The sequence below is a fragment of the Carcharhinus amblyrhynchos genome, chromosome 7, assembly GCF_965287045.1.
Source record: "Carcharhinus amblyrhynchos chromosome 7, sCarAmb.v2.hapA, whole genome shotgun sequence".
NCBI classification, from domain to species: Eukaryota; Metazoa; Chordata; class Chondrichthyes; order Carcharhiniformes; family Carcharhinidae; genus Carcharhinus; species Carcharhinus amblyrhynchos.
Genome location: NC_137330.1, coordinates 20,589,176 through 20,711,071, shown reverse-complemented (window position 1 = coordinate 20,711,071; position 121,896 = coordinate 20,589,176). Strand labels below are relative to the sequence as shown.

Sequence of the window (121,896 nt, the reverse complement as noted above, 5' to 3'; positions counted from 1 at the left end):
AATAAGATATTGAAACACTGACACAAAGAGGCAAGTTCTAAGAAGTGTCTGAAAGGAGGAAAGAGGTAGAGAGGCAGACAGATTTAGGGAGGGATTTCCAGAGCTTATGACTTTGACAGTTGAAGTAATTGCCACAGCGGTGGAGTAGTTAAAATGGGGAATGTGTAAGAGGCCAGAATAGAAGATTTTATAAGGAGTGTGGGGGCGGGGGTGTTTATGGGATATAGGGTGTCACAGGCTCAGGCAGGGCAAAACCATGAAAACATTTTCAAACAAATGAGAATTCGAGATGAGATCTTCTTCCTTAGAAGAGGACAATAAAGAGCTGAATTTCAAAGTATTAAAGCATTATCATTTCCAGCATATCGGCTATCAGCACATAGCATTCCTAAGCTTACTGCAAGAAGTGCGAATGTTGAAATGCTAAAAGCCCTCCCTGGTGGAGGGTTTGTGATGGAACTCAGGAAACCTTTTACTATATCCTGGAAACCAACAAGCTCCTAACAGCGGGTGGTCTCACCTCACTGTAGTCATGCTGTAGTGTCAAAGGTGCAAAAGCATATCAATCACTTGGGTAAATGTGTGGCCATGCTGCACATTGCAATGATGCACCCAGCCTTATGTAAGCTCTTATCAAAGAGGTTAAAAATTGTGGTTACCACACAGAGCATTGCACACTGGAGGCAGTCATGCACTAGATAATAGATTGGAAATCAGGTCAGCCTCCTAAATTTCAAATGCAACTGAAGAAAAAGGTTTTTTGCTACTGCGTGACAATTGACCCAAGGAATCCAAAGCAAAGGAGACTGTATTCCCAAGCTGGCTACCAGCAAAGATGGCACTCCGGGTCCAGACTCTACTCTGGAGATTTGTTTGGAGGAGCACCCCACTCATTGTCCAATGGATTTTAAATATTTAAACTGTTTAGATGCCTGCTACAGCTACAGGGCCTTGTGAAAGCTAGAACATTTCCTGAGGCCTAAATGAAATGTGTCAACAGAGTGATCACAAACCACGGGTGGTCAACTTTTAAATCATCAGTGATGTAGAAAATTTAAAAGATTCAGACATGAAAATTCTATGGCCTCCACAAAAAATATGAGGTATAGATGTGATCAAACCCTGTTCTCAGATTCTCTGAACTGAGTTTCCTTCAAATGAGTCCCCACAGCAAGCATGAATCTTCCACAACTGACTATGGTTTATGGTTTAACTTCAGAGCCAGTATTTGCTATATTTTTGCTCTTTCTGTTACTAAATTTGATTGCATCAAACCTCTGTGGGCTGAGGCGTATTGCATTAGTGTTAAAGCTGAACTCTGACTGACAATAGTGAAAGGTTTCAGTGTGCTAGTGTGTTCATCTATAGGCAGTTGCTGTGTTAATGGTTGATGATGTGGTATTGTTAATCCTGATGAGGAGTAATTGTGGTATTGGAGACAAAATGTGCAGGCTCTATTATTTACATTTCCCACTCTATCTTTGACCCTTGATTATTCTCTAAACTGACAGATAATATATTACAATAAATGCTGGCACCAAATGTGTAGTTCATTCACTCATGTTTCAACTGACTCTGCTCACACAAAGTGCAGAACATGAGGTATCTTATCATGGCACATAACATTATTTTAAGTGCTCCAGTGCAACATTGAGTTTAATAATCACAGTAAGTATTATGGCTTAAGTACTTGCAGCTTGGAATGTCTGTTGAGCCCCATATCATGGTTTGTAACAGGCCTGAGCTACTTTTGAATTGGTCTTCCTGTTCAGTGCTTTGCAGATAAAGTGATCAGCTTCCAATAACTTGCTTAAATCTATTCCCTGGAGTCAATGAAGAAAGAAAAAACATCTTTAAAAGTGGCACTAACAATAAATATTTACACATCTTCTACCTTAGAATAGATACAAAAATCAATAAGGAAACTAAACTGTAATGAAATATTAACAGAAAGGAAATTGGAAAATCGGGATTTTTCACCAATACAGATTTACATCAATACAGATCAACATTTAAGGTTAATATTCTTGAACTGGGACATTATTCCAGGCTATTTGCTTAACTTTAGTGACTGATAGTGAAACCCACAAATTGGCTGGGCTGGATTTGTTCTGCTTTTTATGGACAGGATATATCTGGGTGATTTTCCACGTTGTTGGGGTAGGTGCCAGAGTTGTAGCTGTACTGGAACAGTTGACTCATGGCATGGCTAGTTCTGGATCACAGATTGTCAGTACAATTGCCAGAATATTATCAGGGCCCATAATCTTTGCAGCATCCAGTGCCTTCAGCTGTTTCTTGATATCATGTGGAGTGAATCAAATTGGCTAAAGACTGGCTATGATGCATAGGGGCCTCTGGATAAAGCCCAGATGAATCATCCATTTGGCACTTCTGGTTGGGGATTGTTGCAAATATTTCAATCTTGTCTTTTGCACTGATGTGCTGAGTTCTGCCATCATTGAGGATGGGAATATCTGTGGAATCTCCTTCTCCAGTGAGTTGTTGAATTGTCCACCACCATTCATGGCTGGAAGTGGCAAGACTGCAGAGCTTAGATCTAATCCTTTGGTTGCGGAATTGCTTAGCTCTGTCTATCTCTTGCTGCTTATGCTGTTTGGCATGCAATAATCCCAAGTTGTAGCTTCGCCAGGGTGACCTCTCATTTTTAAGTATGCTTGGTGTGGTCTTGCACTCTTCACTGAACAAGGTTGATCCCCTGGCTTGGTGGAAGTGGTGAAGTGGAGATACAACAGGCATTGAGGTTACATATTGAATACAATTCTGCTACTGATGGTGGCCTACAGTAGCTCATGATTGCCCAGTCTTGAGTCACTAGGTCTATTTGAAATTTATCCCATTTAACACAGTGGTAGTGCCACACAGTATGATGGAGGTTATCCTCAAAGTGAAGACAGTACTTTGTCTCCACAAGGACTGTGCGGTGGTCGTTCCTGCTGATACCATCATGGATATCTGCAGTAGATGGAGGTATGCAAAATCATGAGAGGTCAAGACAGTAGATAAGAATTGGCAGAAGATTGAGAACCAGAGGACACTGATTTAAGATGATTGGAAAAAGATATAACTGTCACATGCAAATATATTTTTTACACAGTGACTGGTTAAAATCTGGAATGTACTGCTTGGGTGTTGTGAAGGTCCATTCGATCATGGCTTTCAAAATTAAATTGGATAAGCACTACGAATGAAGATTGCAGGGCTACAGAAATCTGGTATAATTATGATGGCCTGAATGGTCTTCTGTGCAGTTACCATTCTGTGATTTGATTAATGCCATTGAACGTGGAGTGGTGGTGTTAATATTCTCTCTTGTTAGAGATGACTATTGGCTGAAACTTCAGTGATGTGAAAGTCAGTTCTCATTTACCGATTGTAAGTGTCATTCAGGTTTAGCTGCATGCGTGTAAGGACTGCTTCAGTACGTGAGGAATTACAAATGCAGCTGAATACTGTGCAATCATTAGCGAACAGCTCCACCCACTGCCATTTTGACTTTAATTTTTATAGGAAGTTCATCGAACAAGTAGTTTAAAATAGTGGTGGGGGGGGGGGCAGCTAAGACATTGTTTTGAGGCATCCATCATGCGATGGAACATGTGAAACTCATCAGAGCAGTTAACAGAAAAACTTACCCCAAATGTTATGTAGAAAAAGCAATGCATAATACTGGGACTTAAACAATCTTCTCCCCCATTCCCTTATCATTTTGCAAGGATATTTTCTGGAGTTTGCTAATGCAATATGGTTCAGATGTGCCTCTCCATCAGTGAAGCCCAGGTGATTGCCCAAAGGGAGGAAGGTGAAATGAAAACTTCAGTGTTGGCTGCTGTCATACACTTCCTAGGAATGGGTCGTAAAGCTTCACCTGCAGAGGCCCTTAGAGAAGATTATCTATCAAACTTCATTGTACAAGATGCTATGGAACAGAACAATTGGGGGAAAAGGAGTCATGTGTAAATATTTTACTTGAAAGAGAGTCCAACCCTCAAAACATTTGATTCAACTCTTTTCAATGAGTCAGCCGCAAGGAGTTAATTTATATTAGTGGTCTAATCATTGTGAGGTTATACCAGCACGATATGCTTGTATTTTGAGAGGTTTGCAGCAGCTGCTCTTATTCATCTGCACTTGTAGCTCTGGACATAAATAGGAGATAGATGACCAATACTAAATTAAGTTACAAGAATTAGAATTGAGACTTAATTTTAATGCAAGTGCGAGTATAGCTAATGTTTCCCAGAAAGCCTATTGTTTTACATTTATTTCATGATCTCACGAGTACAAAAAAGATCAAATTTAATTAAATTACTACACTCTTTTTTTCTTGATTTGTAAAGGTAAAAGTTGAGGCCTTGTGGCGCAGTGGGTCACATCCCTATCTCTGAGCCAGAAGCTCCGGGTTTAAGTATCACTTCAGGACGTAATGACCATAATGTGGCCAAACAGGTTGATTACCAACTTGTAAATCCTTCCCACATATGCCAATGACAAATGGTAACAGTGGGAGAGATTCCTGCTCAGCTATGTGATGGAAATAAATTGAAGCCTCTCCCATCACTATTCATGATGTGAAGATGCTGACGTTGGACTGAGGTGGGCGCAGTAAGTCTCACAACATCAGGTTAAGTCCAATAGGTTTATTTGGTATCACAAGCTTCCAGAGTGCTGCTCCTACAAATACATAAAGGGCAAAAGAGTAACAAGGGAGAGAGTAGGGCCTCTTAAGGATCAACAAGGTCATCTATGTGCAGATCCTCAAGGGATGGGTGAGATTCTAGATGAATATTTCTCATCAGTATTCACTGTTGAGAAAAGCATAGATGTTAGGGAAGTTGGGGAAATAAATAGTGATGTCTTGAGGAGTGTACATATTACAGAGAAAGAGGTGCTGGAAATCTTAAAGCTCATCAAGATAAATAAATCCCCGGAACCTGATGAAGTGCATCTCAGGACATTGTGGGAGGCTAAGGAGGAAATTGCAGGTCCCCGAGCAGAGATATTTGAATCATCGATAGTCACAGGTGAAGTGCCTGAAGTTTGGAGACTGACAAATGTTGTGCCTTTGTTTAAAAAGGGTTGTAGGGAAAAGCCTGGGAACTACAGTCCAGTGAGCCTCACAGCTGTGGTGGGTAAATTGTCGGAAGGTATTTTGAGACAGGATCTGCAGGCATTTAGAAGATACAAGAACTGATTATGGACAGTCAGCATGGCTTTTGAGTGGAAAATCATGTCTCACAAATTTGATTGAGTTTTTTGAAGGGGTAACAAAGAAGATAGTTGAGGGCAGTGCAGTTGATGTTGTCTACATGGACTTTAGCAAAGCCTTTGACAAGGTACCACATGGTTGGTTGTTGCATAAGGTTAAATCTCACGAGATCCAGGGTGAGATAGCTAAATGGATACAAAATTGGCTTCTTGACAGAAGCCAGAGGGTGGTTGTAGAGAGTTGTTTTTCAAACGGGAGGTCTGTGACCAGCAGTGTGCCTCAAGGATCAGTGCTGGGTCCACTGTTATTTGTCATTTATATTAATGATTTGGATGAGAATATAGGAGGCATGGTCAGTAAGTTGGCAGACGATACAAAGATTGGTGGCATAGTGGACAGTGAAGAAAGTTATCTCCGATTGCAACGGGATCTTGACCAATTGGGCCAGTGGGCTGACGAATGGTATATGGGAGCTTAATTTAGACAAATGCGAGATGATGCATTTTGGTAGATTGAACCAGGGCAGGAGTATGCAGTTAATAGTAGAGTGTTGGGGAGAGTTACAGAATAAAGAGGTCGAGGGGTACATGTTCATAGCTCCTTGAAAGTGGAGTGACAGGTGGACAGAGTGGTGAAGAAGGCATTCAGCATGCTTGGTTTCATTGGTCAGAGCATTGAATACAGGAGTTGGAATGTCTTGTTGAAGTTGTACAAGACATTGGTAAAGCCACACTTGGAATATTGTGTACAGTTCTGGTCCCCCAGAAAGGATATTATTAAACTAGAAAAAAGTGCAGAAAAGATTTACGTGGATGTTACTGGGACTTGATGGATTGAGTTATAAGTAAGGCTGGATAGACTGGGACCTTTTTCTCTGCAACGTAGAAAGCTGAGGGGTGATCTTACAGAGATCTATAAAATAATGAGGGGCACAGATCAGCTAGATAGCCAATATCTTTTCCCAAAGGTAGGGGAGTCTAAAACGAGAGGGCATAGGTTAAGGTGAGAAGGAAGAGAGACAGAAGTGTCCAGAAGGGCATCTTTTTCACACAGAGGGTGGTGAGCGTCTGGAACAAGCTGCCAGAAAGCAACATGGACAAGTTGGGTCAAAAGGCCTGTTTCCATCCTGTAAACCTCTATGACTCCTTCATCAGGTGAGTCACTATTCATAGTTCCAGACTACAGCATGCAAAAGTGCATTTTGCTACAGCAACCCTAACTACTTGGGGACTCAGTTGGCCAGACAGATACTGTGGATCAGACTGGTGCTAGCAGGGTTCAAGCCCTGTTCTGGCTTGGGGTGGATTTGGAATCCATCCCCTTGTCCTTCATGCGGTAGAGGTTGTGGTGCTGTAGGTTCGGCCTGTCTGCAGGCAGTGATCTCAAGAAGGAGAAGAATGGGTAAAGTGCAATTAGCTACTAAAAGCCAGTTTCCTTTGTAGCCATAGTGATAAGATTACATATCAAATGGTATATTATAGCCTTAGAGGAACCAAGATAAGGGACAATGTTCAGAAAATCATGTTTACTGATTGCCCAGATTTCTGATGTTGAGGTTTCCTGTTGGAACAGAGAAATTTGAAACTCACCGGTGCAAATTAAACTTGTAACGTGGTAAGTTCTAAATATCAATTGTTTCAAGCTCAAATATTTTAAATCAAACAGGCAATGAGGCATTGAACAACAATTCCATTATGTCATAGTATAATTAAAATGGTAGCTCAATGTTTTGTCTGTACCATTGAGTTAGGGTCTGCTTATAGCTATTCTATGAAGATCATCATTTAATGTTGTTGCTAGTTACAGCATGAAACTGCTGTGAAAGGTATCATAATGCCTGACTTTGGGCATCTTAATAGATAATTGTGAATTTAATGGTGAAAATTTCGTGTGATCTGCAACTTGACACCGCTAAAGGTGAGGTAGCATAGCATTTAAGTTTGTAATAAGAAAATACAATGAAGAAAACATTCATCGAAGCTCATCTGCCTAGTACCTTATAATATTGCAGCTGCATTTCAAATTTACAGAACTCAGAGTCTTTACCCTGAGCCTAAACGGTAGGGCTCATATTCCCCTGGTTTATAATGGACACAATGTAGAAACTTGAGTCTGGGAGGTAGATGGTTGGGGGTGTGAGATTGTGTGGCTGGTTGTCAGAACTCAGGTCAGAAGCGATGAACACCAGGTCTGGCAATCATGATGGTCAGAGATGGGGGATCCCAACTGAGTATACTGGAGATCTTGGATCAGTGGAGGGAAATCAAGAGTCGGGGCTCAGAACAAAGGGAGGGAGAACAAAGGGATGCAGAATCAGCTGTCATGGGGTGATCGGTTTCTCCTAGCTCCACATTCAATAAAGTTCTTTACAATTCCTAGTCTCAGGACAACGTGATCTGGGTCTGGTGGTTTGGGAGGGTGCTTCAGACAAGCATTAGACCCTTTATCAGCACTTGTAGTTGCCTGAACTTACTTCTTGGGTTTAATGTTTTGTCTTTTTCACCTAGTTATACTGATTGCACCCAACATATAACACATTCGCTAATCTGCTAGTGTGCTAACTCTCCATTTCCTTTATCCTGATAATTATACCAAAGGACACTGGCCTTCCCATGAAAAATATCAGGAAGCTGTATCTCCTGAACCATTGAAGAGTTTTGTTTCTTAGATATGTATCCTTAAAACCTTATAAAAACACATTTTGCACTGTTTACATATCTTAGGAAGTCCAAGAGAAGTTTATTTAAGAAATATTATTCAGGACTAATTTGTAAATTAACTCACCGTGCGAATACCCAAGCCACTCAGCATATACACAACATCTTCTGTTGAAACGTTTCCAGAAGCACCATTAGCATATGGGCAACCACCTAGCCCAGCAACAGAGCAATCCACTACGCTAATCCCCATCTGTGTAAAAGAACAGAATTTAACGTATATTGTTGTTCTACTTTGACTTTTTATGTCTGGCACCATGTCTGTCATCCTTGCAAGAGCAAGCCAGCGCAGAGAAATGTTTTCTGTTGAGAGATAGCGCTAAATTACTTTCAAAGCATTCAGTAAACCTTGATAGATTGTAAAACCAATTTACTTCATCAGATCAAGGAATAAAGAGTTTAAAGTTTATTTATTAGTCACAAGTAGAATTACATTTACTGTGAAAATCGCCTAGTTGCCACATTCCAGCACCTGTTCGGATACACCGAGGGAGAATTTAGCATGGCCAATGTACCTAACAAGCAGATCTTTCGGACTGTGGGAGGAAACCTATGCAGACACGGGAGAATGTGCAAACTCCGCACAGACAGTGACCTGAGCTGGGAATCGAACCCGGGTCCCTGGCACTGTGAGGCAACAGTGCTTACCACTGTGCCATCGTGGCACCCGTATAAATAAATAACACATCAGTGATAATTAACCTAAAGCTTAATTTGAGGACAGCCCAGAACATGGTATATTGCTATGGAGATGGATGGAGCTTAGAATGAGTTCTCTGGTTTTGACTTATCCAGATGTTAGCTGAGAGGTACATGTGGCTTGTGGTTTGCAACTCACTTAGAGACAACCAAATTAATCGATAATTAGACAGCCTGCACTTTGATCAGAGAAAAACCCTAATGCCATCACTGATCATGTGTGGAATATGGATGCGGCATAATCACAGTTTGACTCTTGAGGGAGCAGAAACTGGAAGATTGTTGATTTGAAACTAGTAGGATATTCTACTGGGGGTGCATCCACACTAGCCATCAGCAAGAATGGTGACGAGGACGCAAAATATCATGAGAGTCAGGAAACACAGTTCTCATTAGCAAGATTGTTTTACCCAATTGTCCCAGCTCCTCATCATTGAGGTGATAAGGTTCCTACCCACAAAAGGCGAGAACCTCATGTAATGTATTTTAATGTAATTAATGAGTGCCCCACCACATGATCCTCTCTCACTTAATATTTACACCTCGTTGACGTGACATCATTGCAACAGGTTTGTGAAGACAGGAAACAATCAAAGCAATCCCATCGGGAGTGCCAAGGCAAGTATAGCTCCATAGAGGAGAGGTACATACCCTGGCATAGGTTGGCCCTGCCAGGTTAGCACAAGTTTGCATTGCCACTTCTTATCAATTCTTTTAAAACCTGTGGTAATCTTGAGACTTCTAAATCTCCCCTTAACATTCTTTGATCAAATTGAAACAACCCAGCTTCTTCCAATGGAGTTAAATCTTGCAAATAAAATGTTCAACAGATCAAATTTTGGAAACCAAAAAAAGTGCGAATAATGTCATTAATGTTCAAATTTGCGCTCTGCAACACATATGGGATGTCATAAATATGAATTTAACATAAGGCTGTCACTGTTTGTTTTCATAATTCTAGTTAATTGATCAATTATTTAAATGATTTTCACCAGCATAATAACATGCAACTTGTAGATTGAACCAAACGAGAACTGCTCACCTGCCATTAAGTCGTGAGTGTTTGCTACAGGCTTGGAAGGAATTGGGAACTCAATGACATTTTGAATTGATGCATGTGTGATGCTGAAACAGCAGATGGCAGTGTTAATTAACTGCAAGCTTCATCTTATACGATTCCAAAGCAGCTTTTTTTTATTTTCATTACATTGCGTTCTACTTTTGCAAGATTTTAATAGATAGAAAGTATCGCCAATGGTGCTATCAAGCAGCACTTGCTTAGCAATAACCTGTTCACGGAGGTTCAGTTTGGGTTCCATGAGGGGTACTCAAATCCTGACCTCATTACAACCTTGGGTCACACATGGACAAAAAGGGCTGAACTCCAGAGGTGAGATTCTACTGAGTGCCCTTGACATCAAGGCAGCATTTGACCAAGTGTAGCATCAAAAAATCCTTGCAAAACTGGAGTCAATGGGAATCAGGAGGAAAGTTCTCCACTGGCTGAAGTCATACCTGGCACAAAAGAAGATAGTTGTGGTGGTTGGCGGTCAACATTCCCAGTTCCAGGACATCCCTGCAAATGTTCCTCAGGGTAATGTCTGAGACCCAACCATCTTCACCTATTTCATCAATGATCTTCCTTCCATCATAAGGGAAGAAGTGGGAATATTCCCTGATGATTGCACAGCTTTCAGCACCATATGTGACTCCGTGCAATCCATGTCCAAATGCAACAAGACCTGGACAATATCCTGGCTTGGGCTGATGAGTGGCAACTAACATTCATGCCACACACACATGCCAGGCAATGATCATCTCCAGCAAGAGAGAATCTAACCATTGCTCCTTGACTTTCAACTATTCTGGGCATTACCATTGACCAGAAACTGACCTGGACTAGTCAAAGTGGCTATAAGAGCAGGTTAGAGGTTGGGAATTCTGTTTTGAATAACTCACTTCCTGACTCCCCAAAGCCTTTCCACCATCTATAAGGCACAAGTGTGATGGAATACTCTCCACTTGCCTCAATGAGTGCAGCTCCAGCAACATTCAAGAAGATTAACACCATCCAGGACAAAGCAGCCCACTTGATTGACATCCCAGCCATTACCATCCGTAAACAATTATTCCCTCCACCACTGACACATTAGCAACAATGTGTACCATCTGGTAAGGTGTTAATAAGGTGCCACATCAAAGATGATTACAAAAGAAAGGTGAACAGTCTACTATTTAAATAAAATCAAAACATACAGTAACTACAGTGCAGAAGGAGGCCATTTGGCCTGTCGCATCTGTACTGACTCTTTGACAGAGCATCTCACCCAGGCCCTATCCCTATAACCCCACATATTTACCCCGATAATTCCCCAAACCTACACTTCTTGAGATACTAAGGGACAATTTTTTGAATCACTGTTCTTTCACTATATTAGTGAAACTATATTTCACTATATTCACTATTGCAGCAGATCATAAAGGTGGCTCATCAGCACCTTCTCAAGGGCAATTAGCAACGAGCAACAAATATTGATTTGGCCAGGAACCTGTTTGTTTTTTTTAACAGCTTTATCAACTTGTCATAGATCATAGAATCCCTACAGTGCAGAAAGAGGCCATTTAGTCTATCAAGCCTACACCAACAACAATTCTATCCCTGTACCCCCCCATATTTACCCTCTAATCCCCTGACACTAAGCATCAATTTAGCATGGTCAATCAACCTAACTCACACATCTTTGGACTGTAGGAGAAAGCCAGAGCATCAGGAGGAAACCCACGCAGGCACCCAAGGTCGGAATTGAAACTAGATCCCTGATGCTGTGAGGCAGCAGTGCTAATCACTTTCAATGATTTGTCAATGTGAACATGCAAGTTTTTCTATTCATGCATCGCCCTTAAAATTATACATTTAATTCATATTGCCTCTTTTCATTTTTCCTCCCAAAATGCAGTAATTTCAAACTTTTCTGCATTTTGTTGCAACTGCCATACGTTTACCTATTTCACCGGTCAGTTTATCTCCCCTGACCGTCTGCAACTATCATTCCAAGCCTGGGTGTCATCTGCAAACTTTTAAATAATGTTTCCCTGTTCCCACATCCAGGCTATTGATATGAGTCAATAAGTGCTGCAGTCTTAATAATCCCAGGGGACACCACTGTTACTTGGCTGCAGTCTGGAAAAAGCCATTCACCATTAATTACATTCTGCTTTTTGTTCCTTCGCCAATTTCATATCCCGGCTGCCACTTTTCCATTAATTCCATGGTCTTCACTCTTTGCTAACAAGCCTATTATGTGGTACTTGATTAAACGCTTCTTGAAAGTTCATAAACCGATCAACTACATTACCTTCATCAACTCTCCCCATTATGTATCTCTCTTCACCAGCTAGAGTGAGCTGGTCTTCTCTATTTATCATCTTCCAGTGCTGAACAATGCATTTTCTTGAGATCATGGACAGAAATGTACCTAATACTAAAAAGCTTTAAAGATATTTTCACAGAATCCATACAGTGCAGAAGGAGGCCATTTGGCCCATTGAGGCTACACTGCCAACAATTCCACCCAAGCCTATCCCCGTTACTACGCATATTTATTCTGTTAATCCCCCGATACTAAAGGTCAGGATGCTCTAGGTCAAAACACAGCCAATCAACCTAACCTAATCTTTGGACTGTTAGAGGAATTTGGAGCACCAGTGCAGCACGGGGAGAATGTGCAAACTCCACACAGGCAGTGACCCATAGCTGGAATTGAACGCGGGTCCCTGACACTGTGAGGCAGCAGTGCTAACCACTGTGCCACCATGTTGGAATATTTTTCTAATATGCATAGATAAAATTAAAATATTGATATTGACAAAGGTGATATCAGTAACAAAAGAAAGAGATCACTCGTCAGGCAACCCTTGTTTAAATCTAATTGATTGGGTTTTTATGGTGTTACAATTGACCAGGGAAAGAAAAGGTTACCATAAATCCATTCACTCACATTTTTGCACAGACGAATATCTCAACACAATTCTTAACCTACATGTCAGGAAATGAGAAATTGCTCTGAATTTCCTATAGCTTCTTAAACTCAAAACAAGATTTAACTTTGTAGAGGATGAGCTTCTTTCACTAATGCATTCCTGAATATAGACACCTCAACAGGGGAAAACACCTCACTGTCCAAAGCAATACTACTACACACATCAGAGTAATTCTCCAACACCACCGTTATTTGCAGAGATGACATTTCAAGATAGCGTGGACAGGGCTTTCACAATCTTTGGCCTGTAGTCTGTGACTGCTGCCCTAGCTCAAAGGGCACACAATAAATCTGTAAAATACACTTACTACTCGCATGATGTTGCAATATTTGTTTTTCTGTTATTCCCTATTCTGTCATAAGTATTTACAAATAAACCAATCTTATCATAAGTGAAAAGCTAAATACTGCAGATGCTGCAAGTGTAAAACGAAACAGAAAATGCTTGAAATACTCATCAGATCAAGCAGCATCTTTGGATAGGTAAACAGACTTAACATTTCGGGTTAATGACCTAGTGTCACAGTCTTGGTCCTTGATTCAATGGAGTTGTCACCAGAATGCCGATAGATACCGATCCATGCCAATAAGTCATTGAAACTGAATCTTCTATATGGCTCAGAAACTGGGACTATATACAGACCCCTACATACCTCAAGGTCCTAGAGAGGTACCATCAACACTGTCTGGTTTCTCGGCATCAGCTGGGATGACAGATGTACTAACATTAGTGCCTTTGAAGGAACCAAGAGCACCAGCATCGAGACCATGATATTCAAAACCAACTTCATTGTGCTGGCCATGTGCTTAGGATGCCAGAGTCCTGACTGCCAAAGCAAATCCTTTTTTGCTCATCTCAAGGGAAGCTCCTAAAAAGAGGAGGAAGAAGGAAGCTTCAAAGGCACCGTGAAGGCTTACCTCAAGAAATGCAACACAGACTTCAATGCCCGGGAGACCTTTGCTCCAAAGAGACCGATTGGAGGAACATCCTGATTGAAGAGAGACAATTCTTCAAGGACATCTGATGACAAGAGGAGGCCCAGAAAAGGAGCTTGGAAAAGGAACACCAATGATCTAGAGTCCATGAATCAAATCCACTTCCCAGTAATAGCTGCCAATTGTCTGGTTGAAGATGTAGCTCTAGGATCAGGTTCATCAGCCATGCAAAGACCCACAGAACACATGACCAGTAACACTTGAGTTTCTGAGGTGGACAATTATACTTGTTAGTGAGTGATCGCTGAAGAAAAAGAAGATATTTTTCAGATTAATTGGACAAGACAATACAATGAACAATTCAGAAAAGATTACTGGAACTGTAAGAATGATTTGGTGTAAGCATTTGGTGGCTCTGGGTGGACGCACTGGGTTGTGTGACATTTATCATATACTTGTATCCTACCTTGTGCCATTTGCTAACATCACCAGATCAGCCTGGGATCCCACTTCAATCCCTTTATAATGATAAGTGATAGAATGAATGCTGGATGAAGGAAGGGCTGTGATGTATCCCTCCACTTAAAATGAGTTGTGAACACTCAAGGTAAATGATCTCTTGCAGAGAGAGCCTGACAGCTTCTCAGTGGTTTGCGAGACTTGAGTGTGTGTGGGTGGGTGGGTGGGTGGGGGGGGGGGCCTTTTTTCTGGGCATTCAATGGCACATAGACAGACCCTGCAGTGCCAATGAGTGCCATGTGTCTATAGTACCAGTGGAGGGTGCTCCCCTGATTTCCAGGCCAACCTTCCTATCCCTAGCATGGCACATATAAATGGAGACTCATTTGCCTTCTACCTGCAGCCTCCACAGTGGCCACTTCTATTAGAATGACTGTTGGCTGCCACGAGTAAAATGTTGTCCAGGGTCCTATACCTACCTGCACCGAGTCAGGTTTGTCTTCTCAGGCCCTCCAATGGGGATATCTTAGCTGTTGAGAAAATTTCAACTTTTGTTTCAGCAAGTTAAATGTGCTTACATTTTACTGAATTTACAAGGTTTCTTTATAACATGCCAAATAGCATTTCATAGAACCCTACAGTGCAGAAAGAGGCCCTTCAGCCCATCAAGTCTGCACCTAGGTGCTACCCCCATATCCCAACACATTTACCCACTAATCCCTCTAACCTACACATCTCAGGACACTAAGGGGCAATTTTAGCATGACCAATCAACCTAACCAGCACAGCTTTGGACTGTGGGAAGAAACCAGAGCACCCGGAGGAAACCCACGCAGACACATGGAGAATGTGCAAACTCCACACACACAGTGACCCGAGGCAGGAATCGAACCCAAGTCCCTGGAGCTGTGAAGCAGCAGTGCTAACCACTGTGCTACCATGCCATAAGCTTGGTGGAGTTTGATAACAGGAGAATTCATAGCACTGTGACAACTGTTTCCAATATATTAGCATGCCCTTGTAGGGTAGTATGAGCTTCTGCCCTTCCAATGTATCTGTCAAGTGGTCCATTAAATGTGGCAAGCAACAAAATCAAATGCAGTGCTCAAAGCGCCAGTATGTTGCATGTTCACAGAGTCATTTAAGGTGGTGCTGAAATAAAATCAGAAAGTTCTGGAAAATCTCAGGAGGTCTGGCAGCATCTGTGGAGAGTGAAGGAGAGTTAACGTCTCAAGTCTAATATGACTCTTCTTCAAAAAGTGGTGCTGAGTTCAGCAGTTGGCTGATGTGCATCTACTTTCATATTCTTCACTCTAATAGATGTTCCTTTCTCAAATGGCTGCACAACAGGAAAAGGCTCACTGCACCTATTGACTCATCATGAAAGCATTTTGGACATTCTGGGTTTATACCTCAAGGAGGGATTGCAGGAGGACAAGGATCAAGATCTCCCCAAACCTGTGGTTAGTTTTAGGATCTTTTAACCGTTTGCTCATCCACATACACTGCTGTAGTATAGCACACTGAACATCATGCTAAGTAATCTCAGTTGCAATAAGTGTTTTGCTGCTGGAGTTCGAAAATAAGTTCTTTTAATCAATAAGAGGAGACAAGTGCATGTATGTAATGAGAATAAAGGCACAAATACTTCAGTTTTTTTTGACTGCAAATTACCCTTCTCAGATTTAAGAACCTTCTGACCATTTTTCCACAGGAATTGGAAGCAGAAATTACTTTTAAGCATTTGGTTTAGGGTAAAATATATTTACTCAGACTTGTTGTAAGTTGTAAGTTTCAGGCATTTGAAGAATGTTTATTAAAGCCAGATGATCCTGCTACCTAGGATGATGAGAAACATAGGAGAATGAATATCTTGTCCTGAGGATTTCCAACTTATATTCAAAGCCTGGGGAGACAGAATGTTCCTTTTTGTTGAACCTTGCATGACGCTATAGCATAGGCAGGGGCCTGGTAACAGCTTTGATTAGCAGTTTGTCTGACCTATCCTAATGAGAGGACGGAGTCAGCAACGCAGCTCCAACTTAATCTGAAAACTGGAAATAGTAGCAATGGTCACCGTAGCTATGTCACAGATCTTAGAACCTGTGAGGTAGTAGCATAATGGTAATACTACTGGGCTCGTAATCCTGAAGCCCGGATTATTACCTTAAAGCCAATAATAGCTCAAATCCTACTTAGTAGTTATGGAAATCAAAATTCAATTAATTGATAAGTTAATTAATAAGGGCAAAAGGATCGTTTAGATCCAAAATGTTAGTTCTGTTTCTATCCACAGATGCTGGCAGACCTGTTGGACCTGATTTTACCATCAAGTTGCGCCCGTTTTCAGGCACGAAAACTTGGTAAAAGTCAGGCATGAGGTGAGTAGCGTGATCCACACCCGCCACAGCGCTTGTTGCCCCATTACCAAGGCCCAAAAATGGCCAGGTTCGGGACCGAGCCCAGCACAGGCATTCAAATGCATTTAGATGGAATTAATGGGGTGCACGCTCACCTTTACCAGCACTTCCCCCTTTACCACCGCGTTCGCCTATCCAGGATCGGCGCGAAACAGACATGCTCCATTAATTTCTGATTCAGGCTCTCCATCAGTGAGGGTTAGTGAGGAGGTAAGTGTGTAGCGTCCAAAGGCTCTCTGCTGCTCCTCACGGGTGTCCTTTGGTTGCGGCCATTTTCTTTCTTGGGTCGGTGGCGGCTCTGCGAGTGCACGGGGGGGGGGTGGAGTGGCTGTTGCTCAGCAGAGTCTCCAATGTCTGACTTGCAGCACGGATCCGGGTCTCAGCACTGACCTTGGGTCTTGCGGTGCTACTGGGTCCTAGTGCATTCAGCACACATCCAGCTGAAGGATATGCACCGAGTCCTTGCAAATTGCGCTGCTGCGGCCTCATAACTTTGCAAGGAGCTGTGATTATGGGGAGCATGTGGCTGGGATAATTAGGGGGCTGTGACTGTGGGGAGCATGTGGCTGGGGGAATTGCTGGGGTGCTATGATTGAGGGAAGTGTGTGGCTGGGAAAATAGGGGGGCTGTGATTGTGGGGAGCATGTGGCTGGGGGAATTGGGGGGGCTGTGATGGTGGGGAGCATGTGGCTGGGGGAACTGGGGGGGCTGTGATTGTGGGGAGCATGTGGCTGGGGGAACTGGGGGGGCTGTGATTGTGGGGAGTGTGTGCCTGGGGGAATTGGGGGGGCTGTGATGGTGGGGAGCATGTGGCTGGGGGAATTGGGGGGGCTGTGATTGTGGGGAGCATGTGGCTGGGGGAATTGGGGGGGCTGTGATGGTGGGGAGCATGTGGCTGGGGGAATTGGGGGGGCTGTGATTGTGGGGAGCATGTGGCTGGGGGAATTGGGGGGGCTGTGATTGTGGGGAGTGTGTGCCTGGGGGAATGGAGGGGCTGTGACTCTTGATACGCTGGAGCAAGAAGCATTCCTTAACCTCTACGTGTGTTCCTCTCCATCTCCCTCCCTTCCTCTTCAAAGTGACAAGGTGGCTTTTGCGATGCAACCAATCGATCTGGCTGTACTTTAGGTTGCTGCTGGAGCTGGGAAGGAGGAGCTGGAGGAAGAATTGCGGGCACAGGAGGTCCAGGCCTTAACACTTGCAGGATTAAAGGGAGACGGCCACCAGAGACAAGAGGTGGCCAACATTCATCCAGGGGGGCACACAGGAGAAGGAGGGAGCAGAGACCCCACCAGTTCCATGCACGAGCGTCATTTGAACAGATGTCAGATATTGTGTGCTGCTGATATCTCCACAGACCTGTGTAACCTGTTGCAAGACCTGGCACTTCTGTGCACTCCTGTGTCAGTAGGTCACAGAAGCCCTGATGCCCAAACTGGGCAATGCATCAAATTTAACCTGGATCAGGGCCATCAGGAAGCCAGGGCTGCAGGGTTCGCAGCCACTGCATGGATGCCTAACAGTTATGATGTGGATATGCCAGCGTTGGACTGGGGTAAACACAGTAAAAAGTCTGACAACACCAGGTTTTAGTCCAACCGATTTATTTGATAGTAAACTCACAAGCTTTTGAGGTTTCCCTCTTCTTCAGGTGAATGGAGAGTTCTGGCCTCAGACAGAGCATATAAAGCACAGACAGTTTAGAGATTACTGATTAGAATGCGAATCTTTACACCTAACCTGCTGTTCAAGTCCTAAAATGGCTGGTACAAAGAACAAAGAACAACCCAGCACGGGAAACAGGCCCTTCGGCCCAACGAGCCCGCACCGCCGCATCACCCTACACCTATTCTACCCTGCGTGTCTATGAATGGAACCCCTAACTTAGCCAGATTCAGGGGAGAATAGTGTCAATTTGGTAAACCAATCAGCCTAATAGCACATCTTTGGGGTGTGGGAGGAAACCGGAGCACCCGGAGGAAACCCACGCAACCACAGGGAGAATGCGCAAACTCCCACAGACACAGGCCCAAATCCATGTATCTGCACAGCTAGCAGTGATAGTCACCGAGCTGTTGCGGCGCCCGTCTACTGGTCCAGGATCAAGCACACACACCGACACGAAGTACTAGGCCACTCCCGGAACCTCCAAGAGCAGCCCACGCACGACCCACCGTGTGCATGCCCCTCGTTTGACAACAAGGTGGACCTCCACCTGCGGAATAAAAAGACAAAAATGTTAACTTACAAGTCTGCATTTCCGGTGTCTCCCGAGGTTCTGACCTTATTTAATAGCCCCTACTATAACCTTCCATCCTTGTTTCGCTCATGTGTCTGTCTAATTGAACCTTAAATGAGTCCAACGTTCCTGCCTCCACCACCCTACTCGGTAGCATGTCGCACTATCTGTAACCCCCGTGACTTGCCTGGGTTTGCAAAACCTCACTTACTGTACTGTCTGGAGACAATACACATCTCTTTAACCTGTGATCAGTGCTCCTTCCACTCACATTGTCAGCCACTTCAGGTCTTGGTGTAAAGATTGTAGGTGTAAAGATTCACATTCTAATCAGTAATCTGTAAACTGTCTGTGCTTTATATGCTCTGTCTGAGGCCAGAACTCTCCATTCACCTGAAGAAGAGGGGATCCCCTCGAAAGCTAGTGAGTTTACTATCAAATAAATCAGTTGGATTAAAACCTGGTGTTGTCAGACTTTTTACTGGGGATGCCTAACATACAGGCAGCCATTGACTGCAAGTATGTTGCCCTCAAGGTCCCCCTACAGAACCTGTGGAGATTCATCAACAGAAAGGGGTTCCACTCTCTGAGTATTCAACTCGTGTGTGACCATAACATGAACATTATGCATGTCTGCACAAGACATCCATGTAGAGTGCACGACAGCTTCGTTGTCAGGAGCTCGGACATCCTGGAGGCATTTGAGGAGGAGCCCAGGCTGCGGGGGTGGCTTGTGGATGATATGGTTGACCCACTTTGGACATGGTTGATGATGCCTCTGCAGAGGCCTGTCTCTGAGGTGGAGATCTACTATAATGAGGCCCATGTAGCCACCCATGCGATAGTGGAGAGATGCATTGGGCTCCTCAAAATGCAATTCTGATGCTTGGACTAATCTGGTGGGAGCCTCCAATGCAGCCCAATGATCTCTTCCTGCATAGTGGTCGTGTGCTGCGCGCTGCATAATCTGGCTTTATAGAGGTGACATGTTGGAGATGGAGGAGGAGGAGGAGGACATGGAGGCTGACCAGCTGAGTTTTTCTGGGGAGGATGACAGCAGGAGGAGGAGGAGGAAGAGGAAGAACATGCCAAGGAACACCAAACAGGCACTGGAGGACTGGCAGCTCAAATGAGGCATGCGAGGGCGGCAAGGGAAGCCAGGGGTCGCTAGGGGTACGTATCTGTGGGTTCCATCCCCTGCCCCTCAAATTCCTTCTGTCTCCTGCAACGTCATCACACCAGACTGGTAGGCCTGGGTACTCTGAGCCTTTTGGCAGGCGGGAGAATGATGACGCCCTGGTGCAAGCTAGTCTGACTCCTACCTGAGCTCTGCATGCACGCTGGCACCTGGGCCCACATCTGTGTAGTGGATAAGGGATCTGAAACCCCCATACAGGACCCTGGTGTTGAGGACGGGAGGGAATCACTCGTGGGATCTGAGGAGCCAATGGCTTCCTTTTCTCAGTGAGGGAAAGACATTGAGGGGCCTCGCCAACTGACATCAACATGAAGCATCCCTCCGGCCATTTATTTGCAATGAAGTGTTGAAATAAGATATTCTAACATATAAACTTTTGAACAGGAAAGGTGCTTAAGTATCTTTCTAACTAGAGCAGCCCTTCACCTGTGCCATCTCAGTGCAACTACAACTTCCTAACCCTACGTTACCTACCATAACATCTCAGTGATTCCCCAGGATATATATCGGGGGTGGAGGGGCCAGCAGCCTACCATGCCCCATTGCCCCATAGCCTGTGATACACATGGCAGGCATCCTCTGGAGGCCCTGGATCTTGAGGGCCCTGATCTGTTTCCAGGTGTCTGCAATGTTTTCATGACACCCTCTTCATCCCGCTGCCCCTGAGATGCCCCGGTGTCAGGAAAGGGGTGGGGGGGTTGGAGTCAGAAGGTGTAGCCACAGTCACAGTCTCCCGGCTGGAAGGCCCAGGCCTGGGCTTGAGGCCTTCCTCCTCCCTCCGGGTTCCTGTGGGCTTCCGGGTCACTCTATGGGACGGTGGTGCTTCTTCAGTGAGCTCCAGAAGCTCCGGTATCACCTGGCACTGCCAGTCCTGGAGGACCACCTGCGTCCTACCCATGGTGGTTGAGCCCTCTGCGATGGCCACTTGAGTCGGGGGGGGGGTGGGCACCTCTCAGTGGCCGCAGCAAGTGCCCTCTGAGACTGTGTTGCATTCTGCAAGCCCTCAGCCATGACCCTCTGCGACTGGGCCACATTCTCATGGGCTGCTGCCATAGCTCACTGTGTCTCAGTGCTGTCCTGCTGGGTCTCCTGCAAGCTCTTGAGCCTCTCAGCCGTGGGCTGCAGAATCTTGAGAAGCCTGTTTGTCTGACTCGGCCATCACTTGGACTCTGCCCCTCACGATGAGGATCCCCTGCCCCAGGCTTTCCACTGCAGACACCATCCTTGCAGTGTTGGCCTGGGAAGCACGCAAGACAGGCAACAGCTAGCCTCGCAATTGACCGAGTGTGGCCATCAGCCCCTTCTGATTCCCTGGCTCTGTTGCTGTATTTCCAGCAGCTGAGGGAGAAGCGGCCCAGTATGTAGCCTGGGGCCAGCTCAGTCCTTGCCTCCTGGAGGCCCCCGCGTGCCAGAGGTCTCGGACCTTCCCTGCACCTGCTGTACGTTACCAGGTGTGTCGTGCTCACCAGAGAGTGACCCCGTAGCCTCATCACTAACTGGACCCACCAACGTGTCAGTGTCTGGGAAGGTGAGTTGTGAGATGGAAGCTGACACCAAAACTGTGCCACCCTTGGAAGTCCCTTCACCTTATCCTCCAAGGACTTGTCCGAGCTGTCGGGACCAGAATGGGCAGGAGCTGCAGTATGGGCCTGGAGTCCAGAAGGCCCCAGGGTGTCTGGATCTGTCCCTGCAATAAAGGACACAATTAACCTTGCAAGAGAGGGAGAAGAATCCAGTGTGCCAAACACGTGATTCACATTTCTCCATTGAATGGAGAGCAAAGCACCAAAAAAATTATATCACAGGAGCAGGCCTTGTGACAACCAGGCTGCCCATCTGATTTGTTAAGCCCTACCCTCTGGGGACCATATACCTTTATTTCCATCTCATTCACATTGCTGTAGAGATGCCCCTTAAAGGTCACTATCGTATCTGCACCCGCAAATCCTCTTGGCAGCGAGTTCCAGGCATCCACTAGACCCTCTGTGCAAATAAACATGCCTCATACATCTCCTTTAAACATTGCCCCTCGCACCCCAAACTCATGCCCCCAAGAATGTGCCTCAAAGCGAGTGGAGGAATGATAGATGACCATCTATCATTCCTCTTGATGACAGCCTGACCATGCTGTCACTGACAGCTCGCATCTCCCCTTCCCTTGACAGCTCCAGCACCCGCTCCTCAAAGTGGGTGAGGACCCAGAGATCAAGCTCACCACCCCCCTGTCTTCACCCTCTCATGGGTGCTATGGTCAGTCTTTTCCTGTGGAGGCAGAAGGAGCCAAGAAGGAAATAATGCATGACTCCTGCAGAGTATCAGCTGGTGGCCTTTAGAGGGCAAGCGCTGTGGGGCTCTTGGGGGGATAGGAAAGAGGGGTCAGGAACTGGAAGCATGCAGGGTTTTGAGATGAGATCTGGGGGAAATTGGGGGGAAGATGCAAGATGGGGTTCAGCACTCTCTTGCTGCCCCGATGAGGTCATTGACTTTTTTCTGGCACTGCTTCGCAGTTCAGGGGGCCAGTGTCCTGGCACTGACTGAGACAGCGACTTCCTCCCAGGCTGCATTTCCATCAGCCCTACTGGGTCTGTGTCCTTGGGGGTACGTTAATATCACACACACACACACACCTCAACCTCAACAGTGGCCAGTACTAACAGTGGCATTACCAAGATTGTTGAGCTGTCAGTGCTCTGACTGGGTTGCGAAATCTTGGGGCATAGACTACTGTCCCTATTAATTAATTGGCCACCGCCAGTCCAGATCCAGATCCTGTCCGGTCAATGTAGGGTTCTCTCCAAAATGGCATTTCAGCCACTATGGCAGAATCTTGGTAAGTACTAAGGTTTGCATGGTAACTAAATTGATCAGTGTAAACTGTTAATGGACAAAATACTCTGCGTGTAATTCTAGACTTTTATGTGGGTATTTACCCACATTACGAAGGGCCATGGGCTTAGGGTGGGGGGGGGCGGGCGAGGTATAATTCGGATGTTAGAGGGAGGTTTTTCACACAGAGGGTTGTGGGGGTATGGAATGCTGTGCCAAGCGAGGTGGTGGAGGTAGGCACGCTGGAGTTGTTTAAGAGTTACTTGGGCACATGAGCAGGATGGAGATGGAGGGATTTCGGAGACTTTTTTAAATAAGGTTCAGGAGCCTTGGGACGTCCCTGGGAATCAATTGATTCCTATGGACCTTCCAACATATTTTCTGGCTTACTCGTTTCACTTGGGGATTCCCTTGAATGTATGTATAAGGATGTGGATGATAATGATGTTTTCCTCTTTTAATCCACAGGTGCTTTGGTCCGCCTTGTTGTCCAACAAAGGGCATACACGCGATGGGTCGTACGAGGGCTCCTCTTGGTTGTTTCGAGAGTAGCCTTCACATTGTTAGTGTACGCTTAAACTGGACCAGATGCTGAGCAACATGACAGCTCAGTGACTATCACTGTTTGCTGTGCAGATACATGGAGTTGGGCCAGTGTCTGCGGGAGTTTGCGCATTCTCCCCGTGCTTGCGTGGGTTTTCTCCGGGTGCTCCGGTTTCCTCCCACACCCCAAAGATGTGCTATTAGGCTGACTGGTGTAACAAATTGTCCCTAAATTAGTCTCCCCTCAATGTGGATTGCCATAAGCATAGACAAGGGTCATGGGTGGAGGGGGGACTCATATTGTTAGAATGGTGGTGCGGGCTCATTGGGCTGAAGGGCCAGTTTCCTGGGCTGTTTTGTTTTTTGTTCTTTCTTCTTTATTTGTCAAAAATCAATGCAAATAAACTCGGGGTAAGAACAATTTCACCTAGACAGATGAACTGAGAGCCTGGATTACTGAATTGAATTATGATGTTATTGCAGTTACGGACACATGGTTAAAGGAGGGTCAAGACTGGCAGCTTAACACTCCAGGATATTGTTGTTTTAGACAGACAGATGGGGAAACAAAAGAAATGGGGTTGAGTTGCATTGCTGATCAGGGAGCACCCCACAACTGTATTAAGGAAGGAGTCATTGGAGGGATCTTGCAGTGAGGTATTATGAGTGGAGCTCAGAAATAGGAGGGGTGAAATTACAATGTTGGGAGTATACTGTAGGTCTCCCAACAGCCCACAGGAGCCAGAGGAGTAGTTGTGTAGTCAGATACGGAAAAGGTGTGAAAAAAGCAGGGTAGTTGTGGTGGGTGACTTTAACTTCTCCATATTGACTCCCTTACAGCCAGGGGTTTGGATGGAGAGCAATTTGTTAGATGTGACAAGTGGCATTTTTGACACAGTATGTTGACAATCCAACCAGAGAGGAAGCCGTATTAGACTTGGTATTGGGGAATGAGCTGGGCCAGGTGATCACTGTTTCAGTGGGGAAGTATTTTGGGCTTAGCAACCATAATTCTATAAGATTTCGGGTAATCATGGGTAAGAACAAGAGTGGCTCTTGGGTGAGGGTACTTAATTGGGCAATGGCCAATTGCATGCAAACATAAAGGAACTGGAGAATGGGAATTGGGAGCGGCTATTTGATGGCAAATCCACGCCTGGCATGTGGGAAGCTTTTAAGGGCCAGTTAATTGAAGTGCAAGACAGGCACGTCCCCAAAAAAATGAAGGATACGAATGGCAAAATTCAGGAATCATGGAGACAAGGAAAATTGTAAGCTTAGTCAAAAAGGAAAAGGAAGTATATGATAGGGCTAGGCCTTTAAAAATTGACAAAGCCATTGAGGTGTATAGTGAAAGTAGTAAGGAACTTAAACACAGAATTAGGAGGGCCAAAAGGGGCCAGGAAATGCCTTCAGCAAATAGGGTCAAGGAGACTCCCAAAGCTCTTTATGCATATATTAGGAGCAAGAAGGTAACAAGAGAAAGAATAGGCCCACTCAAGGACAATGGGGTGAAGTTATGCGTGGAGCCACAGGGAATGGGTGAAATCCTTAATGAGTACTTTGTATCGGTATTCACCAAGGAGAAGGACATGATGTATGTTGAGGTCAGGGATAGGTGTGTGAACGCTTCAGAGATGTCCATATAGTGAAGGAGGAAACATTGAGTATCCTAAATCACATTAATGTAGACAGGTCCCCAGTGTCAGATGGAATCTATCACAGATTACTGTGGGAGGAAGGGGAGGAATAGCTGGAGCCTTAACAAATATCTTTACATCCTCTTTGACCACAGGCGAAGTTCCAGAGGACTGGAGAATAGCCAATGTTATTCCCTTGATTAAGAAAAGAAGCATGGATAATCTAGGACGTCGTAAGCCTGTGAGCCTGACATCAGTGATGGGGAAGCTTTTGGAGAAGATACTGAGGAACAGGATATATGCACACTTGGAAGAAGGTTAGTGACAGGCAGCATGGTTTTGTATGGGGAAGGTCATGTCTCACAAGCTTGATTACGTTTTTTGAAGCGATGACAAAGATAATTGATGAGGGAAGGATTGTGAATGTAATTTATATGGACCATAATAAGATATTTGACAAGGCTCCACATGGCAGACTGGTACAGAAAATAAAATCACATGAGATTCAGGGTAGACTGGCTAGATGGAAACAGAACTGGCTTGGTTATAGAAGACAGAGTAGCATTGGAAGGGTATTTCTCAGAATGGAAATCTGTAGCTAGTGGTGTTCCGCAGGAATAAGTGTAGGGCCTCTGTTGTTTGTAGTATATAAACAATCTGGAGGAAAATGTGAGCGGTCTGATTAGGAAGTTGGTGGATGATATGAAGATTGGTGGAGTTGCTGATAATACCAGAGATTGACAGAGGATACAACAGGATCTATATAGATTGGAAACTTGAGCACAGAAATGGCAAATGCAGTTTAATGCGGACAAATGAGGGATTATACATTTTGGAGGATCAAATTTAGGTGTGAATTATACTATAAATGGCAGAACCCTTAGGAACATTAACATCCAGAGGGTTCTGGGCATGCAGGCCCACAGTTCCCCAAAACTGGCAACACAGGTGGTCAAGGTGATTAAGAAGGCATATGACATGCTTGCCTTCATCAGCCAGGGCACTGAGTACAAGAATTGGGAAATCATGTTGCAGCTGTATAAAACCTTGGTTAGATCGCATTTGGAGTATTGCATGCATTTTCGGTCACAACACTACCAGTGGAAACTTTGAAGAGAGTGCAAAGAAGATTCAACAGGATGTTGCCTGGTCTCGACTATGTTGGCTATGAGAAGAAGTTGAATAAACTAGTTTTGTTTTCACTGGAAAGACGGAGGCTGAGGGAGACCTGATAAGGTCTATAAAATTATGAGACGTATAGCCAGAGGCTTTTTCCAAGGGTGGAAGTGTCAATTATAAGGGGGCACAGATTCAAGGTGAGAGGGGAATGGTTAAGGGAGATGTGTGGAGGAAGCTTTTCATACAGAGTGGTGGGTACCAGTAACGCGTTGAATAGGGAGGAAGCAAGAACAGAAGGTTTATTTTCAGTTTAGTTAGGGTATCACGATTGGCACAGGCTTGGAGGACTGAAGGGCATGTTCCTGTGCTGTACTTCTCTTTGTTCTTTATTCTTTAGTCATAGCCACATATCCAAGTCAAAACAATACATAGTCGATACGAAAGATCAACGAAACAACAGTTTCGCAATTCATGCCCATTTTCTTGAATTTTTTTTATTTATCCATGGGATGTGGGCATTGCTGGCTGGGCCAGCATTTATTGCCCATACGTGAGGACAACCGCATTGCTGTGGGTCTGGAGTCATATGTAGGCCAAACCACATAACAGATTTCCTTCCCTAAAGAACATCCTTGAACTAGATGGATTTCTATTTACAGCAATCGACAATGGTTTCATGGTTATCATCAGACTTTTAATTCTAGATTTTTACTGAATTCACATTTCACCATCTGCCTTGGTGGGATTTGAACTCAGGTCCTCAGCATTATTCTGGGTCTCTGGATTAATAGTCCAGCAACAATGCTACTGTTTAAAGTTTAAAGTATATTTATTAGTATCACATGTAGGCTTACATTAACCATGCAAATAAGTTAATTTGAAAACCCCCTTGTCACCACATTCCAGTGCCTGTTCAGGTACATGGAGGAAGAATTCAGCATAGCCAATGCATCTAATTAGCATGACTTTTTGACTGTGGGAGGAAACCAGAGGGCCCAGAGCACCCATGCAGACACAGGAAGAATGTGCAGACCCCACACAGAGAATGACCCAAGCTGGAAATCGAACCCAGGTCCCTGGTCTGTGATGCAATCGAGCCAGCCATTGTGCCACCACATGGATATGCTTAAAGTAAAAATAGAAAGTATAGAAATAAGGATAGAAGCTGCAATATGTGCAGAAGAATGTGAGTCATGGCAGCATTTGTACATTTAAGTTCTTGCTGATTAGCTTTGAAGAACCATTGTTTCGGCTGTGACTTGCTTCTAATATCTAATATTAGATTGACCAATAATCTTCCTTTACATTAGCTTTTATTTCATATGTTTAGTATAACACATATGGCAGGATTTATTTGTGGAAGAACCTTGAAGGAAAATGCATACAATTTCTTCTGCAATTCTTTGCAGGGTGTTTAAACAAACTGAGGCTTTTTTTTTACCCTAATCTCAATATTATTTTTGTAAAATTGCATTGATATATGTTCTTATAGCACAGATGTTCATTTTATTTCCACTTTCTGACAAGGAAGGCAGTTCAGAACAAAATACTTTATCTGATTTTATTAAAGTTACATTGATTGCGAACGATAGGTATCTTCATTTTCATGATAATCTCCATTTCAAGTAACGCGGGCAATCTGTAACTAAAGGATTTGCTGAGAGCCCAGTTATAATATACTTCTGTAGTTAAAAACATGACTCACCCTACAAAGCAGCAGGATAAATTTGACAGTGCAAGTGAACATAAACTATAAAAATTTGATATTTAGATACTCATTTCTTTCCCTACTTCAAACCATGCTCGCAAAATGCAAATCATTAGTGGATTATTTACAATGAGATTTAAGACACGGCATCTTTCACAGTAAATATTATCAACCAACATGGACATTACCAGCTCCCCCCCCTGCATCCTTTAGAATCTTCAAAGATTAAACAATCTGTACATCAAGTATGTTTACCACATGTCCATTTTATTACCATGAGACTGTTAGAGATGTTTTCCAAGCTCTTCTACTGGGCCAGATGTCACAGATGCCAGAGTGAAGTAAAATTAACGCAATAGCCTTCACATGACCTCAACTTTATGTTTGTTTTATCAATGATCAGTGTTAAACTACACCGGGCATTTCTTGCTGAATACTCTCATTCTAAGGTCACTTTGCCAGCAATTACCAAAACTGCTGACTTTGTGAGCTGTGGATCTACAGCAGTACCTCATGTGATTTCTCTTGCTCTGGACTTTTAATTGCTGTTTGCATTGGCACCAGAACATGCACCAGGTCTGGTTTGTGCTCTATACTTCCGGCCCTTGCTTTTACTAACATCAGGGTAGGATATTGTACTAGGCACTAGTTGTGTTGTGTAAACATAAACCGGTAATTTATCCTGTCACTCTACAAGAGTTCAAGCTCTAATTGCATGAGGTTGGAATACTCAGATGAACTGTTCTGTGAAATGCTTTCAACTGTTACACTCTCTCAATTATTTATTTTTCCCCAAAATTGCAATGCGGAATGAATGATCGGCAGCAGAAATTACTGAAGTAAAATATTAGACGAGCAACTATAGTATTGCAGCCAATTTGTCCATGAGAAATTCCTACACGTATCATAAAATGCCGGTGATTTCTCATTATTCTTTATCTCAACCTGCAGATCCATTTTTACCTTTAAAACAAACGGCCACTTTATGTTATATTTCCCATTCTGGATTGCAATAATTATACTTTGCAGTTAATGATGAACAGTTGTCAGACTGTTTTAACTCTCTCAATGTGGGTGGTACAGCTGAAAGTCCGCTCAATTCCACATATACATAAATAGCATCCCACGCAGAGAAAATAATCTTTGCAAGGCGATCGCTGGTTGTACATACTTCTTTAATTACATGGTCCCCACAAGTACAGTAGTCACAGATCTACCTTCTGTTTGCTGAGAGTCTCAAGCCTTCTCACTACAAACGTGTGGGACACAGTAAAACTATTCTTATGTCAGAATGCGTTAGGGGTTGACACTTGAGGACCCATCCTCAATCTCAACTGACGTCACAAAAAGTTGCCAAATAGGTTCTTAATAACCAAGTGTGATTTGGTGAAATTTAACTCTTTATTTTCCTTTCAATTCCACTTGCAATCCAATATAGGACAAGCTTTTTTAATGAAATTAGATTGTAAGTTTCCTTCCTTCCTTGTTGACATATTGCTGGGATAGCTTTTGTTGTGATTTTCCCAACAAGGTCTCTCACTTCATGAACCTCCACTGCAAACCCGCCACAGCTCTGATCTCCAATTGCAAACGGTCTAGACTTTGACCTTCTGATTCCCACCCAGCAAGTGTCCAGCCTTGAATCTGGGTGACATAGAATCATAGAATCCCGATAGAGCAGAAGGAAGCCATTCAGCCCATTGAGTTGGCACTAATTCTCTGACAGAGCTGCTTACCCAAGCCCACTCCCCTGCCTATCCCTCTAACTTATACATCTTGGGAGACTAAGGAACAATTTAACATGGCCAATCCACCCAACCTGTGGGAGAGCACCCGGAGGAAACCCACACAGCCACAGGGAAAATGTGCAAACTCCACAGTTACCCAAAGCCAGAATTGAAGCAAAGTCCCTGGCACTGTGAGACAGCATAGCTAACCACTGTGCCACCATGCCATCATGAAGTAATAAAATCCCAATGAGATTCTGGCTGTTTTCCTGGCTACTGGCATGTACTCCAATTGCTTTTTGCTTCTCTGAAAGATATTGGGGACGTGTGTTTGGCAATGTATGTTGGCAAGTTATTCACCAACCATGTCTAAACCTTGCTGCCAATCCTCAGACACACTTGTATCAGAAATATAGGCCCTGGCTGACCAGTCTCTTGCTAGGCTGTGGGTTGACTGTAGTACATAGCAATAATTGAGGTGCTCCCTGGCTTATACATTTCATGAGGCATCAAGGGAGATCCAGTCACAATTGTGACTAAAACAAATCTCAATCTAATTAAAAACAACAAACTATTTAATAAAAAGGCCCTAACTGAAAAGTCAGACACGTTTCTTTCTCTATGAATAATTACTTTTTTCACTGGTCATGCCCTGTAAAGACATAATAAGGTTGATAAGGTTCACCATGGTAGGCTTCTGCAGAAAATGCAGATGTATGGGATTGGGGGTGATCTAGGTAATTGGATCAGGAATTGGCTAGCAGATAGGAGACAGAGGGTGGTGGTTGATGGTAAATATTCATCATGGAGTTCGGTTACGAGTGGTGTGCCTCAGGGATCTGTTTTGGGGCCACTGCTGTTTGTAATTTTTATTAATGATCCCAATGAGGGTATAGTTGGGTGGATTAGTAAGTTTGCTGATGACACCAAAGTCGGAGGTGTGGTAGATTGTGAGGAAGGGTGTCATAGTTTGCAGGGTGACTTAGAAAGGTTGCAGAGCTGGGCCGCGAGGTGGCGGATGGAGTTTAATGTGGAGAAGTGTGAGGTAATTCATTTCGGTAAGAATAACAGATGTGTTGAGTATAGGGCTAACGGGAGGACTTTGAATAGTGTGGAGGAGCAGAGGGATCTAGGTGTATGTGTACATAGATCCCTGAAAGTTGGGAATCAAGTAGATAAGGTTGTTAAGAAGGCATACAGTGTCTTGGCGTTTATTGGTAGGGGGATTGAATTTAGGAGTCGCAGCGTCATGATGCAACTGTACACAACTCTGGTGCGGCCGCACTTGAAGTATTGTGTGCAGTTCTGGTCCCCACATTACAGGAAGGATGTGGAGGCTTTGGAGAGGGTGCAGAGGAGGTTTACCAGGATGTTGCCTGGTATGGAGGGGAGATCCTATGAGGAGAGACTGAGAGATTTGGGGTTGTTTTCGCTGGAAAGAAGGCGGCTAAGAGGGGACCTTATTGAAACATATAAGATGATTAGAGGTTTAGACAGGGTAGATAGTGATAGCCTTTTTCCTAGGATGGAGAAAGCTAGCACGAGGGGGCACGACTTTAAATTAAGGGGGGGTAGTTATAGGACTGATGTCAGGGGTAGGTTCTTTACCCAGAGGGTGGTGAGGGACTGGAATGCCCTGCCAGCTGCAGTTGTAAATGCGCCTAGTTTGGGGGCGTTTAAGAGATCTGTGGATAGGTTTATGGACGAAATGGGATTGGTTTAGATTAGTGGGTTAGTGTTGTTTTTTTTTAAAAGCTGGTCGGCGCAACATCGTGGGCCGAAGGGCCTGTTCTGCGCTGTAATGTTCTATGTTCTATGTTCTATAATCAATGTTCCTCATATATGATAAATATTTGCCTATGAACACAATTGAAATGACATTTGAGGTCAGCACTTCCTGTTATTTCAGTATTGCCCAAACTATTGCTTTTCAAACATTGTAATTGTGCGTAGGCACAATGTTATTTATTGCTGTTGGGTAAATCTTTGTTATCTTTCTCAAAGATGGGGAGATGGTGACATAGCGGTACTGTCACTGAACTAGTAATCTGCAGGCTCAAATAGATTCCTCTGGTGGCGGGGGTTCAAATCTCACCACAGTAGTTGGTGGAAATTAAATGCAATTCAAATAATAAAATCCGAAATTGAAAGCTAGTTTCAGTAATGAAGTCACTGATTTTCATAAAAATAATCTGGTTCACTAATGTCCTTTAGGGAAGGGCATCTTTAGCTGGTCTGGACAACATGTGACTCCAGATCCACAACAATGTGATTAACTCTTGTCTGCTTTCTGAAGTGGCGAAGCAGGCTACTTAACTGATGGGCAACAAATCCTGGTGATGCCACATCCCATTAAAAAATTGTTCCATCCTGGCAATAACATAGGAATGTCATTTTTTTGGGGATATCACTGGACAAATGATAGTGCATCAGAAACTGGATTCATCATAGAAGGTCCTTGCTTAAAATTGCAAGCTATGTAATGGGATAACCAGCAACTTCCTCTAACTTTAGATATGACCATTTTACTAGTTATTTGGCTATGGAAAGTATGGAAATGACTGCCATTTGAGTTGCTGTCTAAAATGTACATTTTTGCCACTGAGATAAAGGAAGATCATGTGTGACTTCCCCTAAAGGCTTGCACTCTCCACACCCCAGTCTGGACTAAATCTCACTGAGGCTTTCTGAGGTCAAGTCAATGGCATCCAAAAGAGCCACTGCTGACTCACGCTGGGATGAGGGTGGATGGAAAATCAACTCACAATTGTCAAAAACAGACCTTTGTTCTGTAGTTAGCTTCACGATGAAACCTCAGGTATCTGGAGAAGCTTTGCTACAAATTAGTTTTTCACAACTGGCAAATATACAAGGCATTAAGGTATGCTTCAGGGTACATGGCATACCTTAGGAGGCACTTGTTCCAGCATACAATTAAATATGAAAGCTAATTGCAGCCTGTCACAATCCTGTTGCTGCCCAGTTTTGAAAAGCCTTTAATTAAAAATCCAGCTGCTGCTTTTACTTTGGATTCGGAGATTTAGTGAGTAAAGTGAAAATTTACACAACCCTTTCTATACAGGAGTTGTACAGGAATTGAATAGAATAAGAGCTAAATGAGAAAGCAGTTATTTTGCAAAGCTTTCTTTTCAATTCATGTCATACCAAAAATCAGGTTTTCTAATGTAGCATCATTTGAATGTTCAAGTGTGTTATCATTTATCTTGCAGCCATTTAAAGAGTACCATTTAAAGAGCTTATCCCTTGCTATATTGAAGGCAAGGTAACAGAATTAAATTTGATCTGTATTACAGCAGTTTATCACTATGCCAGGAAATGTTTGTCTAAGCGTATGTCGCAAAAGAAAAATAATAAAAATTAAGCATACACATATGGCAAAAATTGACATAATCAGGATGCCATCACTGATAGGACTTTCCTATTTTTCCATAAACTGTGACATGCAGAATAGGATATTTTATCCCTAAATGACATTTAACAATCAGGAACTCTGTTATATTATAGCAGTATTAAACCATTAGCAGTGAACTGCACAGACTGGTTTTCCAATCAATCTGAAACTTAGAAAGAAAAAAGACTTCCAGTGGCAAAGCAGAGGACAGGAGGGTTGCAAATGCAAATTTACTGCTCTTCAAAAAAGGGGAGAGGGGTAAACCAAGTAACTACAAGGTAGTTGGCCTAAATCTGGGCAATGGGAACATTTGAAAAATTTGGGACAAAATTAATCGTTCCTTCGATAAACATTGGTTAATGAACCAGCATGGAGCTGTTAAAGAGATTGAGACTTGATTGAGCTCTTCAATTAAATAACAGAGGTTAGATGAGGATAATGTGACTGCTGTTACGTTGATGTTGATTTTCCAAGCCACAAAATATACCAATTAAAACAATTCAAGCCTATGGGTCCAAAGGGACAGTGGCAGTGTGGATATCAAATTGACCATCGAACAGAAAGCAAAGATGTGCGGGTTAGGTTGATTGGCCATATTAAGAAATTGCCCCTTAGTGTCCAGGGATGCATAGGTTAAAGGGATTAGTGGTATAATATGTCAGGATATGGGGGTAAGGCCTGGGTGGGATTGTGTTCGGTGCAGACTCGATGGGCCGAAGGGCCGCTTTCTGCACTGTAGGGTTTCCATGGTCTTCTATAATTCAAAGAATAATGAATAATGGTTGTTCTTCAGGTTGAGGAATGTATACAGCAGCACTATTATTTTTGACATAGAATTATGTGATGACCAATCCCCAAGTGAGGGTTCCCCAAATCTCAATTTGTTACCCTCCATTCGCTCTGTGAGAGCGATCTTGCATGGACCTACAATTTGTTGAAATCCTGCACAAGTGTCCAATTTTTTACCCTCTAGCTGGAGTAACCCCAATTAGTTATGCTCCACATGAAGAGGGTTTAACTGGCTCCCTTTCTTTATTCAACACCATCTGTTCATTGTAACAAGATTAATCTAAAAGCAGCTAATTTAAACAGGCTTTCTTGAGTGAAAAAAGTGAGTCTATTAACTACCAAACACAAGAAAATAATGAATCACATTCATAGAGATTGGAAGTGAGAATTGAGTCCGAAGTAAGTTTAAAAAGAAGTATATGGAACAGTCCTTCACTCGTGAGGAGTAGTTGACTGAGCATTGCAAACATTGCAATTCGGGATTCCAGCAATGCTGACTTCAATGGCGAATAGTCAGCTTTCAGGATCCTAGTGCTCTGTGGCTGGAAAACTGCTTAGTTTCCTTTGCCACTGTTATATTTGCTAACTAGGCTTACTTTCACAGAGAGAGAGACAGAGAGAGAGAGAGATACCTGCAAATGTGCTGCTGCTGGCTAACCTTCCTCTGCTGTGTCATATATACTCTATGTCCCGCATTAACACACACACACATACACACACGCGCACAAACACATATACACACTGCGCCCCACCCCCATTTCTAGGACATTACACATAGGATATTTATTGCTGAGATGATACTCATCGTCCACTTTCCCTTATTGTCTCCACTGGAGATGGCAGTTAGTTTCTGTATGCTTTAGAAGTATCTTTGTCTGGAAACAGAGGTGCGGTCCAGTCATCCACCAGTAATTCAGCCAGTAACTGACTTTACATCTTCACGCACCTTTGACCTGTATGCCCATTTTAAAAAAGCCTCACAGTCCTCATTAAAATTCAATATTTCTGGATGTAATTCAGAGTATTATGCCAAATAATAACTTGAACTTGGGAATATAGAGAAAGATATTAAAGTTAGCAGTTAACACAAAATTTGAAAAAGTAGTAAATGATAAGGAGGATAGTATCAGGCTGGAGGCGAATATAGACGGAATGTCAAATGTGTAGACATATGGCAGATTACATTTAATACTAAGAAGTGATTCTTTTGTAAGGAAGAATAAGGATAAAGTAATTGGAGAATCTCAAGAGGAACAGAGAGAACGTAGGGATTTAAAAACATGAATCTTTGAAGTTTATAGGGTAAGTTGATAAAGCTGGTAAAAGAGAAACCATATTTTTTGTCTTTATAAATCAAGAAATAAAATATAAGAAGAAAATGTAGTTGGGGAAGGAGTTCCAGGATTTTTCAGCAACATTAATGCCATTGAATGCTATGGGGAGGTGGTGAGATTCTTTCCTGTTGGAGATGATCAATGCCTCTTGCTTGTGTGGCATGAATGTCACTTGTCCAAGCTGCATTTGGACATGGACTGTTTCAATACCTGAGGAGTTGTGAACAATGCTAAATATTGTGCAGTCATCAGTAAATATCCCGTGCAGTCATCAGCGAACATCCCTATTTCGGATTTTATGATGGGAGGGAGTCAGTGATGAAGCAGCTGAAGATGTTTGGGCCTATGACATGATGAGGGGCTCCTGAAGTGTTGCCTTAGGACTGGGATGGTTTGTCTCTGAAAATCAAATCCATCTTCCTTTCTGCCAGATATGACTCCAACCAATGGAGAATTTTTCCCCCTAACTTCCATTGATCTCAATTTGTCTTGTTACTTTGATACCACATTCAGTCAAATGCTTCCTTGATGTCACTCTCACTTCACCTCTGGAATTCAGCTCTTTAGTCCATGTTATGGAAAGCCTAGAGAAATTTTCCTTAGAGCAGAGAGGATTAAGGAAAGATTTAATAGGACAGCTTAAATTTATGAAGGGTATTGGTAAGCAGACATAAGGAGAAACTGTTTCACTGGCAGATGGAATAGCAACCAATGGAAATAGTCTGGCAAAGGAAACTGAGTGGAGATGAGGAGAAATACGAGTTAATATGATCTAGGATACAGGAAAGTGCCAGCAGATTCAGTTATAATTGAGATGGATGTATATTCAAAAAGGTGAAATTTGCAGAAATAAGTGACCAGAGCAGTAGTGAGGCCAATTGGATAGTTTTCCAAATAACTGGAACAGGCATGTTGACTGAATGACCTTCTGCTATGCTACAAGATTCCATGATTCTGCATAATGTAATTAATAAGGTAAAGGTGGCAGCCATTTTACAACAAGCAACGTACTATCACCAATGTTGAGTTGACCAACCAGTTAATCAGCTTTTGGTTAGTGAGAGAAGTTCTAGTTCTTCTTTGATTAAAGGTATCAATATCTACCTGAATGACTGAAACAAGCAAATGCATTCTCATTTGACTTTACGCCTGAAGCATGATTGGCCTCCAAAGACGCACACATGAGGAGCAGACCTTCCGGGGAGCTCAGGTGAGCACAGCACTCAGTGAAAGAGAGTCTTGCCCAGGCACTACCCAGGCAACACCCCCCTCAGCACCCGAGGCTGGGAATTATCATGGCAACACCGAGTCACTGCCCAAGCATGACCCACTTGACATCAAGCAATCCCAACATCGGAAAAAATCCCTGCCAATGAAACACTTTAAGTCTAAAGTGTAATTATTTCTAACTTACGGGAACCAGAAAACATAACAACATCATTTTGATTGGACCCCCAAGTTGGGAGTTCATAGTATTGTAATATAAGTTATCTTAAATTCCTAACTTTATCACATGAATGCAATATGCATCACTTGACATACAACATGACATATAGAAAAGCAACAGAATAGAAGATCTATAACCAACACAGTGAACTCCCTTTTAAGGTCTAATAGATATTTGAGGAATCATAGAATCCCTATGGTGCAAAAGAGGCCATTTGGCCCATTGAATCTACACTGACTGTCTGACGAGGCCCTCTCCCCCACCCTATCCCTGCAACTTCACACATTTACCATGGCTAATCCATCAAGTAAGAGGACAGCTGTACTTCTTCAGTGTGTACTTAGTGAGAGGCTTTATTGAACTGTTGGAAATGAGTGTCTGCAGTGTTTGCTTCATGGCAATGCCACATGACTCTAGCAACTCAGTAAGTCAGATAGTATAAGATTGCATTTCCAAAACCCCAATATCCCCCTTTTCATATAAAAAATAAACAAACATTCCCTTTTTCCTAGCAACCAAAAAATATATTTGCATATACAATCCTATGCGACTGTGAGTTACCCAAGTTACCCAGTTGTTCCCATGCATTAACAACTATTTGTTCTAGTGGATGAGAAATTAATTTTGGAACCTGGAAATGATGCAGACAAGATACTGAAAACCCAGGAAATCCAAAATCAGCAGCCCACCTCTCTTAGTTAAACATTTCCCAGCCTCAGTCATGCTGTCCCGGTAAAGACAATCAGATTAAATCCATTCATCTCTGACTGTGTCATGAATTCATCTATTTAAGTAAGATAGCACCAAGCAACTAACTATCTCCATAGGTAACAATGCAGCATGCCTGCATGAAGGTGGGACAACTAACCATTATTGTCAATGGGAGCAGACATCAGAGTAATTTAACGCCATCTATTACAGTCAGTGCCACTGAGGACCTTTGGTTTCATATCAGTGGTCACCTGATATGATCTACACAAACCAGCTACATTATGCATTGAAATTAATACATATTCAGCAATTCATATTCATGAAAAATCGTCTTTTTCATCTATTGCCTCATGATTTCAGAGTCACAATTCATCTCTGGAGAATCCATGTGCTTGGTGAAATGAATTGGGGGTATGATAGACAAGTACATCTAGGAAACTACTTCCCATGTCTGTTGATATATTCAATTACTTGTGGGGTGTTTTTCAGATGCATAGACAGCATTCTCATGCTATTTAACAATGATCTGCAGGTCAACACTAGGAAGCAGCCTTTTCCTGTTCTGCCTTGCAGCTATGTTCATGTAGAAATTCTCTCCATGGTACATGTACCCAGTGAATTAGCACACTGTAGATATGAATATTGACTATCCCAACACTTACACACCCTATTTTGTGACAAGTAAGCAACAATATGCTAATAAAGACTGGTTAATACTCTTTGTATTGTTTTAATAGCCTTCAAAAACTAAGCTATTTTAAATAAATTCTCTCTCTTCAATTTTTATCCAGCAAATTCCTACAATCCAAATGGGTGGTGCAGTTGTACGTGATTAACACTGCTGCCTCAAAACTCCAGGAACTCGAGCTTGGGTAACAATATGTGTAGAATTTGCAAGTTTTCCCCGTGTCAGCGTGAGTTTCCTCTGGGTGCTCCGGTTTCCTTCCGCAGTCCAAAGATATGCAGGTTAGATGGATTGGCCATGCTAAATTTCCCCTCAGCATCCCAAGTTGTGTAGGTTTGATGGATTAGCCATGGTAAATGTGTGAAGTTGCAGGGATAGGGTGGGGGAGAGGGCCTCGTCAGACAGTCAGTACAGATTCAATGGGCCAAATGGCCTCTTTTGCACCATAGGGATTCTATGATTCCTCAAATATCTATTAGACCTTAAAAGGGAGTTCACTGTGTTGGTTATAGATCTTCTATTCTGTTGCTTTTCTATATGTCGTGTTGTATGTCAAGTGATGCATATTGCATTCATGTGATAAAGTTAGGAATTTAAGATAACTTATATTACAATACTATGAACTCCCAACTTGGGGGTCCAATCAAAATGATATTGTTATGTTTTCTGGTTCCCGTAAGTTAGAAATAATTACACTTTAGACTTAAAGTGTTTCATTGGCAGGGATTTTTTCCGATATTGGCATAGCTCGATGTCAAGTGGGTCATGCTTGGGCAGTGACTCGGTGTTGCCATGATAATTCCCAGCCTCGGGTGCTGAGGGGGGTGTTGCCTGGGTAGTGCCTGGGCAAGACTCTCTTTCACTGAGTGCTGTGCTCACCTGAGCTCCCCCTAAGGTTTGCTCCTCATGTGTGCATCTTTGGAGACCGGTCATGCTTCATGCTGTCATTGCTGTCACTGCTGTCATTGCTACCATAACTGATTTTTTGATGGGGGTGGAGGGTCTGAGATGGACATGATAATGACATGTAAATTTATTATAATAATGTTCCATCAGGAAATGCGACCCATCATTGACAGGGGAGAGGACAACTGTGTCATGCTTTCACGCAGACGTAAAATGTGACTTGCCACTTTTACAATATTTTCCCCTTCCGTTGTCGATCCCACCCAACGTGAACAGGACTGGAAAATCCGAGCAAGTAAGCACACTTCTTGTTGATTTCCATGTGGTTGGTAGACAGATGATATTTTGTTACTCACTGCAATCAGTTCCTATTTCTTAACAAATAATATTACAATGTACCATTACTCTTCCTTTAAAATAAATACCTCTAAATCAATATAACCATTCCCATCATTAACTTTTTTTTCCACTAGCCGATGCTATAGAGGTTTACAGCATGGAAACAGGCCCTTCAGCCCAACTTGTCCATGTCACCCTTTTTTTTTAAACCCCTAAGATAATCCCAGTTGCCCGCATTTGGTCCATATCCCTCTGTACCCATTGTACCCAAGAAACTATTTAAACGCTTTTTAAAAGACAAAATTGTACCTGCCTCTACTACTACCTCTGGAGCTTGTTCCAGACATACACCACCCTCTGCGTGAAAAAATGCCCCTCTGGACACTTCTGTATCTCTCTCCTTTCACCTTAAACCTATGCCTTCTAGTTTTATACTCCCCTAACTTTGGGAAAAGATATTGACTATCTAGCTGATCTGTGCCCCTCATTATTTTATAGACCTCTATAAGATCACCCCTCAGTCTCCTATGCTCCTCTCCTTATAGCTCAATCCATCAAGCCCCAGTAGCATCCTAGTAAATCTTTTCTGCACTTTTTCTAGTTTAATAATATCCTTTCTATAATAGGGTCTATAATAGAATTGCACACAGTATTCCAAGCGTAGCCTTACTAATATTTTGTACAACTTCAATAAGACATTCCAACTCCTGTACCCAATGTTCTGACCGATACCAAACCCAAATGCCTTCTTCACCACTCTGTCCACCTGTGACTCCACTTTCAAGGAGCTATGAACATGTACCCCTAGATCTCTCTGTTCTGCAACTCTGTCCAACGCCCTACCATTAACTGAATAGGTCCTGCCCTGGTTCAGTTTACCAAAATGCATCAGCTCGCATTTGTCTAAATTAAACTCCATCTGCCATTCATCAGCCCACTGGCCCAATTGATCAAATGCTGTTGCAATTGGAGATAACTTTCTTCACTGTCCACTATGCCACCGATTTTCGTGTCATCTGCAAACTTACTAACCAGGCCTCTTATATTCTCATCTAAATCATTAATATAAATGACAAATAACAGTGGACCCAGCACTGATCCCTGAGGCACACCACTGGCTATTGTTAAGAAAGCCCACCAACTTTATTCTAATTTCTCAAGAAGCTAAGGAAATTTGGCATGCCCACTATCACTCTCATCAATTTTTACAGATGCATCACAAAAGCAACCTTTCTCGATGTATCACAACTTGGTACGGCTCCTGCTCTGACCAAGACTGCAGGAAACTACAAACAGTTGTGAACGCAGCCCAGTCCTTCATGCAAACCAACTTCCCATCTATTGACTCCGCCTATACTTCCCGCTGCTTTGAAAAAGCAGCCAGCATAATCAAGGATCCCATGTATCCTGGACACACTTTCTTTTTCTGTCAGGAAAAGGATACAAAAATCTGAGGTCACGTACCAACTAACTCAAGAACAGCTTCTTCCCTGCTGCCATCAGACTTTTGAATGGACCTACCTTATATTAAGTTGATCTTTCTCTACACCCTATCTGTGACTGTAACACTATATTCTGTACCCTCTCCTTTCCTTCTCCTCTATGGACTCAATGAATAGCATGCTTTCATTGTATCCTAAAACATGTAGCAATAATAAACCAAATCAATTCAAAAAAATCACAGCGTTTGCTGGGTCTTATCAGGCTATCCCAGGGTCATTTGCTGAGGGAGTATCTGTAGCCCTTCACCTTTGCTGATCTCACCTCGAATTTGACTCCGTTTAGATGATGTTCACTAGGTGATGAATCTTTATAGCAGGATATTTTATTTCATATTTCTACTAATGACAACTTGATGAAAACTGAGATAGGACATCTGCTAGCACTGTTTCTATTCTGGCTTGTATTTCAGAGTAAAATGGTGTAGGCTGGGCAATGAATGTTAGGAAGGTATTTAAACAAGAGCAATTTTATATAATGGCTTTTTTTTTGCTACACTGTTAACACTGATAATTGAATAAGCAACAGATTTAGACCATTTTTTGGAATCAAATCAGGGTAATGCCAGTAATAGTAGTGGTTAGGATGATTAGGTGGACCTTGTGTGGTGTTACATGTTGATTTCAGCTGTGTTACTGCAGTATAATTGATGCATCATTTGAATCCTCAAATTTCCAATGGGGCAGATTCCCAGTATGAGTGCAGTGAATGATATTGATTATGTGGAACTTAAAAGCCTTTGTGCAACTTCCAGATTCTCACAACACCAAACATCCTGTGGATGGGTTGCCTGGGACCAAGGAAGGCGGAGACTGTTACATTTTCACATCCATTAGTACTTTACACAGTGAACCCTTCATAGTCACTCCTTTGCAAACTCACTTAAATCCTATGTCATTTATACCATCGTATCACAAAAACGTATAATCTGCCTGGAGGTTTGATCTGCTATTCAACTGAGCCAAAAGCTTTCAGTGTTCAATTCTCTTTCTCATATCTCATTATCATGTGTTTCTGTTCTACAGCAATAATGAAAGGATCCTTTTCTGACAGCCTGGCAGAGGCTCATCACACAGTTCAACAGTTTACAGACAGATAAAGCAGAAGCCCTTAAGGGTCTATTTTACCCTGAACTTGAATGCAGTGCGAGTGACATTGAGCTGTTACGTTCACAGACACTGAATAGGTGAACCATTGTCTCAATCTTTCACATCTGATGAAAATCACTGTTTCACATCTTGAGGAAGAGAAGCTGTGAAAGAGATACAAAAGCCTCACAAATAAAATGGCAATTTAAGCCACGAGTTCATTACAAGGCCTATTCTTTCTGGATGAAATATTTTAATGCTTCCTGTACTCTTCTATTCAAGATTTTTCAAACACACTCATGGATTATTTAAAGGGATTGAAAACAGGTGTTCCCCCAAAAATAGTAATATTCTCCTCAATTTGCATCTAATAATGCTCCAGTCCAATACATTGAACTTCATGTATTACGGCCTTAATTGTTTTAGAAGCTCATTTTACCAAGTGACATATTTTAAAAATGCAATTATTTGATTTGATTTGTTATTGTCACATGTATTAGTATACAGTATTGTTTCTTGTGTGCTACACAGACAAAACATATTGTTCATAGAAAAGGAAAGGAGAGGGTGCAGAATAGAATGTTACAGTTATCGATAGGATGTAGAGAAAGATCAACTTAGTATGAAGTAGATCCATTCGAAAGTCCGATGGCAGCAAGGAAGAAGCTGTTCTTGAGTCAATTGGTACGTGACCTCAGAATTTTGTATCCTTTTCCCGATGAAAGAACAATTATAACTAGGTCAGTTCCAGAAAAAAAAAAATGATTTAAAAAATGCTATTGTTTGATTCTTGGAGTCAAAAGTTTAGCCTCAGTAATTGTGACTATGACACCATTGACCGGGTCACAAAAACCCATCTAGTTCACAAATCTCAATTAAGAAAGAAAATCTGCCATCATTATTTGTTCTGATCTACTTGTGATTCCAGATCCATAGCTCTTAACTCTTAATGAACCTCTGAGTGGCCTATCAACCTACTCATTTGTATCAAAACCATCACATAAAATTACAATGAGAATAAAGGCAAAGGTCACCTGGCATCTACCCAGGCGCCAGACACTACAATGGCATACCCAGCCAATAAATGATCTGACAAAGTCTTTCCTACTAACACCTGACTTGTATCAAAATTGGGAGAGCAGAATTGTCTCTTACAGCTCATGTGCTAGACTCCTACAGCAACATGCCTGTGGCTGTCTAGTTCCTCTGGCAGGGCAGACCCACCAGAAGGAGTGGCACAGTGACATGAAATCTTACGACATCACATCAAATATATACAAGGGAAATTCTGGCTGGTTATTAACTGCTCACTTTGGGTTCTGCCAGGACTGCCCAGCTCCAGACCTCATTACCACTTTAGTCCAAACAAGGACAAAAGATCTGAATTCAAGAAGTGACTAAGAGTTACTGCCTTTAATAGTAAGGCAGCATATGACTGAGTGCAGTAACAACAGCTCTAGCTCAATGCCACTCTGATCACCCAACAGGTATGCTCCTAATGAAATCCTCACAAATCACCCTGCACCATTCCTTAGTGAGCAATTCTGCATGCATGTACAACAAGCTATCATTTAAACAATTGATCGCACATTTTGTTCTAACTGCCAATCATCATGTTTGGTGTGTGTCATACTGGGCCTGACCCTCAAGAACAACTTTGAACAAGGTGTCAGTCTGGGTATGTGTGAGCATATCTAGCTGCACAGTAAGCTTGAGACTAATATCAGCTGCATAAAAACGTGGCACCCAAACATTTATTTGACAGATGGTAAACTATTGGCCTACCATGAAGTGGCAATTTAAGGAGTGAATAAACAATCAGTGGCATTGAACCATTGTGAAATATGTAAGTCTAATTTCTGATACATTAATACCATACTAGCAGATCTCCTGTGGGATTGCTTGAGCTGAGTCACAGATTTTGCTCTTTTTTTAACAATCGAGATATTAATACCAATGGAACTGATTTTTGATGTCTATGACCCAACAACTTAGCTATATTTTGCCCATTTTAAGAAGTCTTACTGTTGCCAATATGGTGAATATATCAACTACTTTCTTGGCGGAAACTACACTAAAAGTGTGTATAAGTTATGTACATTAGGAACCCAAGCTTCTTGCAGGGCCCATTTTCCAATCTCCATTATCCCAGTACTTCCCTTGTCACCTGCTGACCTCAGTCAGAACCCTCATTAGAGCTATTATAAACGGATCACATATTGCTTACTAGTTAGCTATTTATTCAGTATTTAGGCCCTGCCTCAATTCTAGAGCTTTTCTGCTTTGTCAGTATCACGCTGGAAAGTTTTTCTGTGGACATCTCATACAGATGCCCTTGTGAACAGAAATTGAGGGAGTGCAGCATGGAAGACTAAAACAGAACAGGACAGGCTGAGGAGGGAGAGATGGTTGCTGAATTAACAGAGGATCTTCACGGGACACTTCTGGGAAATAATGGGAGTATTTTGTGGAGCCCACAAGAGTGGGAATTGTGGTGTGCAGGGTGACTGAATTAGGCAGGAGCCAAAGTTTTGATTTCCTGACGGGGAGATGCGTTGCAAAATCAACGGTGAGTTTGGGCAGATTGGGTTTCATGCCATCTTGTGGCAGGTTTGTACTTGTAAGATATTCGCAAACCATGAATATTCATCAGCATAAAACATTTTCAAATGACATTCCACCTTCAAAATGAAGTAACAGCGCACAAGGATTTTATGGCATTTGATTCACATTTGTTTAAAGGTGGTGTGCACCAGTCGGTTTTGAGTAGTTGTGTTTAAGGAAGCAGTTTTTCTTGTTGAACTTCGGCATAAAGGAGGGGAGCAAGAGAATGACTGCTTATAAGGAGGCTGAGGATTAGGGTTTGGATTTGTCAGGGGGCAGCTGTGGAGAGAAGATGGCGGGGGGATGCATGGAGGAGGAGAAGAGCGATCCAGATAAAGCCAAATGATGGGATTGAGGGCTTGGAGGAAGTGAAGAAGGATCCAGGAAAGGTTGGATGGTGGGATTGGAGCATGGATGAAGAGACAAGGGGAGGGCCTGTCATCCTGGATGTGATGGGTGTTGGGGATAGTCAGTCAAGGGAAGAAAATTAGGGCCCTGAAGGGTGGTGTCAGTAATGTTCAAATGTGGATTCATTTGCAGATGTTACCTGGTAGAGTCCATACAGGCCTTTGAATTGGTTTACAATATTTCAATTATTCCCAAGGAGCATGAACTGGGACAATGTCTTTTATGATGCAAAGAAGAGAGGGCCAGCTGAACCTGCAAGTTCAGTCATGTTCCACAGAGTGGTGAGTACAACACTGGACACTAACATAAATATTCAATAAAGAGCGAACACAAAAACACAATATTGTCTCTTCAACAATAAAGGAAATTAGGGCTGTAACTTTTAAATCACAGGCTTTCTCAGACTCAAGTAGGTGGCATTAGCAACATCTCAGTTTGCAGTTCACCAATGTATCAGCAAAGTCACTGAGGTGGTCTACATTAAAAGAAACACCTGCATCTCACAATTCCTTCCCCATCGTCAGACCAAAACAGAGCATACACTGTGATTCATCCCCATGGCAGACTTCTCCAGGTTTCAAAGTGCCATAGGCCACACACACGTGTGCTTTCAAATGATCAACTGAAACTAATGCCATTTTCTTAATATGCAGCTAGCTTGCGACCGAAGGCAACAAGTGCATCATACAGGTCTATGCCCATTATCCAGACAGCAGCCATGACTCTTTCATCCTTTTGTGCCCCCTTTATTCTAATTGGGTTGCCAAGATACAAGCCACAGAATGACGAAGGATATCACTCTTGTGAGCTATGGCTTCCTAAGTTTAGAAGAATGAGGGGAGATCTCATTGAGACGTATAAGATGATGAATGGGATGGATAGGATAGAGGTGGAGAGACTCTTCCCGCTCAAAAAGACAGTAGGACTAGGGGGCACAGCCTCAAGATAAAGGGGGGGCGGTTTAGAATGGAGTTGAGGAGGAACTTCTTCACTCAAAGGGTGGTGAATCTCTGGAATTCTCTGCCCGTTGAGGTGGTGGAGGCTGCCTCGCTAAATATTTTTAAGATGCGGGTTGATGGGTTTTTGATAAGCGAGGGGATTAAGGGTTATGGGGAGAGGGCGGGAAGGTGGAACTGAGCCACGACAGATCAGCCATGATCTTATTGAATGGCGGGGCAGGCTCGAAGGGCTAGATGGCCTACTCCTGCTCCTATTTCTTATGTTCTTATGTTCTTATGTTTATCCCTCTGCCCCAGCTCCTGAGCACTTGCTCCTTGTAAATTATCATGTGGTAATGCTTCTTCTATCCCAGCCTCTGAAGCCCATGGTGTTTCCGAACTGATGTTTTCTGAGTCAAATGCAGAGACAGTGCATCTTCAGGAACACTGAGTTCTTCTCCATTCACTGGCTGAGGATGGTGATGTTTTCAACTGCTGAAATATGTGATATCCTTTGAATCCCAATGCAGACGGAGGCCATTTGGCTCATCACTGACTCTCCAAAGAGCATCTTACCCAGTCCCATACCTCCCCATCTGCTTAACCCTATGCATTTACCATGGCTAATCCACCTAGCCTAAACATCTTTGGACACTAAGGGGCAAATTAGCATGGCCAATCCACCTAATCTGCACATCTTTGGAAACTAAGGGGCAATTTAACATAGCCAATACATCTATTCTGCACATGTGGAAGGAAACCTCAGCACCCGAAGGAAACCTCCCACACTGTCACCATTCAAGGCCAGAATCGAACCCGGAGCCCTGGCTCTGACAGGCCGCAGTGCTAACTACTGGAACACTGTACCACCCCATATCTGTGAACTTGTGGAGATAATGGCATCTTTACTTTTTAATAAAACAACATGGCATATGGACACTTTACCTGGACGCAAGTTGGAAACCAGAAGGCCAGATGACTTTTTGTGATTTCTGCTCAGACAAGAACTAATTTATGTCTCTGGAAAGTTATTAAAATGTAAACTTGGTGGAAGACCATCCCTAGAAAAGACATTCAAAATGCAAGACAACCTATGGAATTTATAGTTCATGTTCTTTGGGATTTAGAATAACTCAAATACTGACTCTGTGTCTGCAAACTTGAAACTTAACAAAGCAGAGTATGAGGAAATCAGTTTATCCCGAGCAGGTGTGAACAGCCACCATTCATCTTCCATTATATAGCAATGAATTCTAACATTGTATCTACTATATTGGATAATAGGGGTATTGATTCTGTGATCACATGATCAACCTTGACTTCGAGTTAACATATTCTATTACTCCAAGGGTAGCTGAGGCAGGTCAGTCTAAAGACTCAGAGGACACAAGAGAGATCAACCACCACAAAGAAGAAAGGAACCTTGCCTAATATAAAGTCATCCTGACAGTGAGAGAAGGGTTAATTTGTCCTCACCTGAAGAATTCATCTCCACAGAAGCTCGGCCACAACTTTAAGAGAAAACCCAGAGCCTTTCAACTTCAATTTATCTTCAGAGAACCAAGAGATCATAGATTATAGATCATAGAGGTTTATAGCATGGTAATAGGCCCTTCAGCCCAGCATGTCTATGCTACTCTTTTCTAACTACTAAGTTCGTCTCAATTGCTTTTGGCTCATATCCCTCTAAAGCCATCCTACCCAAGTAACTGTCTAAAAGACAAAATTGTGCCACTACTACCTCTGGCAGCTTGTTCCAGACACTCAACATCCCCTATGAGAAACGGTTGCCCCTCTGGACACTTTAGTATCCCTTTTACCTAAAACCTATGTCTTTTAGTTTTAGACTCCCCTATCTTTGGAAAAAGATGTTGACTGATCTATGCCTCTCATTATCTTACAGACCTCTATAAGATCACCCCTAAGTCACCCATGCTTCAGGGAAAAGAGTCACAATCTATCCAGCCTCTCCTTATAACTCAAATCCAGTAGCATCCTAGTAAATCTTTTCTGCACTCTTTCTAGTTTAATAATATATTTTTTATAATAGGGTGACCAGAACTGTACACAGTATTCCAGTACGGCCTTACCAAAGTCTTGTACAACTACAACAAGACGTCCCAACTCCTGTAATCAATGTTCTGACCATGAAACCAAGCATGCCAAACGTCTTCTTCATCACTTTGTCCACCTGTGACTCAACTTTCAAGGTGCAAATGAACTTGTACCCCTAGATGTCTTTGTTCTATAACTCTCCCCAACACCCTACCATTAACTGACTAAGTCCTGCCCTGGTTCAGTCTACCAAAATGCATCACCTCGCAGTTTTCTAAATTAAACTCCATCTGTTATTCATCAGTCCACTGGCCCAATTGATCAAGATCCCGTTGCATTCCTAGATAATCTTCTTCACTGTCCACTATGCCACCAATCTTGGTGTCATCTGCAAACTTACATGCCTCCTGTATTCTCATCCAAATCATTAGTATAAATGACAAAGTAACAGTGGACCCAACACCAGTCCCAGAGCACATCGCTGGTCACAGGCCTCCAGTTTGAAAATCAACCCTCTACAACCACCCTCTGCCTTCTGTTATCAAGCCAATTTTGTATCCATTTGGCTACTTCACCCAGGATCCCGTGAGATTTATCCTTATGCAACAATCTACTATGCAGTACCTTGTCAAAGGCCTGCTAAAGTCCATATGGACAACATCAACTGCACTGGCCTCATCTACCTTCTTGGTTACCCCTTCACAAAATTCAATCAAATTTGTAAGACATGAGAAGGAACCGATCAAGCCTGTAACATTTCCCATCCCAAGATGGGAAAGTACATGATTTGTTTCTTGCTATTCTGTTAATAGGTATGTGCTTTGTCCCTGGAACTCATCTTTTCTTCTGCATATCTGTGTACTTGAAGGAGCAAATGTTTTCATTGTATTTACATTTTGGTTGTCATACGAATAAACTTTCATCTTTTCTTTCCATTTAAAATTACAAATAATCCTGCTTCATATTTGTAAGGAATTTTCTGAGGTTCTCCTGAGGTGCCTTGTATTTGTTGACCCTCATTCAACCAATACATAGGCTGCAAAGGACAGTATATAGTTAAAGAACGAAAAGGAATTTATTTCCTAATGCATGCATCAGGAGAGAGGATCAATGAGAATTGACTGTCCTCTCTGAGCTAATATCGCAAGGTAACGTTATTATGTTCTGAACATTTCACTTTCCCATCCAGTCTTGTCAATATAGGAGGGTCTAATCACAATATTCAACCTTATTACCTCAGCCAATAATGTTTCACCTGTCAATAGGAATGGGAGATTATTAGCTTATTGCCCATGTAGGTTTCTTCCCCTTTTACCTAGGAAACCTAACCCACGTCCAAGGCCATAGTTAACATTTGTGATTTTTAATTGGTGAAAGGAGCCAATCTTTTGCTGGAAACGGAGTCTCCTTTATCAGCTTGAGAGGAGCTGCTCCAGCCTCACTACCAATGAACAAATTTACTCGCTTAAAGAGCAGGCCTATGATTCAACTTGTTTTCATTTATCCAAAAACAGATAAGTGAAGCTGCCTTTCTATGCTCCACTGTATTAGGAGATGGCTAACACTGTGTTTCCCATCATGCTGCATTCAGAATGAAGTTGGCCAAGGCACACAATACACATATATTGAAAATACAGTTTAAGCTTATAATACTTGGTTAATCTGTGGTTATATAGTTCATAATACCTTTGCATCTTATAATATCTTTGCATATTTTGTTCCAGACACATTATAAATTCTCATAAGGCACTTTACATTTATCTTAACCTAATGGTTTTATTATAGTAAAACTAAAATGAAGGGCTGTACTACCCCCCATCAATATTTCTTCTGTAAAATCACAACATCCAAAGGTTTGAAACACTCCGACAAAAATATATCTGTTACAATCAACCAAGAGATGAGGAAAAAGGTGAAATGTTATCCAATCCTCTCTCTCCTATCCATAACAAATGAAAGAAAGGGATAAGGAATATCTTGTGTTGTGAGTGAAAGCAGAGAGAGAAGTGGGTGTTGAAAGGATCAGCAGCTTATCATTCAGAATGTGCAACATGAGGGGTAAGTCAGAAGAGACAAAGGGGATTAGGTGTAAAGGAGCCCTGCTCACTGTCTCCTCCAGCATCGATATGGAGATGCCAGTGTTGGACTGCGGGAGACACAGTAAGAAGCCCCACAACACCAGGTTAAAGTCCAACAGGTTTATTTGGTAGCACAAGCCACTAACTTTCACAGCGCCACTCCTCCAGCATCAGCAGTGATTGCAAACCCCTCCCTGGCCCTTCTCATAACAATCAGACTGCTGTCTTCAAGGGGAGACAGGCTTCCTCCCCTAAATTTTAAAATTTTATTGAATCAGAAATAGAGAAAATAGGAAAATAGGATAAAATAGGAAGATGACAGGTTTTAATATTTGAGAACCTGAGTCTTCAAAGAGATATCTGAAGAGAATAAAGAGTTAAAATAAAAAGGGTTAATAGGATATTTATGGCAACAGGACTTCTGCTGAGTTAAAACAGGAAATGCTAGAAAAACTCAGCAGCTCGGGTAGCATTTGTGGAGAGAAAAACAGAGGGAACTTTCACAGCTGACTTGAGTTACTATCAGGTAAGTCCTACTGAAAGTCACCTCCTCTGCATTTGGAGTGTGCTGAAAATGCTGCAAAAGTCTTTAATTGAGTAAAAGCAACTTATGTTTTGAGTCAGGAGACTATTCTGTCCTGCAAAACAGATTGTTTAGAATTTCTTTTGAAAAACCACATCAGTATGGATTAGTTCTGGAAAGTCTTATGTTATACTCCTGTTTAAAGTGAAAGCAATTTCTCAGTTTGTGTAATATTTCCTGGATATTACGATTAAGAATCATTAAGAGCTATTTTCAGAAAATATTGTTTTATTATTTAGTAAAACATTTTGAGGGTTGGTTTGTCAGGTTTTTCCAACTTTGTATCTTTTATATTGTGTGTTTAAGTCTTATCTTTTCTTTTAATAAGCATTTTAGCACTCCAAAATGTTAAAGTTATTACTGGAGTTGTATCTTTTATATTCAGTGAGGCTATTCCGCCTCATTACTACAATACAAAAATAGATTAGATCAGCCAAGGCAGATTTCAAGCTGAGATGTGGCTTGTGCAGCATTAATAGCAGCTGCAGTTGTCAGATTGCCCCATGACCTCCATTCCAACATTGAGAATCTTCATGTTCACTTGCTCCAGCCATTTCTTCCAGAACCTCACTGTCTCACAGCACCAGGGACCCAGGTTCGATTCCAGCTTTGTCTGTGTGGAGTTTGCATGTTCTCCCCATGTTTGCATGGATTTTCTCTAGGAGCTCCGGTTTCCCCCACAGTCCAAAGATGTGCAGGTTAGGTGGACTGGTCATGTAGGGGATTAGTGGGGTAAAATGCATGGGATTATGGGGATAGGATGTGGGGTAGTCCTTGTTAAGATACACGTGCAGAATCGATGTGCTGAGTGCCCTCCTTCTGTACTGTCGGGATTCTATGATGAATAGAATCCTGTTGCACTGTTTTTACAGCCTGAAGGCGCCCCCAGTTTAAGAGGAGTTGGTTGCCTTTAATGCCTCTTGGGCATTATTGATAACCCTAATAGGTAGGCAGCTAATAAATAGCATCGGCAGCAATTGTAATTATTTTAAGCACCACACAGCAGGGATATTTTGTGCTGCTTATATTGGTACCATCTGGTTTGGTGGTCCAAGTTGGACTGAATTCCGATTTTGGAGCTTGTAAATCAAATGCCATTTGTACTGCATGGAGTTCTGGGATGTTTGCTGTCCCACCACTGTGTCCATTATTCTGTGACAGCCATAAGTGAATGGTAAGAAGAATGCATGTCATGATCCCATCACAAACAGAGATTGACATAAGGAGCATTATTAATGATCATTATGGGGCTCTGCACAGAATGTGGGAGGGCACCTTTGATGGAGTTTGAATGAAGAGCTGAGGATTCTCAAGTAGGAGGGATCAACCTAGTGAAAAAGTTATATGGCAAAACTCCCATCCTTCACAGGTCAGATCCCACTGGGCAAAAACACAATCCTGATGGTGGGTTAATTTAAAATCTAGTTGTCCAGCTATGCAAGACTACATGAAATGAAATGCCATCAAAATAAAAAATGTCACAGTCATAGAGGTTTACAGCATGGAAGCAGGCTCTTTGGCCCAACTTGTCCACGTCGCCCTTTTTTATAAACCCCTAAGCTGATCCCAATTGCCTGCATTTGGCCCATATCCTTCTATGTCTATCTTACCCCTGTAACTGTCTAAATGTTTCTGTCCCAGTCTATCCAGCCTCTCCTTGTAACCCACACTAGCAAGTCCCGTAACATCTTTCTGCACTCTTTCTAGTTTAATAATATCCTTTCTATAGTAGGGTGACCAGAACTGTACACAGTATTCCAAATGTGGCCTTACTAATGTCTTGTACAACTTTAACACGATATCCCCACTCCTGTATTCAATGTTCTGACCAATGAAACTAAGCATGCCAAATGCCATCTTCACCACTGTGACCACCTGTGACTCCATTTTCAAGGAACTATGAATCTGTACCTCTAGATCGCTTTGTTTTATAACTCTCCCCAGTGCCCTACCATTAACTGAGCAAGTGCTGTCCTGGTTCGGTCTACCAAAATGCATCACCTCACATTTATCTAAATTAAACTCCATCAGCCCACTGACCCAATTGATCAAGATCCCATTGCAATCCTAGTTAACCTTCCTCACTATCCACTATGCCACGAATTGTGGTGTCATCTACAAACTTATTAATCATGCCTCCTAAATTCCCAACCAAATCATTAATATAAATGACAAATAACAGTGGACCCAACACCTACCCTGAGGCACATCACTGGTCACAGACTTCCAAATTGAAAAACAACCCTCAAGAACAAGCCAAATTTGCATCCAAATGGATACAAAAGGTTTAAGGTTTTATTGAGATAAAATCTTAAATTTGTTTTAGGACACATGCAAAAAAAACACAACTGATTGTAAGTGAATGAATGCAATGTTGTGGCAGGAGAGAGCAGCATTGCAAATTCCCCGGGTCAATGCATTTAAGGGGCAGAATTTAACAGCCTCTCCCACTGGTGAGATCTCAGACTTTTAAGCAGCATTTTTTGGTCTTGCCTCCATCATAACAAGATCTGCCCAAAATACTTGCTTTTGGTATTTTAAAAAGTTGATTCGTTTTTTGCAGTAGTTGGTCACCCACTTTGTTTTTGAATCTTAGCACCATTTATATCATATTTACATCATGAGCTGATGAGAGCTATTAATTCTCAAGCAAGTGCTCATCAGAATTAGCACCAATGGCAGCAATTATTCCAGCAATTTGTTTCACTTCATACTCTAACAATCCGTGGCGTGTATAATCCTGGCCATAGACCTCATTGGTGCCGATATAAATTGTCAAATAAAACTGTGCTTACCTGTAAAGCTACAAAGACATTAGCCAGACCTTGGCCATATGTGTCATGGCAATGAACAGCAAGGGCACTTTTAGGGATTTCTTTCACCACTGCTTCCAGCATTTTCTTCACATTGCCAGGAGTTCCTATCCCAGTCGTGTCCCCCAGAGAAATTTCATAGCAGCCCATACTGTACATTCTTTTAGCCACCTTCAGGAAAAAAACATAAATTATGATATAGTATTTTGCTTTTCATTTGAACAATAAAAGCAATAGATTTCTAGGAACAGTGAAGAGAAAACCAATAACGTATTAAACAGATACGGATCAATGCATCTGTCTTAAATTCACGTACTTTCAAGGGAATGGCGAAACATCAACAAATAATTTTGTTGGTTTGATAATGCTGAGTTCAAGGAAACCTTTAATAATGCCACTTGTTTAAAGAAAATAGGTGAAATTACATTTCTAAAAACTGTGGGTCAAATAAGTCACTGTATGGAGAATCCTTAAACATTTTGAAAGTCATAAACAAATTGAAATTGATGAGGAATATTCAGCACACTTTGAGAAAAGGAGGATCATACACAAAGAACTGGAGAGAAGTCTTTACTGTCTTAAGGATAGAGATCGTTTTAAGTAAGTTATATTTGTGTGTGGATGTTAGGAAAAAGCTAGTTTTAAGTTTATTTTCATTTCTGTATTTGTGCATTGAAAAAGAGGGAACTTGAATTATAGTTCACTTTAAAAAGTTGCCTGTATATTGATGGGTTTCCTTGTGCACCTGCATTTTAATGAGGTTCTATTACCCTTGAAGTGGAGAATCCTCAGTGGGGTAATGAATTGGGGAAATCAAACCAAAATAGGAAAAAAAAAACAGGCTTTTGCCTAGCAACAGTGGACCCACACAGATTCCAGGGGAGAAAAGAAAATAGTTTTAGTTCAGTTGGAAGGAGGTGCCAGGAGGAGCTGGACTCAGGAAGGGTGACTGCAGAAAGCAGATTTCATAAAAGAACAGGAGAAAGTCCCAGAAACCAAGCATCTGGGGAGAGTTGATGAGAATCCATAGAAGTTGCTTTAAGGTGGCGTTACCCACTTTGTTTTTGAAGTGAGTGTGTGTCTGTCTGATTACAGACTCATAATTGGTTTACATGGACCGTGGCAGTTACTGTGACCATTAAAGTACAACATATATTTTTGTACCTTGTGTATTCCTTGCAAATCCGTACATATATGTGATGGTATAAATGTGGATGTAGGAATAGTGAAGTATATTTGATATTTTCTTGTTTAATAAACTTTTATTCTCTTAGAGTCACAGAGGTTTACAGCATGGAAACAAGCCCTTCAGCCCAACTTGTCCATGCTGCCCTTTTTTTAAAACCTAAGCTAGTCCCAATTGCCTACATTTGGCCCATTTGCCCATCTTACTCACGTAACTGTCTAAATGCTTTTTAAGAGACAAAATTGTACCGCCTTGTACCTTTGGCAGCTTGTTCCAGACACTCACCACCCTCTGTGTGAAAAAATTGCCCCTCTGGACACTTTTGTATCTCTCCCTTTTCACCTTCAATCTATGCCCTCTAATTTTAGACTCCCCTAACTGACTACCTGGCTGATCAATGCCCCACATTATTTCATAGAACTTTATAAGATCACCCCCCAGCCTTCTATGCTCCAAAGAAAAAAGCCCCAGTCTATCCAGCCTCCCCGTATAACTCAAACCATCAAGTCCCAGTAACATCCTGGTAAATCTTTTCTGCACACTTCCTAGTTTAATAATATCCTTTCTATAATAGGGTGATCAGAACTGTACACAGTATTCCAAGTGTGGCCTTACCAATGTCTTGTACAACTTCAACAAGACATCCCAACTCCTGTATTCAATGTTCTGACCAATGAAACCAAGCATGCTGAATGCCTACTTCACCACTCTGTCCATCTGTGACTCCACTTTCAAGGAGCTATGAACCTGTACCCCTAGACCTCTGCTCTGTAACTCTCCCCAACGCCCTACATTAACTGTGTGAGTCCTGCCCTGGTTCAATCTACTAAAATGCATCACCTCGCATTTGTCTAAATTAAACACAATCTGCCATTCATCAGCCCACTGGCCCAATTGGTTAAGATCCCATTACAATCCAAGATAACCTTCTTCACAGTCCACTATGCCACTAATCTTGGTGTCATCTTGGTGTCACCTTTAAACTTACTAACCATGCCTCCTATATTCTCATCTAAGTCATAAGAACATAAGAAATAGGAGTAGGCCATCTAGCCCTTCGAGCCTGCCCTCCATTCAATAAGATCATGGCTGATCTGAAGTTGATCAGTTCGACTTTCCCGCGAGGGAAGCCTCCACCACTTCAATGGGCAGAGAATTCCAGAGATTCACCACTCTTTGAGTGAAGAAGTTCCTCCTCAACTCCGATCTAAACTGCACCCCCCTCCCTTATCTTGAGGCTGTGCCCTCTAGACCTCCTATCCTTTCTAAGCAGGAAGAATCTCTCTACCACTACCCTATCCATCCCTTTCATTATCTTATATGTCTCTATAAGATCCCCCCTCATCCTTCTAAACTCCAATGAGTACAGACCCAGTCTATTTAGTCTCTCTTCATAGTCCAACCCCCTCATCTACGGTATCAGCCTAGTGAACCTCCTCTGCACTCCCTCCAAGGCCAATATATCCTTCCGCAGGCATTAAGTCATTAATTTAAATGACAAATAACAGTGGACCCAGCACTGATCCCTGAAGCACACTGGTCACAGACCTCCAGTTTGAAAAATAACCCTCTATAACCACCCTCTGTCTTCTGTCATTTAACTACCTCACCCTGGACCCCATGACATTTAATCTTATGCAACAATCTACCATGCAGTGTCTTGTCAAAGGCCTTGCTAAAGTCCATGTAGACAACGTTGACTGCACTGACCTCATCTACCTTCTTGGTCAAAAACTCAATCAAATTTGTGAGACACGATTTTCCACTTACAAAGCCATGCTGACTGTCCCTAATCAATCCTGGTGTCTTTAAATGCCTGTAGATCCTATCTCTCAAAATTCCTTCCAACAATTTACCCACCACAGATACGAGTTCACTGGTCCATAGTTCCTAGGCTTTTCCCTGCAGCCCATTTTAAACAAAGGCACAACATTTGCCACCCTCCAATCTTCAGGCACCTCACCTGTGACTACTGATGATTCAAATATCTCTGCTAGGGGATTCACAATTTCCTCCCTAGCCTCCCACAATGTCCTGGGATACATTTCATCGTCTCGGGGATTTATCTACCTTGATGTGCTTTAAGACTTCCAGCATCTCCTTCTCTGTAATGTGTACACTCCTCAAGATATCACTATTTATTTCCCCAAGTTTCCTAATATCCATGCTTTTCTCAAAGTACACAGTGATGAGAAATATTCATTTAGGATCTCACCCATCTCTTGTGGATCTGCACATAGATGACCTTGTTGATCTTTAAGGCGTCCTACCCTCTCCTTAGTTGCTCTTTTGACCTTTATGTATTTGTAGAAGCTCTTTTGGATTCTCCTTTGCCTTATCGGCCAAAACAATCTTGTGTCCCCTTTTTTCCCTCCTGATTTCTCTCAACTCTACTCCTACACCCCCTATACTTTTCAAGAGATTCACTTCATCCCTGTTGCCTGTACATGCCACGTGCCTCCTTCTTCTTCTTGACCAGAGCCTCAATATCCCAAGTCATCCAAGGTTCCCTACTTCTACCCTCCACTCTAAGAATAATGTGTTTACCTTGAACGCTGATGAACACGCTTTTGAAAGCCTCCCACTTACCAGACATCCCTTTGCCTTCCTCTCTTAACTCTTATTAAAAGTTCATCAGCAGACTAACGTGACTGTTCAGTAGCTGTTCTCCATCTTTCTAAACAAAATATGAAAGCCAGGATATAGGAGCATAGAATCCCTACAGTACAGGCCATTCGGCCCATCAACTCTGGACTGACCACAATCTCATCCATGTCCCATTCCCCACACGTTTACCCTGCTAATACCCCTGACAGTTGGGTCAATTTAGTACGGCCAATCAACCTAACCCACATATCTTTGGAGTGTGGGACGAAACCAGAGCACCCTGTGGAAACCCATGCAGACACAGGGAGAGCGTGCAAACTCCACACAGACAGTCACTCGAGGCTGGAATTGAACCCGGGTGCCTGGCACCGTGAGGCACTGTGCCACCATTCCACCCTGGAATCTGACTTGTCTAGAAGTAACATCTGTTGGCATTGTAACAACAGACATGGTGAACAAGAGAGGGGTGCATCATTAATAATAAAAATAGGAAAAACTGGATAAATGGGAGTCATACAAACTCAAAATGCTAAATGTGTTTCTCGCGCCACAGACGCTGCCACAGGTCTGCTGAATTTATCCAGCATTTTCTGGGTGCTATATATCCAAAATTGCGTGGAATACATGATCAGGTAAGAAAAACTATGTGAAACTCACCGGCATCACAGACTGTTTTTCTTGCCTGGTTTAACAGCGCACAGCGCAATTTCAAAGCACTGGCAGGGATCACACAGCCAGCAAAGCCAGGCTTCTGCGCTCTGATCATCCTTTTCAAAGTTAAATTTAAGTCCCCCCACCCCACCATAGAAATCAGGCCGCCCCTCTCCTGACAGGGATCGGGACCACCAAGGAAATCAGGACACATCCAAACATCAGGACAACTCCGCCCCATCATCACACGATACAAACACTAGGGGTCCCTACTCCCCGACCCCTCTCAGACATCGGGACTCTACCTCCCCCCCCCCCCACCCCTCACAGACTCTGCCTTCTCCCCAGCTCCTGCCACACAGACACCGAGGCTCTCCCCTGCCCCCACACAGACACCAAGGCTCTCCCCTCTCACCCTTCCCACCCACAGGCATTGGGGTCTTCTCTCTTTCCCCCACACCAGACATAACAGAAGCCCACACTTCCTCAATGGTGGACAGTTTCTACTCCTGACAGAGTCACTTGGGCACTGCCCATTTCATGCGCTCCTTAGTACTGACCCCTTGGCAATGCCAGGGGAAACCAAAACCAGCAGTGATTCATGCCAGCGTGATGTCACATCACCGGGGGAGGTGGTGGTGGATGCTATGGTGTCAAGTTATTTAATAGTATGTTAACATTTTGTTAATGTATTGAATTCAGGTTCACTCCCAAAATGGGGCTTGGGAAACTGAGATAAATTTGAGCAGCTGCAGCAGCTACTATGTAGGTGCAGAGGAAATTGGAGGAGGAGTACACCATTCAGACCTTCAAGCCTGCTCCACTATTCAACAAGGTTATGGTCATCTTCTAACTCAAGGTCATTTTCCCATATTATCCCCCTTGACATACTTAGCTTCTAAAAATTTATCGATCTCTGTCTTGAACATACTCAATGACTGAACTTCCACCATTCTCTCAAGTAGAAAATTCCAAAGATTCACCTCCTTCTGAGTGATGATTCACCTCCTTCTGAGTGAAGATTCGCCTCCTTCTGAGTTCTAAATGGCCTGTCTCACATACTGAGACTATATCCCTTGGTTTCAGACCCATCCAGCCAGGAAAACATCCTTCTTACGTCTATCCTGTTGAGCCCTGTATGAATTTTATATATTTGAAAGAGATCACCTCCCGTTATTCTGAAGCTCTGACCAAGGATCATCTAAACGTCAGCTCCATTTTCTCCCCACAGATGCTGTCAGACCCTACTGAGATCTTCCAGCATTTTCAGTTTTTGTCCCATTCCTCTAAACTCTCTAAGCTGACCATTTTTCTTTCTGAATGAACCCGTATTCATTGCAATTGTTATCTCAGTTTCTTCTGTTTTGCACGTGATTGACAGCATATAGAGGTAGGAGACTATGGCAGCAGTGATAGTCACAGGAGGAAGTCCCAAAAGAGAGAGGTGAACAGGAGAGATGTACAGGAGGGAAGTACAAAGGACCGAGGTGAACAGAAGCAGGTGGGGGGCCTGTGCCTCTGTCCTGTGCCCCTTCCTCCTGTGCTGTTTGCTTCTTTGAACCTCGATCCTTTGTACCAATGTAACTATGTGATTGAAGATTCAATTTCCTTGATCTCGAGAAGAGCGGTACTTCTGCAGGCTGTAGTTATTACATCAGATGCTGGCTGACACCTGCTGTCTCCAGATAATGTGGGCAACACGTTGCTGTGAAAATGACCACCACCTCAATTTGGTTTGCCACCACATCATTCAAGGGCACGACAGAAGACCTATCAAGGGTCTCCCAGTCAACTGCACAGAAATGCAACTCGCTGGTCACTGATGGAATTTTTTTTCTAGGGCTAGAATCATATAAACTTCTCAAGTGGTCAAAATAGTCAGAATGAGCGAGTGTCTGGCTGGATTGGCAGATAAATGTGTAGTGATCCATTTTGGCAGGTCAAATGGGATGAAGGAATATAATATCACGCGTAAGACTCTTAGCAGTGTAGAGGATCAGAAGGACCTTGGTATCCGGGTCCGCGGGACTCTTAAATTGGCCTCGCAGGTAGAGGATGTGATTAAGAAGGCGTATGGTGAACTGGTCTTCATCAATAGAGGGACTGAGTTTAGGAGTCGGGAGATAATGCTGCAGCTTTATAAGACCCTAGTCAGACCCCTCTTGGAGTACTGTGTTCAGTCCTGGTCGCCTCATTACAGGAGGGATGTAGAAGCTATTGAAAGGGTGCAGAGGAGATTTACAAGGATGTTGCCTGGATTAGGAGGCCTGCCTTATGAGGATAGGTTGAGGAAGCTCGGTCTTTTCTCCTTGGACAGACAAAGGATGAGAGGTGACCTGATAGAAGTGTATAAGATGTTGAGAGGTGTAGATCGGGTAGATTCTCAGAGGTTTTTTCCCAGGGTCACTGCAAGAGGACACAGGTTTAAGGTGCTGGGGAGTCGGTATAGAGCAGATATCAGGGGTAAGTTTTTCACTCAGAGGGTGGTGAGTGAGTGGAATCAGCTGCCATCGGTGGTGATGGAGGCAAATTCAATAGGGTTTTTTAAGAGACTTCTGGATGAATACATAGGACTTCATAGGATTGAGGGTTATAGGTAAGCCTAGTAGGTAGGGAAATGATCGGCGCAATTTGTGGGCCAAAGGGCCTGTTTGTGCTGTAATTTTTCTATGTTCTATACTACACACCACCGCAACAAGCACAATTTTTTTATAAACTACACAGAATGTTCTTCTAAGAGTATATAGCTGGCATGAAACCACAAAAAAAGGATGCATGCAGCTGTCCACCAGATTCCCTCAGAGCTGTCATACAGAAGCATTCAAGACCTTTTCATTCCAGGAAACAGACTTAACTGCTGTCTGCTTGGAGGTGAGGGGCACCCACTTCAAACCTGGCTGATGATAATGTGAGGAACCACAGCAATAAGAGTTCTACAATGAGAACCACATGACTATCAGGTATGGCATCAATCAAGTCATCAAAGTACGAAAAATGCATTTCAGCTGGCAAGATAAGTCTGCGCTTCTTTTCACAACTTGCCTGAGAGAGGCCAGCAGAAAGAACTGCAGAAGGAGGAGCAGGAATGGCCTCATCACTCAACTTTGGCTGAGGAGACATGGAGAAGCAGAGAGAGGGGGGATGCAGATCGGAACCACTTGACAGACCAGCTCTTGATATTGTGGCCCAGGATGCCCCAATATCACAAGTCAAGTGAAATAAAATCCTGCTGTCCACTCCTACCACTGAGAACAAACTCTCTTTCCCTTTGCACTAAATAGTCCTTTAACCACTCATTTACCTAATGTATAATGTCCTAAAGACATCCACCATGAAACAAGTGAAATTGTAAACTGGAACTCAGAATGCAACAATGAGAAAAATATGAAATGTTGTCAATCCATATAGACTATGGGACATTGGTAAACGTGGAAACTCAACAATGTAATGTTTTGCCATGTGCATAGATTAGGTGAATTACTAATCCTTGAGAACTTGGCTTCCTACCAGTTTTATATGGTACGTCTCAGCAGATAGAGAAGGAAGCTACCCATCCCTAGATCCTCATTCTGACTGTTGAGGTGCTCTTGATCACTGGACCCTGGGATTTCGTTATCATGGACAACCTCATGCACAATCACAAAGAAAGGTCCCAATGCTGGAAACCAAGGTCCTCTAGTTCAAAAACCGAGATCGAGTTGGCCAACGAGGAATTGGCCGGCATGGAGCTGGCCGAAGGGGAGCTGGCCAGAGAGCATTGGAAGTAGCTCATGAATTGTGAGGCCTGGATGTTAAGCCACAGCAATGATGGTGATTATAAATACTCACCTTTTTCATTTAGGGTTTGTTTTTTCCTAGGGAGGAAAGTTGCAATCAAAGTTGCAGTAAGCCTTAAGCAGGCATTAGGTCCTTTTTTGCATATGCAAATGATTTAATGCATCTTCATGCAAAGAACATCACTTGCTTGCCCTTACCAATAAGCTGAGTGGAAAATTTCCTCTGTCTACATAACCAAGTTTGTGTCTTGGAAGATCACAGAAGGCCTGAAAGGTGTGTGCCATGTGGCCTGATTTAACCACTAAAGTAGCTACAAATATGGAAACAGTTTGTATCTTGGGAATAAGATAACAATAAGATAAATAAAAACCATTGGAGAAAGGGATGAGTTAAAGTAAAAGAAGGCAACAGAATGGAGCAGAACAAAGTCTTGGGTGCTGTATAAATTGCTGGAGAAGCTAAATAGCAATAAATTACTAGAAACTTTTACTCCTTACTCAGAGAGTGGTTGAGGTGTGGAATGCACTGCCTGCGGAGTCGGACACTTTAGGAACTTTCAAACAGTTATTGGATAGGCACATGGAGCACACCAGAATGATAGGGAATGGGATAGCTTGATCTTGGGTTTGGATATAGCTCAGCACAACAACGAGGGCCAAAGGGCCTGTACTTTGCTGTACTGTTCTATGTTCTAAGTTTGAGCCACTTGTTTGGCATTTTTGAAGACTATCACTTATTTACAATGAATGGAAGCAAATTAAATCTCTCTTCTTTCTTGCCTTGGATATTTCTAATGGTGATGGACTAACTATAAAAACCCTCACAACAATAAACTTTCCAACAACTTTCTTTCCAAATTATTTACTTCAAATATAATTGTTTAGGAGGCAAGTTCCAATAAGCACTGTAATTAGTACAAGACTAGCTGTATAATAGCTTACCTCTGCAACTTTAGCTGGTGCAATGTTTCCTTCATATGGGCATCCTATTGCACAAGACACATACCTGTTGTTTGAACAGTAAAAAACAGTGTTTTGTTTTGTTTCTTTTATTGCTACAATCTGTTGAATTGCCACTGAACAAAATGCTGATTCATCAAAAAGATCAAAACAGAAATTCAAATAATGATTTGACATACTTCATGATCATATTAAGTTCTTCTTTGTTAGAACTTTTGAACTCTGAATTGCCACTGAACAAAATGCTGATTCATCATAAAGATCAAAGCAGAAACTCATATAATGATTTGACATACTTCATGATCATATTAAGTTTTTCTTTGTTAGAACTTTTGAACTCTGATAGCAATGCATAACATCATTTCAAGGGGCAGGGAATAGGGATTATATTACTTTCAAATTATCTCAGGTTATTGTTTAGAATCAAGAAACTTATTTTGTTATTGTAATATAGAACTGCACAACCATTTTAAGGATTCTCTCCCAAAAGTAAATTGACCAAAGGAAAATGTAGTATATTCTTCCAGGTTTATTCAAACTGTTTATATGAACGCTCTGCAATTAATTTTATGTAGGTTTGTGAATGGATCTCGCAAATTACATTTTGAAGTGTATGGGTATCCCTCTCCCATATTTCATTACAATCTAAAATTATAGTCTGATTTTTAATCATATTTTCTCCTCAGCATGTAACTTGAACTCATGTGAATCTTCGTACCAACAGATGCTGTCGACCATTACTACAAGTAATCTGATTCTAGGTGAGGCCACGACACAAACCATAAGACAGAATCTGTTCAGGACTCATCATCATATTAACTTCTGTAAGGACTTTAAGCTTTGAATGATTAGTGGGGAGTAACAAGCGCACCACACAAGAGCCAGCCAGTGACCATCTCCAACAAGACAGAATCTAAACATCTCTCCTTGACATTCAATGGCATTAACAATGTTAAATTTTCTACCGTCAATATCCTTGGAGTGCCTGTTGACCAGAAATTTAAATGGATTAACTATATAAATACTGTGATTAGATAGGCAAGTCAGAGGCTGGGAATTCTGTGGTGAGTTCTACTGGGCATTTTTGACCTCCTGACTCTCCAAAGTCTGTCCACTATCTACAATGTGGAGGTGCCAGTGTTGAACTGGGGTAAACACAGTAAGAAGTCTCACAACGCCAGGTTAAAGTCCAACAGGTTTATTTGGTAGCACAAGCTACTAGCTTTCGGAGCGCTGCCCCTTAATCAGGTAAGTGGGAGTCCTGTTCACCAACAGGGCATATAAAGACACAAACTCAATTTACAAAATAATGGTTGCAATGCGAGTCTTTACAGGTAATCAAGTCTTAAAGGTACAGACAATGTGAGTGAAGAGAGGGTTAAGCACAGGTTAATGAGATCTGTATTGTCTCCAGCCAGGACAGTCGGTGAAATTTTGCAAGCCCAGGCGAGTTGTTGGGGTTACAGATAACGTAATGGGTGAACCCAAGATCCCGGTTGAGGCTGTCCTCATGTGTGCGGAACTTGGCTATCAGTCTCTGCTCAGCGACTCTGCGTTGTCATGTGTCATGAAGGCCACCTTGGAGAACGCTTACCCGAAGATCAGAGGTTGACTGCCCGTGACCGCTGAAGTGTTACCCAACAGGAAGAGAACACTCTTGCCTGGTGATTGTCGAGCAGTCTCCGCATGATACTAATAAATAAACTTTAAACATTCATGAAGGTTATAAACTACGCAAGTTATTGAAGGTGGTAGAATTCACCCACAAAAGATGATTTTTAAAAATCTAAACTATTGTTATAGACCTTGAAAGAATATCAACAAGACACTACTTGAAGGGAAATGTGTCTCATGATCCAGTCTTAGTTTCCTTTTCTCTTGGTGTAGAGCATGGTGGATGAGATTTTCCAGCCCCTCTTGCTAGCAAGATCTTCCGGTCCTACTGAAGCCAATGGAGATTTAAATTGGTTGCCATGGGGAATCCTGCCACAGCAGGGCTGGGAAGTCTCTGTTGTGTTCAAGCTTCCTACCAATGTATAACTGTTCTCATTTGCCTAGTCTGAATAAACAAACGCATAACGTGTTTACTCAATCCCAAAGATTGGTACATGGATCATAGATCATAGAATCTATGGCACAGAGACTGGCCCTTCAGCCCAAACTGGTCCATGCCGACCAAAATGCCTCTCTTAGCTAACCCCATTTGCCTGAATTTTGTACATATCACTCTAAATATTTTCTATCCACATACCCGTCCAAATGCCTTTTAAATGTTGCCAATGTCCCTGCCTCAACCACTTCCTCTGGCAACTCATTCCACACACGTACCACCCTCTGTGTAAAATAAAAAGTTGCTCCTCAAGTTCCCATTAATTCTTTCCCCTCTTAACATAGAACATTACAGCACAGTACAGGCCCTTCGGTCCTCAATGTTGCGCCGAGCTATGTCCAATCCCAAGATCAAGCGATCCCCTCACTATAATTCTTGAGTGCTCCATGTGCCTATCCAATAACCGCTTGAAAGTTCCTAAAATGTCCAACTCCACTATCACAGCAGGCAGTCTATTCCACACCCCAACCACTGTCTGAGTGAAGAATCTACCTCGTATATCCCTCCTATTTCTCCCACCATGAACTTTATAGCTATGCCCCCTAGTAACAGCTACATCCACTCGAGGAAATAGTCTCTGCACGTCCACCCTATCTATCCCTCTCATCATCTTATAGACCTCTATTAAGTCGCCTCTCATCCTCCTCCGCTCCAAAGAGAAAAGCCCCAGCTCCCTCAACCTTTCCTCATAAGACCTAACCCCCAAACCAGGCAGCATCCTGGTAAATCTTCTCTGCACTCTCTCCAATGCTTCCACATCCTTTTATAGTGAGGTGACCAGAACTGAACACGATATTCCAAATGTGGCCTCACCAATGTCTGGCACAGTTGCAGCATAACCCCACCACTCTTAAACTCAAACCCCCTGTTAATAAATGCTAACACACTATAAGCCTTCTTCACGGCCCTATCCAATTGAGTGGCAACCTTCTGAGATCTGTGGATACGAACCCCAGGATCTCTCTGTTCCTCCAGATTCCTTAGAACATAAGAACATAAGAAATAGGAGTAGGAGTAGGCCATCTAGCCCTCGAGCCTGCCCCGCCATTCAATAAGATCATGGCTGATCTGTCGTGGCTCAGTTCCACATTCCCGCCCTCTCCCCATAACCCTTAATCCCCTCGCTTATCAAAAACCCATCAACCCGTGTCTTAAAAATATTTAGCAAGGCAGCCTCCACCACTTCAACAGGCAGAGAATTCCAGAGATTCACCACCCTTTGAGTGAAGAAGTTCCTCCTCAACTCCGTTCTAAACCGCCCCCCCCCTTTATCTTGAGGCTGTGCCCCCCCAGTCCTACTGTCCTTTCTGAGCGGGAAGAGTCTCTCCACCTCTATCCTATCCATCCCATTCATCATCTTATATGTCTCAATGAGATCTCCCCTCATTCTTCTAAACTCTAACGAGTACAAGCCTAGTTTATTCAGCCTCTCCTCATAGCTCAACCCCCTCAACTCCGGAATCAGCCTGCTGTTGACCCTGTAATCCGCCTTCAAGTTTGTCTGACCAAAATGAATCACCTCATCAGGGTTAAACTCCATCTGCCACTTTTCTGCCCAGCTCTGTATCCTATCAATGTCTTTTTGCAGCCTGCAAGAGCCCTCCACCTCATCCACTATTCCACCAATCTTGGTGTCATCAGCAAATTTACTAACCCACCCTTCAGCCCCCTCTTCCAAATCATTGATAAAAATCACAAATAACAGAGGACCCAGCACTGACCCCTGTGGTACACTGCTGATAACGGGCCTCCAGTCTGAAAATTTTCCCTCCACCACTACCCTCTGTTTTCTATGATACAGCCAGTTACTTATCCAATTGGCCAAATTTCCTTCTATCCCACACCTCCTTATCTTCTTCAATGAGCCTACCATGGGGAACCTTATCATATGCCTTACTAAAATCCATGTGTACGACATCAACTATTCTACCTTCGTCCACACACATAGTTACCGCCTAAAAGAATTCAATCAAATTTGTGAGGCAGGACTTACCCCTCACAAAACCGTGCTGACTATCCTGGATTAAACTGAATCTTTCCAAGTGGTTATAAATTCTATCTCTCAGGACCCTTTCCGTTAACTTACCGACCACTGAAGTAAGACTAACTGGCCTATAATTACCAGGATCATTCCTATTTCCTTTCTTGAAGAGAGGAACAACATTTGCCACTCTCCAGTCCTCTGGCACAATCCCTGTGAACAGTGACGACTCAAAGATCAAAGCTAAAGGCTCCACAATCTCATCCCTTGCCTCTCAATGTATCCTAGGATGTATCCCATCTGGCCCAGAGGACTTATCCACCCTCAGGTTTTTCAAAATTGCTAATACATCTTCCTCAGAACATCTACCTCCTCCATTCTATCAGCCTGTATCACGCACTCATCGTCAAAAACATGGCCCCTCTCCTTAGTGAACACTGAAGAAAAGTATTCATTCAACGCCTCACCTATCTCTTCTGACTCCATGCACAAGTTCCCACCATCCTTAATTGGCCCTCACCTCACCCTGGTCATTCTTTTATTTCTCACATAAGAGTAAAAAGCCTTGGGGTTTTCTTTTATCCGACCCACCAAGGACTTCTCATGCCCCCTCCTAGCTCTCCTAAGCCCTTTCTTTAAGTCATTCCAAGCTACCTTGTAATACTTAAGCGACCCAACTGAACCTTGTTTTTTCATCCTTACATCTGCTTCCTTTTCCCTCTTAACAAGACATTCAATCTCCTTTCTGAACCATGGTTCCCTCACTTGGCTATTTTCTGCCTGCCTGCCAGGGACATACGTCTCATGGACATGCAGTATTTGTTCCTTGAAAAAGCTCCACTTTTCGTTTGTGCCCATACCTGACAGTTTCTGCTCCTAGACCTGAACCTATGCCTTCCAGTTCTCGATTCTCCAATCCTGAGAAAAAGACTGAGTGCATTCACCCTACTCATGCATCCCACAATCTTACACACCTCTACAAGATCACCCCTCAGTCTCCTACATTCCAAAGAATAAAGTCCTAGCCTGTCCAATCTCTCCCTATAGCTAGTCCCTTGAGTCCTTGCAACATCCTTGTAAACGTTTCTGCACTCTCTCCAGTTTAATAGCATCTTTCCTATAGCAAGACGACCAAAATCGAACACAATAGAAATAGTCAGCATGGTTTTGTAGCAGGTAGGTCGTGCCTTACTAACCTTATTGAGTTTTTTGAGAAGGTGACCAAAGAGGTGGATGGGGGTAAGGCAGTTGACGTGGTATACATGGATTTTAGTAAGGCGTTCGATAAGGTTCACCATGGTAGGCTTCTGCAGAAAATGCAGATGTATGGGATTGTGGGTAATCTAGGAAGTTGGATCAGGAATTGGCTATCAGATAGGAGACAGAGGGTGGTGGTGGATGGTAAATATTCATCATGGAGTGCAGTTACGAGTGGTGTGCCTCAGGGATCTGTTTTGGGGCCACTGTTGTTTGTAATTTTTATTAATGATCTGGATGAGGGTATAGTTGGGTGGATTAGTAAATTTGCTGATGACACCAAAGTTGGAGGTGTGGTAGATTGTGAGGAAGGGTGTCATAGTCTGCAGGGAGACTTAGATAGGTTGCAGAGCTGGGCCGAGAGGTGGCGGATGGAATTTAATGCGGAGAAGTGTGAGGTAATTCACTTTGGTAGGAGCAACAGATGTGTCGAGTATAGGGCTAACGGGAGGACTTTGAATAGTGTGGATGAACAGAGGGATCTAGGTGTGTGTGTACATAGATCCCTGAAAGTTGGGAATCAAGTAGATAAGGTTGTCAAGAAGGCGTACGGTGTCTTGGCGTTTATTGGTAGGGGGATTGAATTTAGGAGTCGCAGTGTAATGTTGCAACTGTACACTACTCTAGTGCGGCCGCACTTGGAGTACTGTGTGCAGTTCTGGTCCCCGCATTACAAGAAGGATGTGGAGGCGTTGGAGAGGGTGCAGAGGAGGTTTACTAGGATGTTGCCTGGTATGGTGGGGAGGTCCTATGAGGAGAGACTGAGGGATCTAGGGTTGTTTTCGTTGGAAAGAAGGCGGCTAAGAGGGGATCTTATTGAAACATATAAGATGATTAGAGGTTTAGATAGGGTGGATAGTGATAGCCTTTTTCCTCGGATGGAGAAAGCTAGCACGAGGGGGCATGGCTTTAAATTAAGGGGGGGTAGCTACAGGACGGATGTCAGGGGTAGGTTCTTTACCCAGCGGGTGGTGAGGGATTGGAATGCCCTGCCTGCTGCAGTTGTAAATGCGTCTAGTTTGGGGGCGTTTAAGAGATCTCTGGATAGGTTTATGGACGAAAAGGGATTGGTATAGGCTAGTGGGTCATTGTTTTTGTAACTGGTCGGCGCAACATCGTGGGCCGAAGGGCCTGTTCTGCGCTGTAATGTTCTATGTTCTATGTTCTATGTTCTAATACTTCAGATGCGGCCTCACCAACATCCTATCCAACTCAACATAACTTCCCAACTTCTATACTCAATGCCCTGACTGATGAAGGTTAGTTTGCCAAAAGCCTTCCTCACTTCTCTATCTACCTGTGACTCCACCTTCAGAGAACCATGCAGCTGAACTCCAAGGTCTTTCTGTCCCACAACACTCCCTAAGGTTCCCATTCACCATGAAAGTCCTACCTTGATTTGACTTTCCAAATTGCAACACCTCAAGCTTATCTGTATCGAACTCCATTTGCCATTTCTCAGCCCACTTCCCCAGCTGATCAAGGTCCTGCTGCAATTTTTGATAACCTTTCTCACTGTCTCCAATACCACCTACTTCAGTGTCATCTGCAAACTTACTGATCATGCCTTGTACATTCTTATCCAAATTGTTGATGTAGACAACAAACAGCAATGAGCCCTGAAGCACACCACTAGTCACAGCCTCCAGTCTGACAAGCATTCTTGAACCATTACCCTCTGTCTCCTGCCACCAAGCCAATTGTATATCCAATTTGCCAGCTCTTCCTGGATTTCATATGATCTATCTTCCAGAGCAGCCTACCATGTGGAACTTTGTCCAAGGCGTTACTGAAGTCCATATAGACTGCATCTACAGTCCTGCCCTCATAAACATTCCTAGTCATTTCATCAAAGAACGCTAACAAATTTGTAAGGCATGATGTCCAATGCAAAAAGCCATGCTGACTAGTCCAATCAAACCATTTCCAAATGCCTGTATATCTTATCCCTCAGGATCCTCTCTAGTTACTTACCCACCACAGATGTTAGGCTTACCGGTAATTATTGTACTTATTGTATTTACTGCTTTAAGAATTGTGAGGGAGTGATTATCAGGCAGTTGTGGCCCATCAGCTTTAAATCAGCGCCAAGTTTAAAAGGAGGCCTGGTGTAGATAGCGGGCAGCGTCGGAGCGGGCAGCGGAGTGAGAGGGAAGCAGAGTGAGCTATTAGGGCTTAATATCAAAAAGGGCTGGAAGGTAAAAAGGCCAGGTGGAAAGAACAAGGAAAAAAAAAAAAAATTTTTTTTTCAAAACTACTACAGCAAAAAACAAGGAAAATATTTTTTCCCACAACAAATTATATTGAATAATGGAGGGGCATGTGATGTGCGGTTCCTGTATGATGTGGGAACTGGTGGACCCCAGGGTCCTTCCCAGTGGCCATGTCTGCAGTAAGTGCAGGTTGCTGGAGGAGCTCCAGCTCAAGGTGGATGAGCTGGCCTCTGAGCTACAGACACTGAGGCTCATCAGGGGGAGAGAGGGTGTCATTGTCAATGGGGTGCAAGTGACATCCACCCCCCCTAGACTGTCTAAATCTAAGGGTCAGGAACAAAAGGGGGCTGCTGGGAGGAGGAAGGGGGGTGAGGAGCGGAGGCCTCAGCCTCTTAATCTGCATAACAGGTTTGAGGTTCTTGCTTCCAGTCTGGAAGAGGACGAGGCAGGTGAGGTTGGTGAGCAAACTGCACACGGTACAGTGATGCAGCAGGACATAGGCAAAGAGAAGGGGAAAAGGAACGTAGTAGTGATTGGAGATAGTGGGGTGAAGGGTATTGACACTGTCCTTTGTCACAATGACAAAGTGCACAGAAGGGTGTGTTGTCTGCCTGGTGCTCGGGTACAGGATGTCGCAGCTGGGCTGCAGAGGAATCTGGAGTGGGAGGGTGAGAACCCGGTCGTTGTAGTACATGTGGGTGCCAGCGACGTAGGCAAAGTGCAGACTGAGGATCTGGGGAGGGAGTATGAGAAGCTGGGAATGGAATTAAAAAGTAGAACCGACAAGGTGGTCTTCTCTGGGCTACTGCCTGAACCGAGTGCAGACGGGCGTAGGGTTGACAGGATAAAGGAAGTGAATGGGTGGCTCAGAGATTGGTGTGGGAGGAATGGGATCGAATTTATGGGGCATTGGCACCAGTATTGGGGTAGGTGGGACTTGTTCGGGCAGGATGGGGTTGGTCTGAATCGTGCTGGGACCAGAGTGCTGGCGAATCGAGTAAAGAGAACTGTAGACAGGGCTTTAAACTAATTAGGGGGGGGGAGGGTGCGAGGCTAGGTGATGTTAGGAGGTCTACAGTTAAGGATAGGGTACAGGTAAGGGAAGAGGCTGAGGATGTCCCAAGTGGTGGCGTTACGGCAAATAGGGTCCAGAAGAAGGCTGGGATGAAAGCGCTTTATCTGAATGCACGAAGCATTCGGAATAAAGTGGATGAGCTGGTGGCGCAGATCGACACAAATGGATACGATCTGGTGGCCATTACAGAGACATGGCTGCAAGGTGACAGGGACTGGGAGATGAATGTACAGGGCTATCAAGTGTTTAGGAAGGATAGGCAGGAGGAAAGAGGGGGTGGCGTAGCTCTGCTGATTAAGGATAGTATCAAGGTGGTAGCAAGGGATGATATCGGAGCCAAAGAGCAGAAAGTGGAATCGTTGTGGGTGGAGATTAGGAACAGCAAAGGGAGGAAGACGCTGGTGGGTGTCGTCTATAGGCCCCCGAATAATGATCTGGAGGTGGGGCGGGCTGTTAACGCGCAAATAAGTGCGGCGTGTAGGAATGGGACGGCAGTAGTTATGGGGGATTTCAATCTGCATATTGATTGGTCGACCCATGTTGGACGAGGTGGGCTCGAGGAGGAGTTCTTGGAATGCTGCCGGGATAGTTTCCTGGAACAGTGTGTGTTGGAGCCGACGAGGGAGCGAGCTATCTTGGATCTGGTGCTATGTAATGAGGCGGGTAGAATTAGGGACCTTGAGGTGAAGGATCCTCTTGGAGAGAGTGATCATTGTATGGTGGAGTTTCTGTTGCAGATGGAGGAGGAGAAAGTGGGTTCCCGGACACGTGTCCTTTGTTTGAATAGAGGGGAGTATGGTAGGATGAGAGAAGAATTGGCGAATGTGGACTGGGGGAGTGCGTTGGAAGGTAGGTCTGCTGAGGAGCAGTGGAGGATCTTTAAGGAGATCTTTCTTGGTGCTCAGCAGAAATTTATTCCGATGGTCAAAAAGGACAGTAGGAAGAGAGGTAATAAGCCGTGGATAACGAAGGAGGTGAAGGAAAGTGTTAAATTAAAAGCGGAGGAATTTAGAGTAGCTAAGAGCAGTGGGCGAGAAGAGGATTGGGAAAGGTTTAAATGTCAACAAAGATTGACAAAAAAGTTGATAAAGGAGGGTAGAAGAAGCTATGAAGCTGGGCTAGCACTTAATATAAAAAAGGATAGCAAGAGTTTTTATAAATATATAAAAAGGAAGAGGCTGGCTAGGGTGAACGTTGGTCCCTTAGCGGATGAGAAAGGGGACCTAGTGGTAGGGGATGGGGATATGGCTAAGGTCTTGAATAACTTTTTTGTTTCTGTCTTCACGGAGGAGGACGTGAATAATTTGCCGGGTGTTAGCGATGGAAAGGTGGTAGGACTGGAGGGTCTTAATGACATTACTGTTACTAGAGAGGTGGTGCGCGACAGACTGGAGGGGCTGATTGTGGACAAGTCCCCAGGACCGGATGGAATGCATCCGAGGGTTCTGAAAGAAATGGCGGAGGTGATAGTGGATGCCTTGGTGGTTATTTTCCAGACGTCGCTGGATTCCGGGGAAGTGCCGGAGGATTGGAAAACGGCTAATGTTACGCCGTTGTTTAAGAAGGGTGCCAGGCAAAAGGCGGGGAATTACAGGCCGGTTAGTTTAACGTCTGTGGTAGGTAAAATGTTAGAATCCGTCATTAAGGAGGAAATTGCGAGGCATCTTGAAGGGAATTGCTTGATAGAGCAGACGCAACACGGTTTCATTAAAGGGAAGTCGTGTCTGACAAATTTACTGGAGTTCTATGAGGATGTGTCTAGGGCGGTGGATAGAGGAGAGCCGGTGGATGTGGTCTTTCTGGATTTTCAGAAGGCGTTTGATAAGGTACCTCACAAGAGGTTACTGCAGAAGGTCAGAGGACATGGAGTTGGGGGTAGGGTGTTAGCGTGGATAGAGGATTGGTTGTCAAATAGGAGGCAGAGAGTGGGGGTCAATGGGTGCTATTCGGATTGGCGGTTGGTGACTAGTGGAGTGCCCCAGGGGTCGGTGCTGGGGCCTCAGCTATTTACCATTTATATAGATGATCTGGAGGAGGGAACCGAGTGTAGGGTGTCGAAATTTGCTGATGACACCAAGATTGGGGGAAAGGCAAATTGTGCGGAGGGTGTGGAGAGTCTGCAGAAGGATCTAGATAGGCTGGGCGAATGGGCCAGGAAATGGCAAATGGAATTTAATGTTGGCAAGTGTGAGGTGGTCCACTTTGGTAGGAAGAATGGTAGGAAGGACTATTACTTACGTGGCGAAAAACTGCAGCAGGCGACAGTGCAGAGGGACCTCGGGGTCCTTGTGCATGAGTCGCAAAAACCCAGCCTGCAGGTGCAGCAGGTGGTCAGGAAGGCGAATGGGATGCTGGCCTTCATAGCGAGGGGGATTGAATATAAAAGTAGGGAGGTCTTGCTGCAGCTGTATAGGGCATTGGTGAGGCCGCAGCTGGAGTACTGTGTGCAGTTTTGGGCGCCGCACCTGCGCAAAGATATTTTGGCCTTGGAGGGAGTGCAGAGGAGGTTTACTAGGCTGATACCGGAGTTGAGGGGGTTGAGCTATGAGGAGAGGCTGAATAAACTAGGCTTGTACTCGTTAGAGTTTAGAAGAATGAGGGGAGATCTCATTGAGACGTATAAGATGATGAATGGGATGGATAGGATAGAGGTGGAAAGACTCTTCCCGCTCAAAAAAGACAGTAGGACTAGGGGGCACAGCCTCAAGATAAAGGGGGGGCAGTTCAGAACCGAGTTGAGGAGGAACTTCTTCACTCAAAGGGTGGTGAATCTCTGGAATTCTCTGCCCGTTGAAGTGGTGGAGGCTGCCTCGCTAAATATTTTTAAGAAGCGGGTTGATGGGTTTTTGATAAGAGAGGGGATTAAGGGTTATGGGGAGAGGGCGGGAAAGTGGAACTGAGCCACGACAGATCAGCCATGATCTTATTGAATGGCGGGGCAGGCTCGAAGGGCCAGATGGCCTACTCCTGCTCCTATTTCTTATGTTCTTATGTTCTTATGTTCTTATAATTCCCAGGTTTTTCTTTGCAGTCCTTCTTAAATAAGGGCATAATAACTTATATCATATATCATCATAATAACACAACATGAACAAGCAATAGAGGCTGCAAACTAGTCATGTTATGCTCTGAACTGTTCTCTTTCAGAGCATTTTAAATTACTGTCATTATTCACTATTTACATGATTTTGTTGATCAAAGACAAACTGCAGAAGTAGAAAAACATTTACCAATTTGGACTCCTTGCCAAAGACACTGCAAGTTAACAATTCAATTTTTAATTCCTAGCCCATCTCCTGTGACAATAATCTCATAATGGAAACTGGAATCAGGCCTGATCTTACTGTGAATTGCTTAACAAGACCTAATGCACAAACCAAGCCAATTCCTTCTTCTACATAAGACACACACTGGCAAAGAGTAATTGTTTGCTACCATTCCAATAATTTTCTAAAAACTGACTTTTTAGAATGTTTCTTTTAAATCTTCAAAATTGTAAATGTTTATTCTGTAAAAATAATTATTTCATGGGCCAACAATTGGAAATTTTAACTCTTCTGTGAATAGAACTATGTTTGTCAACATTATACTATAAATATTTATTTGAGTTAATGCATATATGTTAATTAATGTATAATTAACACCTCTGCATGCAAACATGTAGGCACAGTGGCACAGTGGTTAGCAATGCTGCCTCACAGCACCAGAGACCGGGTCTGACTCCCGACTTGGGTCACTGTCTGTGTGGAGTTTGTACGTTCTCCCCGTGTCTACATGGGTTTCCTCCAGGTGCTCCGTTTCCTCCCACAGTCTGAAAAATGTGCTGGTTAGATGCACTGGCCACACTAAATTCTCCCTTAGCGTACCCATATAGGCAACTCAGGGATTTCCACAGTAACTTCATTGCAGTGTTAATGTAAGCCTACCTGTAACACTAATAAATAAACTTAAATTTAAAAAAAAGAAAAATCTTACCAATAGAATGAGGAAATATGAAGGGATATAGCATCTTTGAAAGTAGCTATTATTCCAGACCCTTCTCAGAGAAGTAAAGGAAATTCTGACCATTACAGTCTGACTCTCTCTGGGCATAGACATGGGGCTGTATTTGCTATTGCTTAAAGAAAGAGAAAAGCATCGACCAAGCAAGTCAGTCAACATGACCTTGGAAAATTATTGGAAAAAAATTTAAGGGACAGTAAAATTTCTGTTTAGAAAGACACAAATAAACCAAGGGCAGTCAGTGTAGATCTGTTAAGGGGAAGTCATGTCTGATGAACTTGATTGATTATTTTTGAGAAGGTAACAAGGAGCACTACTGAGGAAAACACATTTGCTGTAGTCTACATAAATTTTAGCAAGGATAAAAGGTCCCATATGGCAGACAAATCAGTAAATTGAAAGCTCACGGGACCCAAGTGGAAGTGGCAAGTTGGATCCAAAATTGGCTCAGCGACAGGAAGCAGAGGGTAATGGTTGACACATGTTTTTGTGATTGGAAGACTGTTTCCAGTGGGGTTCTGTAGTGCTCAGTTCTATAAGTCCATTATCGTACATGCTATATTCCAATGATTTACACTTCAAGGTAGGGGACATGAGATGTTTGCAGGTGATACAAAAGTTGGCTATATGGTTAACAGCTAGGAAGAAAGTTGTAGATTGCACAAAGTTATCAATGGGTTGATTAAGTGGGTTGAAATGTAGGCAAGAACTGTGAGATTACACACCTGGAGAGTTCAAACAAGGCAAGTGAATACACAATAAATGGTCGGATACTGAGAAGTGTAGGGTAAGTGCATGTTTGCAGATCCCTGAAGGTAGCAGGACAGGTAAGTGAGGTGACAAAGAAGGCATGAGGAATACTTTCTGTTATTGCCCGAAGTATAGCATATAAGAGCAGGGAGGTTATGCTGGAACTGTATAAGAATAGTTAGATTGCAAACAGTTCTGGTAACCACATTACAGGATATGTGATTGCAATAGAGAGACTGCACGACATTATCAAGATGGTGAATTCTAGTCACGAGGAAAGACTGGATAGGCTAAAGTTTTTTTTTAAGAACAGAAATTGAGGGCAGATTGAATTGAAGTGTGTAAAATTAGGATGGGCCTAGATAGAGTGGATAAGAATGACATATTTCCCTGAGCAGAGGTCAATAACCAGAGGACATAGAATTAAAGTAATTGGTAGAAGGATTGGAGAGGAATTGTGAAATGTTTTCACCCAAAGCATGCTCGGGCTCTGGAAGTCACTGCCTGAAAGGGAGTTGTGAAGCTTGACACCATTGGGTGGAATTTTCTGTTTTTCTTTCCAAAGTGTTGTTTTGGGTGGGAAAAGCCAAGTGCTGCCTTGCCAACTTTTCCCACCATGTTTTCAATTTAACTGCTTTTGAGAAAAAAAATGCAAGGGGCAAGCCCCACAATGCCATGCAGAGTCCTCCCTGATTTAAAAAAATGAGAACGGGGTACACTCCTCCATAGACATGGAAATCCCTTCCCATTGACATGGACCCTTCCACCCCACCCCACACCCACAACTACCACCAACACATAACTCCCCCCTCAGTACTGCTGGGGCCTCTTAGACACTGCACTCTGCACTGCCTGGACAGTATTGCCCGAGAAATGCCAGGGTACTTACTGCCCATGCACGACCCCCCCCCCCCACCCCCCCGAGGTCTGTATTCACCTGTGAGCCTCTGTAGGTTCTGCTCGCCTGGTGCACATAATGGGGGACTGTTGTGATTCACGTTGGCATGCCAACACACCCACATGAATGTAGCATTTAACATTGGGGGGAGCATTCAAGCGGGCATAAACACCTTATGTGCATAGTCAATTAGAAGTAAATAGGGATCACAACTTTTAAAGTCAGGTTATGTCATTGGAGGGTGGAGCGATACAACAGAGTGGGAAATCCCTCCAGAGTAAACTCCATTTAGAATCTTCCACTCAATTGTCCATTCCCCCTGCCATTCCTGGCCCAAAAACAGAGGTGGAAAATCCCCCCCATTGTCTTTAATCCCAATCACAAACTCTATTTCATCATCACTGACTTCATCCCTTTCCCTGGCAACTTACTGAGACTGCGCCAGACTATTCACAATCCTAGTGTCTTATTTGATCCTGAGGTGATCTTTTTACCACATTTGTGTGTTGTCACTATGGTTGTCCATATCCCACTCCATAATATAACTACTATCTTAACTTGTCCAAGGTCCTCAGCTGCTAAAATGCTAATTCATCCCTTGTTATCTCCACATTTGATTATTCAACACACACTAGGGTGGCCTTCCACATTCTACCTTCCTGAATTTGTGGTTATCCAAAGTTTTCTGCTGGTGCCCTAATAAGCACAAAATCCTATTCTTCCATCACCCCTGCACCCGCTGACGTATAAAGGCTCCAAGTTAAGCAATGCCTTAATTCTAAAATGTGTTCAGATCTCTTCATGACCTCATGTCTCCCAATCTCTGTAATCTTCTCCAGACCTAAATAAATCTGAAATAATCTGCATTCATCCAATTATGGTCTCTCCAGCATGCCTGATTCTAATTGTTTCACATTGGTGCCTTACATGCAGCTGCCAAGACCTTAAGTTCTTGAATTCCCTGCATAAAACTCTCCAGCCTCATTTTTCCCCTTTCAGACACTCCTTAAAACCCAAATCATTTGGTCATCTGCCCAATGTCTACTTACGGGTCACATACTTGTTTATATTGCATATGTGAAGCCCTTGGGGTGCATTATTACTTTTAAAGGTCTATAAATACAAATTGTTGTGGTAGAGACAGAAATATTTAAAAAGTACTTGGAAGTGGACTTTATGTGCTGTAAACCTACAAGGTCACGGACCCAGATCTGGAAAGTGGAATTAGACAGGATGGCTATTTCACGTCCAGCACAGACTCAATAGGCCAAATAGCCTTCTTATATACGGCAAATTGCATCTTGTGGAAAGATCGCAATTATGTAACACCCTCAGGTGGGATTTTCTCCCCCGCAGTGTACTTTCTAGCGGCAGAGCTGGCCCGCTATTGGCCAGCAGCAGGATCTTCTGGTCCCGCTGATGTATACAGAGTTTTGCGAGCCCCGTACCCTTTATTGCTGGGAATATGCTGCAGGGGAGGGTCATCATCGGCAGGACCAGAAAATTCTGGCAGCAAGAAGGACCGGAAAATTTCAGCCCTCGTTGTTTTCAGTGAACAGAATCTATCCTAATATGCAGCACCTTTACTGATGTTTTATAGACATTTTCAACTTCAATACAAATATGAAGCTTCACAATACCTTAGTTATTCCCAGAAGCCCATCAATGTTTCAGGAATATTTGTCTCTAAGAAACACAATTCAAGAGCTGCATTTCACAAACTGCATTCAAAACTGTGCCATCAAAATTGCAATCAATTCATAACTACAAATGGTTATGCTCCACTTAAAACTATGCAAGGTTGAATAAAAATTAAAACGGCATATATGGTGAAGTTTGTGCAGATGTCAGGTCACAACCGAGATCATTTTTAAAGGCAATCAAAAGTGTAAAATATTCCAATAATATCTCACTCATTACAGCTTAAAATAATTCCAAATTTTCCAAAATTGAAAGCACAATGAGCAGTTTATTTTTTAAATGACAAACAGCGTGATCTAAAAATGTTGTGCATTACCAAAAGGTCATCTCCAGATTTGTTTACTCTGTGTCTTCCTGGTATTCAGCTTCACTGTTTATTTAAGATGCTTTATTAACACAAGCGTTTGTTTAAATACTGTTCATCTGATTACAAACTTGTCTCAAGAAGGACTGATAAGGTCTTTCCAGACAGATCAAATGCACATAAACATCGACCATGTATTAACAAACTGCACATTTTAACAATTGACAATTTGTAGATAAAACTCAGCCAGATGTGGCAAAGCTGGGTAACAGTATACAGTTTATGACTGCGAAAATTCAACAATTATTTGGCGTTGTATTCAAGACAGATAGACACAGATGTTATCCATCTTTACTTGCTCTGTGATTCTTTTACAGTTGGGATCAGTCAACTCCAGATTTTGCACAGTTTTAAAAGTGTCTTTGGTCACTTTTGTGATTGGTCTTTCAGATTTCTCTACTCTCCTATTCTGCATAGCGTTCTTCAATCTTGTTGAGGTTCAGTTCTACAACTGCCTGCAGACATGGTCATTCTTGGGATGCGTAGGTTAGAAGGATTAGTGGGTATAATATGTAGGGATATAGGGGTAGGGCCTGGGTGGGATTGCGTTCGGTGCAGACTCGAAGGGCCTCTTTCTGCACTGTAGGGTTCTATGATCTATGATCTTCATCTGCTAACCGAGACCGTGAGGGCTGAATTTTAACCCAGAGGAATTCTGGGATGCTACAACCCAGAGCAATACCGGCACATCAGGAACTTGAGCACTAAAGGATGCACATACACAATCCTCTCAAGGGAGGCGGGTTGCCAGTTCCCATTAGTTAACTGCTCAATTAAAGCAATAATGTTCCACATGCTTCTGACTTTTAATATTTGATCCAGGAGATTCTCAGGCATCCTGAAACTGGCCAGTGAAACCAAGGCAAGTACACACCACCAAGTAAAGTGGATGAATCAACCTCTGAGAAGCATGTCAATAATTAATATTCATATCAGTTTTCTTACCAGTATGGTGTGCAGATTGTCCCTTTAAAGGTCAAGCTGAGAGTCACATGATCTGGGAAACCAATCAGAGATCAGGAAGAGGGGAATCACCCTGGTAAGTGTGGCCTTCTGTATTCAGAGTCCTCTCAGGAGCTGATTGCAGCCATGAGGCTGCAAGTCTCTGGATAGTTTCACGCTGCAAATAAATGAGTTGCTCTTTTCCTAAACTGATGAATGAACATTTTTACATCTGGTGACAAGGATAAAAATGATCCTCAAACTGTGAGTATCCAGTTTACATTGAAGTTGAGTGCGGCCGAGAAAAGAAAAGGCCACTTACCAAGATGCCCCTCTTTGGACAGATAGATTTATTTGACTCCTCTGCAGAGGACTGGATACAATACATAGAGCTCCTTGGGTATTACATCCAAGTGAAAGAAATAAGGGAGGAGGCAAAGCGTAAGGCAATCCTCCTGTCTGTGTGTGTGTGGAACCCAAACTTATAATCTCATTCATAGTCTTGCAGCCCCAACTGTGCCTGCCTCCAAATCATTCAGTGGAGTTGGTGAAGTCACATTTCCGGCCTAAACCATCTGTCATATTCCAGAGACTCATGTTTAATTCAAGGGGGAGAGCCTGCGGTGAAACTGTTGCGATTTAAATCACTAAATTGAAACAGGCATAGGAGTATTGTGATTGAATGATACGTTACAGGGCAGATTAGTCTGCAGGGTGAATAACAAGGCGATTCAATGTTGATTACTTACAGACGTTGATATAAATTTTAAACAAGCAATAAATAAAGCACAGGCAATGGCTGACAAAGCTGCATAGGAATTACAGAGCATGCAAAATGTTCACCCGGTAGGGCAGTCAGTACTGGCACCAAAACCAAAGAAGTAGCGGGAAATTAGTTTAGCCACAAAGACAAGAGGATTTAGAAAAGGCAATCAGGAAAGTTTGAAGTTAAATGTTATTTATGTGGAGGAAACCACTTCCCCCCGCTCCTCCCCCCCACCCCCCCACCCCCCAAAAAATCATGCAGGTATAAGGAGGCTACGTGTAATTTTTTTTTGTCATGATGTGGAGATGCTGGCGTTGGACTGGGGTAAACACAGTAAGAAGTCTCACAACACCAGGTTAAAGTCCAACAGGTTTATTTGGTAGCAAATGCCACTAGCTTTTGGAGTGCTGTCCCTTCGTCAGGTGACACTTTTTGTGTCATAGGAGATGCCACTTAAGGCATAGGTGCAGAGCCAAGTCTAATCCACCAAGTAACCAATTAAATAATGCATCACCATTATGTAATGTGGAAGAGTCTAGCACCAATGATTTAAATATTCATTCCCTATTTAATATAAAAGGGGGAAAGGTAGCCCTACGACGTTGTGGGTAAATAGCAAGCCTCTTAGGATGGAAATTAATACAGAGGCATCAGGTACTGTGATAGGCGAGCATACATATCAGTACTTCACAGAAGAAGTTCAACCATTGAACTTTAAGAGTACTGCAGCCAGTTTAACAACTTGTACTGAAGAAGTAATAAAAGTAATGGGCACTGTAATGGTACTTGTAAGCTGTGAGCAACAGTGTGTCCAACTCCCACTGATCGTAGTGATAGGTGAAAGACCAAGCCTTCTCGGCTATGATTTGGCTTAAGAAAATAAAGTTAAATTGGATCGAGATTTTCAGAATGCAGGCAGGACTGATCAAATTGATAAAGAAATACGAAAGCATCTTCAAAGATAAATTAGGCAAAATAAAAGGCCTGCAAGCGAAGATCTACGTGGACCCAGAGGTGGCCCCTTGATTCTTTAGAGTGAGACCAGTACCATATGCTTTACAGGAGTAAGTAGATAGTGCATTAAAGTAATTGGGAATTATCCAGCCAGTTCAGTTCTTGGAATGAGCAGTACCTGTAGTTCCCGCATTGAAACCAAACAAGACCATCCGCATTTGTGGTGATTACAGATCATCAGTTAAACAGGCTGCCAAATTGGATGAGTATTCAATCCCAAAGTTTGAAGGCCTGTATGCAAGGCTGGCTGGAGGTCAATCTTATACAAAGCTGGATGCGAGTCACGCACAGCAGCAGCTGGCAAAAATGCATGCCAGACCCTACCTTCCACTAAGCCCCGAATTCTCTCATCCCCAGCAATTTCAAGCTGCAGCAGTTCAAGAAGAATACCCACTACTATCACCTCAGTAACCAGGGATAGGCAATGATGGGTGGGCAGTGATGTCCATATCTTAAAAATTAATTTTAAAATATGAAGAAAATGAAATGTCCTTTGAAACTGTACTTTCTTTATGGGAAGGAAATAAGAGAAATGATGAGAGTTCACATGTTTGTCAACTCAGATACTCCCTTCAGAGCAGAGAGGTTAAGGGGAGATTTAACAGATGTGTTTAAGACAATGAAGGGCTTTAATATAAATTGGACAGAATGGTGGGGATGGAAGATGCAGCGAGCTTCGACTGGGCCGGATAATACTGTCAGCAGAATGGGGCTGGAAAATTCCATCCATTGTTTCAGGGGGAAAGAAGGTCAAAGGGCACAGATTTAAGGTGATTAGCAGAAGTGCCAGAGATGATAGAGGGAAGCATTCTTTTAATACAGCAAGTTGCAATCATCTGGAATGGAACTGAAGGTTCAGCAGTAAGCTTCAAAAAGAGAAATAAATACTTGAAAAAAACATTTACAGTGCCACAGATAAAGAGCAGGAGAATGGAACAAGTAGCTAAGTAAAAATTGGCACAGCCACGATGGGCTGAATGGCCAAACCCAAGTATTATTTTCACTTGCAGTAAGGAAGCTGCTTCTAATTTGAGGATGATGGACACAGGGAGGGGCCACAGCGAACATGCTATTCTTAAGCCAGTTTGAGGAAAAGACAATAGAAATACTGGGAACTTGCTCAGCTGCAGTTATAAGCATGGGGACATTAGCGGCAATATTAACTCATTCTTAATGGGAGAGGATTGGGTGGAGGATTAATAATCAAAAATCGAGAATTAGAGAGGCGGGTAGCAAGTGTCCCATCTTGGAGAGACAGGATACTTCAGTATAAAATATTTAAATCAGGCTTGGAGCATGACTGAAATTTAATGTCTGGTTTCCAAGCACTACAAAGCCCAGCAGTAAAATATAGATGAAAGCAGCCAATTTCAGCATTTGTATGCCACGTAAATCACTCTTCAGGAGTCTGGAGAAGGCGTGTTGTCCTCCAGCCCTTCAAACAAACTGTTGGTTACAGTCTTTCCCTCCCTTACTTGTTATCATGAAGCTACCTTACACTGAGCCCTGATCTCTGCCATCCACAGCAATTCCTGATTGTGGATTCCAGTTGCTGTTTTTCTGCCCAACCATGCAAGTTATTTCAGAAACATAGAACAACTACAGTGCAGAAGTCAACACCCATTCTCCGAAAGAGCACCTTACCCAGGCTCACACCCATTCCCATCTTTGTAACACCGTGTATTTATCATGGCCAATCCATCTAAAGCACGCACCTTTGGACTGTGGGTGGAAACTGGAGCACCTGGAGGAAATCCATGCAGAGACAGGGAGAATGTACAAATTCCAGTTACCGAATGCTGGAATCGAACCTGGGTCCCTGGTGCTAAGGCACCAGTATTAACTATGTGCATTGTGCAGTCCAATTTCTATCAAGCCATATAGCAGTGTTCAAGAAGAGTGCCCACTACCAGATTAGAGAGGGACAGTGATGGCTGGACAGTGACACCCATAGCATGTGAATTAATTTTTAAAAATGAGGATAGAATCATACAATGCAGAAGAGGGCCTTCGACCCACTGAGTCTGCACTGACACATGGGAAACACATGACCTCTCACCTAATCCCATTTACCAGCACTTGGCCCACATCCTTGAATGTTACAATACATCAAGTGCTCATCCGGGTACTTTTTAAATGATGTGAGGCAACCCACCTCTAACACCCTCCCCGGCAGCACATTCCAAATTGTCACCATCCTCTGGGTTAAAACACTTTTCCTCACATCTATCTGAACTCCCTGCCCCTCACCTTGAGCATATGTCCCTATGTGACTGACCTTTCAACTAAAGGGTTCAGCTGTTCTGTATCCACTCTGTCCATGCCCCTCACAATCTTGTGCACCTCAATCAGGTTGTCCCGGAGTCTTCTCTGCTCCAACAAAAACAACCCAGTACCATCCAACCTCTCTTCATAACTTATGTTCCATCCCAGTCAGCATCCTAGTGAATCTCCCTCCACCCCATCCAGTGCAATCACATCCTTCCTATAATGTAACGACCAAAACTGCACACAGTAGTCTAGCTGTGGCCACACCAAAATTCTATGCAACTCCAACATGATTTCCCTGCTTTTGTAATCTCTGCTTCCACTGATAAAGGCAAGTGTCCCATATGTTGCTTTCACCACCCTACTAACATGCACTTTTGTCTTCAGAGATCCATGAATAAACACGCCAAGTTCCCTTTGTTTCACAGAACTTCCAAGTGTCACACTGAATACTTTCCTGACAAATTTCCTTCACTCAAAAAATGGGATTGGTTCACACAGGTGCTTAGCAGTATGGCCACAAGTACAAAATATTGTCCCAAGCACTCATACAATTCCAATGAGAGAATTAAAATTAAAGTCTCCTCTGGATACGCAATGATCCTGGCTGACCTGATATTCCTTATACAGGAATAGGTAGAAAACTGTCCGGGCAGATTGGAAATGATCCAATTAATTAATTTTTGTCTGGTGCATCAGAACAATTTTTCAATTAATGCTTAGAGTTTTTACACAGTGTCAAAAACCGACATAACAGTAACAGAGCATGGTACGAATGTTCACCTGAGTAACTTTGATCTTGACTGAAATTGGACGAATGATCAATTGCATATCAAATGTTCAGTCTACATTTCTCTTGATTTTCAATTTCAGTGCCTTCCACAAATGGTGAAGCTTTGAAAATAACTTCAATAAAAAGATCTATTGCCTTCATAAAGTGTGAATTAGAAGATGTCTTACCTGAAAAAGCATATGGATGGTATCCCGTGTAGAGATATTCTCTATAATTGTTATGTAATTAATGAAAGACAAAGAAATTATATCACACTTACCCTCGAACTGGAATGTTGCCATCTTTTGCTGATCTGATAACCTCCTCAAACCGCAGCATGCTTTCCTCAATCGAACAATTAGTGTTGACTTTACTGAACGTTTCTGAGGCTGCTCCAAAAATGGCCACTTCTTTTGCACCTGCTTTAATCTAAGTAAAATAATAAACAGACTACATGGAAGTACAGAGAACAGAAAAACATAAGAAACAGAAGCTGGAGTCAATTAAATGGTTCATTGAGCCTCCTCCACCATTGAGTAAAATCATTGCAACATCAACTCCACCTCACCTGTCTATCTCTGTATGTCAGACTTTTTACTGTGTTTATGCCAGTCCAACGCCGGCATACCCACATCATATCTCTGTACGTTACAGTTCAATAATCTGTTGATTGAGCTTCCACAACAATCTGTATTAAAGAATTACATATACACTCAGGCTAGTAAAGCAGGTATATCCTTAGCCAAAAAGACTAAAACTGTACACAGTATCTGGTTATGACCTACTTAGGCAGATTTTAGCAAGGTGTAAAAGTAATGCATGTTGTGGTGGGAGATTTTAACTTCACCTATATTCATTGGGACTCACTTGGTGCTGAGGGCATGGATGGGGCAGAGTTTGTAAATAGCATCTAGGAGGGTTTCTTAAAACAGTATGTAGATAGTCCAACTAGGGGAGGGGCTATACCGGACCTGATATTGGGGAATGAGCTGTTCAGGTTGTTGACGTTTTGGTAGGGGAGCAGTACAGGAACAGTGACCACAATTCAGTAAGCTTTAAGGTACTGATGGATAAAGATAAGTGTAGTCCACAAGTTAAGGTGCTAAACTGGGGGGAGGCAAATTACAACTACAATGCAGGAACTGAAGAATGTAATTGCGGGCAGATGTTTGAGGGCATATCAACATCTGGCATGTAGGAGGCTTTTATGTGTAAGCTGGTAAAGATTTAGAACCAGCATATTCATGTAAAGATGAAGGATAAGTATGGCAAGTTTTGGGAACCTTGGATAATGAGAGGTAGCGTGAGCCTAGTCAAAGAGAAAAAGGAAGCATTTGTCAAGGCTAGGAAGCGGGGAACACACAAGGCAAGTGTGGAATACAAGAAAAGTAGAAAGAAACTTAAGCAAGAAGTAAGGAGGGCTAAAAGGGGTCACGAAAAAGCAGTGGCCAGCAGGATTAAGGAAAATCCCAAGGCTTTCTATACATATAAAAGGAGAAAGAAGATTGCCAGGGAGAAGGTTGATCCACTCAAGGACAGGGGAGGGAATCTATGCATGGAGACAGAGGAAATGGGTGAGGTATTAACTAAGTACTTTGCATCAGTATTCATCAAGGAGAAGGACTTGGTGGATGATGCATCTGGGAAAGGGTATTTAGATTGTTTGAGTCATATTGAGATCAACAAGGAGGTGGTATTGGGGTTCTTGAGAGACATTAAGGTCCCCAAGGCCTGATGAGATACACCCCAGAATACTGAGAGAGGCAAGAGAGGAAATTTCTGGGGCCTTGAGAGAAATCGTTGTATCCTCACTGCCTACAGGGGAGGTCACAGTAAGAAGTCTCACAACACCAAGTTAAAGCCCAACAGGTTTATTTGGTAGCAAAATCCACTAGCTTTCGGAGCACTGCTCCTTCATCAGGTGGAGTTCTGTTCACGAACAGGGCATAGGGGATTGGAAAATAGCCAATGTTGTTCCTTTGTTTAAGAATGGTAACAAGAATAATCCAGGTAATTACAGGCTGGAGACCTTTACATCAGTAGTAGGGAAATTATTGGAAAGAATTCTTCAAGACAGGATTTATTCCCACTTGGAAATAAGTGGTCATATTAGTGAGAGGCAACATGGTTTTGTGAAAGGGAGGTCATGTCTCACGAAATTGATCAAGTTTTTTGAGGAAATGACAAAGATGATTGATGAGGGTAGGCAGTGGATGTTGTCTACATGGACTTCAGTAGGGCCTTTGACAAGGTCCCTCATGGCAAATTGGTGCAGAAGATGAAGTCACATGGAATCAGAGGTGAATTGGCAAAGTGGATATAAAATTGGCTTGGTCATAGAAAGAAGTCTCATAACACCAAGTTAAAGTCCAATAGGTTTATTTGGTAGCAAAAGCCACTAGCTTTTGGAACGCTCGCTGTTCCATCGTCAGGTGAGTGAGAGTTCTGTTCACAATCAGGGCATATAAAGACACAAACTCAGTTTACAAAATAATGGTTGGAATGCGAGTCTTTACAGGTAATAAAATTTTAAAGGTACAGATAATGCACAGGTTCGATCAAGACCTCTTCACTGCACTGATCCTTCAACCGATACTATACACTAGATACATCAAAGACATTTTCTTCCTTTGGACTCATGGTGAACAATCACTGAAACAACTATATGACGATATCAACAAGTTCCATCCCACCATCAGATTCACCATGGACTATTCTCCAAAATTGGTTGCATTCTTGGACACACGCATCTCCATGAAGGACGGTCACCTCAGCACCTCACTGTACCGCAAGCCCATGGAAAACCTCACGATGCTCCACTTCTCCAGTTTCCACCTTAAATACATTAAAGAAGCCATCCCCTACGGGCAAGCCCTCCGTATGCACAGGATCTGTTCAGATGAGAAGGATTGCAACAGACACTTCCAGACGCTGAAAGATGCCCTCATAAGAACAGGATATGGTGCTCAACTCACTGACAGTTCTCATGCGCCACAGCAAAAAACCGCACCGACCTCCTCAGAAGACAAACACGGGACATGGCGGACAGAGTACCCATTATCGTCTAGTACTTCCCCAGAGCGGAGATTCTACGACATCTTCTCTGGAGCCTTCAACATGTCATTAATGAAGAGGACCATCTCACCAAGGCCATCCCCACACCCCATTTCAAACAACCGCACAACTTCAAACAGACCATTGTCCACAGCAAACTACTCAGCCTTCAGGAGAACAGTGACCACCACACCACACAATCGTCCACAGCAGCCTCTGCAAGACGTGCCAGATCATCAATGCGGATGCCATCATCTCACATGAGAATACCATCCACCAGGTACACAGTTCATATTCTTGCCACTCGGCCAATGTTATCTACCCGATACACTGCAGAAAAGGATGTCCTGAGGCATGGTACATTGGGGAGACCACACAGATGCTACGACAACAGATGAATGAACACCGCTTAACAATCACCAGGCAAGAATGTTCTCTTCCTGTTCGGAACATTTCAGTGGTCACATGCATTCAACCTCTGATCTTCGGGTAAGCGTTCTCCAAGGTGGCCTTCACGACACATGACAACACAGAGTTGCTGAGCAGAGACTGATAGCCAAGTTCCGCACACATGAGGACGGCCTTAACCGGGATCTTGGGTTCATGTCACACTGTCTATAACCCCCACGACTTGCCTGGGCTTGCAAAATCTCACTAACTGTCCTAGCTGGGGACAATACACATCTCTTTAACTTGTGCTTAATGTTCCCTCCATTGTCTGTATCTTTAAAACTTGATTACCTGTAAAGACTCATATTCCAACCATTATTTTGTAAACTGAGTTTGTGTCTTTATATGCCCTGTTTGTGAACAGAACTCCCACTTACCTGACGAAGGAGCAGCGAGCACTCCGAAAACTAGTGGCTTTTGCTACCAAATAAACCTGTTGGACATTAACCTGTATTTACCCCAGTCCAACGCTGGCATCTCCAATCATGTCAGTCATAGAAGACCAAGGGTAGCAATGGAAGGGTGTGTTTCCGAATAGAAGGCTGTGACAAGTGGCGTCCCTCAGGGATCAGCGCTGGGACCTTTTGCTGTTTGGTTGGAGACTTGGGCGGAGAGATGGCAGATGGAGGTTAATCTGGACAAATGTGAGATCATGCATTTTGGAAGGTCTAATACAGATAAGGATTCTGCCATTTACTATGTATTTCTTAAGAGTATTGATAGGCAGACGGATCTGGATGTACAGTACACAGATTACCTTCTCCACTTTCAGTAATCAAGAAGGCATATGGCATGCTTGCCTCCTTCGGCCAGGGCACTGAGTTTAAAAATTGGCAAGTCATGTTGCAGCTTTATAAAATCTTAGTTAGGCTGCACTTGGAATATAGCACAGTGTTCAATTCTGGTCCCTATCAGAAGGATATGGAGGTTTTGGAGAGGGTACAGAAAAGAATACCAGAATGTTGCCTGATATGGAGGGCATTAGCTATGAGGAAAGGCTGGAGAAACCTGGTTTGTTCTCACTGGAACAATGGAGGTTGAGGGGCGACCTGATAGAAGTCGACAAGATTATGAGAGGCATGGACAGAGTGGATAGTCAGAAGTTTTTTTTCCCAAGGTGGAAGAGTCAATTACTAAGGGGCATAGGTTTAAGGTTAAGGGACAAGGTTTAAAGGAGAAGTACAAGACGACAGGTTTTTTTTACACAGGAGACGGTGGGCGCCTGGAATTCGCTATCAGGGGAGGTAGTGGAAGCAGATACAATAGTGACTTTTTGAGGGGTGTCTTGACAAATACATAAACAGGATTGGAATAGAGGGATATGTCTCCGGAAGGGCAAGGGGTTTTAGTTCAATGGCCAACATGGTCGATGCAGGCTTGCAGGGGCGAAAGGCCTGTTCCTGTGCTATAATGTTCTTAATCAAGATGCTACTTGACTGGGAGCCAATGTAGCTCAGCAAGCACAGGGATGATTGAGGAATGGGACTTGCTTTGAGTTAAGATACAGGCAGAAGATCTTTGGATGATTTCAAGTTTATGGAGGATGGAATGTGGGAAAGCAGCCAGGAATGTATTTGAATAGTAAAGTCTAGAGCTAATGATGGCATGGATGAAGGGTTAATTGTGTAGATAATTTTATTACATAAATCATTGTCATATCTGATACAGTATTCTTCAGTGTTTGAGAATGCATTCTTTGTTGACTGAAACACTCAGGCTGAAGAAGGGCATTACATTTGTTCGCCATGATAAATTGTCTTCAAAGCACACTAAGTCATGTGTCAAGGTTAGAATGAAATGCACCTCTTCTTGGAGAATAAACATCTCTAATACTTGCCCATGTTTTAAGTCTCTTCATTTAACCCCTTCACAAAATGATTCTGCAAATCATCAATGCATTCTCAACAGACAAATAATAGTCCCATCCTTTGGAGTAAGATGGTCCTTGTACCATAGAAGAAAATTAGTTTTCTTTGATAGCTGATTGGAATAAATGACATAACAGTACAGCTACTTTAAAGAGAACGAAGAACAGCACAGCACAGGAAACAGGCCCTTTGGCCCTACAAGCCCATGCCGCCCTATTTAACACTCAGGTGAGTGCCTTATTCAAGTCTTTTGTCGATTGACTATGCTTTTGTCTACCTCTAGTGGACTCCATAATAAAGGGGTGCACAATAAAGAGAAGCTTCAAATTGTGAGTCATTGTGCAAACTTCCAAGGTAAGACATGTAGAATATGCTTTATGAAAATACTGATTGGGCAACACTTTACTTTATTCAATTAATTTTAATTCAATTTTTACTGTTGATCTTTTGCAAACAGGTCTTCCATTCTACAATGAATGTTATAATCAGACTTCAATGTTCTCATCTAAGAATATGTACCCAGGCCAATCTTCCTGTTAAATGGGAAATGTAAAAGATTTTAGGACAGACAAATTTTCCTGAAAGATGATTTTCCCACCTCAAATCTGTACAAGTTCACATAAGTTTCAGACAAATTCAAATATTCTTCCTTCATACCTATTGAGCTCTTTCAGGTTATATGGTGCACTTTTATTTCACACTATGCCCTCCAGCTTTATGTCCCACTTTTACTATTAGTCATAAAGCAGTGGAAACTGGGATTGACATCATAATTACTAGAAAGTTGAGGCTTAGCACAAACATAGCCAGCATTTTATAAGTAGGTTCTGAGATGGAATTCAGAGCAGTGTTTTCACCTTAGAGTACTAGTGTTGTATATTCCGATGCTGTCTTTATGGGTTCATCTTGAAATGCACTGTTCCTTGGTGAAGGTGGCTTAGAATAAATTACTTAAGCCCGAATTGCAACAAGAGAGATTAGTGGAAAATTGAAAAAAGTGTTCCAGTTACTAATATCAGCAGAAATGAGTGGGAATTCTTTGTTTTAACTTGCAAGAGTTCTTGGTACTGACACTGTAACTGCCTGTGAGACCACCAAGATATTATTGTCTTATCCGATTCTAAGATGGTCTGAGTATCAGTGATAGTAGTCCCAATAGGCATTAATTTGTTTGAAGGATTGATTTAAAAAAAAGTGACAGACGAGGTTGTGTCCCACAAGATATGATTATCAAAGTCTTTTCCCTATGCCAGAAATTACAGTTCATGAAGATTTCCATCAAGGTTTCTAAGAAAGAAAATAATTTGCCCTGGTCCCAGGAGCTACATAAGATTAAAGGCACACTTCTGACATAACTAAGCTACAGTTTGGTAAAGCCATTCAATATTAACATGTTTGGGTTCCGCTTAGTGCAGTAGCTAATAGATGGCAATCAGAGAATTGCAAAGTCCAAATGTTAATTCCCTCAATTGGCTCGAGCTCCAAGATAAGAATTTCTACAGTTGATACAATCACTGTTAACCCTCTTCCTTAACTGGAATTTCAACTAGAGAGAATATTTTTCCATTGCAAATGTTAATGTCAGAACATATGGGCTGGAATTTTACCATCTCACACTCCACATGATTCAGAGAGGGCAAGGGACAGACCATGGGAATTTTGATTTTTCCCATTTGATTTTCAAGTTTGCTGACGACACCACTGGAGTGTTTCAGATCTCAAAAAATGACAAGACAGAGTACAGGAATGAGAGAGAATCTAGTGAGCTGGTGCGGTAACAATAATCTCTGCCTCAATGTCAACAAAACGAAAGAGATTGTCACTGACTTCAGGAGGCGTAAAGGAGAACATGCCCCTGTCAACATCAATGGGGATGAAGTAGAAAGGGTCGACAGCTTCAAGTTTTTAGGTGCCCAACTACAGTGTCGGCATGGGGGGACAATCTACCATGCAAACCAGCCCCTCATCCATTGACTCTGTCTACACTTCCCACTGCCTCAGCAAAGCAGCCAGCATAATTAAGGACCCCATGCACCATGGACATTCTCTCTTCCTTCGGGAAAAAGATACAGAAGTCTGAGATCACGTACCAACCAACTCGAGAACAACGTCTTCCCTGTTGCTGTAAGACTTTTGAATGGACTTACCTTGCATTAAGCTGATCTTTCTCCACACCCTAGCTATGACTGTAACACTACATTCTACACTCTCTCCTTTCCTTCTCTATGAATGGTATGTTTATCTGTATAGAGTGCAAGAAACAATACTTTTCAGTGTTTGATAATACATGTGACAATAATTAATCAAATCAATGGGAAGGTCTGTTGACTTCAGGCTCACTTTTACGGTTTCAAGATAAAATCCCACCCATGAGTCACAGAATGTCACACAGGAATTATATTTGAGGTGAAGAGAAAGTATGTGCAAATGTCAAAACTTAATCCACTGTAGAATTATACCTCCTAAATGCTATGAACTTCATTTGCTGTGCAACTGTGAAATTATTCAAATTACAGCAAACATTTCAGTGTCTATCACTTTCCTTTTTCTTATTTTCTCATTCTCTCTCTATTTAGAATCATAGAAATCATAGAAACCCTATGTGCAGAAAGAGGCCATTTGGCCCATCGAGTCTGCACCGACCACAATCCCACCCAGGCCCTACCCTCATATCCCTATATATTTACCCGCTAATCCCTCTAACCTACGCATCTCAGGACACCTAAGGGGCAATTTTTAGCACGACCAATCAACTTAACCCGCACATCTTTGGACTGTGGGGGGAAACCGGAGTACCCGGAGGAAACCCACACAGACACGAGGAGAATGTGCAAACTCCACACAGTCAGTTTAATGTTGCTACAGCGAACATATTGCTTTGGAACCAGTGGCAGTAATAAGAGGCAGAAAAACAATAACCCTTTCTCGTCAGGATTTGCTTATTTACACTTCATCTCACTGCATGACCCTATAGGTGTCCTCAGCAAAATACAACAATTTAGACATAGTATCAAAATAATCCCTGTTATATAGAGTCAATATACATAAATAAAGTTCCAAGAAGAGTACTTGATTTTTAAACTTGGAGACATTGTTGCAGTATTGGAAAATTCCTATCCGAACTACTCACCATATGTGCAGGCATAAGATCAAAATTCATCAAACAACACAACGTTACTTCAATCTATTCATGAAATCAATAATATCAACAAAACTATACTTACTGCAGCATGAAATCCATGGAGATTTGGTGTTAATACAGGATAACATACTTGTGGATACTTCTTTATACCTTGCATGACTTCAGTGTGATCAGCCAACTGGCAAAAGCAAGTACACAAATATACACAATTTTTAAAAATTTGTTCTGTTAAGTGTTTAGTGATATAAACAAGGATAATGTAATAAAGTACCACAGAAGAAACCATTAACAAAATTGAAAGCACATGGAACTGAACTAGAACTACTGGGATAGACAGGGACTGAATTAGGAGGTGAAAAATAGAGAGCAGGGACAATGGGTAAGGATTCCAGGCAGGAATGATGCTGCCTTCCAAGGAATTGTTGATGAAGCCATACATCCAAGCTTGCTGACGACACCAAGTTAGATGGCCCATTAAATAATGTAGATGGGTGCAGAAAGATTCAAGGCTGATTTAATAGATGAGAAAACTGTGGCAGCTGGAATTCAAGTTGGGACAGTGTGACGATGTCCATTTGGTACCACTGAGTACTCTCGAAATGGTGAGAAGCTAGGAATTGTGGAGGAGAGGAGAGAGTTGGAGATCTACGAACAGAATATGGCAAAGATTAGTGGGCATATGAAAAAATAATTTTAAAAAATGGAATTGGCCAAGAAGGTTGGAAGTCCAAAGAGTTTAAGTTGTTACAACCATAAAAAATACTTTAAAAAGAGATAAAAAGATATATTTGTCTTGGCGAGTACGCAGTATACGTTCAGCAGAGTAATGCCAAAATTAAAAGATATATAAGACTGCATAGGGTAGTCCTATATTCCCTTGAAACCTCCTTCCACTGTCCTTATCATTTCTTTGGCTTTTTTACCTTAAATCTGTGTCCTCTGGTGACTAATCCTCCTGCCTTTATCCCATTATCCTACCAGGAATACAAGAGAGATCCTAGAAAGATGTTTCCATACATGTATCTTTGTCCTCAGCCAATCCACTGCTTCCTGCAGTAAGGTAACTCGGGATCAACTCTCAGATTAGTTTAAAGTCTCAGCGGCCACCGTTTTTATAAAACTGCTTCAGGAGTAGTACCAGGCGGCACGGTAGCACAGTGGTTAGCACTGCTGCTTCACAGCTCCAGGGGCCTGGGTTTGATTCCCAGCTTGGGTCACTGTATGTGTGGAATTTGCACATTTTCCTCATGTCTGCGTGGGTTTACTCCGGGTACTCTGGTTTTCTCCCACAGTCCAAAGATGTGCAGGTTGGGTTGATTGGCCATGCTAAAAAAATTCGCCTTAGTGTCCTGAGATGCGTAGGTTAGAGGGATTAGCGGGTAAAATATGTAGGATATGGGGGTAGGGCTTTGGGATTGTGTTCGGTGCAGACTCGATGGGCCGAAGGGCCTCTTTCTGCACTATAGGGTTCTATGATTCTATAATAGGTAGACTCTTGTCAGCAATACTTTCAAAATATCAAGACAGGAGAAGATCTGACTCAAGCTAACCAGGTAATCGAAAGTTTCTTAAAATAGTTAATTTAGAAAATCTTCTGTAAAGTGGGGAATCCTTTGAACATGATTCACAGTCCTTTGGCCCTCAGACAGCGGTTCCTAATCCACGCCAGAATGAAAAAACAGTAAAATGGGGAAGGGAAAATACTGGTCTGAACTAGTCTTGCATACTTTAAAATGGTGGTTAGCACCACTGCCTCTCAATGCCAGAGACCCAGGTTCAATTCCAGCCTTGGGTCACTGTCTGTGTGGAGTTTGACATTCTTCCTGTGTCTGCAAAGGTTTCCTTCTGGTACTCCAGTTTTCTCAAAATTCATAGTTGCTAAAGTGGATAATGGCTGCTCGTATTTTTGCTCCTGCCTGATGATAAATCACAGGAAACTGGTTATTTTGGCACTGAGGTCTTTTGGTCATCTCTGAGTAATCTTGGCCTTCTGCATTTTCACTCCACGAAGGAGCTAACCAACCAGCTACTTCTCTGGAATTCAGAATTTGATCTGACCCACTTAAGTATGCATTGCATTTCTGATGATGATGTATCCCTTCTGACAACTTTCATTCCGAAACACACTTTTCAAGATAGTCTAGGCTCTCATGGCATGTTTAATCTTGAGCATGTTCTTCCACTCTCATAGCAGCTTTAACATAACACCAAATTCCCTCGCTGTAACAGTTATTTGATAGGTTAACCCATGCTACACATTTAACTTGAAATCAGCTTCATACTTCAATGGTTTTGTGAAAGATTAATTTATTTTTGTCATTTGCATACATGCAGTCTGCTATGTGTGGACTTGTCTTAAATCCTTCTCTTACGATCTCAGTCAAGACCAGTAATTTTCTTTTAAAGAAGAAGAAATTCAAAATTCCAATTATTTTACTGAAAGGATGAAGCCACAATTTAGACAAAAACCATTTTTACAAGAGTCAAACAAAGCAAACACTAATAATATCTTTGGTAACTGGCTATATTCTAAATCTCAGAATCAACGCAAGTTAAACATGAATTAGCAGGCAAATTATGGTCAATTACAAACTGTACATTACACAATAAATGCCAGATACAACCAAGATAGATATTATGACTTGAATTGGCAGTCCATGTCAACAATTAGTTACAACATCCTTTAAAACTCTTATCTTTCTCATGAAAATTTTTAGCCCCTCGACTTCTCAGATTTAGCCTGATCCCTAGTCAACAACAACATATAACCAATCCGAAATCCACAAGCAAAGACTTCATCTAAAATAGCATACATCAGCAGAGTCTTCTCAACTCTGCTTATAGTAGTTTGAAGGGTGTAGATCCACCAATTTCATTTTCAGATAACAGAAATAGATGCAGAAATATATTTGCCTCCTCTCAGCTTCTGGATCTATCTGTGCCTTCTTCAGTCTGCCTGTACTGCATCACTGGAATCATTATCCAAATAATGATGGTTCTTCTACATGCTTTCAACCAATTCCAGATACTCAGAAGATTTGGTTTCCAATCTCAGTGTCAGTCTTAGTTTCCTTAGAAATTGGAAGGGTTAGTTTCCTTTCTCAATTTCTCTCTTGATTTAAGTCTGTCACAAAAAACACAAGCTTTGAAACCATAGATTCCATCCTGCGAAACACCCTAACAAAACTACCCTGTATTGTCCGTTTGATCCCTTTCACCCGGTTGCAAGGTAACATGCATTTGTGAGGTGCAAGTTTGAGGGGAACTACTAATATGTATAGCCAAAAAAAGGGGGTCAATTGTGCATTGACTGTTTGTAAAAACTGACTTCTGAGGCTGGAAAAATTGGGTCATCTTATATGACGGGGCAATCTATGCTTAAACTGAGATATTTGTCTTTCAAGGTGATTACTTTCCAAACTAACGTATGATTTAATAAATAATTTCTGCAAGTGATTTGATTCTGCATGGAACATATAAAGTCATGTTATCTGAACTGAGGTAGGTAGGCCAATTTAATAATTTATGTAATTGAAATAACTAGGTATATAGTGTGGATGAACAGAGGGATCTAGGTGTATGTGTACATAGATCCCTGAAAGTTGGGAATCAAGTAGATAAGGTTGTTAGGAAGGCATACAGTGTCTTGGCGTTTATTGGTAGGGGGATTGAATTTAGGAGTCGCAGCGTCATGTTGCAACTGTACAAGACTCTGGTGCGGCCGCACTTGGAGTATTGTGTGCAGTTCTGGTCCCCGCATTGTAGGAAGGATGTGGAGGCTTTGGAGAGGGTGCAGAGGAGGTTTACCAGGATGTTGCCTGGTATGGAGGGGAGGTCCTATGAGGAGAGACTGAGGGATTTGAGGTTGTTTTCATTAGAAAGAAGGCGGCTAAGAGGGGACCTTTTTGAAACATATAAGATGATTAGAGGTTTAGATAGGGTGGACATTGATAGCCTTTTTCCTCGGATGGAGAAAGCTAGCACGAGGGGGCATAGCTTTAAATTAAGGGGTGGTAGTTATAGGACGGATGTCAGGGGTAGGTTCTTTACCCAGAGGGTGGTGAGGGATTGGAATGCCCTGCCTGCTGCAGTTGTAAATGCACCTAGTTTGGGGGCGTTTAAGAGATCCGTGGATAGGTTTATGGATGGAAAGGGTTTGGTTTCGGTTAGAGGGTCATTGTTTTTTAACTGGTCGCCGAAGGGCCTGTTCTGCGCTGTAATGTTCTATGTTCTATTTAGTGTAAAAGTAGGTGAGGAAACTGACAAGTATGGTATTTATGGCACCATTAATTTTCAAAATGAAAAGGCTATGAGCCTTGACTTGGACATGTAGGGTAGTCTTGTATCAGCTGGAGTTTATAGGAGCAAGAGGTAATTTGAAACACATAAAACATTAAGGGTCCTTGACTGGGTGGATGTGGAGAGGATGTTTCCTTCTGTGGGCAAATCTAGAATTAGGCATCACTGTTTAAAAATAAATGGTCATCCATTTAGGACTGAGGTCAGGTGAATTTTTTTCAGAGGGGATTGTGAGTCTTTGGAACTCTCTTTCTGAAAAGGTGGTGGAAGCAGAGTCTTTGAATATTTTTTAAGGCAGAGGTGAATTTTGGTAAGCAAGGGTTTGAAGAGTTAGCAGGAGCAGGCGACTTGCAAATTTAAGGTTACTACCAAATCAGCCACAATCTTATTTAACACTAGAGCAGACTTTTGGCCAAATGGCTCCTTGTTCGTAAGTCATACAAATAGCAAGAACCGGAACATAGGAAATAGGAGCAGGAGAAGGCCATCTAGCCCTTCGAGCCTGCCCCGCCATTCAATAAGATCATGGCTGATCTGAAGTGGATCAGTTCCACTTTCCCGCTTTCTCCCCATAACCCTTAATTCCCTTGTCTATCAGAACATCTCTAAACTGTTAAGGATCACAGTTTTTTTTTAAGAAAGTTATAATTAAGGAAAACAGAATGGTTTTGCAATCTAATACATGCGATGTGAACTAAAACAGATGATTCCCAATCCTTTCAGAATGTGCAAAATGTTCTTGGAAGCAGGAATATGGTTCCAGTTAAGCCACTGGCTAAAGTAAACCTCTGTTCAGTTCACATGCAATTTCCCTTTTAATGTGCAATTTATAAATATAGCAAAAAGTAAACATTGTGTCAAGGGAGAAAAGTGTGGTAAAATGGAGTGAATCAATTGAAAGCAAGGCCAAGGCAGAGTGATGTGTAAAATGACTGGCATTAAAAGTGTATATGATTTAAATACTCACATGATGAAATATTGCTGGGAACCCTATTTATGTTACTGCAACAACAGAGTATAAAGAAAGAGGAAGAGAGAGGTGAATTCCACTTCACATTTCAATTTTGTTTTGCTACGAATAAACATTTTCGGCGGAATTCTCCTAAACAAATTGTAAATGTCAAACTTGCATGAAAATTGGAGTAAATCATGTTGGATTTTCCAGTGTCTTCCCCAAAATGAATCTTCCACCTTCTGTGCACCGCAGAGGCCACTAGCACGATTGTCATTAAAAGCCAGGGGGTGGGGCCTAGTCCCACCAAAGAGGCTGAAATCGACAAAATGAGCGAGACCCCGTGCATGCGCACATCTCTGGGCGATCTCTAACAGACTTCCCAGCAATGAGCTTGCTGGCCCCTCAGGCTGGCCTTCCAATGTCTCTCCCCCCACCCGTTCCATGGACATCACGAGCACCCCATCTTCCCACCAACCCCTCCCACCCCCTCATTGCACACAGCCTCACTGCCGCCTTTGACACAAATAGCACCCTCTGCCTGCGAGCACTCCCCCTTGTCGAATGAGAATCTTGAACACCTTGGCTCACCCTCCGTTGAAACCAAGTTGCCTTTACATTTCTGGCAAGGATTTTTTATTAACAGCCCATGATTGGCCCAAACTGATTACACCTACACTCCACTAACAAATCAGAGCTGTATACAAGCTGCAATAATGGACACGTGGTCAGTCGCAGTCAGAGATGGCTGGAAAAAAAAACCTGTCCTGATGTTCTCCGAGGTGACCAGGCCCACCTGCTGGACACAGTGGAGGAGAGGCGCCACCTGCTGCTCTCCACTCAGGGCTGTCACCCAAAGGGTCGTGCCACAAAGGCACTGTGAGAGGAGGTGTCAGTTATTGCCAAGATCTTGACACCTCAATCCAGGGAACAGTGTCAGAAGAAACTGAATGACCACCTTTGGGCAGTGAGGGTGTGTAGGCATCCCATTCTGAAATCTGCAGGTGTGCTGGACAAACCATGCCTGAAGGGCATCGAACAATAGCCCCCTCCCCCACCCAAGAACTGCATTCAACCCCTTTCTCTCCACCCCCACCCGTCAGTTCAACACCCCTAGTGGTGACCCTTTTCCCCAAAACGGCCAAAACAAACTCAGGTACACACTGCACCCTATGCATTTCAATATATTCATGCATTCAATCCCTCTTATTTCCCCAAAGGAGAAAACCAGCAAGCATCTCAGGGCTAGCTGGACGAACAGGGTGGCACAGAAACATCAGTGTCATCTGTAAGTCAGCTGGGATCCCCCAGGTCTCGGGCCACCTCGGGAACAGCCACCAAGGGCATCACTGACAGCAGGGTATGGGTCACAGCTGGACACCTCACCCCTGATGTGCATCCTAGAAGAAGCAGTAAGCCGCACAAGATTAGGAAGTTGTAGGTTCACTAACAGGGCATGGGTGAAGGTCATCAGTAGTCAGGGTTAAGTTTTGTTAAATGTTGTTAAGAACACAAACTGTTATTTGCCCCTCATAGCAGTGACTAACCTGACTCTGATTCCCTCCCCATGGAGCTGAGTGTTCCCCAATCCCATGCATTGAGGTGCTGACTGTTAAGCTGTGCGAAACTGGGCCAAATGTTACAGAACTTGCCCGACTTTCTCCACCATCTACCAGACCCTTAGTCAAACTGGACCTCCTGTCATGCCACCCCTGACCCATTGCCCCACATACTGGTGTTCCCAACCTTTACTGCTGTGTGAGCCAAGGTGGCACTGTGCAATTGGAGAAAGGGTAGGAGTCAGCCCTGAGTGACACCAGCGGCAGAATCCTAGTGTGCCTTACAGCGAGTCATCATCATCATCATCATCATCCTCCGGCCTCCACCAAAGATTCGCTACCCATCCCAGCCCAGGCCCTTTAACCGATTGTTGTTATGTTTCTCAGTGGTGGGACGAGAGGGGATGGGATAACAGCGGGTGGGGAAAGGGAAGGGTTAAGGGCCCAGTTCGGGATTGTGGAGGCGTGGCAGCTGCAGTGGCTCCTGGGGTGTGGTGGAAGTGTGTTCGGGACAGTCCCCATGCTGCACAGCACCTGCTATCTGAAGCAGGCTGCTACCAAGTCCTCTCTCACAGCCCTGACCTGCTGCGTACCTGCCATTGCCGCAGGTCTTCATCCTCTGGCTCCTCATTTGGCAGGATGTTCATTTTGCCCTGTTGCACTCTTCCTCTTCCTCCTCCTCCTTCACCAGCTAGTCTCCTTGCTGCTGCACAATGTTGTGCAAGACACAGCAAACAATTATGATGTGTGAGCACACACAGGGTCATACTGGAAGGCACCCCTAAATGGTCCAGGCAGCAGAACTGCATTCTCAGCCGGCCTATGCACCACTCCACTACACTCTGAGTGGCAGCGTGGGCTTCACTATAACATGTCTCTGCCTTGATCTCAGACCTCCGCACAGGCATCATCAGCCATGACCTCAGCGGGTAACCTTCATCCCCCATGAGTTACCCGGCAGCCTGGGCTGGCATTCAAAGAGTCCAGGGATGTCCGACTGCCTCAACGCAAAGCTATTGTGGACACGCCCTGGGTGGTGTGCACAGACCTGCGTGATGTTCATGCGATGGTCACATACAATCTGTACATTCAGAGAATGGAAACCCTTGCGGTTGATTGGCTGCTCCTCACCTTGTGGGGACTGCAGGGCTGTGTGTCCACTGCCACCTGGACATGGGGCATTCCTGCAATGGTCGAGAAACCCCAACATGGGCTTCCTGCTGAGCCTGCCCAACATCAACATTGATGTATTGGCCTGCCCAGGCATACAGGATATTTATGACCTAGTGAACACATCCGTGGACGGAAGCCTGGGATATTCCATAGAGGTCACCAGTAGACCTGAAATGAACCTGTTGCATACAAGTTGAGGCTCACCGTCACCCTTACTTGCACTTGGAATGGGTGGCTTCCCCTCCCCTCAGGTGCCAGGTGTGTGAGCACCTCTCACAAGTGCTGGACTGTGTCTTTGGATAGTCTGAGTCAACGACAGCACATAACCTCCAACAGCCCCTCAAATCAATGCCTCATCTGGTACTGTCTTTGCCTCTGCATCCTCCTCCTTCTGGCCACCTTTTCAGGAGACTGTTCTCCCACCTCCTGGCCTTCAGTAGCAGCCCCCTCCCCTCCTTCCTAAGGGCCTGCCTCTGGCCGCTCCTGCAGTGGCCTCCCCCTCCATCCCCAACCCCCCTCCATCCCCGCCACACCACTGGCACCTCGTCCTCCTCAGCTGCAGCCATGGTGGCCAGCTCTAGATCAATCAGTCCCAGATCCAGTCTGCACAGTGGGGATTAGAGAGGGAAAAATTGATAGATACATGTCATTGCTTGCAGCTACCCCAGCACCACCCCACAATCTCTCACTGGGTCCAGTACCCCCTCTTGTGGGGGCTGGCAACACAATCTGGGGTGCCATTCATCACCTGATTAGTCTGCCTGCCATTGCCATTGTGAAAAGTCTGACAACACCAGGTTTTAGTCCAACCTATTTATTTGATAATATACTCACAAGCTTTCGAGGGACACCCTCTTCATCAGGTGAATGGAGAGTTCTGGCCTCAGACAGAGCATATAAAGCACAGACAGTTTAGAATCTCTGTAAAAACTTGATGTCTGTGTCGATATGCGCAATCTTCTTGGAGATCCTCTCCACTTGGATCCGGCAGTTCTAAACTGTCTGTGCTTTATATGCTCTGTCTGAGGCCAGAACTCTCCATTCACCTGACGAAGAGGGTGTCCCTCGAAAGCTTGTGAGTATATTATCAAATAAATAGGTTGGACTAAAACCTGGTGTTGTCAGACTTTTTACTGTGTTTACGCCAGTCCAACGCCGGCATACCCACATCATTGCCATTGTGAACATGGCTAGTAAGGAAAGTGTGCGGGTGTGACCATTAAGCTCCCTTAAGCCATTGCCATGAGTGCAATTACAACATCCCCTTCCAGGCATGTGTTGCAGATCAAGGACGAGGGCAGGGAACGATTCCTAATTATTACAAGGTGGCTTCTCTTCCATTCACTGCAGAGTACATGCAGCATGAGTGTTTATGTTAACCTGAGCACTCCAGCTTGGACTGTATTGAAGACAGAGATGGATAGGTTCTTGATTGGTCAGGGGATCAAAGGCTATGCAGAAAAGGTGGGAGAATGGGGTTGAGGAACATGTCAGCTGTGATTGAATGGCAGAGCAGACTCAATGGGCTAAATGGCCTAATTCTGCTCCAATATCTTATGGTCTTAGCTGCTTGAACTGATTAGCCCTCAAGCAGCACTTCACTCCCACTCCCTTCCCACAACTCTCTAAAACCCCAGCACTCAGCCCATTCTCTCACCACATCCCACTACCAGGACAAAGGAACAACACAGTGGCTGCAGACACTCTGTTAAGTGTCCCACCCTACCCCACTCTCCAAGGCCAGGGCACTGAACCTGAACATCAGTCGGAAACTCGACATAGCAAGCAGCAAAACTCCAGGCCCTGCCTCCAACCTCCCCAGTACTCCAGGGGCTGCAACTCCATCAAAGTTACCTCTTACTACTGCTCAATGCTGCCACGCCAACTCCCAACATTTATATACCTGGTGTAAACACCTCGAGAGTGACATCACGCCAGAGAGGTGGGAGACATTAACAAGGGTGGGGATTGCTGTCTCGGATCCGCTAATCAGATGCTAAGATATGTAAAAGCATGCAAATGTCGGTTACGCTGATTTTTAGCATGGTTCCTTCGCCGCCAAAAACCTTGGGTTGGGAGATACAAAAGGGGTACAAACGGTCACACATATCCAACAAATCAGCTGACACAGGAATCTCCTGACTTGCGTTAGAAAATTAGAGCAGTGGGATGGGAGAAATGCTTCTTCTTTTCTCTGACACAGAGTTGTAACAGGGCCTGGATTCCGGGGAAGTGCCGGAAGATTGGAAAGCGGCTAATGTTACACCGTTGTTTAAGAAGGGTGCCAGGCAAAAGACAGGGAATTATAGGTCGGTTAGTTTAATGTCTGTTGTAGGTAAAATGTTAGAATCCGTCATCAAGGAGGGAATAGCGAGGCATCTTGAGGGGAATTGCTTGATAGTGCAGACGCAGCACGGTTTCGTTAAGGGGAAGTTGTGTCTGACGAATTTACTGGAGTTCTATGAGGATGTGTCTAGGGCGGTGGATAGAGGAGAGCCGGTGGATGTGGTCTTTCTTGATTTTCAGAAGGCGTTTGAAAAGGTACCACACAAGAGGTTATTGCAGAAGGTCAGGGGACATGGAGTTGGGGGTAGGGTGTTGGCGTGGATAGAGGACTGGTTGTCAAATAGGAGGCAGAGAGTGGGGGTCAATGGGTGCTATTCGGATTGGCGGTTGGTGACAAGTGGAGTGCCTCAGGGGTCGGTGCTGGGGCCTCAGCTATTTACCATTTATATAGATGATCTGGAGGAGGGAACCGAGTGTATGGTGTCGAAATTTGCTGATGACACCAAGATTGGTGGAACGGCAAATTGTGGAGAGTCTGCAGAAGGATCTAGATAGGCTGGGCGAATGGGCCAGGAAATGGCAAATGGAATTTAATGTTGGCAAGTGCGAGGTGGTCCACTTTGGTAGGAATAATGGTAGGAAGGATTATTACTTACGTGGAGAAAAACCGCAGCAGGCGACGGTGCAGAGGGACCTCGGGGTCCTTGTGCATGAGTCGCAAAAACCCAGCCTGCAGGTGCAGCAGGTGGTCAGGAAGGCTAATGGGATGCTGGCCTTCATAGCGAGGGGGATTGAATATAAAAGTAGGGAGGTCTTGCCGCGGCTATATAGGGCATTGGCGAGGCCGCAGCTGGAGTACTGTGTGCAGTTTTGGGCGCCGTACTTACACAAGGATATTTTGGCCTTGGAGGGAGTGCACAGGAGGTTTACTAGGCTGATGCCGGAGTTGAGGGGGTTGAGCTATGAGGAGAGGCTGAATAAACTAGGCTTGTACTCGTTAGAGTTTAGAAGAATGAGGGGAGATCTCATTGAGACGTATAAGATGATGAATGGGATGGATAGGATAGAGGTGGAGAGACTCTTCCCGCTCAGAAAGGACAGTAGGACTAGGGGGCACAGCCTCAAGATAAAGTGGGGGAGGTTTAGAACGGAGTTGAGGAAGAACTTCTTCACTCAAAGGGTGGTGAATCTCTGGAATTCTCTGCCTGTTGAAGTGGTGGAGGCTGCCTCGCTAAATATTTTTAAGACGCGGGTTGATGGGTTTTTGATAAGAGAGGGGATTAAGGGTTATGGGGAGAGGGCGGGAAAGTGGAACTGAGCCACGACAGATCAGCCATGATCTTATTGAATGGCGGGGCAGGCTCGAAGGGCCAGATGGCCTACTCCTGCTCCTATTTCTTATGTTCTTATGTTCTGTGTATTCAATTCTGGGCACCACACTTTAGGAAGGATATAAAGGCTTAAGAGAGGGTGTGAGGAAGATTTACAAGACTACTTTCAGCAATTAAATACTTCAGTTACATGGACAGGGACAGCTGGGCTTGTTCTTCTGGGAGAAAATAAATTTAAGAGCTGATTTCTTTTTTTGGGGGTGTTCAAAATCACGAGTAGTTAGAATGCAGGATTTTTAAAATGGCAAAGTTTTCCAGTCAGCCACTTGAAGAATCGGCCGAGAACACACCACCACTTATCATGGCCGCCCCACAGCCACTGAAATTGGCTGGAGGTGGAACTTCCAGGTCACATTCAGGAGCAGGTCCCACCTCAGACAGCTAATTGGTTGGCAGCTCTGTAGTCCCAGCAATGCCAGATGCTGCAGTGGACTGGATTGGAAACTAGGACCCGGTAGGTATGGGCACCTCAGAAAGGGGAGGGGACGTGAGGCCCAGTGATTAGGCAGAGGGGGGGGGTAGGGGAAAAAACAGGCAGTATGGTGGTGGAATGTTTACAGAGATGGTGAGTGCAGAGGGTGGGGAGTGAGCACCCATTCGGTTTGCAGGTAGATGAGAGCCTTTTAAATATGGCCCTGGCAATTGCCTTTCTCATGGTGTTAACTAGTGAGATAATTAAAACTTTAACATTCTGTCGTTACTCTAACATCTTTATTGTTGAAGGTTGTTATTGTTAAACATATGAGAAATGTTCACATGCTACATGTGAACCACAAAATAAAACATCTTAGAATAAGAGAACACAGACAATGCAATGAATCTTTATTATTTGTTGCAGGGTGGTCATTTCTGCTCAACTGTTTGGGTCCAAACTATTATTTTGGACAAGGATGGTCATTGACAATATAAGTGATACCACAGAATATTAGCTCAGTATTAATGGTGAACAAAAAAATTTCAGGCAATCAGAATTAGTTAATAGCACAGCTAATTTAATTATTTTTGATATATGGCCCAGAACTGGAATTAATGTTCACCATGCACTCGAAGTTTGTGGTGTGACTATATTTATGTATACTATCTACTAAACCAGAAGTGCTGCAAAATTAAATACCATATTTAAGACCCTCCAATGAAAACATTCAGTCAATCTTAAAGCACACAAGTGGTTGGGATCTGGAATGCACTGCTTGAATGTGTGGTGGAGGCAGGGTCAATTGTAACTTCCAAAAGGGAACTGGATCATTACATGAAAAAGAAAAATTTGCTGGGGCTATAGGGAGAAGCCAGAGGAGTTGCACTGGATGAACTGCTCCTCCAGAAGGCTAGCACAAATACAATGGGCTGAACGGTCTCTTTCTGTGCTTTAACCATTCCGTGACTCTATGAAGTGATGCAATGTTATTGAATTATCATCATTCAAGGGACTAGTTTTGAATCTGCAGCACAGTTTCCCAAACTAATTTATTTTTTATTGTTAGTCAATCTGTAATGGCACCCACAAGAGAGGGTAATTTTGACTTGGTGTCATGGTATAAAATGTGTGATGGCACGTCAGTAGTGATATTGTCATTTTTCCTGACTGATATCTCCATTCGGCTGCCCATTTATTACCCACCTTTTTATGCAATCGTCACTTGAGTCACAATTTGAGGCTCAGGGGTTGAATGGACTATCTCTCACTGACTTAAATTAATCAGCATTTGGAAATCATTGGGATGGTGTTGGGGGGATGTGGCAGGAGGGGGCACATAGTCACTTGGTGCAAGTATGGGAGCGGCTGTGTTTTTGCAAGCTCTGGCACTATTTATCTTTTAACCTTTTTATCCTGATTCATAATCTATTGTTATCCAATGTGTATAATCTGTGCTGTGATCCTGGAAGATCCTGGCCAAACTCTGGTGAAGGGAAGCTGAGTTAAGTCAAGTAATTGCTTGTTTGATCAGGGTGGAACTCTTCGCAATGGCGGTTTTGCTGGTGAGCAGGCCTACATTTCGGTGATGCTGTTGACCCAGAGATGATGGCTGGCATTATGAGTGAAGATGTGGATGACAGTCTTGGCTCCCGATACAGAGAATGGATGAAGCAGAAAAGAGAATCTTGTCAATGTAGAAGGCAGCTTCCTCAGTGAAGGCAGTTTTGGAAATTCTGCTGCATGGTGTGGCGTACATCATGGCTGACTCGGGGAGATGGGGCTGGAAGAGTGCATGGTCTCCCAAGGGGTGCTGGGGATGAATTCTCAGCTGAATTGGAGATCTGGTTGCCATGTTTTCACAATCTTGATTTGAGAGCTGTGTCTCGAGTTCACTGAAGCACACTGGGCCCAATTTACCCGAAAGAACCCCCCCAGCCCCCACTGGGCCCAATTTTACCATCAATCTGTGCCCTTTTTCAGGCACAAAAACTTGGTAAAGTCAGACATGAGGCGAGTAGCACAATCTGCGCCTGCCTCTGGGCTGGTTCCCCCTTTACTAAGGCCCGAATATGGCCACGATCAGGACTACATCCAATTGCATGCATTTAAATTGACTTAATGGGCTGCACACCCACCTTACCGGCACTTCCCCCATTACCACCATGTTTGCTCATCCAGACTTGGCATGAAACGGACATGCTCTACAAAAGTCCGATTCAGGCGCTCCAGCTAGTGAGGAGGTAAGGGCCGAGTGTGCAACGGTTCTCTGCTTGAGATCGGTGGGGCGGAAGAGGGGAAGGTCTGCTGCCACTCTGCATGTGATCAGTGAGCAGGATGTGGGGGCGGGGGAGCAGTCTGTTGTCACTCTGCCTGAGATTGGTGGGGGGGAGCCCACAATCAGTCTGGGTGACAGAGGGGGTGGAGGGGAATAAGGGGGTCAGTAATGTTGGGGGGGGTGGGGGCATGATCCAACCAGGGAGGGATATGGCAGGGGAGCCGCATTCTATCATTCTTTTCTCTGTGCATGCGCAGTTGGAGGTGACGATTGGAACTGCAGGATTTCGGATGTGTTAAGCCCTGTCCACAGGCTTCTGCAGCGCGATTCGGAACTGCTGATATTTTTTCAGGCAAAGTGCACATGGGGGCGCCTGAGAACGAGTCTAAAAATTGGATCTGAAACACTCCCAGTTTCAAGCCCACCCAGCACTTAGAATTAAAATGGTAAAATAGGGCCTATTGTATCTGGTCTTTAATTCTTGGAGTCATTGAAGACACCAGAGTTTGATGTCTTCACACCAGTTTTGTGTTGTTTTGTCCTTGGCGCTTGTCAAGAAGGGATGGGGCGGGCAGACGGGTTGGGTCTTTGCCACCCGCTAAAGTCTAGGCTTTTCTTTGCTGGAGGTGCAGAGACTTTATAAAATCATAGAATCCTTACGGTGCAGAAGGAGGCCATTCAGCCCATCGAGCCTAAACCCAGGTTCTGTAATCCCATGTATTTACTCTGCTAATTTCCCTGACATTAAGTGGCAATTTCGCATGGCCAATCAACCTAACCAGCACATCTTTGGAGTTTGGGAGAAAATCACAGCACCTGGAGAAACTTTCCAGACACAGGGAGAATGTGAAAATTCCAAACTTCACTGTTGCTCGCCAACCTTGTCATGGCTTTGGCCTTTTCAAGCCATGTGGATGACTGCATTATCCTGCAACTTCTCATTAATGCTGAATTTTGTTCCTTTGAGATTATAATCCTGCTTTTGTGATACTGTTTTTTATCCTGACATGGGTGTCTATATTACAGCACAGAGGCATTTGTAGCCTGGTATCCTGTTATACTGTGAAAATCAGAATGCTCTATTTTGTCTTTTTTGATGTCCACCTGTGGGCTTGTCCACCTGTGGGCTTTGGTGGTGAAACCATGGAAGGCATAGTTTAATTGTTTGAGGGTCTCTTTTCCAGTGGGGAGTTGGTTGTGTGACATGAGGGTTGTGCAGTATTTGTTTATGGTTTTTTTCCTTTGATGTGCAGTGATCCTTGTATTTACACTCCCTTGCACAGGGACTACAACTTTTAGTGTCCTTCACTTTATTTTTAGTTGAGTAGTGCCACACAGGATGGTGGGTGGGTGGTTTGGTGTAAAGATGGTTGGTATGGCCTTAAGTCTTTGTTGTGGGTGAGGAAAATCCTCCTTAGAACTACTGGGGTCGTGTTTTCCTTTTTGTCTTTTTGTTGACTTGGGATTTGCTTGTTTTGAGAAAGTACAGATAGGTCTAGTATCCTGGAGAAGACTGAGCCTTTTTGTTGCCGTTGGCATCTCTGATGTTGTTGGACTGCGGGAATTATGTTCTATTGCATGTCCGGGTGTGTCTGATTTATCCTTGGATATCTAGCCTCATTAGAGTGATCTTTTATTTTGGTCAGGCTGCACAGGTAGTGGCAATGATTATTTAGCTATTGGAATGGATGGTGGGCACATTAGAAAAACCTTAACAGCAAATAATGAGGGGGAAATGGGTTGAATCTTATTAATAGTAGGGCTAATTGGCACTTTTGGGGTATCTAGAGAAAGGGGTGGTTTGGTTTGTTCAATGTATAGGACTGATGTGAGTATTCTTGGCTTGTTCGCCATTATTTTAGGTGTCATTGAGCAGGTTGGGGTTGTAATAGCAATAGTGGGTTTCTCTATCTTTTTAGGAGGAGGAGGGTCATATCTCTCCCTGAGATACCCTGTTGCGCGATGTCTTGTTGATTCTTCTCCTTGTTAGTAAAGTTTCCAGGAAGGTAATGGTTTAAGTTTTCCAGTGATAGGATGCCTCTGATATAGCTGGAGATAAGTGGGGTTTGTAGACTTAAGTGCAAGGAATTATAAGGAATTACAACCATCATTTGTAAGTTTGTAGCCAAGGCAAGGTGTACGAATCCTTGCCTTATTAGTTCCTGTACTTGAGTGTACACTGACATGCCACATCCCATACTAATTGTGGTATCCTGAAGTTCCCCTTTTTCTGGGTTATCTTTTCATTGCTGGGAGGTTTTGAGATGTTGAGTTAGTTCCCAGTTTACCCCAGAAGGGATCCTGTATATTGTGTAGCTCTGTTTCTATTATCCTATGGAGGAAGGTGTACACTATGGGACCCTGTGCTCATGATTGTATCTTGTGATCTTGAGATACCCCATTCATCCTTGTAATCTTTCTGTATCTCTGAGGAGACGCTGATTATAATGATTGCAATGATTGATAATTGGAATCATTTATATGAATATTCATTGGTCTTATCTGCATGTTTATGTAAAATAATGGTCACTCAACTCTACTAGATTTTGGGGATTTGTTGCATTTTGTGGCAAATGTAAAAATCGAGAACTTCCAATAAAAACATTCTAAAATAACTCATTGGGGTCGAGTGGTTTAGACACGCCTGTGCAGTGTGCCTGGTAGACTAGGCAGGAGGCTATGTAGAGAGAAGGGCCTCATTTATAGTTAGCTGGCAGATGTATATACATTGAATTTTAATGTTAATTTTTAAAATCATATTCTTTTGACCATTGCCAGTCTCAGTTTCAAAGTGACAAAATCATTTATAACTCTTAATTCTTCTCCTAACTGCAAAAATCCAGCCTCTCATGTAAACCACAGACCAATTATTACATAATCAAGTTAATGTTTCTACGTACCTGGGGCACCCATTTTGGAGATACAAAACTGGTGGCTTCAATGACAGATAAGCCCGTTTCCGACAGCAGGTTGATCAACTTAATTTTTACTTCCGTTGGTACAATCACCTGAAAATTTCATCCAAATATGGTAAAATACCAATCTTCTTGAAATGTTAATTAACTATGGTGCAACAAATGGTAGATGCTGTTCTTGACAAATGTATCAGTGAAACACCAAAAAGAGACTAAGTGCTTTCCAAACAGAAATATTGATAAAGAGGACACTACTCTTTGACACCCAGTATCTTGCCCATAATACAATGATATATTAGAAAATTACACCTGTACTGTTTTAGGTTTTTCCAACCTAACAGAACTGCTGTTTGTAAAAGGACGGTGTCATGAAGATACTTAATCATTTGGGCATGATGTGCCCTCAGCACCACATTTGATCAGTCTGAGACATAAAAATTTAAGGATCAACACTGGATATGAATGGCTGATAGAGTCATAGAGGTTTATAGCATGAAAACAGGACCCAGCTTGTCCTTGCCGCCCAGTTTTTACCATTAAGCCAGTCCCAATTGCCTGCATTTGGCCCATATTCCTCAATACCAACCCTACCCATGTAACTGTCTAAATGCCTTTTAAAAGACAAAATTGTGCTACTACCTCTGACAACTCATTCCAGACACTCTCAACCCTCTGTGTGAAAAAGTTGCCCCTCCTGGAGCCTTTTGTATCTCTCTCCTTACCTTAAACCCATGCTCTCTAGTTTTAGACCCCCCTACCACTGGGAAAAGATGTTGACTATTTTCTCTACACCCATCATTATTTTATAGATCGCTACAAGTTCTTCTAAGTCTCTTACCTCCAGAGAAAAAAGTCCCAATCTATCCAGCCTTTCCTTATTAACTGAAAACATCAAGTCCTGGTAGCATCCTAGCAAATCTTTTCTAGTTTAATATCCCTTCTATAATAGCGTGACCAGAACTGTGTACAGTATTCCAAGTGCGGCCTTATCAATGTCTTGTATAACTGCAACAAGACGTCCACACTCCAGTATTCTGACCAACGAAACCAAGTGTACCGAATGCCTTCTTCACAATTCTGTTCAACTATGATTCCACTTGCAAGGAGCTATGAACCTGTAGCCCGACTTCTCTTTGTTCTGTAACTCTCCCCAACACCCATCAACTAAGTAAGTCCTGCCCTGGTTTGGTCTACCAAAATACATCACCTCGCATTTATTTAAATTAAACTCCATCAGTCATTCATCAGCCCACTGGCAAAGTTGATCAAGATCCTGTTGCAATCCTAGGTAAACTTTCATAGAACATAGAACACTACAGCACAAACAGGCCCCTCGGCCCACAAGTTGCACCGATCATATCCGTACCTACCAAGCCATAGAACTATCTGTAACTCCCAATCCTATTAAATCCCATGTACTCATCCAGAAGTCTTTTAAAAGACCCCAGCGAGTTCGCCTCTACCACCACCAATGGCAGCCGATTCCACTCACTCACCACCCTCTGAGTGAAAAACTTACCCCTCAAATCTCCTCTGTACCTACTCCCCAGCACCTTAAACCTGTGTCCTCTCTTTGCGACCATTTCAGCCCTGGGAAATAGCCTCCGAGAATCCACCCTATCTATTCTTCTTAACATTTTATAAACCTCTATCAGGTCGCCTCTCAACTTACATCTCTCCAGGGAGAAGAGACCTAGCTCCCTCAACCTATCTTCATAAGGCATGCCTCCCAATCCAGGCAACATCCTTGTAAATCTCCTCTGCACCCTCTCAATAGCTTCCACATCTTTCCTGTAGTGAGGCGACCAGAACTGCGCACAGTACTCCAAGTGGGGTCTGACAAGGGTTTTATAAAGTTGCAGCATTACCTCCCGATTCCTAAACTCAATCCCTCGATTAATGAAGGCCAGTACACCATACGCCTTCTTGACCACATCCTCCACCTGCGAGGCCGATTTAAGAGTCCTGTGGACACGGACCCCAAGATCCTTCTGCTCCTCAACACTACTAAGACTCCTATCCTTGATATTGTACTCCTTCATCCCATTGGTCCTGCCAAAATGACACATTTATCCACGTTGAAGTCCATCTGCCACTTCTCCGCCCAGTCTTGCATCCTATCTATGTCACGCTGCAACTTCTGACATCCCTCCAGACTATCCACAACACCACCAACCTTCGTATCGTCGGCAAACTTACTAACCCATCCCTCCACTTCCTCATCCAGGTCATTTATGAAAATGACATACAGCAAGGGTCCTAGAACAGATCCCTGGGGCACTCCACTAACAACCGACCTCCATGCAGAAAAAGACCTATCCACAACCACTCTCTGCCTTCTGCAGGCAAGCCAGTTCTGGATCCACAAGACCAAAGCCCCTTGGATCCCATGCCCTCTCACCTTCTCAAGAAGTTTCTTCGCTATCCACTATGCCATCAATCTTGGTGTCATCTGCAAACTTACAAACCAGGCCTCCTAAATTCCCATCCAAATCATTAATATAAATGACAAATAACAGTGGACCCAGCATCAATTCCTGAGGCATACCACTGGTCATAGGCCTCCAGTTTGAAAATCAACCCTCTATAACCATCCTCTGTCTTCTGTCATCAAGCCAATTGGCTACTTCACCCTGGATCCTGTGAGATTTAACCTTATGTAACAATCTACCATGAAGTATCTTGTCAAAGGTCTTGTTAAAATCAATGTAGACAATGTTGACTGCAATGCCTTCATCTACCTTCTTAGTTACCCCTTCAACAAACTCAATCAAATTTGTGAGACATGATGTTCCACTCATAAAGCCATGCTGACTGTCCCTAATCAGTCCTTGTTCCTCTAAATGCCTGTAGATCGTGTCTCTCAGAATACTTTCTAACAACGGGGCGACACGGTAGCACAGTGGTTAGCACTGCTGCTTTACAGCTTCAGGGTCCTGGGTTCAATTCCCAGCTCGGGTCACTGTCTGTGTGGAGTTTGCATGTTCTCCTCGTGTCTGCGTGGGTTTCCTCCAGGTACTCTGGTTTCCTCCCACAGTCCAAAGATATGCGGGTTAGGTTGATTGGCCATGCTAAGAAATTGCCCCTTGGTGTCCAGGAATGTGTAGATTTGAAGGATTAGTGGGTGTAATATGTAGGGATATGGAGATAGGGCCTGAGTGGGATTGTGTTCAGTGCAGACTCGATGGGCTGAAGGGCCTCTTTCTGCACTGTATGGTTCTATGATTCTAACTTACCCACTACAGGTGTTAGGCTCACCAGCCTGTAGTTCCCAGCTTTTCCATACAACCCTTTTTAAACAAAGGCACAACATTAACCATCCTCCAATCTTCAAGGAGACATTTCTGAGATATCACCTCACTTGTGGCTGTCAGTGATTTAAATATCTCTGCTGGGGAACCTGCAATGTCCTGGAATACACTTCATCAGGTCTCGGGGATTTATCTACCTTCATGGGCTTTAAGTCTTCCAGCACCACCTTCTCTGTAATATGTAAACTCAAGATAATCACTATTTATTTCCCCAAGTTCTCTAACATACATGCTTTAATCAAAGTAAATACTGATGAAAAATATTCATTTAGAATCTCACCATCTCTTCTGGATCCACACATAGCTGACCTTGTTGCTTCTTAAGAGATCCTAAACTTTCCCTAGTTACTCTTTTGCCCTTTATGCATTTCTGGAAGACCTTTGGATTCTCCTTTGCCTTATCTGTCAAAGTAGTCTCATGTCTCCTTTTTGCCCTTCTGATTTCTCTCTCAACTCCACTCTGACACCGTCTCTATACACTTCCATCTGCCGATACATGTCATATGCCGCTGCCTTCTTTTTTGCCCAGGGCCTCAATACCCCAAGTCATCCAGAGTTCCCTACTTCTAACCTTGCTCTTTAAGAACATAAGAACATAAGAAATAGGAGCAGGAGTAGGCCATCTGGCCCTTCGAGCCTGCCCCGCCATTCAATAAGATCATGGCTGATCTGTCGTGGCTCAGTTCCACTTTCCGGCCCTCTCCCCATAACCCTAAATCCCCTCTCTTACAAAAACCCATCAACCCGCTTCTTGAAAATATTTAGCGAGGCAGCCTCCACCACTTCGACGGGTAGAGAATTCCAGAGATTCACCACCCTTTGAGTGAAGAAGTTCCTCCTCAACTCTGTTCTAAAATGCCCCCCCTTTATCTTGAGGCTGTGCCCCCTAGTCCTACTGTCTTTTTTGAGCGGGAAGAGTCTCTCCACCTCTATCCTATCCATCCCATTCATCATCTTATACGTCTCAATGAGATCTCCCCTCATTCTTCTAAACTCTAACGAGTACAAGCCTAGTTTATTCAGCCTCTCCTCATAGCTCAACCCCCTCAACTCCGGTATCAGCCTAGTAAACCTCCTCTGCACTCCCTCCAAGGCCAAAATATCTTTGCGCAGGTGCGGCGCCCAAAACTGCACACAGTACTCCAGCTGCGGCCTCACCAATGCCCTATACAGCTGCAGCAAGACCTCCCTACTTTTATATTCAATCCCCCTCGCTATGAAGGCCAGCATCCCATTCGCCTTCCTGACCACCTGCTGCACCTGCAAGCTGGGTTTTTGCGACTCATGCACAAGGACCCCGAGGTCCCTCTGCACCATCCCTAAAGGAATGTGCTTCTCCTGAACCCTGGTTAACCCAATTTTGAAAGCCTTACCAGAAGTCCCTTTGCCTGCTAACAGACTCCTCAATCAACTTTTGAAAGTTCCTGTCTAATACTGCCAAAATTGCCCTTTTCCAATTTAGATTTTTAACTTTGGTCCAGATCTATCATTCTCCATAGTTATCTCAAAACTAACGGAATTATAGTCAACGGGTCCTAAAGTGATCCTTCATTAACACTTCTGTCACCTGCCCTTCCTTATTTCCCAAGAGGAGGTCAAGTTTTGCCCCTCTCAGTCAGGCCATTCACACACCAAAATGAGAAATTCCTCCTGAATATACTCAACATATTTCTCTCATTCCAAGCTCCTAATGCTATGGTTGTCCTAGTCAATGTTGGGAAAGTTGAAGTCCCCTACTATTACCGCCCTATTTTTCTTGGAGCTATCTGTAACCTCCTTACATATTTGTACCTCAATTTCCCGCTGACTATTTGGGGGCCTATAGTACAATCCTATCAAAGTGATCTGCCCCTTCTTATTTCTCATTTCTACCCATATAGACTCAGTGCACGTACCCCCAGAAATATCTCCTCTCAGTACTGCCATGATATTCTCCCAAATTAAAGATGCAATTTCCCCTCCTCTCTTATCCCCTGTTCTATCTTTCCTATAGCATCTGCGCCCTGGAACATTGCATTGCTAGTCCTGTCCTTCCCTTAGCCATGTTTCAATGATTGCTATAATATCCCAGTCCCATGTACTTATCCATGCCCTGAGTTCATCTGTCTTACCCATCAGGGTCTTGCATTGTTCTAAACTGCATTTATTTCAAAGAACAAAGAAAATTACAGCACAGGAACAGGCCCTTTGGCCCTCCAAGCCTGCAGCAACCATGCTGCCCAACTGAACTAAAACCCCTACCCTTCTGGGGACCATATCCCTCTATTCCCATCCTATTCATGTATTTGTCAAGATGCCCTTTAAAAATCACTACCATATTTGCTTTCACTACCTTCCCCAGCGACGAGTTCCAGGCACCCACTACTCTCTGTGTAAGAAATCTGCCTCATGCATCTCCTTTAAACTTTGCCCCTTGCAGCTCAAACCTGTGCCCCCTGGTAACTGACTCTACCACCCCGGGAAAAAACTTCTGACTATCCACTCTGTCCATGCCTCTCATAATCTTGTAGATTTCTATCAGATCGCCTCTCAACCTCCATTGTTCCGGTGAGAACCAACCAAGTTTCTCCAACATCTCCTCATACCTAATGTCCTCCATACCAGGTAAAATCCTGGTCAATCTTTTCTGTGCCCTCTCCAAAGCCTCCACATCCTTCTGGTAGCATGGTGACCAGAATTGAACACTATGTTCCACTATATTCCAAAGAAGGTTCTATAAAGCTGCAACATGACTTGCCCATTTTTAAACTCAATGCCCCAGCTGATGAAGGCAAGCATGCCATGTGCCTTCTTGACTACATTCTCCACCTGCAATGCCACTTTCAGTGTAAACCCAGATCCCTTTTGCCTATCAATACTCTTAAGGGCTCTGCCATTTACTGTATATTTCCTATCTATATTAGACCTTCCAAAATGCATTACCTCACGTTTGTCCAGATTAAACTCCATCCCTCCGCTCAAGTCTCCAACCAATCTATGTCCTGATGTATCCTCCGATGGTCCTCATCGCTATCCGCAAATCCACCAACCTTTGTGTCGTCCGCAAACTTACTAATCAAACCAGTTAAATTTTCCTCCAAATCATTTATATATATTACAAACAACAAAGGTACCAGCACTGATCACTGAGGAATGCCACTTGTCACAGCCCTCTGTTCAGAAACGCACCCTTCCACTGCTACCTTCTGTCTTCTTTGACCTAGCCAGTTTTGTATCCACCTTGCCAGCTCACCTCTGATCCCTTGTGACTTCACCTTCTGCACGAGTCTGCCATGAGGGACCTTGTCAAAGGCCTTACTGAAGTCCATGTAGACAACATCCACTGCCCTACCCTCATCAATCATCTTTGTCACTTCCTCAAAAAACTTGATCAAGATGGTGAGACATGACCTCCCCTTCACAAAACCATGTTGCCTCTCAGTAATATGTCCACTTATTTCCAAGTGGGAATAAATCCTTCTGAAAGAATCCTCTCCAATAATTTCCTTACCACTGATGTAAGATTCACTGGCCTGTTATTACCTGGATTATTCTTGCTACCCTTCTTAAACAAAGATTCTTTAATCTAAACTTCCCTTGTTCTCTGCTCTGCTTTTGCCTGACCTGTCTAATACTAAATCACTGACACTGCTTTTAATATTTAACATGCTGTCTCTAACTTCCATGCTGTTCTCAACCTCCTCTTTATCTCCCTACTGCTTTGGGTCCCACCCTGCTGCCAAACTAGTTTAAACTCTCCCGAGTGCCTCTAGCAAATCTCCCTGCCAGGATATTCATCCCCTCCAGTTCAGGTTTAACCAGGGCCTCTTGAACAGGTCACACCTACCTCAGAAGAGATCCAAGTAATCCACAAATCTAAGTTCCTGCTTCCTGCACAAGTTCTCAAGCCACACATTTATTTGTCTATTCTTCCTATTCCTACTCTCGCTAGCATGTGGCACCAGCAGTAATTGTAATTACTAACCTCGCCTTCTGCCTAACTCTCTACATTCATACTTCAGGACCTCATCCCTATGTCATTGGTATCAATGTGTACAACAACTTCTGGCTGTTCACCTGCACCTTTATGAATGTCCTGTAACTGCTCAGAGATGTCCTTGATCTAATGTACTTATGCATTCAGTCATCAAGATGATGTGAGAAAACACATGGTGTTAGGTAAAGTGGGCATTGCATATTTGATATTTGGGAGCATTCCACCTCATTCATCACCAAATGCACAACTACAAAATACAAAAATCTGCTCTAAAGTCTTTATTTCCCCTGTCTCACAGAATCTTTTGGACATGTACAACTAGGAGATAGCTAATCAGCTAGACTCAAATCCCTGTTAATCAATAAGCATCTAAATAAAAGTTAAAAGGTAGAATGGAACATAGGCACAGGAGAAGGCCATTCAGCTCCTTGAGCCTGTTCCACCAATCAATTAAATCGAGGCTGATTTGTACCTCCCCTCCATCTATCCGTGTTGGTTCCATAATCCTTAACTGCCACTGCCCAATACAAAACTGTCAATTTCAGTTTTGAACGCTGTTCAACATAAAAGGTATGTTGAACATAATTTAGAAAATTACTTATGACAAAATATAATTATTTTCTTGGTTTAGAGTCACAAAGTAAGCTAATTACACTCAGGCTGACTGTATTCAATATTATTTTTTGCCAAAGTAAACATACCTTCTCATTCTGTAGACCATCCCTAGGTCCAACTTCAACTATCTTTACAAATTCAGGGAGGGCTGGTGTAACATTTTTCTGGAAGTAAAAAAAAGTAAAAGCTGAAGCAAAGTTTAAATTCCACCAGGCAAGTTTCTGCTATTTTCTGGGATTCAATATATTTGCAAAGCTTTGGGACCAATATTCCTCACGTGTCAGCCATGGTTCTGTTGGTAGCACTGATTACTCTCTCACACAAGGCTGTGGGTTCAAGTCCCATTCCAGAACTTGAGCACATTCCATTGCAGTAGTGAGGGAGTGCAGCACTGTCAGATGTACCTTCATTCAGATAAGATTCCCCTGAACAGATATTAATTTGTAGAAGAGGGTAATTATCCTTGGTGTTTTGGTAATATTTATCCCTCAATCAACATCAATCACAAAAAACTGCTTATTTGGTCAAAATCACATTGCTCTTGAATTTACTAGGAACAAACAGTTGTGTTATTTATGTTACAACAGTGACTATGTTTCAAAAGTATTTCCTTGACTATAAAGTACTTTGAGATGTTCAGTGGCTGTGAAAGATGCTATCTAAATCTTTCTTTCATCTAATCCCCGTGGCATGACATTGTTTCAGTGAAAGAGGAAAGCCTTCCTTACAGTCTCCAGGTGGAAGATAATATATCATAAGGAAGGATTTGTGATGTTGATTCTTAAGTGACCCAGACGGAAAAAAATATATTATGAGAAAACTGCAAATCTTGTAAAAATATACAATAGTTGGATACGTTTGTTTCCACCTTGCAAAGAGACCCCAAGCATCCCTTGGAATATAAGTCACATTACGCTAGTGTTTCAATGACACACAACATTTAACATGAACATTCAGGGGATATTTTCATAATGGGACTTCCAGGTTGAAATCATTGCCGCAGATTTCAAATCTCCAAAGGGTCAAATCCAACCTGGCAGGGCAATCATAATTCTGTGCTGGAGTGGAGAGTTCCCATTGCAGGAAGCTGAAGAATATGAAATCAAAAGGGGGTCCAATCATGTCTTCTACTCAATTATTTCAATCAGGACAGAATATCAAAATGTGGCATCTGAGTATTTTGTGTTCCATACTACTTTACCAAAGAAATTCAGTACGGAATTGGAAAGGCAGCAGAAAGATGAACAAATATTAACATGGGGTTCCATATGAACACATGAAAATAAATAGTGATATTCACAACAAAAGATTAAAATTTTTAAAACAAATGTGTCTTGATGGGATCATCCCAGTACACAGACTTGAGAGGGCTCAATCCTTTCCCACAACAAACTATCAATGAGTTCAATAAAATACTTTCGTGCTAGGGAGACATGGTTTGGTTCTACACGGTGCTTCCCGATACAAAGGCTGTGTAACATTTAGATCTTTCACTACACTACCTAACATGGAAATAGAACTGATAGAGGTTTATAAAATGTTGAGAGGAATAGATAGGGTGGATTCTCAGAGGCTATTTCCCCGGGTTGAAATGGTCGCTACGAGAGGACACAGATTTAAGGTGCGGGGAGGCAAGTACAGAAGTGATGTTGGGGTAAGCTTTTCACTCAGAGGGTGGTGAGTGAATGGAATCGGCTGCCGTCAGTGGTGGTGGAGGTGAACTCGCTGGGGTCTTTTAAAAGACTTCTGGATGAGTATATGGGGTTTTATGGGATTGGGGGTTATAGATAGGTCTATGGATTGGTAGGTATTGATGTGATCGGCGCAACTTGTGGGCCGAAGGGCCTGTTTGTGCTGTAGTGTTCTATGTTCTATGTTCTAACTACACAGGCTGCAGAAGTTCCCTGTTATCTCATTGGGAGGCTAAGAATGCCTCCAATCAAATCCTTCCAGCCTGTGCTTCTTATCACTCTAACACTTGTTTATTAATCCTATGAAGGTTATTAAGTTTTATGATTTGTCGTTGGTAGTTCAGTTCCTACAGCACCAAAGCCATCATGACTATGTGTTGGCTATATTTACCATCATGCCAAGAAAGAGCTCTAGTAACCACACTTGTCTACTTTTAATGCTGTTAATGCTCATAACTACATTTGCCTTCTTCCAAGCTGCTAATACTTATCTCAGAATCAATCTTAATATCAAATTAATTCAATTACCCCACTTCATTCTTCAATAGTGAGGATTAGCAAAAAAAAACTTGTATTTCAAAATAGATCATTCACTTATATATTAAATTCCTTCAGCTCACTTTGTTCCTGTGGAAATAGTAGCATTATTGATTATAACAATACTATCCCATCATTTGAACAATTGCTATTGGTATGAATGTTCAGTTCATTACGTTGTCATTTATCAGCTTTTTAACCATGTAGTTATTACTATGAGGAATTGGGGGATGGGGGCAGGGGTTGGCCATAGAGGTTCTGTCATTGTACAATAAGCAATGTGGCACATAAACTAATTGATCAGTTATAGTTGACCAAACAGGCTAGACTATGCTGACCATAATCTCAAAGGGTGTGAACGTAGCCCAGTCCATCACGCAAACCAGCCTCCCATTCAATGACGCCGTTCTACACTTCACGCTGCCTTGGAAAGCAGCCAGCGTAATAAAGGACCCCACACACCCTGGATATACTCTCTCCTACCTTCTTCTGTGGGGAAAAAGTTACAAAAGTCAGAGTTCACCAACTGACTCAAGGACAGCTTCCTCCCTGCTGCCACCAGATTTTTGAATGGTCCTATCATATATTAAGAAGATCTTTCTCTTCACCCTATCTGCAACTGCAACACTGTATTCTGCACCCTATCCTTTTCTTCTCCCCTATAAATGGTATGTTTTGTCTGTATAGCACACAAGAAACAATACTTTTAACTGTATCGCAATACATGTGACAATAATAAATCAATTCAATTCAAATATTTTCCATTCTTTCTTCCAGTTGTTGTAATTAATCTCATCAATTCGAATGATTTACTTACCCAAATAAAAATGTTTCACCCAAGTGGCAGCCTGATTTAAAAATAATGTCTCCAACCGATCTCTGTATTTTGATTTGTTATAGAGATAAAAGTACCCCAATCCGTCTCCCCAAACATAGACACACACACACACACACACACTTCATATTTTGAGGATTATTTCCGTGGCTCAATAATTAAGTTATCTTTTTGAGCTGCTATTTACGAATTATTGGCATGCAATTACGCTGGTTACATTAAGAGTTAATAAATACATCAGAAGATTTAACTGGACCGATAGATCAGCTACCATTAGGTAGCAATGCGTGACTGGAGCATCTTACCTGTAGTTCTAAAGGGAAAAAGGTGTCCCCAGAGGACAGCCAGTCCATGTTTAACCTGCTGCTCAGGCATTCTTTGATGGTCGAGGGAACGGTCCCCATTGACGTGGCTCCCCCGCCTCCACACACACACCGGCCGAGTCACACAGCCCCGACCCCTTTTTTAATACAATCGCCGACTAAATGACTCCAAAGAAGGCAATGAAAAACAAAATAGAATTGATTACTTAAAAAAAAAGACGGCAATGAATAATGTGATGCTAATGTACTTATAGTAGATCAGTATCCAATCACCCTGCCTTCTGCTCTCCAAATACAGATGCTGCACAACACTGCATCAGGAGTACGCCCACTCTGTGCGCATGT

At 43.1% G+C, this 121,896-nt stretch overlaps 1 protein-coding gene across 1 annotated transcript; it reads right to left on the bottom strand.

Moving 5' to 3' along the window:
• Positions 1-341: 341 nt before the first annotated feature.
• hmgcll1 (3-hydroxymethyl-3-methylglutaryl-CoA lyase like 1) lies at positions 342-121,632 on the bottom strand. Its single transcript, XM_080193240.1, has 9 exons — positions 121,534-121,632; positions 118,252-118,329; positions 110,249-110,356; positions 93,081-93,176; positions 84,765-84,913; positions 62,354-62,417; positions 53,174-53,362; positions 8,015-8,140; positions 342-1,823 (listed from the first exon to the last, which is right to left on the bottom strand). Exons 1-9 carry the CDS (start codon positions 121,630-121,632, stop codon positions 1,722-1,724), a joined length of 1,011 nt encoding a protein of 336 aa, XP_080049366.1. The 3' UTR covers positions 342-1,721.
• Positions 121,633-121,896: the final 264 nt, after the last annotated feature.

Bases quoted from the DNA above. Each gene is read 5' to 3' on its own strand.
- hmgcll1 (XM_080193240.1), bottom strand. From the start codon at position 121,632: ATGGGGACCGTTCCCTCGACCATCAAAGAATGCCTGAGCAGCAGGTTA. The intron at 62,418-84,764 runs GTAAGTGTGATA...TTCAAACAACAG, and splicing joins GGCAACATTCCAGTTCGAGG to GTATGTGTCTTGTGCAATAG. The intron at 1,824-8,014 runs GTGAGTTAATTT...CATTGACTCCAG, and splicing joins GTGGCTTGGGTATTCGCACG to GGAATAGATTTAAGCAAGTT.